We start from the raw sequence: 144,179 nt of genomic DNA, 5'->3' as shown, positions 1-144,179 counted from the left end.
TGTGCGCACTTATTCACCAAAAAACGAATTTGTGAATTTATTTTAAGTTGCAAAATGCAATTCTCATTGAATCATCAATTGTACACTGCTGTATAGGCCTAGCCTAATGCTAGACATAACAGCATAATGACGTCCCAGCAAAAAGAGCGTGACAGACACAAGGACGGGAGGATGGAGAAATCCGGCTACGTTAATACTGTATGTACTGGTATATATAAAACCAAAAACAATGCCACCCACACAAATCTACCTGGATGAGGCCTTCCCCATGAACAAAGGACCACCGTCAGAGCAAACAGCCAAGAGTAGAACCAAGAGGCGAGAGAGGTGAGGGGAAAGAGGAAAGTGTGAGGGGCAAGAAGAAGAGAGAAAATGCCGGTCCGAGTCTTCTTTTATTGATCGTCTCTTGACGTCATCTGTGCCTCTCTACCAATGCCTGCAGGCCACCTCTACATTGTCCAGCTCTCCACCAATCCACACGCAGGCCGCTCTCGTGATGCAGTCTTACTCGCCCTTCCCTCTACCAATCAGCGAGTTGTTTCTTACCCGGCCTTCCTGTTGGTCAACTCCCGCCCAATCACTGTCCTTCTGGGCGTGTCTTTGGCCTGCTCGACCTATGTGGTGATGTAGATGGTTGTGTCCCATCGGAAGTGCTCAGAACTGGCTTCCGGTTGGTTTTTATTGTTATTAGTGCAATTTAATGGGCACTTCCTGCGCTAGTGTCTATGGTGCGGTGCCAAAAGAGATAAAGGATAAATCACATAGGGAACGACGAACAGGGAATTACTTAACCTAATCCCTGAGCTAAATAACATGCCCCGCCCCCTCGTGATGGGACAAATATACAACTTCATCTGACATCCGGGCTAAACAGGGCCTCTACTTATTACATGGTGGTGGTTCTTCTTCTTCATGTCAGTCGGAGCATGCTACCCACACAAATCTACCTGGTCTAAAGTCATCTCTACCCCACCGACATAATAGTACTAATGGAATGTACCTTTTAAAACTGCTGAGACACCTTAGATATTTGCAGACTCTTAAAGACCTCTAAGACCCATAAGACCCCTGAAAAGCAAAAGACTCTCCAGACCCCTATGACTACTAGTACCCGACTGCAAAGCCGCAATGAGCCGGCGAAGCCAAAGCCTCTTGCCACTATTTTACCCATCACTATGGCATCAGTAGGTTCGGTAGTTGGTAGTAGGTAGGTGTAGTCGGTACCGTACCTACTTCAAAATGACACCATTTGCATTCTGGATGAGATTAAAATTTATAAAATTTCCTTCTTGATTAATTCAGTGAATTCCGTCTCAACTTCGGATATTTCCGGTCGTGAAAAACTATCCACTACGGCCGCGAGATTTCTAAAAAATAATTCTTCGTCAATTTTAGAATATTTGACGCCGTTTTCAGCCTCAAACGTGGTAATTTTGAAATATTTTTTCAAATACCCGAATCTCATTGGTTCCGGTGTTTGATGACGATTTTCGTTGAAGATAACCAGTGCCCGTGCGGGCCCAGGGAACGAGGTTGGTCTTGAAGTATTTTAATTACAAATTAGAGGTGCATAAGATTGAATCAAAAAAAGACGGGTGAAACAAACTCCTATTGAACTTTTTCGCAATTTTTTATGCATACTTCCGCATCCGCAAGATGGCGGCCTCCATAGAGCGATTTGGTGCGTCAAAGCTTCGAAATTCTCAAGGGATCCAGCAAAATCGGGATTTTCAACATAATAGGTACGCGTTCATTCACAACGCCGGCTATTAAAGACCATTTAAGAACCCTACAAAACCAAAGTACCCTAAGGCCCTTAAGATCCTTTAAGACTTTTAAGACCCTTTAAGACCTCCGAGACGCTTTAGAAGCCAAAAACCCGTTTGACCCTGAAGACCCTTCAGACCACTAGGAACCTCCAAGACCCATTAGACCACAGAGTCCCATGAAGACCACTAAGACCATTTCAGACCCTCAAGACCTCCAAAACCCCTAAGGTCCTCACGACCCCAAGATCCTTAAAACTCTAAGACCTTTTTACCTTTAAGACGCTCTTTACAATTTAGATACCTTTTGGATGCCTTCATTCTCTAGTTTTTTTTTTTTTTTTTTTGTTTTTTTGTTTGTATACTGAATCGAGGCTCGTGAAAGAGCTAACATTTATTTCACAAACAAATCAACCAGACAAACAAAATATACAAAAGAGGGAGCGGAAGCCAAGATGGGGAGAGAAGGGGAAGCACACAACCACAACATTTGAGAGCAGGGAGAAGTGTGGGAGGGAGAGGGCTTGGGGGCAGGAGGCGTGGGAAGGGGAGGGGGGTGGGGGGGGGGGGGAAGAGGTATAAAACACAAGGGGACCGAAATTAGCGGGGGTAGAAAAGATCAAGGTTTTGGATGGGGGAGGATAAGAGATGGTGGTGAACAGCTGTTTTAAAGACCTGGAGGGTGGAGTGGGATTGAAGAGAGTGAGGGAGTTTGTTCCAGAGGCGGGAGAAAAGAGGAATGAAGGAGTGAAGGTGAGCAGAAAGTCTTGATTTTGGCAGTTTAACCATAAGAGGGTTGCAGGCAGATCTTGTGCGACCTGTAGGAATATTTGGGGGACAGAGCCCAGAGAGGGCTGGGGGGGCAAGGCCAGAGAGGAGTCAGTAGAAGACGGAAAGACCACCAACCTGCCTGCGGTGAGTGAGTGAAAGGCCCTTGGAGTTAGCTTCATCGCGGGAGATTCCAATGATTCTGAACGCTTTGGTTTCAACAGCGTGAAGACGGGCTAGGTGAGGCAGGAGCACCAGAACAGAGGGGAGAGCAGTATTCCATAGAGCTGCGGATGAAAGCCTTGTATGTGGTGAGGAGCTCAGGTGTGTCAAGGAAGGACTTCACATGACAGAGGATGCCCAGTCGGCGACTGGCTTTGGAGGCCAGATTTGAAATGTGGTTTTCCCAGGAAAGATCATGGCAAATAGTGAGACCCAAAAGCTTGAGTGACAGAACTTCTTGGAGAGGATTATTCAGAAAGTGGATGGGAGGGTTTTCCAGTCGGTCTTTTCGGAGAGACATCGTAAGAGTGTGAGATTTATCAGGATTGAAAGACATGTTCCATTTGTTTGCCCAGTCTGTGATTTTGTCCAGGTCTGCAGAGAGTGAGGAGGCTGCAGTCTGCCGATCTGAGGGATGAGGAATGGAGCGACAGAGAGTAGAGTCGTCAGCAAAGAGATAGAGAGGATTTTCAAGAGAGTCAGAGAGATCATGGATGAAGACCAGGAAAAGCACAGGGCCCAGAACACTACCTTGGGGAACTCCAGCCTGAACAGGAAGAGGAGATGAGAGAAACCCATTCAGGGCCACACGTTGACTACGACCAGAGAGGAAGTCCGCCAGCCATGCGTGGAGATTTCCATGGATACCAAAGGAGGAGAGTTTGGTGAGCAGAGCAGGGTGCCAGACCGTATCGAAGGCACGTGAAATGTCAAGGGAGACAGCTCTAATTTCCTGTTTGGCGTTGAGGACCTCCATCCATTGTTGAGAAAGCAGAAGCAGCATGTCCAGAGTAGAGTGACCAGGTCTGAAACCAAATTGATGATCAGAGATCAAGCCATTGGAGAAGAGGAAAGATTTCATATCTGAAGCACTGATGGATTCCATGACTTTGCTGATAATTGGGAGAAGGCTGATTGGTCTGTAGTTGCTGGGATCTGTTTTTGCACCTTTTTTGTGCAAAGCGGTGATGTTGGCTGATTTCCAAGCAGATGGCAGATGACCTTGAGCAAAGGAGAGGGTGAAGAGAACAGAAAGAGGGAGTGAAAGAGCGGAAGAACATGATTTTAGGACCCGTGGGCTGATGCCGTCAGGACCAGTTGCAGAATCAGAGTCGAGGGTTGACAGAAACTTTTCCACCTTGTCAGGAGGAAAGGACACAGAGTCCAGGCCACACAAAAGCTCAAATACATAGTTTAGACCTTTTATGTCCTTCAGACCCAAATAACCTTCAGAGCTTTACACCTCTTAATTGCCTTTAGACCCTTTAGACCATCTATAATATTTTAAGCATGCACCACACACACACAGTTATAGCCTTCTTGCAAAACGTAGACTATACTTTTATTCAGCAAGTGATGCACAAACTTTATCCACCCAGAGGGTGGGTGCTCTGCTAGTATATAGATAGAATTGAATAGAAGGAAGAAGGCATAAACAACTCATTAAGTAAATAATAATGTTCTTATTGATCTTGGTGTAGCACCTGGAGGGTGTAGTCTGTATTCAGGTATGAAAGATACCTCTCTATGACGCTTGGACTCCAGAATGTCTTCTCATTCTTCCATTTTTTTGCAAAGCACTATTTAAAGTGTGTCGAACCCCCTAGCACATTCTCACCGAATGGATTTGCATTGAGTAGGATATATACTTATATATAGGTTGAAATGAGCAGCTCTGCGAGATCTATAGATTTCAAGTGTTTTTCATTTCCTCTCTAGATTTCAAGTGTCGCATTACGAAATCATTGTTTTAAAGTATTTTTTGGCTATATCTGAAAAGCTCAAATACATGGTGCTCCAAAAAGACATGGACAACTTTGGTTGTTATATATTCAGTTCCGCAATGGATACAACGATAGATAATCTTTGTCTTATATGATACAGAAACTGAAGGTTTTCTTTATTTTCAAATCTGGTGGTTTAAAGCAAAATAAACAGAAAGTATAGATAGACCATGTCCAAGTGTAGCAGACTTTGAACGAGTGTGTTAATCATTTCAACAAAGTCTCAGAAAATCAATCCCACACACATCCAGTAAACTGGGACTACCAACCACCACTGTACACAGGATTCTACATAAAAGACTGAGGCTTTTCGCCTATAAGGTGCAGATTCTGCAGGAACTCGAACCAAATGACGGACCCAAACGCAAAGCGTTTGCCTTGGAAATGCTCAGTCGCATAGATGTTGATGAAGATTACCTGGAAAAGGTCATGTTCACAGAAGAAGCTTGCTTTCATGTATCGGGGAAGGTCAACCGGCACAATGTGAGGATCTGGGGCTCTGAAAAATCCCATATGGTCATTGAACACATACATGATCGTCCAAAGGTCAATGTGTGGTGTGGCCTTCTCCATGGGTGCTTGGTGGGTCCGTTTTTCTCTGCAGAGGATACAGTGACCTCAACAATTTACATGAACATGTTGGAAGGATTCGCCTTCCCACAGATTGAAGACATGCAACCTGATATCATTTTTCAAAAGGATGCCCCTTGCATCGCGGATGCTCCCCCCTCATTGGGCCTTTGTCGTTCGTGCCATGCCATCCTGAATGAAAATTTTCCAGGTCGCTGGATTGGCTGAGATGGACCAACCGCCTGGCCCCCACGATCACCAGACATAGCCCCTCTTGATTTTTTTCTGTGGGGGCTTGTCAAAGATGTTATCTACAACACCAAGGTGGTAAACCTGCAAGATCTTCGTTGGCGGATCTCAGCTGCATGCGCACTGGTGGATGTAAATGCTGAGCCGAACATTTCAAGAACTCGTGTACCACCTTTATGTCCAGCGCATGACAAACGGAGCTGCACGTTGAAGTGTATTGATGGTGTGCATAAAACTTTGAGTTTCTGTATCATATAAACCAAAGGGTATCATTGTATAATTTGTGGTTCTAAATAAATTAACTACCAATGTTATCCGGGTCTTTTTGGAACACCCTGCATCTTTTTGAAATTTCGATTTCTAAGGGCTCACTTTAAGTAGTTAAACATTAGGTGAAAAACAGCGACTTCAGCAATTATATATATATATATTTTTTTTTTTATAAGTTGATCTAAAGGTATGACTGGATAGCTCGGAGGTTTATCCGGATTACATACTGTCGTGCGATTGCCCCTCAGTTAAGACCGGGGAATCGCGGATGGAATCGAGCTTAACGAGGCATTTCGATTTCAATGGCGGATCGATACACGAGCCGGGGGATTGGGGAAGGATGCCGCGCTTATCTGTCGGTCCGACGATGTCTTCGCCTGCAAATTAATAACTCAACCAAAAACGAAATTTAGAAGGTACAAAAGAACAAGGCCTTATTGCCACGGATGCCAATAACAAGAATGCGCCAGTAATTAAATATCCTAAATCGGGACTTCCCTACACCAGACCTCAACTCCACACAATGGGAGAATGAATAAAAATAAATCGTCGTGTTTGCGTTCGTGTTTGGGCATATCTGTCTGGATGTGGTCGTCAGGAATTGTCTGGGATGGTCAGCTCCAAACGCAGCCATCCGACCGCGCACAGGTTGGCGCGAACCACTCGGGCATTGGCGCGAACACCCCTCAATGCACGGTCCATCCCGCGCCACACAGCACAGCACGCAGGCACCAGGAGCACGAACAACAGGGGAGGATGATTGTCGGCACTGGTCTCTCCCCCAAAGTCCAAAGGCAAGAACAGGTCAGTAGGTGATAAATGTTGCTTCTGGGACACCTCCGTTTAACATGGGAAATCCCTATCTAATGTCATTTACCCCCCTGTTTTAAAAAAAATCATAAACACCTCTATTTCTCCCTCTATGAACCTATAATCCTTCTCGCCTTATGAACCTATAATCCTTCTCGCCTTATGAACCTATAATCCTTCTCACCTTATGAACCTATAATCCTTCTCGCCTTATGAACCTATGATTTTCTTCCTTTATGAACCTATAATCCTTCTAGCCTTATGAACCTATGATCATTCTCACTTCCATGTAAATTTTACCCTATTCCCCCCACTACCCCCTTAATGTAGTTCCTTAGACCACTCTGCTAATGAGCCTATAAATATATTATCTCTTTCTAACTTTTTTAAGAGTTCCATTCTCCTATAGAACTCATCCCCATCAAGTATATTTATAAAGTATACAGGTTCCTTAACCTTTTGTTGTGAAAGTATAAAGTGGTATGTTTCACGGAGGGTTCTTGTTTGACCTCCTCCTCTCCCACATACCATTTTAAAATTATAATATTTATTATCCGATTGATAACCATTAAAGTTCTCACTCCACTCTAATATATTTTTCTTCCCACCCTCCATTACCCCACTTAACAAATGAATACGTTTATCCGTCTTGAGAACCTTCTGACCAGTGATTCTCTCAACCTCTTGAATCTGATATTTTTCACATTCGTTATGTTTTCCATTTATATACCAAGGTTGATTACACCTCCACTCTTTAGTCTGGTTGATACTTGGTTCTATCATTTATATAATAGTAAAAAAGGTGGCGGTAGCCCGTTAAAATCCCTAACCCCCCTTTTTAACTTATCACTTATATATATATATATCTTATATACTTATATAACCATAAGGGAGACGATCAATTCCATTTTCTAAAATAAACCTCTTATCATCAAAAGCCCCCAATGCTTTCTTATGTGTGGGCGGGGTCTGTGTGGGTGTGGTCTGTGTGGGTGTGGTCTGTGTGGGTGTGGTCTGTGTGGGTGGGGTCTGTGTGGGTGGGGTTTGTGGGTGGGGTCTGTGTGGGTGTGGCTTATGATTTTTTTTTTTTTTTTTTTTTATTACTACTAATTAAATTAGCTAATCTGGGTGGATGAAAGTATGGATGGTTGTTGTTTAATGAATTATCAGTTTTGTTTTTTGTAATTCTTGTGAGTAAAATGAACCCAAGATTTCTTCCCAATTCATATCATATAATTTGTAAGTCCAAGGCATAGTATCCATTACATCAACGATTTTGAATAATTCATTAGTCCATCTCTTTGTATAACCTTTCTCAAAATGACTTTTCCATCTGTATATTCTTACAATATCACCAACTTTGAACTTGGGCTTTCTCAAATTAATCTCCTTTTCATATTCTAATTTTGTAAATGTTTCTGATGGTTTTGATTTTGTTGATGAATGAACTGTATTATTGTAATTATCTACAATATCCTGAATAAAATACACCCATTTTTGGGAACCGAGTTGTGTGAATTTTTTATATAATTTCTCTTTTAAAGTACGATTAAAACGCTCAATAACAACTGCTTTTCCTTCATTAAAGGTGCTGTATAATTTAATACCCTCCCCCTTAAGAAATTTCATAAATATTTTGTTATAGAACTCTGTTCCCTCATCGGTCCACAGTTTCTTTGGTTTTCTTTTACTTTTATTAAATATCTGTTGGAAGGCTAACTTCAGAGTATAACCTCTCTTGTTTTTCAAAGGAACAACCCAAGCAAATCTACTCCTCAAATCAATAACGGTTAAAGCATACTTGTATCCCTTATCATTTTTTAGTTCGATTAAATCAGCGGACCATATGTGGTCGGTGTATTTAGAATAAACTTTCCTTCTTTTAAACTTTGTGATTATAGGTTTATGTAATTCATCAGCCAAAAGCTCCTCAGTCTTGATGACATCATGAGAGCCTAATAGTTTTTTGAGGGTGAATAACCAAGGCCAAGTTTCAATTTAGCATTTATCAAATTTCTCACAATAAACCTATCAACTTTCTCTCTCAACGTTGGATTTTGTATCAAAGACAAATTATACAACATTTCTCTGTCGGCTTTATGTTTTTCAGTCAATGTAGTGGTTTTCCCATAAGCAATATCATGCTTCATACACACTTCATCAACCCTATTTGTAGGTTTAGACCAAGGTTTAGGATTGTCAGCCTCATCTAATCTTTTATCCAAGTTTGTTCCTGGGCCACAGAAAGAATACCCTGGAAGGTGTAATTCCCCTGGAATTCCAGTTGTTGTAAATTTGCTACCTGACAAAAACTTTTGTATGTCTCCTCCACTTTTAGGAGAGATGAATTGACACTTTTTAGAACCACACACTTGACATATTCCTTTTTGATAAACTCTATTATTTTTAGCTTTAACATAAGAGATATTTTTAGATTTAGTTTTCTTTTTACATTTGAGACAATAACTCATATTTATTTATGAGAAAAAGTTCTACATAGTGCCAAAACCTTTTTGGTTTTCAACATATACATTTCTATCTTGATTTTGAAAACATAAAGAATCCTTAGAAATGACTTCACTCTCTCCTCCATTTATTTACAAATAAAACTAACTAAAGTCAATAACACCAACATCATCAACTATATGTTGTATATCTGCGCTCTGAATTCATTATAGCAAATTTAAAAACCAATAAGTTCGGAAGAGTCATTAATTCTTTATTTTCCTCTTCAGTGCGTTGAGATTTATTTATTTGTCGTAATACCTTCAATCTTTCATTAATCTCAGGAATGGTCATATTTTTATATTTTTCCTCCCTCTCCTCCTCCTCCTTTTTCTCCCTTTCCTCCCTCTCCTCCTTCTCCTTTTTCTCCCTTTCATCCTTCTCCTCCTTCTCCTTTTCCTCCCTCTCCTCCTTCTCCCTTTCCCCCTTCTCCTCCTTCTCTCTTTCCTCCTTCTCTTCTTCAACTCCTTCCTCCTTCTCTTCTTCAACTCCTTCCTCATCCCTTGCTACCCTTGAGTTTGAACCCCAAAGAATATTATACATATACTCATCTGGATTTTGAGATATTCTTGTATCTATAATTATTTTTCTCATAATAGGATACCAATAAGATTTGTTGACGATTTCTAAAAGAGTTTTATATTTCATAACTTTGAGAAGTTCATTTTTATTTAATATTTTAAACAAGTCTCTATTTGTGGGTTTAACAATATCAGTATAAGGCCAGTTTTTAATGACAAAATTCCCATGTATATGCTCCAAATCATAAGGTATGTAATACCGAGCACCCTTTTCTTGTAGGTATCCTTGAATACAAAAATTATAATTCTCTTGTAGTCTTCTTCCTGCCATTTATGTATCAGAAATATATGTGAGATTAATATTATGACAGGTAATACCACCCCATCTTCCCACTACCAAATCGGTTTGTATTCCTCGGCTTTCTATCCTTATCTCATTACCTTCCTTCTTTGTCATGCGAACCATCGCTATACTATCATATATTTTTCTTTTCTTAAAATCACGTATTTGTTGTTTGCTAATTGTACTTCCACATAAATCCTTATCTTCACCAAGTGGATAATATTCTTCTTTACGAGACTGATTTAAATCATGTAGGTCTTCTATGTTTATTGAAAAAGACCAATTATACCCTAAATCAGGCATATCATACCCCCATTTATTAATTCGCATATTAACTAAATGTCCTTCTTTATAAAATTCAATTGTAAGCAGGTAGTTAAATTCAATGAGGAAAGGTGTATGGTCAGTATAACCAGGTGTTGTGGTTGTAAATTTTACTTGTTTAACAAAACGTGCTGTTTTCTTTAAAAATATATATTGTGATAAATCACTTAATCTAATTAAGTCATTCGCATCTGTAGGGTTTGGATAATTGATTAATTTATAAGTATTCTTCATATTAATATTTTTACTTACACTATATTTTTGTCGTTCAGCCTGTGCCTTTGTATAATAATTTGATAAATCAATATCCTGAGAGGATTTTCCAAAGATAGAACCATCTTTTCCAACATAAGTCATTTATATTAGATTAAAAATGATATCATAAAAATTTTCATTATTGTTGAGTTTAAATAATACATATAAACATAATTGACCACAACATTTAGAATTAATTTCTTGAACTTGAAATGTTTGATAAACACCATTCTGTAAGAATTGTATTACTTCAACAGGTGGTGGCATACCATAACTATCAAAATAATATTTATCCTGACTATTATGAATACAAACCCAATGAGAACCATTCTGTGTGTCTAAATTCATAATAATATTCTTTGTATTCTTATTTATATGTATTAATTCATCTCTCATACAAATAACCACATTATCAATTTTTAGTGTTTTACAATACTTAGCGAGTTCTATATTTGACGTTGTATTCTTTCCAAATTGTTTAAACCATTTATCCATTTATTTATGAGAAAGATACAATCCATTACCCCGTTTAGTTAGTTTAACACCCGCTTGAGCGATAGAGGAAAGCATATCTCCAACTAACAATCTAGCTTTATCAGGTAGACTTTCAAGTTTTTGAGCAAAATCTACAATTACACCACTTCCACTAATTTGTTTCTCCAACTCCTTGTTATGTCTTTCCAATTCTTTTTGAGCTTTTAGTTGTGCCTTCCTTTCGTTAGCAGTTTTTATCGCTGCTGAAATACCACCAGTCAATGCTCCCGCCGCACTTAAACCAGCAAATAAAGGAATTAGAAATGGGAGAAATCCTCCTCTTGACTCGTCTATTGAATATTTCTTTAACATAGGTTTTGTCATTTTAATTTTAAGTGATCCAACATCATTTAGTGTTTTCACCTGCTCTCTTGTGAGTAAAACATCAATTCTTACAGCTCCTTTTCTTTGAAATGTATTAACATTAATAATACAAGGCTTTTGATTTTGAATACAAGATGTTAATTTATCAAGATTGATTTGATTAACATATACCCCTACCATTTATTTATGAGAAAAAACCTATGTGATATTAATCATAACACCATTATCTGTATTAATCTGTAATTCTGTTTCCTCCAAAAGCAAACAATAAGCATCAACTTCTTCATTCTCTCCTCTTTCAATGTATAGAGAAGTATCCACTCTATTAGACTTTATAGTTTCCTTTTGAGAACTCAGGTCAATTGTGTAGATTGTATAAAGTTTTTGAAACGCAACCATATCCAAAATAGGTTCATTATTACCGTTGCTTTCACACACCTTTTGGTAAGACTTGTAGGCTTCCGCATAATCATTTTTTTCCCAATCAATTTCCAATCTATCTCGCGGATAAAATGTCCCATCAAGAGAAACCCGAAGTTGTTTCACCTTAGCATTATCACTCAGGGCATTATTCTTATTAGTACCGTCCTCTCCATCTGGTTTCTTAAAAATGAGCCATAGGTATCGTGGCTTTCCTTCAAGAACACCCAAATTCCAAGTGTAGGTAGTGTGTTCCAGTTTAACGTGTTGACATCTTCTTTTAAGGTATGATACATTTAGCGGTTTCTTTGAGTTAAGTCTTCTATTTAACATCTCTTCCGTTTTAAGATTAGGAGTATATTCACTAATATACCAACACAAATCATTAATAACAAATTTATTATTGTCGCCAAAAGCATTTTCAACCCCAAAAAGCAACCTATTTACATTATCATTCCTTTGTAGTTGAAATCTAATTTTAAGCCCATACAAAACTTTATCATAATCACAAAATCCAAATATACCTTTCAGAGGTACTGCTACCGTAAAACTATTCTCTGCTTTTGCGTCATCATTATACATTGACTTCCTTTGACTATAACCAGGGTCTGCGTTTGTTCCTGTTGACATATCAGGAATAAAACCTTCAACAGCTCCCTTACCCATTCTATCACTAAACGAATATAGTGTAAATTTCATCATTTCAGATGTAGCAGAGACATAATCAACCGCTTCAACCTCTTGTGTTCCAATATACAGGCGGACACTGTCAAACATTTTCCAGAAGAAATCATTTACGAGTGTAGCATTAGTATTATTCGCAGCCTTAGTGAATTTAAATTTACACAGCAAGAAACTATCAGCTATATTCAAGTAAGTTTGTTGATTATTTATTTCAAAACTTTTTGTTCCGTTTGAATTCCAGTCTGTTCCTGTTATAGCATTTACCTTAAAATAGTCTTCCTTTTTAGTGGAGTTTGAAATGATAATCGTATCATCCAAATCATAGATACTATCAATCGCTTCCATACTTGTATTTATATAGCATTAAAATTGTTGAAACCCTGACCCAAGTATTTTAATGATTTTTTGTCGTTCTTGTGAAGATAGTTGAGTTTTACCTTTTTTAATTTCTTTGATTGCTTGTAATTTATGAGACTCCTTTTGAGCATCTTTTATACTCTTTATAGCACCCGCAACTGAGCCCACGGCAGAAGCAGTTGAACCAATTAGGTCTTTATGTTTAAGGATGGTTGAACCAATACCCATTAGAGTATCAATTATCCCATCTCCTTTATTTCTAAATTGATGTCCCACACCCCGTTGTCTCTTTGGTTTATAGTATCCTCTCCCAAGAAACATACCTTCACCCTTATAGTATGGTGAAAGGAACATCCCATCCCCTGTAATTATTTTATATTTTCCCAACTCGTGTTTTCTCACAATAACCATTATTTATTTATTGAAAAACTTCACGTAGGTGAATTCTGATGGATATAATTTCATCATTAAAGGATATCATACGATTATCTTGGTCGGTTATCCTAAAATTTACTCTGTATATGGTTTTTCCTGACACAGGTAAATAGACAAGATTTTTTGGTTCCATATTAAATTTATAACCAATCGGGGTTGAGTATGCGCTGAATGAAAATATTGTATTTGTTCTTATTCCATCGTTATAAGCACCATCAATCAAATCACAATGAATTAATACTGAATTTATACCGGAGGATATTTGAATGACATTATCACTGTAAAACGTTCCGTTAGTTTCAACCTTTTTTGAAGAGAAACCCAATAGCTCTCTAAACGATTTTTCAATGGTGAAATCAACTTTATAATTATTTTTAAGTTTAATAGTTGATTTTGAAGTGTGTTTTTGAATATCTATTACAATATTTTTTGGTTCATCACCTTTTTCTTTCATAAGGCGAGAGACTTCTGAAGATATTTGAGAAATCTCGTAAGCACCGGGTGAAACGGTTATAGTTTTATATCCACTTCCTGGATTATAACTAAACTTGTTGTTTTTCTCTGTGATATTAAACAAGGTATTATAAGTCTCCATTGACAACAAAGAAGCCTCATATTCTTTTTTGGGGTCAAGTTGTAGTGGGTAAGGGAATGAAGCTGTGTAATCACTCGTTGTGAAATTAAAACTAAGAATTGTGCTTCTCATCTTATTTAATATCTAATAAAATATCTTTGTATTGACATTTATTAATTATTTTCATATTCATCAACTGATCTAAAATGGCGGATGCTTCATTAAAACAATTGTTGTTTCCAGCCTTCTTACTACCTAACAACAATAATAACCTATTAACTAATTGTGATGGGTCATTTGGAAGAAAACTAACACCCGAACCAAGCTTACTTAAAGCATCAATAATATGTTTCTCCTTCTCATTCTTCTTACTTTTACCAGCAACAGAAACTCCATAATCAAGTGTGTTTAGCAACTCAATATACTCTCTATCTTCCTCTCTTTCCATTTCAAGCGGTTCATCAAAATAAGGTGAATTAGAATGTCCATCTTTTGTTAGAAGAAACATTAATCTTGGGGTTAATTCAACATTTGGTTGGTCAGAACTTAAGAACACCAATTTATCATTAAATATCAATAACTTTTCTTTCACAAGATGGAACTGTGCTGGTTCTTCTGTTGGAATGAGACCTGCTCTGGTTTTTGAACCCTTCAAATATTCATTGTTTTGAAGAGCTTCTACAATATAATTGGAAAGTTTATTTACCTTCTCAAGATGCCGAAATAATCCTTCATCATCATATTCTAATTCTCCAAGTTCTTGCTCTGTCATTTGACTAAAATCTTTGAGCATTTGAAATTTTTTTGGAGTAAATTCTACCATGGGAACTGTAGGTGAAATCGTTTGTTGAGTTTTTAAAAGTGGTTTAAAAAATTTCTCTTGTTTTCTTTCAAAGGCTTCTTCACCAGTTAGTTTCTGTCTCCTTTTCTTCTTTATGTCTTCCTGTTGCTTTACAACTTTTGAAAGCAACTCTTGATGTTCTTTAAACTTTCTTACTCTTTCTTCGGTATTCATTTTCTGTATTTATTTATTGAAAAATATCATTTAGTATCTCATCTTGTTTCACAACAATATATTTATATTTTCCGATCGTGTGTTTCATATTATTTTCAAATTCCTTCTTACTACGTAATGTAGAACAATTATCTCTCCAAAAATTATTTGTATCTATTGAATTTAACTTAAATAAAATAAAAGTATTAGCATTGTTTCTTATTGAGCGCCGAGGGAGTTGAAAATATGACTGACTAAGATAAATACAATTACAAGAAGAATGTCTCCCTCTTGTATAGTAGCTATCCATTACTGTTTGGTTTCTCTCATTAACACAATCATCAAAGATAACGAGGTTCTTTTTTGATTTATCTAAATCTTGAGGTGAAGGTATATCATCCGTATTATCACTGAGAATACAAGTTATGGGTTTTAGTTTTGATTTTGATTTCTGTGTATCACAAAATAATTGTATTATATCATCAATATTATAATCATTTAGTTTGTTTTGAAGTTTAAATAAACCGATAATGTCTTCCTTTTTAAGACCCGCATTAAAACCCTGTGAGAGTAGTTGATACTCAGGTTGAAAACTTGACTTTGTAAAAATTATTAAATTATCATAATCTAAAAAATTAGGACTAAGGAGCATCTTTAAAAGTAAACAGGTTTTTCCACATCCGCTTGAACCGACTATTAGACATCTCAATGAATTTGGAAGATTTTTATGGTTATTAAATTTTATCTTATTTTCCCAAACAGGTAAAAAATCATTCATTTATATATTTGGAAAACAAGTCATCTAACTTTTTTTGAGTTTTTTGAGAAACTCTATATTTTATCCTGAGTTCAGGTTTAATTTCAAAATAATCCATTATTTTGTTTATATAGTATCTTGTATTAACATTTCCATTAAAATTATTTTGAATAATAAATATCATTAAACCCTTATACATTTCCTCAATACAAATAGTCTCTTCCCTTGTAAGAAATGGTGTATTATCCCCATAATACTTAACATTCATCTCTCTTATTAATCTTGTAAAGTAATTCATTTTTGGTTCTAATTTAAAAGAGTTATATATTTTTCTATATTTTTTATTATCATTAATTAGAAGATAATCACAGAAAATACATTGTTTATATGCTTCTGATTCTGTATTAAGCCCCACTCTACCACAAGCCGGACAATTCTCTAATTTATCATATGGAGAGTCTGGAAATTCTAAATATCCTTCAGAATTTATCATATTTATATAGTAAAATTATACTTAAAACAAAGTGCCTTTTTTAGAGGCTTTTTTAAAGATGAAACTGTGCTTAAAGTAAAACACCTTTGAGCTTTTCAACTCGTTTTATGTATATAACTTTACTTAAACTAAACGCAAATTTATTAGCTAATAAATACAATGTTTCAAAACACAAAAGACAAATTTCAATCAATCTCTACTTCGGTGGAAGATATAGAAAAATATGTCAAAGATGTTAAATTGAACAAAGATAAATATGGAAATTTTTGGATTAAACCCATAATGGAGAATAACATGTGTCCTTTTATTAAATTTACAGGACAAGCTATGTTAATTAATAACTCTATTAAAGTAAATTTGACAAAAGTTTCTCCACTACTACTAACAATTTACTCAAAGCTTGAAAAGATCATTGATAAAGAAGCTTTGAAAATGAATGATAAAACCATCAACGATTCTAGAGGAAACATTTGTATATTCTTTAATAGACCCAAAGATGTGGGTGAAATTAATAATATGAATATTAGTGGTGAACTATCATTCCGTACTCTGATTATTAGAGATTATTTGAAAATAACATTTAATGTAAAAAATATTGTGGTTATTAGTTCTAATGAAAGAAAATATATAGATATTGATGGAAGTTTAATGGTATGTAAATGAGTGATATTAACAGTCAATACTCTGAGAGTTATTATACTGAGAGTCTAGGATCTGAAGATAGTTATGATACTAATAGTTTGTGTTCAAATGATAGTTATGAGAGTAGCTTTATTGATGACTCAGATAGTGAAATTGAAATTGATGAACTAGAGTATCTAAACTTTCTGGCTAATACATAGACGCTTTACTTTAAGTAAAGTTACATACATAAAACGTGTTGAAAAGCTCAAAGGTGCTATTTTCTGGCTTTCTGGGCCCTGTGCTATTTCTGGTCTTTATCAATGACCTCTCCGACTCTCTGGAAAATCCTCTCTATCTCTTTGCTGATGACTCCACTATCTGCCGCTCCATTCCTCATCCCTCAGATCGGCAGTCTGCAGCCTCCTCACTCTCTGCAGACCTGGACAAAATCACAGACTGGTCAAACAAGTGGAACATGTCTTTCAATCCTGACAAATCTCACACTCTTACAATGTCTCTCCGAAAGGACCGACTGGACAACCCTCCCATCTACTTTCTCAACAATCCTCTCCAAGAAGTTCTGTCGCTCAAGCTTTTGGGTCTCACTATCTGCCATGATCTTTCTTGGGAAAACCACATTTCCAAGCTCGCCTCCAAAGCCAGTCGCCGACTGGACATCCTCCGTCGTGCGAAGTCCTTCCTTGGCACACCTGAGCTCCTCACCACATACAAGGCTTTCATCCGCAGCTCAATGGAATACTGTTCCCCCCTCTGGGCTGGTGCTCCTGCCTCACACCTTGCTCGGCTTCACGCTGTTGAGGCCAAAGCTTTCAGAATCATTGGAATCTCCTGCGATGTAGTCAACTCCGAGGGCCTTTCACTCACTCACCGCAGGCAGGTTGGTGGTCTTTCTGTCTTCTACCGACTCCTCTCTGGCCTTGCTCCCCCAGAGAGGAGTTGGTTTGTCTTTTTTGTGATTATTGTTAGCTCTTTCACGAGCCTCGATCTTGTATACAAAAAAAAAAAAAAAAAGAAAAAAAAAAAAAAGGTGTTTTACTTTAAGTAAAGTTATATACATAAAACGAGTTGAAAAGCTCAAAGGTGTTTTACTTTAAGTAAAGTTATATACATAAAACGAGTTGAAAAGCTCAAAGGTGTTTTACTTTAAGTAAAGTTATATACATAAAACGAGTTGAAAAGCTCAAAGGTGTTTTACTTTAAGTAAAGTTATATACATAAAACGAGTTGAAAAGCTCAAAGGTGTTTTACTTTAAGTAAAGTTATATACATAAAACGAGTTGAAAAGCTCAAAGGTGTTTTACTTTAAGTAAAGTTATATACATAAAACGAGTTGAAAAGCTCAAAGGTGTTTTACTTTAAGTAAAGTTATATACATAAAACGAGTTGAAAAGCTCAAAGGTATTTTACTTTAAGTAAAGTTATATACATAAAACGAGTTGAAAAACTCAAAGGTGTTTTACTTTAAGTAAAGTTATATACATAAAACGAGTTGAAAAGCTCAAAGGTGTTTACTTTAAGCACAGTTTCATCTTTTAAAAAGCCTCTAAAAAAGGCACTTTGTTTTAAGTATAATTTTACTATATAAATAAATATGATCAAAGCAACGTATTGCGATGTTTGTGAACAAGAATATAAACAATACAAAAGACACCTTAAAACTAACAAACACACATTTAATCTACTTCACCTACTATCTCCTATTCAGAAGGAAACAAAACACTGTTCTGCATGTAATAAAAATATCCTCAAGAAAGGCTTCGAAATACATCTTAAAACAATTCTACATTTATCAAATTTTATCACAACTAAAAACTCTGATGGCGCATTCAAAGAACATATTAAAATAAGAGTCTTTAACTTCAAACCTCCTGAACCAGAGTCTATAGTTGATGCTGTAGAAATAGTTAAACCTGTTGTTCAAACGTTGATTGAAAAAACACTAAAAGAAATGAAACCACTTAAATTTTATATGGGAGTAAAATTAGAAATGACAAAGGACGAAGGAGTTATAGATACACCATACATGAGAACTGAGCCACACTTTATATCTTCATATCAAGATTTTAAAACATCAGGAGTCTATGATGAACTTATTAAACAAGAGCAAGATGTGGATAATTCAATCGTAGGAAGTGGATTCAATATAGGAAAAATTATTTACATAGACATTCATATTCTTAAATCAGATCCTCTAAAAGCTTCTTCCTACATTGATTTACCCAGTGTTATCAAAAATAGAAAAGCAGTTATCAATATCAAAAATAAAGACAATAAATGTTTTCTCTGGTCTATTCTAGCACACTTACATCCTCCACATTTTCATGATGAAAGAGTATCTCATTATAAAAAATATGAGAATACATTAAATACGAAAGATCTAAAGTTTCCGATGGCTTTAAATGATATTCCTAAATTTGAAAAGATAAATAATTTATCAGTTAATGTTTATGGTCTAACAGAAACAAACAGCATTCAGGTTTTAAAGCTTTCTGACAATTGTAAACAAACTCATATTAATCTTCTATATTTTAATTCAGAGGAAAATTCACATTATACATACATTAAAGATATTGCTAAATTAATAAAACCACAAGTATGTAAAAGAACAAATAAAATATATATTTGTTTGCGTTGTCTTAACTTCTTCCATACACAAGAAAGATTAGATAAACATTCAAATTATTGTGGTGAACATAAATCAACGGTAATCAATATGCCTAAAGAAGGCTCAAATATCACATTCAAAGATGAAAAGAAAAAGATCAAACATCCATTTGTTATATATGCTGATTTTGAAAGTATTCTAGAAAAAATAGATACTGCTTCTCCAGATCCAAAAGATTCATACACAAATAAATATCAAAAACATACTCCTTGCGGTTTTTGTTATTATATCAAATCATCCGTTGGTGATAAATATAACAAGTTAGAGGAGTATAGAGGCTCAAATACCCCAGAGGAGTTTGTGAAACGACTAGAAAAAGACTGTGTTCGATTAACCAAGATAATGAGAGAAACTAATAAACCAATGTCCTTGACGAGTGAACAGAAAAGGGAATTTAGAAAAAACAATGTTTGTCATATTTGTGAGGAAAAAATTGGTGAAGGTCTAAAGGTTAGAGATCATTGTCATCTCACTGGTAAATATAGAGGTCCAGCTCATCAAAGTTGTAATATTAATTATCAACTCCCCTCTTTCATTCCTGTCTTTCTTCATAACAATGCTCATTATGATACGCATCTATTTATTAATGAACTTTCAAAGACATCTGGACACATTTCCGCAATTCCTAACACAGATCAGAAATACATTTCATTCACAAAAACAATTCACACATCTCCTATTACTCATATCAGATTTCTTGATACATTTAAATTCATGGCAAGTCCATTGGCTAACTTGGTTCAAAATCTAAAAGAGTTTCCATGTCTTTCAGAGTATTTTTCAGATAAAGATTTTCTAACACAAAAGGGAATTTACCCCTATGACTATATGGACTCATTTGAGAGATTCAATGAAACACAACTTCCTTTAAAAGAAAATTTCGATAACAAATTAAACAACAGTCATATATCTGATAAAGATTATGTACACGCACAAAATGTTTGGGAAAAATATAACATCAAGAATCTTGGTGAGTATCACGATTTGTATCTCAAAACTGATGTGCTTTTATTGGCCGATGTATTTGAAGCCTTTAGATCTGTTTGTCGCACTGGATATGGATTGGATCCTGCTCACTACTACACAGCACCTGGATTGGCTTGGAGCGCGATGTTGAAAATGACAAAACAAGATTTGGATTTGATAACCGATGTCGATATGCTTTTGATGATTGAAAAGGCAAAAAGAGGTGGAATTTCACAAGTATGCTCGAGCAGATACGCAAAAGCAAATAACAAATATCTTCCAAATTATGATTCAACGAAAGAGAGTTCTTACTTGATGTACTATGACGCAAACAACTTGTATGGCTGGGCAATGTCTCAAGCTCTTCCTTATGGGAAACTAAGATGGGTAAAGGAAAAAGACTACACAAAGGTTTTACAAGATGTATGTATCTCTACACAAAAACAATTGGATGATTCAAAGGTTGGTTATTATTTTGAGGTCGATTTAAAATATCCTGAAGAACTTCATATCAAACATAAAGATCTTCCATTTGCTTGTGAGAAAGAAAGTCCAAAGAAAGAATGGTTGAGTGATTATCAACGATCGTTTGATATAGGTGAATCAACAGAAAAATTACTTACTACATTATATAACAAGAAAAATTATGTACTACACCAAAGAAATTTGCGACAATATTTATCAAAAGGTCTAAGAGTAGAGAAGATCCACAGGGTTCTAAAGTTCAATCAAAGTCATTGGTTAAAGGGGTACATTGATTTTAATACACAAAGAAGAACAGAGTCAAAAACAGATTTTGAGAAAGACTTTTATAAATTGATGAATAATGCGGTCTTTGGTAAGACCATGGAGAATGTGAGGAAAAGACAAAATATCAAACTAGCAACATCTTGGGAACAAGCATCAAAATTAATTAATAGACCGAGTTTTACTAGAGCTGAGGTCTTTACTGAGAACTTTTGTGCGATCCATTTGGTTAAAGAGAGTATTGAAATGGACAAACCTATTTACATTGGAACATCAATTCTTGACTTGTCAAAGTCATTAATGTATGATTACTTTTATATTAATCTAAAATCAAAGTATAAGGATAATGTGTCATTGTTGTATATGGATACTGATAGTTTTATTTTGAAAATTAATACTGATGATGTTTATTCAGACATGAAAAAGGACATTAATATCTATGATACAAGTAATTACAGTCCAGAGAGTGAGTTGTTCTCTTCTAAAAATAAAAAGGTGATTGGAAAGTTCAAGGATGAATTGGGGGGAAATGTTATGAGTGAATTTGTGGGATTGAGGTCGAAGGCTTATGCTTATAAATACATTGTGAATAACGTTGAAAAGACTGATAAGAAGTTAAAAGGTGTAAAGAAAAATGTCATTAAAGAAACAATAAACTTTAAGGATTATTATAACTGTTTAACAACAAAGAAAGAAGAGTTTAGAAAGATTAATGGAATAAGAAGTTATAAACATCAATTATATTCAGAAGAGGTGAATAAGAAAGCATTGGGGGCTTTTGATGATAAGAGGTTTATTTTAGAAAATGGAATTGATAGTCTCCCTTATGGTTATATAAGTATATAAGTGATAAGATATATAAGTGATAAGATATAAGTGATAAGATATAAGTGATAAGATATAAGTGATAAGATATATGTGATAAGATATATAAGTGATAAGATATATATATAAGTGATAAGTTAAAAAGGGGGGTTAGGGATTTTAACGGGCTACCGCCACCTTTTTTACTATTATATAAATGATAGAACCAAGTATCAACCAGACTAAAGAGTGGAGGTGTAATCAACCTTGGTATATAAATGGAAAACATAACGAATGTGAAAAATATCAGATTCAAGAGGTTGAGAGAATCACTGGTCAGAAGGTTCTCAAGACGGATAAACGTATTCATTTGTTAAGTGGGGTAATGGAGGGTGGGAAGAAAAATATATTAGAGTGGAGTGAGAACTTTAATGGTTATCAATCGGATAATAAATATTATAATTTTAAAATGGTATGTGGGAGAGGAGGAGGTCAAACAAGAACCCTCCGTGAAACATACCACTTTATACTTTCACAACAAAAGGTTAAGGAACCTGTATACTTTATAAATATACTTGATGGGGATGAGTTCTATAGGAGAATGGAACTCTTAAAAAAATTAGAAAGAGATAATATATTTATAGGCTCATTAGCAGAGTGGTCTAAGGAACTACATTAAGGGGGTAGTGGGGGGAATAGGGTAAAATTTACATGGAAGTGAGAATGATCATAGGTTCATAAGGCTAGAAGGATTATAGGTTCATAAAGGAAGAAAATCATAGGTTCATAAGGCGAGAAGGATTATAGGTTCATAAGGTGAGAAGGATTATAGGTTCATAAGGCGAGAAGGATTATAGGTTCATAAGGCGAGAAGGATTATAGGTTCATAGAGGGAGAAATAGAGGTGTTTATGATTTTTTTTAAAACAGGGGGGTAAATGACATTAGATAGGGATTTCCCATGTTAAACGGAGGTGTCCCAGAAGCAACATTTATCACCTACTCAGGTCCAAGCACGAAGGGACAGTCCAGAGCAAGAGACAAACGGAAGAGAAAAGCGGAGGCGAAGACAGGCATAGGCGAAGAGAGAAAATGTCGGTCAGCAAGTCGTTTTACTGATTGTCTTCTGACGTCACTGGCGCTTCTCTTTCAATCAGCGCATCGCTTGTTGTGGCTCTTTCGTGCCTTCTGCACTGATTGGCCGTGGTGTCATCGGTCGGTGGCCAATCAGTGTGTCGCTCCTTCGCCTTCCTTACCCCCAATCACGGGGAAGCTTTCTGCCACTCCCATGACCAATCACACGTCCTTCCCTGCTCTGCCAATCGGTGGCCTGCTCTTTGCTTGCCCCTCCCCTGGCCCATCACGAGTTCTCCCTGGACGTGGCTCTCAGCCTGCCTGGTCAACGTTTGTCGCTATGCCAGCTGATGATGTGGCTGGCTGCGGCCCCATCGGCGGTGCTCCGATCTGGCTTCCTGCCTGTGGTTCTGTAAGTCTTATTGTGGGAGAGGGAAATTAATTACTCCCGCCAGGGAGTAATGCATTCGATCGTGTCCGTGTGTGTGTGTGTGTGTGTTCGTGTGTTTGTGAACAACATATCTGGAATAGTTCTGAATGGATTTAGATGAAAGTTGGTGGGATGATTGCCCTTGGGATAAGGAGGAATTGATTAGTTTTTGGTGTAGCTCAGGATATTATTCTGGATCCAGGAATTTTTTGAAGGATTGTTTACCATTGGAAGATGGGGCTCATTTTTTTTTAACATTATCTTCTATATATTCTATATTTAACATTGTGATATGAAAATAGTTTTCATATTTGTTGTAAATGTAGTTTAAACTTGCGGTTATGCTTTAGAGCGGTGTATTTTTTAGCAGCGTCGTCTTCAATGTTCATTTTTTTTTCTAATAAAAGCATATTCTGTCATTTTAAAACCACCAAAGTGTGTATTAGGTTTCCCCGTTTCATAAAATGTATCGTTTGATACGTATAATGCTCTGAAACTGTTTTTTTTTGTTTGTTTTTTTTACCTCAGAAGAGAAATCAACATTTACCTCAGCGAATGTCAATCGCGGTGTCAGTATTTGATGAACTTATAAAGACTTAGGTGAGTTATAAGTGTGACCAGCATGTGCACGGGATTCTTCCCAGAAGAATGAGTTGTCGCATTAGCTTGTACGACTTAAAATGAGCGAGTTTTGTTTTGACGTTTGGGCCAGTTGTATCCCTAAGGAGAACTGTGCCTGTGTCCTCGAAGGGGACGTTTACATGTTGTATCCCTAAGGAATGAAACGAACGTTTTCCTGGCTTACAATTTTATTTGAAGTCACACATGCCTCAAAATACACTCACTTATATGGAATTGATCGCTGAATCCGAAAATGTTCGTGAAATTGCCTTGGTTTTTTAGCCGCGTCGTAAGACGCTGGTCATAGAGTGCCCTCTGCTGTTGTTCTTGTTATTCTTCTTCTTCTTCTTGTTCTTGTTGTTCTTGCAGAGAAGACAAAACCTCAAAGCTCCACCCATTCTGGGAACCATAGCTCCACCCATTGTGGGAGAGGCTTCATGTAAACAAATATCCACCATTTTATTAACTCGCATAGTTTTGAGGCCTGTTTTGTAGGCCCGTGGTGTCTTCCTCTCTCACACAGTTTTCTTTCAAATCAAATTCGATATATCATTTCATTTTTCACAGTCGCTAACATAGTTTTAGACTCGGTTGAAAAAAAACGGGAAGAAAATCCGATGAAAGTTGCCCTTTATAGAACGAAATGAATTCTCAAAGGCCTGTAACTTCAAGTCCATTGAGATATATTTTTTTTAAATCGCGGCATGGTCAGTCATACACCGCCCGAAATAACAGACGGGAAAATGCCGAGATATATATATTTTGTTTAAATCGCGGCATGGTCAGTCATACACCGCCCGAAATAACAGACGGGAAAATGCAGAGATATATTAAAAATTCGTCCATTTGATGACAATCGTCACGATGAAATATTTAATTTATACGTCGTCACAATAATGTGGAGAGAGGAGCATAGCTTCGTTCACGTGTCGCCACACACTGGAAATTGCCGAGATTTTTTTTTTTAAATCGCGGTATATATATATATATATATATATATATCTGTGCAGTGTCTGTCTTGTGTTGTCTTGTCTTGTGTTGTCACTGAACTACTCCCTCAAACTTTTGTGAAATCGTACTATTCCAACTTGACCAACGGCGGGAGTATGCGCTCCACTGAGTGGCGTTCTAGTTAATGTGTGCAGCTAAGGACCTAGCTAAGTGTCTATAAGAGTGCGTTGCCATACGGGACAATGGATTGATCACCAAGTCTGACACACAGGGGAATTATCTTCGTCCCTATTCTACCTATCAGCGGATCATCCTCGTATGATCACAGGTACACACTTAATCCGACAAACCGGGCTAACAGAACTTATTACAGGTGAGGTTTGCTATCACGACAGACGAAGCATGATACCTATTCAGATCTACCTAAATCTATATATTCCTCTACGCTAAAATTCATAACAACACTTACATTTGATTTGGCCGGATTTGCTTCCCGGCTTAACCAGATTTGACTACTAATTGTCATCCTAGAACTTTACCAGCAGAGCTTTCAGTGATGGAATGTGCTTTCAGAGTGTGTCACGTCAGCTATCTTATCTACTACCACAATTATTTGGGGATGTTAAAACCCCAAGATGATTGTCAACAAGAATGAGCTATTGTGTGCCAGTACCCGAACCATTTTTCAAATTATTGCCTTGAATGCTGGTTACCTGGTGTTGGCTTAGCGGTTAGGGTGCCGGCTTGGGATACCTAGGATCCTGGGTTCGCAATCCCGGTCGATCGCTGAATTAACGCCCGGGGGGTTGACTCAGCCTGTCATCCTTCCGAGGTCAGCAAATTGAGTACCAGCTTGCTGGGATGAATGATCCCGGTGTGTACCCCGATTTAGAATAGGTACACCGTATCCCTGCGCATCGTAAGAGGCGACTAAGGGTTGGCGTCAGGAAGGGCATCGGGCCATAAAAACATTGCCTCAAACAGGGAACCATGATTGTCATGGGGCCCGCAAGGCTAACCTCCGCTCTAGCGGGGGAAAATGGCCTTAAAACGATCATTCATTCATTCATTCATTCATTCAATGCTACTGTGAAGGCAATGGCAAACCACATAGCACACCCCCTGGCATGAGACTGCTTCAGCAGGACCAAATGTCTTATCAGGAAGACCGTACTTCATAAAATATATGGATTTTCAAATACTACTGAAAATTTCCAAATTTCTCTTTCTGCACTTCTTCTCGAATAATGCACACAGGTTGTTCAAATTTATTTTAATCTCCATTCGAGTGAAAATGTGCCAAAGGTCCCCGATTATAGCATAAAGCAGTACAGCAATGTCTAATGATGCTTATCAGTCTTTGTGTAGAGCAATGGAGTCTCCGGATGACCAATTTATGGTTCTCGGGGTGAATGTGATATGAGCTTGACCATATTGCTTGCAATCATTCACACTCATTGCCAGTAATGTTTTAATTCCAGTGTTTCCTTACATTAGTTGCTATCTGCTTAAGTTGGTGCAGTGTCTGCATGCATAATAAGATACTGGCAGGGCCCAACAACCCATGAGCCTTCATTTTTTTTTTGTTACCATTGTGCTCTTCCACATGGAACTGTTCTAACATAAAATTGAACCCATCACAGACTCCCAAGCAATCTGTTCGATGTAGAGAAAGATGAATTCAGTGACTATGAAGGTAACATATTTTGGATCCCATAACATGACTATATATTGCATAACACCTCCTTTGTACATGCATGTTGTGTTTCTAAATTGAACTGAATGTGTTTCTCTCAACGGAATTCTTTAATCTCCTCTCCCTGTCAGCGCTGGAGTGCCCCAAGGCAGTTCTGGGCCCAGCCCAGTCCCGGCCCCGATCGTCATTAAATGATCTCTGACTCTCTGGAAAATCCCCTTTATCGATCTGCTGATGTCTCCACTCTCTACCATGACATCCCTCATCCTTCAGACAGGCAGACTGCAGCCTCTTCCCACTTCAGACCTTGACAAAATCACAAGCTGGTCAAACACTTGGAATATATCTTTCAATCCTGACCAATCTCACACTCTCACTATCTCTTTCCGAAAGGACCATCTGGCAAACCCTTCTATCTACTTTCTTAACAAGCCTCTTGAGGAAGTTAAGTCACTCAAACTCCTTCGTTCTCACTAACAGCCACAACCTTTCTTGGGCACACCACATTTCAAATTTGGCATCGAAAGGCAGTTGTCGACTCGGCATCCTCCGAGCTCCTGTTCTAGCTCTTCCACGAGCCTTGGCTCGGTATCCCAAAAAAACACGAAATTTAAACCCAGTGCCATTTTCTTTTTGGACACCAAAGAGAGGAATGTTGTGAAAAGACTTGTCAACATTTTGCTTCAGCGTCTTGGGTTTCTAGCTTGAGTTTTAGGCTTCTTTTTTTTTAAAATACAAGATCGAGGCTCATGTAAGAGCTAACATCATTCACAGAAAAACGGACACATAAAACATACAATAAAGGGAGCGGGAGACAAGATGGGGAGAGAGAGGGAAGCACACAAGTACAACATTTGAGAGCAGGGGCATCGGGAGATCTGTGGGAGGTAGAGGGCTTGGGGGGAGGAGGCATGGGAAGGTGGGGGAGGGGGGGGGGGAGGGGAGGGGAGGGACAACTCCCAGAATATAGGGTTCCAAGTCCATCGAGTCGGAGTTCTATAGCACTGTTCTGTATATTGTTACCTCCGCCACCAGAGGTGGACAGATATTATGTTTTCATCCCCGTCTGTCTGTAACCAGGATATCTTAGAACGTTGTGGACGTATTCGGACGAAATTCGGTGGAGAGGTTGGGTATGTGACACGGAAGAATTGATTCGAATTTGGTGAAGATCCAGATCCGGATCTGGATATGACAAAATTGTAATTTTTTTTAAAGTGATTCTTCACCATTGAGAATTCTTGTATTACGAGGAAGCTGTAAGTTAAAAAACGACGTACAGAACGATGCTTCAAAAGGTTGTGGACAGATTGTGGCAAAACAAGGTGGATGAGCTTGGTGGGTGACAAGAGCAAACCTGTTTGATTTCGGTTTAGGTCCGGATACAGATGTGGCCCATCAGTGGGATACAAAACGTAAACTGGATATCTCAAAATGGCGAAGGTATAAGCTGTCTACCGAGTGCTGTTCTAGTTTTCTTTCTATTTCTCGTCTGCTTTGTCTTTGTACATGAATCGCTTTTTAAAGGGTTTTAAACCATAGCTTTAGTAACGCTAATTCATTGCAATCGTTCAATAGCAGCATTTGCTGTCGGAAATAAATCTATTGATAAATGCTCGAGCTAATTGCGCACGAGCACATCAATTCTTTCCCAACAATCCCTTTTTGTGTCGGTATTCTCAACAATGTGAATTTTTCGTTAACTAACAATTATTGATCCGACATATATGTTATTGTTCTGTTTTCCATGGGTTTTACTCCGTATGCGACTTTCTCATTGCTCTTTCAGCAAACTCATCCAATGAAGCTTTCCGAAAAACTTTGCACCTCCATAACTCCAAAAATTGTGAAATGTGACTCATTGTAAAGAACTCCATATGGGGAATAGGTGTTGTTAACGATGACGTCATTGGTGCCGTAATTATGACGTCATAATTCAACAGGGACAATGCTTAGTCTGATCAGTTTGTAATGTATTGAGCGTGATCTACGCAACAATTATATTAGAGAATATAAATTTATGATGTCATCGCTTACATGGTCTGGCAGCCATATTGGATCAAAGAAAAAATAAACGTTCAAAAACAGAAGAGTTGGCTCGCACAAAGTTGACTGCGCAGGGTAAGTATTCTATGAATACCATCTAGTTACTCGTGTGGAGCTGTACATGCTCCTCCTTATGCTGATGACATGATTGTTTGTGTATCGTACCTACCCATTAACATTATGGTCACGTAATCAAACACTGGCTCAGCCAAAGAATGCTTTTGAACACATGTTCCTTTGTGTTTAGAATTCCCTTAATGCTGTTTCTTTTTGTTCGGTGCATAATGACCGTTTCGTTGAATGCATACCTGTTATTAGTAGCTGGGTTTTGTACCAGCATTGGCAATTCGCTTGAGCAAATAGAGATCATGTTTGTTGCTGCAATGCTTGTATATTTATCATGAGTGCCCTGTAATTTGAAGCAGTTCTGCCCTAGTCCTTTGGGAAATGTCTTCCACGATTATGTTGTGAAGTGTGGAGGTAACGAATATGTCTCGTGTTTATTAAGGTTGGGCTAAAAGCAAGATGTGTGTGAAGACATGATGATGGCCATTTTCTAGGAGGTTGATGTTACTTACACTTTACGAGTGCATGACCTGTCAGCTAGTAGCGTAATATGAGGTTTATCATGGAAAATAAATATTAACATAAAAAAGAAGAAAATAGATGTATTTATATATAATGTAATGGGATGTGGGTCACAGTTGAGGGAGAATAAAAAATGGGATGAACAGACAAGTAGGAATGGAGACGATAGACAAGATCGAATGTAGGAATGGGGTTATTACCGGTGGATGGAGGTTATGTTTTCACCTCGGTTTGTTTGCCTGTGAGCAGGATATCTCAAAAAGTTAAGGGCGAATTCGGACAAAACGAGGTGGGCAGATTGGGTGTGTAACAAGGATCAATTGATTCGATTTTGGTGAAGATCTGGATCCGGATCCAGCCTATCAATGGGATGCAAATGTAAACTCGTTAGCCAGGCGGAGGTATGCGCTGCGCTCTATGGAATGTGCCGCAGATATCTTGATGGCCAATAAACTGAACCTGCGAAGAAGCTGGACCTGCCAAGAAGCTGGACCTGCCAAGAAGCTGGACCTGCCAAGAAGCTGGACCTGCCAATAAACTGAACCTGCGAAGAAGCTGGACCTGCCAAGAAGCTGGACCTGCCAAAAAGCTGGACCTGCCAAGAAGCTGGACCTGCCAATAAGCTGGACCTGCCAAGAAGCTGGACCTGCCAATAAGCTGGACCTGCCAAGAAGCTGGACCTGCCAATAAGCTGGACCTGCCAAGAAGCTGGACCTGCCAATAAGCTGGACCTGCCAAGAAGCTGGACCTGCCAATAAGCTGGACCTGCCAAGAAGCTGGACCTGCCAATAAGCTGGACCTGCCAAGAAGCTGCACCTGCCAAGAAGCTGCACCTGCCAAGAATCTGGACCTGCCAATAAGCTGGACCTGCCAAGAAGCTGGACCTGCCAAGAAGCTGGACCTGCCAAGAATCTGGACCTGCCATGAAGCTGGACCTGCCAAGAAGCTGGACCTGCCAATAAGCTGGACCTGCCAATAAGCTGGACCTGCCATGAAGCTGGACCTGCCAAGAAGCTGGACCTGCCAATAAGCTGGACCTGCCAATAAGCTGGACCTGCCAAGAAGCTGGACCTGCCAAGAAGCTGCACTTGCCAAGAAGCTGGACCTGCCAAGAAGCTGGACCTGCCAATAGGCTGGACCTGCCAATAAGCTGGACCTGCCAATAAGCTGGACCTGCCAACAATCTGGACCTGCCAATAAGCTGGACCTGCCAAGAAGCTGCACCTGCCAAGAAACTGCACCTGCCAAGAATCTGGACCTGCCAAGAATCTGTACCTGCCAATAAGCTGGACCTGCCAAGAAGCTGGACCTGCCAAGAATCTGGACCTGCCAAGAAGCTGGACCTGCCAAGAAGCTGGATCTGCCAAGAAGCTGCACCTGCCAATAAACTGCACCTGCCAAGAAGCTGGACCTGCGAATAAGCTGGACCTGTCAAGATGCTGGACCTGTCAAGATGCTGGACCTGCCACGAAGCTGGACCTGCCAATAAGCTTGACCTGCCAAGAAGCTGGACCTGCCAAAAAGCTGGACCTGCCAAGATGATGGACCTGCCAATAAGCTGAACCTGCCAATAAGCTGAACCTGCCAAGAAGCTGGACCTGCCAAGAAGCTGGACCTGCCAAGAATCAGTACCTGCCAATAAACTGGACCTGCCAAGAAGCTGGACCTGCCAAGAAGCTCAACCTGCCAATAAGCTGAACCTGCCAAGAAGCTGGACCTGCCAAGAATCAGTACCTGCCAAGAAGCTGGACCTGCCAAGAAGCTGGACCTGCCAAGAAGCTGGACCTGCCAAGAAGCTGGACCTGCCAATAAGCTGGACCTGCCAATACGCTGAACCTGCCAAAAAGCTGTCAAGATATCTGGAGTGAAAAAGCAATACCTGTTCCTCATTCTTGTATTACACGACTATTCAATTGTGCCTATGTCCCAGGATTCCACTTTTCCAGGAGACGGTGAGGAGCAGGAGATCTGTATCCCATGGTCGAAAGCCATACACCAAGGTGCATGAGATCTACATGCTGGGAAGCATAGATACCTGGCTCAGCAAAGCGCTCTCAGATGATATTCACATTATTACTTTGAAGACTTATTTCAATGGAGTTTCAGCCAAAAATAGTTCATGATTGATGGTAAAACAAAGCAGTTTACGAAAAGGTACATTCGACGATGGTTGATTGCAGGAAAATGTAAGAGAATTTTTCAGGTGGTCCACCAAAAATACAGAGTTGATGTGGGACTCTTTTGATGCTTGATGGTCATGTTATAGATCCTTGTCCAAGTTGAGATTTTTTTTTTGACTTATTATTGGTACAAAGGTAATCGTACACAAGCTTCTGCAAAGCTAGTTTTCCATGAATGTGGAAATGTTATTGATGTGGACCAAGAATCAGCAATGTCCATCATGAGGGGCCTGGTCCAATATCATCGAGGGCATATTGATAGCCTATTGGGCTTCACAATATCTCTGCTGTTGCCTTTCTCGTGATTTGGATAATTTGCCTCAAACCCACCAAGTCTTAGCTTTTTCTTCTCCCTCACGTTTTTCTTCTCTCACGTCTGTAGAGTTACTTCTGAGGATACTTCATTGACAAGTACTAGTAAAGTACTTTAAATGGATGAGTTGCATGTGTGTGTGTGTGTGTGTGTGTGTGTGTGTGTGTGTGTGTGTGTGTGTGTGTGTGTGTGTGTGTGTGTGTGTGTGTGTGTGTGTGTGTGCGCGCGCGCGCATGTAAGGCATACTTTTTGTCTTTTTGTGTCTATCAATTACGAATATCTATTAATTAATTTTATGTACTATTGAAATGTACCTTTTAACTCCCTTCTATCTTTGAAGACCATTTAAGACCACTAAGATCCTTAAGTCCCCAAAGGCCCCTAAAGTCCCTGAGGACCCATGAGACCCCAAAGACTCAAAAGTCCCTGAGGACTCAAAAGACCCAAAATTCCCTGGGGACCCAAAAGACCCAAAAGTCCTCGAAGACCCAAAAGTCCTCGAGGACCCAAAAGTCCCCACCGACCCAAAAGTCCCCACCAACCCAAAAGTCCCTGACAACTCAAAAGATCCAGAGGACCCAAACGACTCAAAAGACTTAAAAGTCCATGTGTTTTATACTTCTCTCACCCCTCCCCTCCCTTTCCCACGCCTCCTCCCCCCAAGCCCCCTCTCCCTCCCACAGATCTCACTATGTCCCTGCTCTCAAATGTTGTGCCTGTGTGCTTCCCTCTCTCTCCCCATCTTGTCTACCTCTCCCCTTATTATATGTTTTATGTGTTCGTTTTTTTTTGTGTGTAAATAATGTTAGCTCTTTCACGAGCCTCGATCTTGTATACAAAAAAAAAGAAGTTCGAGAGCACCCAAAAGATTCCAAGGACCCAAAAGACCCTCACCCCCTGCTTAGTCGAGCAGGGAGGTATGCCACAGGGAGGTGAAGGCCAATGAAAATTTGGTCCAAAAGACCAACGGGCCTCCTAGTTATTTAAAAACAGAGTGCAGAGGGTTGCTAATTGTATGCCAGGCAGATATAAAGAAATCTCTGAAAAGTAATGTTGAGAGTCATAGTCTCCATTCCAAGTTATTTATGATCGGTAATACAGGAACAGTGGAGGCTAAAGAGATGGCTCCAATGGGTTTTATTACATTGTTGTATTGTTTTTTTTGTTGTTGTTTTGTAACCTGCATGTGCCCTTGTAGCTTTTGATACACCATGAAATAATTATTTTCGGACTTTAGGTTTCTCCCATTTATTGCCTCTCCACCTAAGGTGGGCGGAAGTTAAGTTTTCACCCATGTCTGTCCGTTTGTTTGTCTGTGAACAGGATATCTCGAAAAGTTGTGCATGGATTCGGACGAAATTTGGTGGAGAGGTTGCGTATGTGTCATGCACAGATTTATCCCATCTCGTCTTCAGTTGTCATACCCTTCCTCCCGTCCATGGTACACGGAATCTTGTGGTGAGGCTGTTGCCCAGAAACAACTTGCTTTCGTCTCCTGGAAAGCTAATCCAACGGAAGGAAATCTCATTTCCTTTCACAAAGCCCGAAACAAGTGTGTGTCCACCCTCAGGAGAGCCAGGAAACAATATCTCTCCGTTCTCAAGACCGAACTCTCTTATCTGTCTCCCTCTTCCAAATCCTGGTGGCGTCTGGTCAAATCTGTTTCTGGTGTTTGTTCCCCCTCCATCCCCTCCCTCACCTCAAACGGCTACACGGCTGACTCCGCCCGTGAAAAAGCTGAATGCCTCAACTCTGTGTTTGCCTCTAAATCTTGTGTCCCAAACCCATCCCTCTCTGTACCCACCGTACCCAGTCGTACCCAGCTGCTCCTGGACTCTGTGTCCTTTCCTCCTGACAAGGTGGAAAAGTTTCTGTCAACCCTCGACTCTGATTCTGCAACTGGACCTGACGGCATCAGCCCACGGGTCCTAAAATCCTGTTCTTCCGCTCTTTCACTCCCTCTATCTGTTCTCTTCACCCTCTCTTTTGCTCAAGGTCATCTGCCATCTGCTTGGAAATCAGCCAACATCACTGCTTTGCACAAAAAAAGGTGCAAAAACAGATCCCAGCAACTACAGACCAATCAGCCTTCTCCCAATTATCAGCAAAGTCATGGAATCCATCATTGCTTCAGATATGAAATCTTTCCTCTTCTCCAATGGCTTGATCTCTGATCATCAATTTGGTTTCAGACCTGGTCACTCTACTCTGGACATGCTGCTTCTGCTTTCTCAACAATGGATGGAGGTCCTCAATGCCAAACAGGAAATTAGAGCTGTCTCCCTTGACATATCACGTGCCTTTGATACGGTCTGGCACCCCGCTATGCTCACCAAACTCTCCTCCTTTGGTATACATGAAAATCTACACGCATGGCTGGCGGACTTCCTCTCTAGTCATAGTCAACGTGTGGCCCTGAATGGGTTTCTCTCATCTCCTTTTCCCGTTCAGGCTGGAGTTCCCCAAGGCAGTGTTCTGTGCCCTGTGCTTTTTCTGGTCTTCATCAATGATCTCTCTGACTCTCTTGAAAATCCTCTATATCTCTTTGCTGATGACTATACTCTCTGTCGCTCCATTCCTCATCCCTCAGATCGGCAGTCTGCAGCCTCCTCACTCTCTGCAGACCTGGACAAAATCACAGTCTGGGCAAACAAGTGGAACATGTCTTTCAATCCTGACAAATCTCACACTATTACGATGTCTTTCTGAAATGACCGACTGGACAACCCTCCCATCCACTTTCTGAATAATCCTCTCCAAGAAGTTCTGTCACTCAAGCTTTTGGGTCTCACTATCTGCCATGATCTTTCCTGGGAAAACCACATTTCAAATCTGGCCTCCAAAGCCAGTCGCCGACTGGGCATCCTCCATCGTGCGAAGTCCTTCCTTGGCACACCTGAGCTCCTCACCACATACAAGGCTTTCATCCGCAGCTGAATGGAATACTGCTCTCCCCTCTGGGCTGGTGCTCCTGCCTCACACCTAGCTCATCTTCACGCTGTTGAAACCAAAGCGTTCAGAATCATTGGAATCTCCCGTGATGAAGCTAACTCCAAGGGCCTTTCAGGCAGGTTGGTGGTCTTTCCGTCTTCTACCGACTCCTCTCTGGCCTTGGCCCCCCCCAGCTCTCTCTGGGCTCTGTCCCCCAAATATTCCTACAGGTCGCACAAGATCTGCCCACAACCCTCTTATGGTTAAACTGCCAAAATCAAGGCTCTCTGCTCACCTTCACTCCTTCATTCCTCTTTTCTCCCGCCTCTGGAACAAACTCCCTCACTCTCTTCAATCCCACTCCACCCTCCAGGTCTTTAAAACAGCTGTTCACCACCATCTCTTATCTTCCCCCATCCAAAACCTTGATCTTTTCTACCCCCACTAATTTCACCCCAAATCCACTTTTTTGAAATACCAACCTCTGTCCTGGAAGTCCTTGGTGTCCTTGTGTTTTATACTTCTCCCACCCCCCCCCCCCCATTCCCACGCCTACTCCCCCCAAGCCCTCTCCCTCCCACACATCTCCCTGCTCTCAAATGTTATGTTTGTGTGCTTCCCCTTCTCTCCCCATCTTGTTTTCCTCTCCCTCTTTTTATATATTTTGTTTGTCCGGTTGATTTGTTTGTGAAATAAATGTTAGCTCTTTCACGAGCCTCGATTCAGTATGCAAAAAAAAAAGAAGAAGGTGTCAAGGACTAAATGATTAGATGTTGGTGAATAGACCATGAGCCCAGAAGGTTTATTCAAGTGAAAAGCGCCGAAGCAACTGACCACGTGCGTTGAAAGGGTTCTACTCCCCCCCCCCCCCCCATCACAAAAATGCATTGCTGCCGGGTCAGGGCCGGTGCCTTCCCGCCCAAATCGCCCAAAATAGGGACGCCATTACCGAAAATCCTATTTTCATCAATATCTGGAAAACTATACATGGCAGTATCACAAATCTGGTGTCTACACCCATGTTTTCATGGTCAATCAGTATAAAAATGCATTTCTCCTTAGCCAGGGTTGTGTCTTTCCCGCTCAAAAGCACCCAAAGTGCCCAAAGTAAGGAAACCATTGCTGAAAATCCTATTTCCCTCAATATCTGGACAACTATACACGGGAGTATCACAAATCTGCTGTCTACACCCATGTTTTCATGGTCAATCAATACAAAAATGCATTTCTCCTTGGTCAAGCCCAAAAGCGCCCAAAGTAAGGATACCATTGTTTTAAAAAAATGGAAGAAGCCTCAATATGGGCAAATCCTTGGAAGAAAAACATTGTATGTTTCACATGGTGGTGTGTGCATGGCGATGAAGAATGACGGAGATGATCTTCTGCAAATAGAGGAACCGAATCACCTCCAATCTCGACATGAAGAGGCTGATACTCTCATTGCCTTTCATGCGAACAGCATTTCCACTGGTAACATTCTGGTGAGGTCCACCGATACGGACGTCTTCATCATTCTGCTTGGGCTCTCTGGAAGGTCGGAAGGGATCAGCATCATCATGGACTATGGATCTGGCAACAACCGAAGGTACATCGGTGTCTCTAAAGTAGCTGCCATTCTTGAGAAGAAACAGCCTGGTATAACTGAAGCAATCATCGGCCTTCATGCCCTGACTGGTTGTGATTTCACATCATGTTTCTTCAGAAAGGGCAAAGTTAAGCCCCTCCAGCGGATGGAATCAGATCCAGCTCATATGATGGCATTGCGATCTCTGACTTCTGAGGAAGTAGACATTCCAGGTGTTACCGCCTTTGTCTGCTCGCTGTATGGGTTCAAAACCTCTGACATTAATGAAGCCAGATACAAGGCATTCATGCGCATGAGTGGTGGTAATGAGAAGGAGCCCCTTGCCAGAATCAAGAAGATAAACTGTGCTTCTCTTCCCCCGTGCAGCAAGACACTTGGTAATCATATCAAAAGAGCCCGATATGTGGCAAGAATCTGGAAGAGGGCTGACCAGACTGATCCAACAGGTGGGGCAAGTCCCACAGACAATGGATGGAAGTTAACTCAAAACTGCTTTGAACCAGATTGGTACCCAGGAAGTGCAGTACCAGAATCCCTCACAGGCCTACCTACGGATGACGGCGACAGAGTTGGAGCAGCTTCCATAGATGAGGAGGAATCAGACGTCGATAGTACTTGGAGTGAGGACAGCAATACTAGTGATGAGAGTGACGGAGTAGACACGTAAAAATGCAGAGATGTCAGAACAACTAGTGCCATTGAACAGTATTATTTTCCTTCTGAAGGACAATGACTCTGCAAGTTGTGAGTTAAGGACACAAGTTGGATGGAAATACCATAATATACCATTGTTGAGGTAATGCATGGTGAACTAGATATTTTAAACACTGTAAATGTTGTCAATGTAATGACTGACCATGAAAACATGGGTGTAGACACATCATTTGTGACTTTAAACACTTTTCTTGCACAACGTTTCTAAAAATGTTTAAAACTTAAACACAAATGTCAAATTCATAAACACCGTCTGTTTAATAAACACAAGCCATCAACTTCCTAAACATGTTTAGCATAAATTTAAACTTGTTTAGAAACGTGGTGCAAGATAGTGTTTCGAAAAGTGTTTAAAGTCTAAACTGTTTTTGCATATGGGATTATCATGTATAGTTTTCCAGATAATTAGGAAAGTATGATCTTTTAACAATGGTATCCTTACTTTGGGCGCTTTTGGGCTTGACTAAGGAGAAATGCATTTTTGTAATGTTTGACCATGAAAACATGGGTGTAGACAGCAGATTTGTGATACTCCCATGTATAGTTGTCCAGATATTGAGGGAAATAGGATTTTCAGCAATGGTTTCCTTACTTTGGGCACTTTGGGTGCTTTTGGGTGGGAAAGACACAACCCTGGCTAAGGAGAAATGCATTTTTATAATGATGGACCATGAAAACATGGGTGTAGACACCAGATTTGTGATACTGCCATGTATAGTTTTCCAGATATTGATGAAAATAGGATTTTAGGTAATGGCGTCCCTATTTTGGGCGATTTGGGCGGGAAGGCACCGGCCCTGACCCGGCAGCAATGCATTTTTGTGATGGGGGGGTAGAACCCTTTCAACCCACGTGGTCAGTTGCTTCGGCGCTTTTCACTTGAATAAACCTTCTGGGCTCCTGGTCTAGAAGATCCGGCTCCGGATACTGGAATGGTTTAAGTTATTCTTTACCATTGTGATATAGGCCTGAAAACGATATATACTCAAAGGCAAAAGTTATTGTGACACACAAACAACAAACAGAATCAGTGTTAAACTTTTACTGCCGCGAATGAAATGTTATTACATGGAAAGACAAATGTTTCAAGGTATGGTAACGATCAACAGTCCATAAGAACAGTGCACCTGGCATATGCAAATGAGCCACAACACAAGAGGGGGTTCACAAGCAAGTTCACACAGTCAGTAGCGAGTGTGTCCACCTTGTGCATTGATGCAGGCCTGGCACCTTCGCCTCATTGAGGCCACTAAACGTCGATGAAAGTCCTTGGGAAGATCATTCCATATCCGAGGAAGGATTTGGTGGAGTTCCTGCAGCGTTTTTGGAGGATTCGGATGACGTCGTAAACGTCGCTCCATTTCATCCCAGACGTGTTCAATGGGTGACAAATCAGGGGATCTTGCAGGCCAGGGTAACACATTAACATTGTTCTGATTAAGATACTGCTGTACAACTCGAGCAATGTGTGGTCTGGCATTATCGTATTGAAACGTCACTCTAGGGCCGTTCTGTTGCAAAAACGGTAAAGCGGCCATTTGCAAAATCTCGTCTCGGTACCTCACAGCATTCAAGTTCCCCTCAATCACAATCATTGGCGTTCTTGCTGCAGCTGTTATCCCACCCCAGATCATAATGCCCCCACCTCCAAAATGATCCCCTTCCAGAACACATGGCCTGATGTAACGTTCACCTGTGCACCTGTAGACACGTGTCCTACCGTCAGCTCGGTGAAGCTGTGCCAAATGGTGTTTCTATGGATGTTGAATCGACGAGCAACATCACGCTGCGAGGTACCAGACTGAAGCATACCTATAGCTCTCCATCTGTCATTTTCCCCGAGGCGTGGTATGTCGAACTTGTTCCAGAACGATGAATAGAGGTGTTTTTCTGACTTCTGCACTTCTTAAGACTGCATTGAGTGGAAATGATAAGCGTCTGGTTGTCTGGCCTTTTAAAGTGAACATTGCTGGCCATTTTTCTCGAATATGTCATGCTTCTTGCAAATTTCGTGCAATTCGAACAACAACTGCTTGGTTGCGTTTCTTCGACCATTTTAACACACTCTTTCTCTGGTTCAAATCCAAAAATTCATTCACAAGATTACCAATGAAAAAATTCCATGTCACAATAACTTTTGCCTCTGAGTATATATATAGCATTAAAGCGCGGTGTTACGCGCGCTGCTTGTGAGCAAGGAGGAAGCGGACAACGCGGTAACCTGTAAGAGTCTTTATTCAAGAGCTCACTGTAACACTGAGCTGCTCAAGGCTGCACGCCCAGTGTATATCGTGAGGCCACGCCTCTCTCCCGGGTGTGGCCCACCCCCACTTGGTGTGCGGGGTGATGTCACCACGTCAGTGCTTTCGTGTCCGCCACACGCGCCCCCCCCCCCAGAATCCCCGCGCACCTGAAGGGTCAGTTTGCGGGGCAAACGGATGACCCGGCCGAAGCGCCCCCTGGCGACCGGCGGCGTCTGGGATGCAGGGATGCCATCTGGGATGCCTCCGGCTGCCCCTGGGATGGGTGCAGGACCGGGGGGCGGTGTGGCGGCGGGGCTGGTCGGTGCCGGGGGTCCGCCCGCAGGGGGGCGGCCCTGACGCGGGGTCAGGCCACTGGCGGTGGATGGTCCACGTCGAGGTGGGCCGGCTTGAGGCGGTCCACAGAAACGCGGTCAGGAGTACCGCCGATGCCCAGGGTGAAGTGCTTCACCCCGGTCTCCAGCACGCGGAAAGGCCCGTCGTACGGGGGCCGCAGTGGTGTCCGGTGGGCATCGTGGTGGACGAAGACGTACTCCGCCGTGCGAAGGTCCGGGGCGACGTGCGTCGGTGGGTGCCCGTGGCGTGCCGTTGGCACCGGGGCGAACCTCTGGGCGGTCTCCTGCAGAGCGGAGCGCTGCTGTGCCGCGGACCGTGTAGTCGGGGAGGAACTCGCCCGGCACCCGCAGCGGTTGCCCGAAGACCAACTCTGCCGCGGATGCACGCAGGTCCTCCTTGGGCACCGTCCGGAGGCCCAGCAGGACCCAGGGGAGCCTGTCGACCCAGCCGCCGTCGCGGAGGGTGGCCCGGAGCGCGGCCTTCAATGAGCGGTGAAATCGCTCACACAGGCCGTTAGCCTGGGGGTGGTAGGCCGTGGTTCGGTGCAGCCAGACCCCGAGCCCCTGCGCGACCGCCCCCCAGAGCTCCGAGGTGAACTGGGGGCCGCGGTCGGACGAGATGTCTGAGGGGGCGCCGAACCGGGCGACCCAGGTGGCGATGAAAGCCTGCGCGACGTCCGCCGCCGTCGTCGACGCCAAGGGCACGGCCTCCGGCCACCGGGTGGTGCGGTCCACCATGGTGAGGACGTGGGTGAAATGCCGCGAGGGGGGCAGAGGTCCCACCAGGTCCACGTGGACGTGGTCAAACCGGCGTTCCGGCACCGTAAACGGGGCCAACGGGGCCTGGGTGTGCCGGTGCACCTTGGCGCGCTGGCACACGAGGCACGTCCTGGCACAGCCGCGGACGGCCTTCCGGAGGCCATGCCAGACGAATTTGTCAGCGATCAACCTTTGGGAGGCCCTCGCGCCCGGGTGGGACAGGCCGTGGATGGCGTCAAACACCTGGCGCTGCCAGCCCGTGGGCACGATGGGGCGAGGCCGCCCGAGGAAGACGTCGCACAAGAGGGCCGCGCCCGTGCCGTCGAATGGCACCTCGGTGACGCGGAGGCCCGTGACGGCGGTCCGCAAGGCCTGGACGTCGGGCTCAGCGGCCTGGTCCGCTGCCATCCGGGCATAGTCGATGCCGAGGTGGACTGCGTGGGCGACGGCCCGGGAAAGGCAATCCGCCACCGGGTTGTCCTTCCCCGCGACGTGCCGGATGTCCGTCGTGTACTCGGACATGGCCGAGAGGTGATGCTGCTGCCGGGCCGACCACGGCTCGGTGACCTTGCCCATCGCGAAGATCAGCGGCTTGTGGTCGACGAAGGCCGTGAACGCACGGCCGTCGAGCAGATTGCGGAAGTGCCTGACCGCCAAGTGAAGCCCGAGCAACTCGCGGTCGAAGGTACTGTAACGGCGTTCGGGCGGGCGAAGCTGCCGGCTAAAGAACGCCAGCGGTTGCCAAGCTCCACGCACCCATTGCTCGTGCACCGCGCCCACCGCGTAGTCCGAGGCGTCGGTGGTGAGGGCGATCGGTGCATCGGGCGCCGGGTGCGCGAGCATGGTGGCGTTAGCCAAGGCGAGCTTCACGCCCGTGAACGCCGCGTCCATCTGCTCGGTCCAGGTAACGTCGCCTTTGCCCGGCTTACCTCGGAGAGCTTCGTGCAGGGGGCGCAGGAGCTGGGCGATACGGGGCAGGAACCGATGGTAAAAGTTCACCATGCCCAGGAACTCCTGCAGCCCCCTGATCGTGCGGGGGCGCGGAAACCCCTTCACCGCCTCCACCTTGGCCGACAGGGGGACGGCTCCGTGCCTGGTGACGCGGTGCCCCAGAAAATCGATTACGGCGACGCCGAACCGGCACTTTGCGGGGTTCACAATCAGGCCATGCTGGCCCAGGCGTTCGAAGGGCGTGCGGAGGTGGTGTAGGTGCTCTTTGCGGGACGCGCTGGCGATGAGGATATCGTCCAGGTAGACGTATACAAAATCCAAGTCGCACAGGACGCTGTCCATCAGCCGCTGGAACGCCTGAGCCGCATTCTTCAGACCGAAGGGCATCCGCAGGAATTCGAAGAGTCCAAACGGCGTGATGACCGCCGTCTTCGGGACGTCCTCCGGCCTGACGGGGACCTGATGGTAGCCGCATATGAGGTCCACCTTCGAGAAGAAGGACATGCCCGCCAAACGGGCGGAAAAGTCCTGAATGTGGGGGACGGGGTAGCGGTCGGGGGTGGTGGCGTCATTGAGACGGCGATAAGCCCCGCACGGTCGCCATCCCCCGCCGGGCTTCGGCACGATGTGCAGCGGCGACGCCAAAGCACTCTCGAGCGCCGAACGATGCCGAGTCGCTCCAGGGTAGCGAACGCCGCTTTTGCTACGGCCAGCTTCGTCGGCTCGAGGCGGCGTGCCCGGGCGTAGACCGGTGGCCCGATGGTGGGGATGTGATGGGCCACCCCATGCTTGACGGCCACCGCCGAGAAGGTGGGCCGCGTGAGGGCCGGGAAGCCGGCGAGGAGGCGGGTGAATTCGTCCGCTGCCGGAAGCGTACAGATCAACGTGGCCGGAACCGAACCGTTCGGCAAGCCGCTTGGCAAGCCGCTCGGTGAGCCGCTCGGTGAGCTGCTCGACGAGGTGGGCAGCGCACAAGCGAGCGAGCTGAACGTCTCGGCCTGGACAAGACGTCTGTGCTTTACGTCAACCAGGAGCCCATTGGCGCACAGGAAGTCCGCGCCAAGCAATGCCATGGGCACGTCGGCGGTGACAAATGACCATCGGAAAACCTGCCCTCCGAACTGCAGAGAGAGGCAGCGTTTTCCGTACGTACGGATGGGCGTCCCGTTCGCGGCAAGCAGCGCGGGGCCCCCACCCGCGGCGTGCCTGTCCGACGTACTGGCAGGAACGACACTCACCTGCGCTCCCGTGTCGCACAGGTAACGGCGCCCGGATAAGCTGTCCGTTATGAACAGCAGGCTGCTCAAACGGCCGGCCCGGGCGTTTCCCAACCTGTTGAAGGAGCATGGCGGATGACACTGTCGAGCCTCGTGGCCGAACTTGGCGTGGAACCAGCACCAGGTGGTGGAGCTGGAGGAGTGCGGCTGGTTCCGCCAGGCCGGTGGAGCCAGCGGTTTTCGCCGCGGCGGTGGGCGGGGCGTTGCGGCGGCCACGAGGTGTGTATCAGCATGCTGTGTATGCTGTGGAAGCTGATGCTGTGGATCAGCATCGGCCTCGGGATCCACGAGGTGGGCCGCACCGACTCTCGCCCGCGTGTCCGAAGCCGCGAAGTACCTGTCCGCCTCAGCGGCCAATGCTCGGGGTTCCGTTAGCACGGTCCCGGCCAACGCGAGGCGTACCTGTGCTGGAAGTTGGCAACGGAAAAGCACCCGGAATAGAGAACCAGGGGCTTCGTCGCCCAACAGTGACAGCATATGGTCCATTCGGACCGACGGGCGTGTGTCGCCGAGCTCGGGGAGATCCAGGAGGCGGTCGACCCATGCGTCCTCCGTGAGGCCGAACGTGGCTAGGAGCAGCCGCTTGAGTGCCTCGTACTTGTGGCCGTCCGGTGGGTGGCGAAGGACGGACACAACTCGATCGGCCGTGCCGGGCCCGAGGGAGGCGACGACGTGGGAGTAGCGCGTGTTGTCGCCGGTGAGGCGCCGAAGCTGAAACTGGGCTTCGGCTTGGACGAACCAAACTTCGACCTGGGCCTCCCAAAATTCGGGAAGTTTAACCGACATCGCGTTGTTGGCCATGGCAATGGCGTCGTGTTTGGAAGGATCGCTACGGCAGATCCAACATCGAGGGTCACCAGTAAAGCGCGGTGTTACGCGCGCTGCTTGTGAGCAAGGAGGAAGCGGACAACGCGGTAACTTGTAAGTGTCTTTATTCAAGAGCTCACTGTAACACTGAGCTGCTCAAGGCTGCGCGCCCAGTGTATATCGTGAGGCCACGCCTCTCTCCCGGGCGTGGCCCACCCCCACTTGGTGTGCGGGGTGATGTCACCACGTCAGTGCTTTCGTGTCCGCCACAGCATGATATTTCAAAAAGTTTTTGACGGATTTGGACGAAATTTGGTGGACGAGTCGGTTAGGTGACGAGAACAAGCCGATTAGATTTTAGTTCAGATCCGAATGCAGATCCGGTCTATCAGTGGCATACAAAACATAAACTGTTCAGTCTGGCGGAGGGATGCGCTCTACCGAATGCCATTGTACAGTAGTTACTCCCGCCAGGGAGTAATGCATTCGCTCGTGTCCGTGTGTGTGTATGTGTGTGTGTGTGTGTGTTCGTGTGTTTGTGTGTGTTCGTGTGTTTGTGAACAATATATCTGGAAAAGTTCTGAACGGATTTGGATGAAAGTTGGTGGGATGATTGCCCTTGGGATAACGAAGAATTCATTAGTTTTTGGTGAAGCTCAGGATATTATTCCGGATCCAGGAATTTTTTGAAGTATTTTTTACCATTGGAAGATAGGGCTCTTTTTTTTTTTAACATTATCTTCTATATATTCTATATTTAACATTGTGATATGAAAATAGTTTTCATATTTGTTGTAAATGTAGTTTAAACTCGTGGTTATGCGTTAGAGCGGTGTATTTTGTTAGCAGCGTCGTCTTCAAGGTTCTTTTTTTTTTCTTCTAATAAAGACATCTTCTGTCATTTTAAAACCACCAAAGTGTGTATTACGTTTCCCCGTTTCATAAAATGTATCCTTTGATACGTATAATGCTTTAAAACTGTTTTTTTTTTTTAACCTCAGAAGAGATATTGTGGCGGACACGAAAGCTCACTGGCGTGAGGGCATCATTCCACGCACCAAGTGGGCGGCGGCCACGCCCGAGGGGTAGGCGTGGCCGCGAGATATACACCGGGTGTGCAGCCCGGAGCGCGCCAGTGCTACAGTTGAGCTCGTTTAATAAAGACTCTTAAACTCACCGCGTTGTCCGCTTCCTTCTTGTTGTACAAGCAAGCGCGCATAGCACCGCGCTTCATTGGTGACTCTGACGTTCTGGTCAGCCGTCGCTGACCACCCGAATACGCCATCGCAATGGCAAACAACGCGGTCCAAATGAAACTCCCCGAGTTCTGGGAGACGCAAGCCGAAGTCTGGTTCCTGCAGGCAGAAGCCCAGTTCCGACTTTGAGGCATCACGGTGGACGAGACCATGTACTGCCACGTGGTCGCTTCCCTCGGGCCCGGCACGGCCGCCCGCGTCCTGTCGGTCCTGAGGAACCCACCGGCCGACGGCAGGTACGAGGCGATCAAGCGTCTCCTCCTCGCCACGTTCGGCCTCACGGTGGACGCACGGGCTGACCGCCTCCTGGACCTCCCCGAGCTCGGTGACACGCGACCGTCGGTCCGCATGGACCATATGCTGTCATTGATGGGCGACAAAACCCCGAAAGCTCTTTTCCGGGCGTTATTTCGACGCCAGCTGCCGGCACGAGTCCGCCTCGCGTTGGCCGGTTCTGTGACGACGGAACCCCGAGCGCTCGCTGCCGAGGCCGACAGGTTCTTCAAGGCTTTGGACGCGCAGGCGAGTTTTGGCGCGGCCGCCGCACATCCCGAGGCTGACCCTGATATGGATGCACCACACCTCGGGCATCCCGAGGCTGACGCACGCCGCGTGGCCGCCGCCACGCCACGCCCACCACCACCGCGAAAACCGCGGCCTCCGCCTTCGCCGCAAACCTGGTGCCATTTCCACGCCATGTTTGGCCACAAGGCGAGGACTTGTTGCCCGCCGTGCTCCTTCGGCAAGTCGGGAAACTACAAAGCCGGCGCTCGTTAGCGGCCCTGAGCGTCGGCCATTCCTGCAGCCTTCTTTTTATAACGGACACCTTGTCCGGGCGCCGTTTCCCATGCGATACGGGGGCACAGGTGAGCGTTATCCCTGCCTCTATGTCCGACAAGCACACTGCGGGCCGGGGCCCCGCGTTGCTTGCCGCGAACGGAACACCCATATGCACATTCGGGAAGCACTGCCTCTCCCTGCGGTTCGGAAGGCAACGCTTCGAGTGGACGTTCGTAACCGCTCGTGTCCCCATGGCACTACTCGGTGCGGACTTCCTCTGTGCACACGGGTTGTTGGTGGATGTAAAGAACAGACGTCTCGTCCAGGCTGAAACGTTCAGCTCGCTTGCTTGCGCGCTGAGTAGCTCGTCGAGCGGCTCGTTGAGCGGCTCACTGAGCGGCTCACCGAGCGGCTCGCCAAGCGGCTTGCTGAGCGGTTCGGTCCCGGCGAGGTTAGTTTGTACGCTTCCGGCAGCAGACGACTTCACCCGCCTCCTCGCCAGCTTCCCGGCCCTTACGCGGCCCACCTTCTCGGCAGGGGCCGTCAAGCACGGGGTGGAACACCACATCCCCACCGCCAGGCCACCGGTCTATGCCCGGGCACGCTGCCTCAAGCCGACGAAGCTCGCGGTAGCTAAAGCGGAGTTCGCTACGCTGGAGCGGCTCGGCATCGTGCGGCGCTCCGAGAGTGCTTGGGCGTCGCCACTCCACATCATGCCCAAGCCCGGCGGGGGATGGCGACCGTGCGGGGACTACCGGCGCCTCAACGACGCCATCACCCCCGACCGCTACCGGTCCCCCACATCCAGGACTTCTCCGCCCGGTTGGCGGGCATGTCCTTCTTTTTGAAGGTGGACCTCATACGCGGCTACCATCAGGTCCCCGTCAGGCCGGAGGACATCCCGAAGACGGCGGTCATCACGCCGTTCAGACTGTTCGAATTTCTTCGGATGCCCTTCGGTTTGAAGAATGCGGCTCAGGCGTTCCAGCGACTCATGGACAGCGTCTTGCGCGACTTGGATTTTGTGTCCGTACACCTGGATGACATCCTCGTCGCCAGCGCATCCCGCGAAGAGCACCTTCACCATCTCCGCACGCTCTTCGAACGTCTGGGCCAGCAAGGCCTCATCGTGAACCCCGCCAAGTGCCGGTTCGGCGTCGCCGACATCGATTTTTTGGGGCACCACGTCACCAGGCACGGGGCCGTCCCCCTACCGGCCAAGGTGGAGGCGGTGAAGGGGTTTCCGCGCCCCCGCACAATCAAGGGGCTCCAGGAGTTCCTCGGCATGGTAAACTTTTACCATCGGTTCCTGCCCCGCATCGCCCAGCTCCTGCGCCCCTTGCACGAGGCCCTCCGAGGGAAGCCGGGCAAAGGTGACGTTACCTGGACCGAGCAGATGGACGCGGCATTCGCAGGCGCAAAGCTCGCCTTGGCTAACGCCACCATGCTCGCGCACCCGGTGCCCGATGCACCGATCGCCCTCACCACCGACGCCTCGGACTACGAGGTGGGCGCGGTGCACGAGCAATGGGTGCGTGGTGCTTGGCAACCGCTGGCGTTCTTCAGCCGGCAGCTTCGCCCGCCCGAACGCCGCTATTGCACCTTCGACCGCAAGTTGCTCGGGCTTCACCTGGCGGTCAGGCACTTCCGCCATCTGCTCGAGGTCCATGCGTTCACGGCCTTCGTCGACCACAAGCCACTGGTCTTCGCGATGGGCAAGGTCGCCGAGCCGTGGTCGGCCCGGCAGCAGCGTCACCTCTTGGCCATGTCCGAGTACACGACGGACATCCGGCACATTGCGGGGAAGGACAACCCGGTGGCGGATTGCCTTTCCCGGGCCGTCGCCCATGCAGTCCACCTTGGCATCGACTATGCCCGGATGGCGGCGGACCAGGCCGCCGACCCCGGCGTCCAGGCCTTGCGGACCGCCGTCACGGGTCTCCGCGTCACTGAGGTGCCGTTCGACGGCGCGGCCTTCTTGTGCGACGTCTCCCTCGGGCGGCCTCGCCCCATCGTGCCCGCGGGCTGGCAGCGCCAGGCTGGACCAGGACGTGCCTCGTGTGCCTGTGCGCGAAGGTGCACCGGCACACCCAGACCCCATTGGCCCCGTTCACGGTGCCAGAACGAAGGTTCGACCACGTACACGTGGACCTGGTGGGACCTCTGCCCCCCTCGCGGGGTTTCACCCATGTCCTGACAATGGTGGACCGCACCACCCGGTGGCCAGAGGCCGTGCCTTTGGCGGCGACGACGGCGGCGGACATCGCACAGGCGTTCATCGCCACCTGGGTCGCCCGGTTCGGCGCCCCCTCGGACATATCGTCCGACCGCGGCCCCCAGTTCACCTCGGAGCTCTGGGGGGTGGTCGCGCGGGGGCTCGGGGTCCAGCTTCACCGAACCATGGCCTACCACCCCCAGGCCAATGGCCTGTGCGAGCGGTTCCACCGCTCATTGAAGGCCGCGCTCCGGGCCACCCTCCGCGACGGCGGCTGGGTCGACAGGCTCCCCCGGGTCCTGCTGGGCCTCCGGACGGAGCCCAAGGACGACCTGCGCACATCCGCGGCGGAGTTGGTCTTCGGACAACCGCTGCGGGTGCCGGGCGAGTTCCTCCCAGACCCCACGGCACCATGGTCCACGGCGCAGGAGCGCTCCGCGCTGCAGGAGACAGCCCGGAGGTTCGCCCCGGTGCCGACGGCGCACCACGGGCACCCGCCTACGCACGTCGCCCCGGAGCTTCGCACTGCGGAGTACGTCTTCGTCCGGCACGACGCCCACCGGACACCACTGCGGCCCCCGTACGACGGGCCTTTCCGCGTGCTGGAGACCGGGGTGAAACACTTCACCTTGGACATCGGCGGTACTCCCGACCGCGTCTCGGTGGATCGCCTCAAACCTGCCCACCTCGACGTGGACCACCCACCGCCGGTGGCTCGGCCCCCGCGTCGGGGCCGCCCCCCTGCGGGCGGACCCCCGGCACCGCCCAGGCCCGCCGGCATGCCGCCCCCCGGTCCTGCACCCATCCCGGGTGCAGCCGGAGGCATCCCAGCTGGCATCCCTGCACCCCGGACACCGCCGGTCACCAGAGGGCGCTTCGGCCGGGTCATCCGTTTGCCCCGCAAACTGGCGTTCCAGGTGCGCGGGAATTTTGGGGGGGTGCGTGTGGCAGACACGAAAGCTCACTGGCGTGAGGGCATCATTCCACGCACCAAGTGGGCGGCGGCCACGCCCGAGGGGTAGGCGTGGCCGCGGGATATACACCGGGCACGCAGCCCGGAGCGCGCCAGTGCTACAGTTGAGCTCGTTTAATAAAGACTCTTAAACTCATCACGTTGTCCGCTTCCTTCTTGTTGTACAAGCAAGCGCGCGTAGCACCGCGCTTCAATAGCAACATTTACCTCAGTGAATGTCAATGGCGGTGTCAGTATTTGATGAACTTGTAAAGACTTAGGTGACTTATAAGTGTGACAGGAATGTGCACGGGATTCTTCCCAGAAGAATGAGTGGTCGCATTAGCTTGTGCGACTTAAAATAAGCGAGTTTTGTTTTGGCGTTTGGGCCAGTTTTACATGTTGTATCCCTAAGGAATGAAACGAACGTTTTTCCAGGCTTACAATTTTATTTGAAGTCACACATGCGTCAAAATACACTCACTTATATAGAATTGAACGCTGAATCCGAAAATGTAAGTAAAATTGCCTTGTTTTTTAAAAAACATTATCTTCTATATATTCTAAATATATATCTGTGCAGTGTCTGTCTTGTCTTGTCTTGTGTTGTCACTGAACTCCTCCCTCAAACTTTTGTGAAATCGTACTATTCAAACTTGACCCACGACGGGAGTTTGCGCTCTACTGAGTGGCGTTCTAATGTAGAATGTTTTCCTTGTCACAATATTAATGCAAGAAATGGTTGGAGAGACTAAAGATAATACTGCATCACACAATATAAGTTACGATATGGTAATGTTAGGATTTCAACCTTTAACTATCCTCAAATCTTGTTTGACAGCATCATTAGCTCTTCTTTTAACAAGAGGATATATAGGAAATATTGATGTGGTTAGAAAATTGCTCATTGTCATTTTATTCTTCCACTTGAGAGAAAATCAAATTACAAGAGTTCCTAGCTTGTGGCAGAGTAACATTACCTGTTGTAAGTAAAAGGTGGATTGTATAGATCCTTTTAAAGTATCGTCTTTGAGGCATCAAATGCGTCGATGTGCAAAGTTTCTGGAACCCCGGGACAGCTTATATCGCCCAGTGTTAATCAAAAGCTGCATAAATGGCATTAAAATGTACCTCGTGATCACTGGGTCTGTATAATTGGGCTCTGCATTGCCAAAGTTAGGCCCTATCGGTCTAAGCAGGTTTGCCAAATTTGGCCATGGTCTTTAATCCAGCTCGGTCTCAGCGGGAAGTGGTAATCTCTCCTTTCAGCGACACAGTGAAGCTCCGCAACAGGCCAAGAGAGAGAGAGAGAGAGAGAGAGGCGTGCAGGAAAATGCAGCCTTGTGCTTTAGGCATCTTGGCTTGTTAGTCCTCACACTGGGGTCATAAACACAGCAGGGGAGCAGGGGAGCCTCGTGGCCAGATAGGCCTCGTGGGTAGGAAAGATTCCTTTCAGGTCCACCTACTTTACTTTATTTCCTTCTTTTTCATGCCTCGCCTTTTTGCTTCAGCAACAGACGGCCGCGATGGATTATCACATATTTTGCATGCTTTGCCTCCAGTTCATTTGTTTTGAGCAGGCCTGCTGGTGATAAACGGGTCTGCTCGCAGCTTGCTAAGCACTCTTTTGTCTCTTTTGAGAAGGAGAGTGTTTTTTATATCCGCAAAGCACGGCACATTGGCAATATGGCATCCAATGGAAACGTTGTCCAGCTGGAAGGAAATAAATATTCAAACTCTAATCTGCTGAAATCCACAACACAGTCTTTGTGTATGTTTGCCTGAACCTCTCGTGTTCTTTACTTTGTACGTTTATTACCATATAGTAATCAATGGTGAGGATTACTTGTTGTGTGGAAGGAAAATGCAATTAGCTAGGTGGTGGATTGGGAGGGACAGGGAGGTTGTTGGGGTTGGAAGCAGTGAAACCAAAGTGGCTGAGACATTCATATGCATGAGAGGACCCATCAGCAGATAAATGGATCTAATTAGCTTTTTCATCCCACCTCACACTGTCTCAATAGTATCCCAAAGACAATGGATCAGGTATTTTATCGCAGCTGCTGCCTAAGTCTTTATCTTTGAGCTTAAACGAGTTGGCTAGTGTTTGTCGATGTAATCCTCCTGGAATGTTGCTAACTTCATTCTAAGTACCGACACTTATTTGTCCTGTTAGTCATCTTGGTAGTTGTAAAATTTGCAGATGTAAATTATGTATCCTCACATGTTGGTGATGCAATACAATATATTCGATTCAGTCTTAATGTTCTTTCCAGTTTTTAGGCCCTCAACCCACCAACCCCTCATACCATCCATTGTCGATCCATGATTGTTTCGATTTTGAATGAACCATCCATTGTCGATCCATGATTGTGTCTATTTTGAATGAACCATCCATTGTCGATCCATGATTGTTTCTATTTTGAATGAACCATCCATTGTCGATCCATGATTGTGTCTATTTTGAATGAACCATCCATTGTCGATCTATGATTGTTTCTATTTTGAATGAACCATCCATTGTCGATCTATGATTGTTTCTATTTTGAATGAACAATCCATTGTCGATCTACGATTGTTTCTATTTTGAATGAACCATCCACTGTCGGTCCATGATTGTTTCTATTTTGAATGAACCATCCATTGTCGATCCATGATTGTTTCTATTTTGAATGAACCATCCATTGTCGATCCATGATTGTTTCTATTTTGAATGAACCATCCATTGTCGATCCATGATTGTTTCTATTTTGAATGAACCATCCATTGTCGATCCATGATTGTTTCTATTTTGAATGAACCATCCATTGTCGATCTATGATTGTTTCTATTTTGAATGAACCATCCATTGTCGATCCATGATTGTTTCTATTTTGAATGAACCATCCATTGTCGATCCATGATTGTTTCTATTTTGAATGAACCATCCATTGTCGATCTATGATTGTTTCTATTTTGAATGAACCATCCATTGTCGATCCATGATTGTTTCTATTTTGAATGAACCATCCATTGTCGATCCATGATTGTTTCTATTTTGAATGAACCATCCATTGTCGATCTATGATTGTTTCTATTTTGAATGAACCATCCATTGTCGATCCATGATTGTGTCTATTTTGAATGAACCATCCATTGTCGATCCATGATTGTTTCTATTTTGAATGAACCATCCATTGTCGATCCATGATTGTTTCTATTTTGAATGAACCATCCATTGTCGATCCATGATTGTTTCTATTTTGAATGAACCATCCATTGTCGATCCATGATTGTTTCTATTTTGAATGAACCATCCATTGTCGATCCATGATTGTTTCTATTTTGAATGAACCATCCATTGTCGATCCATGATTGTTTCTATTTTGAATGAACCATCCATTGTCGATCCATGATTGTTTCTATTTTGAATGAACCATCCATTGCCGATCCATGGTTGTTTCTATTTTGAATGAACCATCCATTGTCGAGCCATGATTGTTTCCATTTTTAATGAACCATCCATTGTCGATCCATGATTGTTTCTATTTTGAATGAACCATCCATTGTCGATCCATGATTGTTTCTATTTTGAATGAACCATCCATTGTCGATCCATGATTGTTTCTATTTTGAATGAACCATCCATTGTCGATCCATGATTGTTTCTATTTTTAATGAACCATCCATTGTCGATCCATGATTGTTTCTATTTTTAATGAACCATCCATTGTCGATCCATGATTGTTTCTATTTTGAATGAACCATCCATTGTCGATCCATGATTGTTTCTATTTTGAATGAACCATCCATTGTCGATCTATGATTGTTTCTATTTTGAATGAACCATCCATTGTCGATCTATGATTGTTTCTATTTTGAATGAACCATCCATTGTCGATCCATGATTGTTTCTATTTTGAATGAACCATCCATTGTCGATCCATGATTGTTTCTATTTTGAATGAACCATCTATTGTCGATCTATGATTGTTTCTATTTTGAATGAACCATCCATTGTCGATCTATGATTGTTTCTATTTTGAATGAACCATCCATTGTCGATCCATGATTGTTTCTATTTTGAATGAACCATCCATTGTCGATCCATGATTGTTTCTATTTTGAATGAACCATCCATTGTCGATCCATGATTGTGTCTATTTTGAATGAACCATCCATTGTCGATCCATGATTGTTTCTATTTTGAATGAACCATCCATTGTCGATCCATGATTGTTTCTATTTTGAATGAACCATCTATTGTCGATCTATGATTGTTTCTATTTTGAATGAACCATCCATTGTCGATCCATGATTGTTTCTATTTTGAATGAACCATCCATTGTCGATCCATGATTGTTTCTATTTTGAATGAACCATCCATTGTCGATCCATGATTGTTTCTATTTTGAATGAACCATCCATTGTCGATCTATGATTGTTTCTATTTTGAATGAACCATCCATTGTCGATCCATGATTGTGTCTATTTTGAATGAACCATCCATTGTCGATCCATGATTGTTTCTATTTTGAATGAACCATCCATTGTTGATCCATGATTGTTTCTATTTTGAATGAACCATCCATTGTCGATCCATGATTGTTTCTATTTTGAATGAACCATCCATTGTCGATCCATGATTGTTTCTATTTTGAATGAACCATCCATTGTCGATCCATGATTGTTTCTATTTTGAATGAACCATCCATTGTCGATCCATGATTGTTTCTATTTTGAATGAACCATCCATTGTCGATCCATGATTGTTTCTATTTTGAATGAACCATCCATTGCCGATCCATGATTGTTTCTATTTTGAATGAACCATCCATTGTCGAGCCATGATTGTTTCCATTTTTAATGAACCATCCATTGTCGATCCATGATTGTTTCTATTTTGAATGAACCATCCATTGTCGATCCATGATTGTTTCTATTTTGAATGAACCATCCATTGTCGATCCATGATTGTTTCTATTTTGAATGAACCATCCATTGTCGATCCATGATTGTTTCTATTTTTAATGAACCATCCATTGTCGATCCATGATTGTTTCTATTTTTAATGAACCATCCATTGTCGATCCATGATTGTTTCTATTTTGAATGAACCATCCATTGTCGATCCATGATTGTTTCTATTTTGAATGAACCATCCATTGTCGATCTATGATTGTTTCTATTTTGAATGAACCATCCATTGTCGATCTATGATTGTTTCTATTTTGAATGAACCATCCATTGTCGATCCATGATTGTTTCTATTTTGAATGAACCATCCATTGTCGATCCATGATTGTTTCTATTTTGAATGAACCATCTATTGTCGATCTATGACTGTTTCTATTTTGAATGAACCATCCATTGTCGATCTATGATTGTTTCTATTTTGAATGAACCATCCATTGTCGATCCATGATTGTTTCTATTTTGAATGAACCATCCATTGTCGATCCATGATTGTTTCTATTTAGAATGAACCATCCATTGTCGATCCATGATTGTGTCTATTTTGAATGAACCATCCATTGTCGATCCATGATTGTTTCTATTTTGAATGAACCATCCATTGTCGATCCATGATTGTTTCTATTTTGAATGAACCATCTATTGTCGATCTATGATTGTTTCTATTTTGAATGAACCATCCATTGTCGATCCATGATTGTTTCTATTTTGAATGAACCATCCATTGTCGATCCATGATTGTGTCTATTTTGAATGAACCATCCATTGTCGATCCATGATTGTTTCTATTTTGAATGAACCATCCATTGTCGATCTATGATTGTTTCTATTTTGAATGAACCATCCATTGTCGATCCATGATTGTTTCTATTTTGAATGAACCATCCATTGTCGATCCATGATTGTGTCTATTTTGAATGAACCATCCATTGTCGATCCATGATTGTGTCTATTTTGAATGAACCATCCATTGTCGATCCATGATTGTTTCTATTTTGAATGAACCATCCATTGTCGATCCATGATTGTTTCTATTTTGAATGAACCATCCATTGTCGATCTATGATTGTTTCTATTTTGAATGAACCATCCATTGTCGATCCATGATTGTTTCTATTTTGAATGAAATTTCCAATTTGTCCTGTAATTGTTTTTCTGTCTGTTTTCCGTATTTCCCTGGTATTTTGCTCATGTATGTAAAAAATATATCATTAACCCTGATACTCTGACAAGGTCCGTCTGCCCAACTGACCAACCGACTATCTGTCCATGTACTTTTGGGTACGCGATATTTCAAAAACAGTTGAACATTTCGCTTTCATATTGCAGATATCTATCCATTCACCATGACATTGTCTCAACCTGACGAGATCACAGCTGTGATTGGCTGAATTATGTTGCCATGGCAACCATCTCGGTAGCTTGGCTTGCGTACGTGATATTTTTTTTTAACGTTCAATATTTAGCTTTATTATTGCACAGATCTATTCCTCATACCATCCAAAAGGTGGCAGGCCTAGAGTACCAGCTCCTTGGTCGTGTTGTCCTGCTTATTTGTGTGTTAATTGTCACAGCCTCTTTCCTTCCTGTTTTTCTCTGTTGGTACATTGACCTCATTCTCTGTCCCATTACTCTTCCATGACTGACCTCGATAGACACAAAATATAGAAATTCATGCAAGAGATACATGTTGATGCAAAGTTGTTGTTAATTGCGATGGGGTAGCTCGCTTGTTTCGATCTGTCGGATTGTGGTTTGATTCTAAATAAATTCAGCGAGGTAGGGGGAATAAGAAGGGGGCGTCTGAAAGGTTAAGCCATTCCTTGTAGGAAGGCAAGGCTAAACTACTCGCACTGGGTAGGTACCAAACCCATAAACGCAGAGCTGATTGCATGGTTCAGATAGCTTATTGGATTATGCTGCATGGAATAGGAAGATGATCGGACACACATACATAGTCTCACAGTGCTTCATCTGATTAAAATTAGATCCTTCTATTGCTGGATAGTATGGAATTAGAGGTCAAAAGTAAAATTCTGGAAAATCCTTTATCTCTTTGCTGATGACTTCACTCTCTGCCGGACATCCTTCTGGCAGACAGACAGCAGCCTCTTCCCTGTCCTCAGTACGTTGACAAAATCACAATCTTGTCAAAAACTTGGAATATGTCTTTCAATCCTGAGAAATCTCACATTCTCACTTTTTCTCTGAATGGACTGTACGGCAAAATCGTCCCATCTACTTTCTGAACAACCCTCTCGAAGAGATTCAGTCACTCAAACTCTTGGGTCTCACTCTCAGCCATGATCTCTCTTGGGCAAGCCACCTTTCAAATTTGGCCTCCAAAGCCAGACACAGACTGGGCATCCTCCGTCATGCAAAGTCCTTCCTTGGCACACCTGAGATCCGATCCACCTCTACAAAGCTTTCATCCACAGCTTGATGGTGTACGGACTGCTCTCCCATCTAGGCTGGCTCCCCTGCCTTACATCTTGCTCAGCTTGACACCATGGAAACCAAGGCCTTTAACATCATTGGAACCTCTTGCGATGAAGCTGAGTCTGTTCAGTGGTCTCTGTCTTCTTCTGCCTCATTTCTGGTCTTGCACCCTCTGCCGTCTTCGTGCTGTGTCCTCCCAAGCAATACTTTTTTTTGTATACAGGATCGAGACTCATGTAAGAGCTAACATTAATCACAAAAAAACAAACGGACATATAAAACATATAATAAAGAGAGCGGGAGACAAGATGGGGAGAGAGGGAAGCACACAAGTAAAACATTTGAGAGCAGGGATATCGGGAGATCTGTGGGAGGGAGAGGGCTTGGGGGAAGGAGGCATGGGAAAGGAGGTGGGTGAGGGTGGGAGAGGTATAAAACAGATGGACACTGCTAGGACTTCCAGGAAAGAAGTCGGAATTTCAAAAAAGTGGCTCTGGGGTGAATTAACGGTGGTAGAAAAGATCAAGGTTTTGGATGGGGGGAGATAAGAGATGGTTGTGAACAGCTGTTTCAAAGACCTGGAGGGAGTAGTGGGATTGAAGAAAGTGAGGGAGTTTGTTCCAGATGTGGGGAAAAAGAGGAATGAAAGAGTGAAGGAGAGCAGAGAGTCGTGATTTTGGCAGTTTAACCATAAGAGGGTTGCTGGTAGAACTTGTGTGACCTGAAGGAATATTTGGGGGACATACCAGAGAGAGCTTGGGGAGCAAGGCCGGAGAGGAGTCGGTAGAAGACAGAAAGACCACCAACCTGCCTGCGGTGAGCGAGTCAAAGGCCCTCAGAATCAGCTTCATCGCGGGAGATTCCAATGATTCTGAAAGCTTTGGTTTCAACAGCGTGAAGCCTAGATAGGTGTGAGGCAGGAGCACCAGCCCAGAGGGGAGAGCAGCACTCCATCAAGCTGCGAATGAAAGCCTTGTATGTGGTGAGGAGCTCAGGTGTGCAAAAGGAAGGACTTTGCACGACGGAGGATGCCCAGTCGGCGACTGGTTTTGGCGGCCAGTTTGGAAATGTGGTTTTCCCAGGAACGATCATGGCAGATAGTCAGACCCAAAAGCTTGAGTGACACAACTTCTTAGAGAGGATTGTTGCGAAAGTTGGTTGGAGGGTTGTCCAGTCGGTCTTTTCGGAGAGACAGTACGAGTGTGAGATTTGTCAGGATTGAAAGACATGTTCCACTTGTTTGACCAGTCTGTGATTTTGTCAAGGTCTGCAGAGAGTGAGGAGGCTGCGGACTGCCGATCTGAGGGATGAGGTATGGAACGGCAGAGAGTGGAGTCATCAGCAAAGAGATAGAGAGGATTTTCCAGAGAGTCGGGGAGATCATTGATGAAGACTAGAAAAAGCACAGGGCCCAGAACACTGCCTTGGGGAACTCCAGCCTGAACAGGAAGGGGAGATGAGAGAGATCCATTCAGGGCCACATGTTGGCTGCGACCAGAGAGGAATTCCGCAAGCCATGCATGGAGATTTTCCATGGATACCATAGGAGGAGAGTTTGGTGAGCAGAGCGGGGTGCCAGACCGTATCGAAGGCATGTGATATGTCAAGGGAGACAGCTCGGATTTCCTGTTTGGCATTGAGGACCTCTATCCATTGTTGAGACAGCAGAAGCAGCATGTGTAGAGTAGAGTGACCTGGTCTGAAACCAAATTGATGATCAGAGATCAAGGTACTGGAGAATAGGAAGGATTTTATATCCGAAGCAATGACGGATTCCATGACTTTACTGACATTTGGGAGAAGGCCAATTGGTCTGTTGTTGCAAGGATCTGTTTTTGCACCATTTTTGTGTAAAGCGGTGATGTTGGCTGATTTCCAAGCTGATGGCAGATGACCTTGAGCAAAAGAGAGGGTGAAGAGAAGAGAGAGAGGGTGTGAAAGAGCAGAATAGCAGGATTTTAAGACCCGTGGGCTGATGCCGTCTGGTCCAGTTGCAGAATCAGAGTCGGGGATTGACAGAAACTTCTCCACCTTGTCAGGAGAGAAGGACACAGAGGGCAGGAGCAGCTGGGTACGACTGGGTACGGTGTTTACAGAGGGAGACGAGTTTGGGACACAATATTTTGAGGCACTGAGTTGAGGCATTCAGCTTTTTCATGTGCGGAGTCAGCTGTGTAGCCGTTTGAGGTAAGGGAAGGGATGGAGGGGGAACAAACAGCAGAAACAGATTTGACCAGATGCCACCAGGATTTGGAAGAGGGAGACAGCTTTCAGAGTAGAGCGATATTGTTTCCTACCTCTCCTGAGGGTAGACACACACTTGTCCGGGCTTTGTGAAAGGAAATGAGATTGCCTTCCATTGGATTTGCCTTCCAGGAGGCGAAGGCAAGTTGTTTCAAGGCAACTGCCTCACCGCAAGATTCTGTGTACCATGGATGGGAGGAAGGGTATGACAACTGAAGACGAGATGGGATAAATCTGTGCATGAGAGAGAGTAATTTACTTTGGAAGAATTCCCAGGATGAGTTGATGTCAGAGGCAGTCGAGATGGGAGACCAGTCCAGATGATTGATGGCTGCTTGGAGACCATGCCAGTCAGCCTGAGTGAAATGCCAGACTCGTCGACGCTGAGGAGGCTCTCTGAGAATGGCCAGAGGGATGTCCACTTTAACAAGCATATGGTCAGATGAGCCGATTGGAGCAGAAGAGCAGCAAATATTTGTAGGGAAGTTTGTCATAACCAAGTCTCGAAGAGAAGATTCTCCTTTGACTGAGATCCGGGTCGGGAAATCGTCAGATTGTGTCACTGTGTCAGTCCGAGTTCATCACAGAAGTCCTTTGCTGAGGTGCCATTGCTGGTGTGAGAGGTACCCACAGTTGAGAGAGTTGGGATTGACAGTCCCAACAGTTGACAGTTGACAGCTGAAATCACCACATACGAGGATGAGAGAGTTGGGATTAGTAGATAGAAGTTGGTCTATGTTATCAGACAGCGAGATGTAGCTGGAGTCATCACTGTTTGGTGGACGGTACAACACACATATGAACAAAACGTGGGAGCGAAGGGGAAGCCATAGCCAGAGGTACTCCTGGGGGGTGAGGTGGAGAGAGGGCAGTGCAGGGAGAGTTAGGAAGAGAGTTTTTTTATAAAGATAGCAACCCCACCTCCAGGACGAGGCTAAGGTCTATCATACCGGACGGAGGAGGGAGTAACCAAGGAGAGATATTAAGGAATCAGAGACATCTTGAAGGAGGAAAGTTTCTGTTAAGCAGATTAAGTATGGTTTGTCAGAAGCAACCTGTATGAAGAGGTCAATCAGGTTTGAGCGAAGGCCCCGGATGTCTGAGGTCCATACCGTTAAAGAGGAGGAAGGGTGAGCATCAGATACAGTACAGGGGAGGTGAGGGGTAGGATCAGATGAGGAAGAGGAGGAGAAGGTAGAGAGAGCTTTTGATAGTGTGTCGGAGATTTCAGAAGAGCGAGGTACAAGGGAAGGATGAGGAGGACAAAAGTTTTGATGGTGATTGGATGAGGCACAGTGAGATGTTGTTTGAGGGGGGGGGGGGGGCAGAGCAAGGAAGAATGTTGGAGGAGATGGAGGTAAGAGATGGAAGGGAGAGGAATTGGGGAGGACGCTTTTAGGAGGCGGGGTGAGAGGGGAGAATTGGAGAAAAAATGAGGGTGGGGAGATTTGAAGGGGAGGGGGTAGGGGGAGTTTTGAAGGGGAGGGGTGTGGGGGGAGTTTGGGAGGGAAGGATGAGGGGGTAGATTTGAAGTGGAAGGGTTCGGGGGGAGTTCAGGAGGAGAGGGATGAGGGGGGAGTTTAGGAGGGGAAGGGAGAGTTTAGGAGGGGAAGGGGGGAGTTTAGGAGGGGAGGGGTGAGGGGGGAGTTTTGGAGGGGAGGGGCAAGGGGGTAGATTTGAAAGGGCTGGGTGAGGGGGAAGTTTAGGAGTGGAGGGGTGAGTTTGGATTTTAGAAAGTGTTGGACGATTCATGGAAAACAAACATTTATTTCAAAATGAGTTTCTTCTGATTTTCGAGTCAGAGATCCATTTGAAAACGTTGGAGGAGGTGTGGAATATAGGTGAGTTTCGGGAATGTTGAAAGAAAGAACTGTAGGAAATTGAATTTTTATTTGAAAGGAAGAGATTTGGTGAGCAAATCGAAGACAACCTTTCAAAGAAGAATAAGAAAAGTGTGTTATAATATACAACACAATACAACACTTCAGGGGAAAGTTTAAACATTTTAAAACTAAACTGTGAAAACTATCTGGGGAAAATTCAACTACTTGCAGTTTAACATAACATAATAAAGTATTGAATCATGTTCATCATTTTTTTCATCATTCATTTGTTCATCATCAAATGAATGAAATTCATCAAAAAATCAAATTGTTCATCATCAAATGTTCATTCAAATGTTCATTTGTTCTTTGTTCATTGTTCATTCATTTGTTCATCACCAAATGCTCATTTGTGTTTATTTTGTTCAAAATGATGATTTGTTCATCATCATTTGTTCATCATTCCACACTTCCAATTTTGTATCCAACGTATTGAATCGTGTTTAACATAATAAAGTATTGAATCTTGAATCTTGAAAATTCCCTAAATGAGGGCATGAAAGATTCCTAAGGGGGATTAAGGAATCCAGAACAGGCTCAGAAACAGGAACAGAAGAATATGAGATTGACAGCCAGGAAAGCAGAGAACGAAGGAGCAGGGAAGCTGAATACGCAAATGTTTTAGTACGGGAGAAGAGGCCTAATTTTTAAATTATTTGTTAAGATATTTATTTGAAGGTTAGGTGAAAGTGGATCGGAGGAAGAAGGAGAAAGTTGAAGGAGTATGGTGAAAACTAGAATTGGAAAGGTGTCGGCTGGAGAGGATTGAGTTTTGAAGGAAGGAGAGAAAAATAAAACGGGTGGGGCAAACACGTGGTCGAAGAACGAATGAACACAGGGAGAGAAGGAAATTATATATATATATATATATATATAGATATATATATTTTTTTTTTTTTTTGGGGGGGGGGGGGGGGGAATTAAGACTTTAAACAAAGGGTAAGATGATCGGGGAAAGTATGGGTTGAAAAGAACGACAAAGAAAAAAGCAATACAGTGAGAGAACGAAAGTAAATGGACAACAAACAACCGCCGAGAGGAGACAGGAAAGCCAAGAGGGACCAGGCCTGGATTGTTACCTGCATCCCTTGTTTGTCCTTCTCCGTTAACTTGCTCCATCTGCTCTGCTGTTGGCAGTCCCCTTTCTCCTGCTGTTTCGTTTGCTATGTTGTGTGCTGATCTGTTCTGTGTCCCAGCTTTTCTATGAACCAAAACCCTGCTTGAGAGTTGGTGATTTGAAAAGGCCAATGCAAGTAATAATAAATGTCACATTTCTGTGAAACATTCTACATTCCAACACGTTTGGAAGAATTATTCTCCCAACAGAGTGAACCTTCTATCTAAGTCTGATAAAATAACGAATGATCATACAGCAGACTTCATACAGCACCATGCACATCACTCAAAGGCGAGAAAGCTGATAGTTCTTGAAATACACCATAAATAACCATTATTTTACTGGATCCCTTCTTCTTCTTCTTCTTCTTCTTTCGCATGCAGGGCAAGGCTGTGGGATAGCATCATTGCCTGAGGGTGCAGCAAGGTGAAGGCAGGAATTTGGAATTTGGCCATGGTGGCGGAGCCTACTCTTTGCGGAGGACACCGTGGTATCTTTAAAGTGTCAACATGATGGGATGCCCGTTTAACATCCATCAGAGGGATGGCACACGCACTGATGATCCGCCCTGCCTGTGAAACACAAGGATACTGGTTTATAGCTTGGCCGACATTCAAACCCAGGCTAGACCGCTTTGAAGTGAGTGTGCGAACTTCTAGGCCTGCCAGTCCACTGGATCCCTAAAATGCACAAGAATCATTGTATGTTGAGGTTCATCATTGCAGGTAGAGAAGACAGTTTAAACCATTGTAAGGCGGTATTACAGGGGCAATGAAACTCATTTACAAATGATAACGAAACTGTGATAAAAAGATAGGTTTAATAACCCTGCGCTCGCAAAGTGAAATTCAGGGTTAGGCATTCGGGTGCGTGTGTGTGGCGTACTTGCGTACGTACGTGTGGCGTGCATGCCTGCACCTTTAAAAGTCATTTTCTCGGCAACCGTTGGTCCGATTGACACAAAATTTACCATAGGAGCGCCTCCGCCTGTCTAATTTTTTTATTCATAATAATGACATCATAGGTCACGTGATATGGGCGCCATTTTGGAAAAAACGTGCACCTCTATATCTCTGAAACTGCTCCATGGAAAAATTGAAACATGGCTCATTGTCAAGAACTCCTCGGGGAATAAGATATGTTAATGATGATGTCATCGGTGCCTTCATGATGACATCATAATTTGACAAGTATAACGCTTCATCTGATGAGTATAAAAAAAATTCCCTACAACTGTTGGTCTAATGTACACGAAATGTTCACCATAGGAGCGCCTCCTCCTGTATAATATTTTAATGATAATTATGACGTCATAGGTCACGTGGTACAGGCGCCATCTTGGAAAAAATGAAAAACGTTGCTCCTCTATATCTCCGAAACCACTCCATGGAAAAAGTTGAAATATGGCTCATTGTAAAGAACTCCGCATGGTGAATAGGTGGTGTTAACGATGACATCATTGCTGCCTTAACTATGACGTCATAATTCGACAGGGACAACATTTAGCCTGATCAGTTTGAAATTTATTTAGCGTGATCTATGAAACAATTATATTACAGAATATAAATTTATGATGTCATCGTTCACACGATCTGACAGCCATATTGGATCAAAGAAAAAAAACCCTTCAAAAACAGAAGAGTTGGCTCGCACCAAGTATTCTATTAACACCATCTAGTTTTTTATGATTTTAAAAATGTCTAGATCATTGATAACTCCAAACCTATCATTAATATCATGTACAACATTATCTATCAATTTATGATTTTCCACCTTGTATATGAACGTTCCATATGACAAACTCGTGACTGCATTCGACAAAGTGATAGATAAAGCATTAGTGTACATTGCAGTCTGTCAAAAAAGAGCACACTTGTCTGTAAAGGAAAGTCAATTTTCATGTAGTTTTTCAAAACATAAATTTGGGTAAAGTATTAGCTAGATTTCTCATGATCAATGACTAATTTACATTTGACAATATAATTCTCCAGCAGATAGTGGGGATACGCATGCATCTGAATCTGGCCACTTTCTTTGGAAATTGGTTTCTGCACATACATGCGTCTGATTCGGTGCAGAACATGAGCAGGAACAAACAAATAACTGAAAGAATGTGCAGAAACATCTTTAGATCCATTGATGATATACTGGCAATTAATGATTGATTTATATTTGATCAGTTTCATGATGACATGTATCTATGTATGAGCTGGGATTTGAAGAGGAAAACCAAACTCGCACTTCAATTTCTTTTTTTTACAATTAAAAGTTAGTATCAGTAATTCATTTCACAACAATTTTTTGGATAAACGAGATTCTTTTCCATATTCCATATTGCAGGAATGCCTTTCTTGGATGGCGTTCTTCAAAAAACAGTTCTTCTCTAGTATAGTTGCAGGTGAAGCTAAAGAGTTCATAGAACACCTTACCCCCACAGTCTTGAGAAAAAGGGGCATTGCCGAGGTCTGCGCGCAGCAAATTTGATTGGATATTGTCTCTATATGCAGGTTTCAGAAGGTGTAACGGAGTCATCCCAGGGCTCGATGTATCCACCCCCATTTTGGCAAGGGTCACGATTCCAGGACAAAGGTTGTGTTGGTGTGTGTGTGTGTGTGTGTGTCTGTTCGCATACTCATGCGTGCGAGTATTTTTGTGATGGGAAGGCAAAAGGGTTTTCTCCTGAATTTTTTCACCCACAAACACGTGATTTGTTTCACTGTCATCAGGACACTCACACCGAGGAATATTGCATGACATTGGCTGGAAATTACACAGACAATGTTGGAACATCTGTGCAAGTTTCTGCATGTCAAGAGGAACATCTTGGTGACTTTCCCTTGTATATAATATACACATTCAAATGCTTAGACAAACTACACATGCTCAGATTGTCCATATGTGTTGGCATAATGGTTAAGAGCGGGAGCTCTGTCTTACAAGTCGATGGTCCAAACCCCGGCCAAGTGAAACTGTTGAATGAGCTGTTTCTTTGCTTGACACTCCGCATTTTAAAAGAATAAAACTCAGACAAATAAACATAGGTTGGCAACCACTGTGAAGGTTTGATGGACCTACTGGCCTCCGCCTGTATTTTTTTTGTCTCCAAAGTCGAGGATGATGCAAGAGCTAGAACATGGAATCAGGACATAACAGAATAAAAGGAACAATAGAGAGGGGGGAAACACACCAACAGCAGGATTGAAGGACAAGATAGGGGGAGACTGACAAATAAGGGATGTGGCGAAGAATGAAGGGTAGGGGAGGATGGACAGGATGGACAAGGTGGAGACAGAAGCAAATACTCAGGATGGAAAAAGTAGAAATTTAGAAAGACGTGTGCTTAGGGAGGGTTGACGAGGGTAGAAAAGATCATGGTTTTGATTGGGGGGTGATCTGAGATGGTGGTGAACAGCTTTCTTGAAGACCTGTTGGGAAGGGTGAGATTGAAGAGAACGTGGAAGTTGGTTCCACAGGTAGGAAAAAGAGCAACGAATGAGTGGAAGTGAGCAGCGATTCTGAATTTTGGGTGTTTCACGAGAAGCATGTTTCTGGTGGACCACGTGTGCCTGTAGAAACCTGGAAGGGGGTTGGGGGGGGCAGAAGGGTGCAAGACCAGATAGGAGTTGAATGTCCTTGTAAGGTAACTAGTACTTCACAAGGAGTTGTGGTGATGTTTTAAGGGAAAGAGATAGGTAAAGCAACCGCAAGGCAGGCTAACTCAATAAGGAAGCGAATCATTACAATTCCATCAAAACTCTTTGAGAATATTCATGGCAAACACATGCCCAGTACGAATTTCAGGCTTAAAGAAAGTTTCGTCCAGATATACTCGCCTTTATTGCATCAACGCCAATCGCTCCAATGCAAAGAAAGCAAATCAAGGAAACATGATTTGTAGGACTCGCCGCTAATAATCCAATTTGAATGGAAAAAGATGTTGCGGGTCCTGCGTCCCGCTGGGCATTTGGATTTTTTTTCTTCCTCTGGCTGTTTGGTCAGAAACTCCGAGCAGCTGGCTCCAATATGCCACAATGCCGAGTGCTGTTTCCTCTAATAAAAACTTGTCTTTGGCATTTAACAGTGTTAAAAACCTGTTTATACACAAATTACAGGGAATAAAAGAAAACAATTGCAGTGAGCACCAGTCTGGCTTTCCTCGGCATTGCGATAAAACTTATGTTAGTTGCTCGAGTTTAGAGGCTTGCTGGAGACATTTGTTGTGAGTATGTTTGATGAAAGTGCTGCTGGAGTGGATAAAGACTTGTGTTGTCTTTACTGATGTGTACCCGATTCCCATGACTGCTCGGCAGCCGTTTCAAAACCCCGAGATGGAGTGGCAAGCTGTCCAGGATCATGGTTCTTTGCTGCCGAAACGTTCATGACCTGTCATGAATGCCTTGATACTCTATGAAGGGGTGGCTGTGGGCTCACCCATCACCATGTTTGGAAAAGTGCCTGTGAGTCAAGCTTGGCAAAGGAGCTGAACCTTAATATTCTGAATAATAGTCATACCTTGGGTGCAAAATGTATGCTAATGGCTCATTCTTTTCTTCACTAAAGCTTATATGGAGTAGCCTGTACATATAACCTATAAAAGGCAGTGACATTAAACGCCATGGCTGTATTTTCCCTGATTTATGCAAGGATGTTGGAAGACATCGAACATGCAAATTTACCCTGGTGTTACATCGTAAGAGGCAAGCATCCAAATTGGAATATGGAGCAGGCTGTTTCTTTTTTACTTTCCCTCATACTTTGTGTACTTGACAACGCAGCACCTATTTCAAGAGATAGCAGGTTGAAAAGCAATTGCAAGCTACAGTAGTTATTATAATAATGAATTTGGTTGATAGTTTGAACAACACAGTTCACTTAAGTTTTGTACTGATAGGAAAACCGACTAAGATGATATTGAAGATATTTGCACATTCCCATGACGTGTAGAGCTTTACATTAAACGGATCTCAATATATACATTATATACGTATACATATATATATAGATATTAGTATCTGTAATTTTGTTCTCCAACCTAATGAGCAAACGTCATGACGTCATCGCCACGTATGTCCGCATTGCCTGCCAAGCTCCGGAGGGGTCATCCAGCAGTGCGTCATTATGGATGTTAAATTCAGATACTGTCACACGTGTATGCAAAACTCGCAGTTACCGACGTAGTTTCGCCCTTGTTGGGGCTTCATCAGGGCAACGCAGTGAGCCTTCCATACACTTGTGACTCTGAAAACCTTTCGGTTATATAAATCAGTCATTATGCGACTTCATACCATCAGTGGGGAACCGCCAGTAAGGTGTCCCATACAGCTACTGCTGCACCTTACTGGGAGCGATAAGCACCACCTGCCACACGGTAACATTCTGCTTTTGGAACTAGAGCTTTCACTAAAGAAAACCCTTGTTATAGCAGGACAAATTGAATCGGCTATGGCAGAAGCTAAAACATTCACACATGGTACTTCACCGGTTGTTCAGGCTGTACACACAATACCAGCACATCCCAGAGGGAAGCAACACAGATGCGATGCCAAAACCAGCAGCACTTCAAAATCACAATCTTCATAAGCTCAACAGGGACACCAAGGCAGAAAATGCTGTAGTTGCACACCTGCAATGCACTTACCCAATTATCACAAATGCCCTGAAAAGGATGTAAACTGCATGAAATGCAGCAAAACTGGATATTTTGCGAGAGGAGGTCACAGGAAAGAGCCCAAATGCCAAGTGCATGAACTTACTAAACTTGATGTGACTATTTACAGCATAGACCGGCACACCTCTGGACAAACCAGAGGGAACCTGTTTTGTCGTGTTCTTCTTTGTATACCTGTGGGACAGGCATGCCCAACTAAACTCCTGATAGACATGGGTTCAGTCTTTTCAATACTCCGAGAGGTTACTTACCTGGAATATTTCAAGAGTACGCCACTTACAGAACCCAGATTACGTTTGGTGACTTACTTGCAAAAGCCAATCCCTGTGCTTGACTGACTTCATGTATAAATGGCATGCAGCCCTTCTTCTGTCCCTTCTGACTTCTTCATTGTGCTTTCTGGAACTCCTATACTTGACATGGACATCGTATCTGCTTTCAAATTGGATATTGTCAACATGTGTTCCAAAAAAAAAAAAAAAAAAAAATGTATGTTGCTCTGGCAGCTAGAACTGATGACAGATGACAGCTAGAACTGATGACATAATGTATCCAGTGCCAAGTATTGAATTGGAAAATATGACGGAAAAGGCAGAGGCATCATTGAAAAAGTTGAACTCTTTTGAATGTGTTTTGCTTTTCGTAATGCAGAAGAAAACAGAAGGGGTAAGAATGTGTGTGGATCTGAATGAGCCCAGTAAATGGTTTATAATATTGTTACAGATCTCTCCGTCGGCCTTTTTCCCCTTAAGAAGGGGGGATCAATCCCCTTGTCCGCGACTGACCGACGTGAGTCCTGGGGGTCCCAACGCTCCTCCCGGTCGGGAGCAGCCAGGGTATTTGGTCTACAAAAAGTCCCAAGGACCTGAGTGCCACTCCTGACCGCGAGCAGGGGAGGGACTCCCGCTCGAACCCCTGTTTTAGATGTTATAATTGCCGAGCGGTGTTAGCAACACGACGTTCGAGCCATTACCAAAGACTAAACCCGATCCTGAAACGTTGGCCAAAATCGCGCCACAGGTATTCAATGAGGGAAAAGACAAGGACGAAACGGATGTGAAGAAGAAGAAGAAGGCAAAAGTAGGAAGAACAAATATGATTTATTACTACTATTTACAAGTCAAAAGAAACCAAGGAGGAGGAAGGATAATAAAATAAAGACAGAAAGGATGGAAGGACCAGAAGGACACAGAGCAATTTCTAGCTTACACTAAACAGTCTACTTATATCCAGGACAAGACACACAAAACAAACTCACGTACACAAAAGGATGGAATGGCAGGAATCGTTTGGAGGGATGAGCAGGTGGAATCACAGGGCACAGCGAGCAGGTCCACTCCAGGCGGGAAGCGAGGAGCCGGCAGCTCCCAGTATTTGGCTGTACACCGCACACCGACAGGTTGGTTCACAGCAGCGCGTCAGGGCTCCGTGTGGTAGGGACTCGGTGGAAGCAGCGTTTTCGGTCGCACCTCACCATGGAACGCTTGGTTCGTGCTCTTTCACGCTTCTCCTTGGTCCACGCATCTGACGCATCTCTCGCATCTCTTTTGGGGGCGTCGCGGGACGGGTTATATAGGCCACACCCTCGAACCTTCGCGAACCTCCCTGATCGTTCTCTCTCCGCCCTCTCAAGCCAAACCCTTTCGTGCTTGATTGGTCAGCAAGGGCTGGCTCACTCCTCCTTCCGATGACGAGGGCGGAGACACGCCTTTCTTCTCCGAACCGACCGCGTGCTCAATGGAGGCAAATGCAGTTGGTAAATGCAGTTGGCAATTGCTGACAAATGGGGAATTGAAAGGGAATCTAGCTTATTTGAATTTGATGCAATGCAGTGTCAATTAATGGAAGACAGAGCCTTAAACTAATACACACAATAAGGAGATAACTATTTAGAAGGATATATGATTTGCTACGTGCATGTATATGGATTAACTAGGAGGACGACTTTTGACCTTTACACTACGGAGGGTGATATTTACAACACGATTCATGACACTTACAACAATAAAAAAAACCACAGAATTCTCAAATCCGCAACAATATTATAGCCACCCACTCTTATAACACTATTATAACATCCACCCACTCCAACACATTGAAGAGTCTTTTCAGAACTCCATGGAGCGACATTGTTCTCTAATCTTTATCTTCAGGGTGCATATCCTCAAGTGCTCTTGCTTGAGGAAAGCAGAGACCTTACGGCTTTCATCGCACATCTGCTATTGCTGTGTGCCCTATGGTCTTGCCCCTGCTTCCAGTGCATTGTAGTGAATGTTGCCACATATTTTACCTGGACAGGAGGGCATCCAGTGTTACCTAGACATCATTGTCTACTTTTAGTTTCTTAACGAGCTGGTTTGCGTCGTATTGATCAAGCGGGTGTAAAACTGAATGATGTAAAATACTATTTCAGGAAGACTGAACCTTCTTTTCTGGGTTATGTGATTTGAGAAAATGGCCTAATGCGAAACTCAGACCATATGGTGGAAGTAACACAAACACCACCTTCAAAAGATGCCTCAGCCTTGCGGTATTTTCTTGGCCTGACATCCTGGTGCACTATATCTATTCCCAATTATGCTGCAGTTGTGGAGCCTCTCTGTGCCTTACTGCACTAAAACTAAATCACGAGGACTCTACATAGAAAACAGCAGCATGAACGTTCATATAATTTGAATGTAAGTACTCTACAGTAGAAAAGGAAGCACTTGCCTGTGTATGGGCAACTGAAAAATGGCGTACTTACCACTGGGGTCAGAAATTTACTCTGCACAGATAACAGTCCACTGAGCACACCACAGTCATCAAAAGGTCTTAGTCGAGCTGGAATGAGAATTGCACGTTGGTCGACACACTTACTGTCATTCAACTTTGAAATGTTACACAAACCTGGCCATGAAAACAAACATGAATGCAGACTGTTTATCTTGCTTACCGCTTCCCGTGACAAAGACCTACCATGAGTGTGATGTGGAAATGGTAGCACTAGTGTCTGGTGACTTCTCTGCTGTGCCTGTGGACCAATTCAAAGATGTTTATAATGCATGTTCTGTTCTACAGAATGTGCTAAAATACATCTCAAGAGGAGGGCCTCACAATGCAAAGCACATTGACGCAAAGGTTTTTTTCGCTTTCCCTTTTTTTTCTTTCGCAAAGGTTTTCGGTTTGTTTTTGTTTTCCCGCTCAAGCTTTTGGGTCTCACTATCTGCCATGATCTTTCTTGGGAAAACCACATTTCCAAGCTGGCCTCCAACGCCAGTCGCCGACTGGGCATCCTCCATCGTGCGAAGTCCTTCCTTGGCACACCTGAGCTCCTCACCACATACAAGGCTTTCATCCGCAGCTCAATGGAATACTGTTCCCCCCTCTGGGCCGGTGCTCCTGCCTCACACCTAGCTCGGCTTCACGCTGTTGAAACCAAAGCTTTCAGAATCATTGGAATTTCCTGCGATGAAGCTAACTCCGAGGGCATTTCACTCGCTCACCGCAGGCAGGTTGGTGGTCTTTCTGTCTTCTACCGACTCCTCTCCGGCCTTGCTCCCCCAGCTCTCTGTGCTCTGTCCCCCAAATATTCCTACAGGTCGCACAAGATCTGCCAGCAACCCTCTTATGGTTAAACTGCCAAAATCAAGGCTCTCTGTTCACCTTCACTCTTTCATTCCCCTTTTCTCCCGCCTCTGGAACAAACTCCCCCACTCCCTTCAATCTCACTCCTCCCTCCAGGTCTTTAAAACAGCTGTTCACCACCATCTCTTATCTTCCACCATCCAAACCTTGATCTTTTCTACCCCCGCTAATTCACCCCAGATTCACTTTTTTGAAATTCCAACTTCTTTCCTGGAAGTCCTTGCGGTGTCCATACTTTTTATGCCTCTCCCACCTCCCCCCAAGCCCTCTCCCTCCCACAGTTCTCTCGATGTCCCTGCTCTCAAATGTTGTGTTTGTGTCCTTCCCCCGCTCTCCCCATCTTGTCTACTGCTCCCCTTATTTTGTGTTTTATGTGTGTTACGTGCTCCTCCCCAAACCCCGGTCACGGTGTACCTCCGATCCCCAAGAGGAGTCACGGCAGAAAGATGTGTTATTCTGTATGTCAAAGATCAATGGTGAAACCACTCCAATTGTTACCAACAAACAAGTGTTGTATTAAGATCACACAAGAATAACAGTACAACAACAATAGTAATCAATTGTACAACCAATATATATTTCCTATGATGGTACCATCAGGTTCGTACAATATAACTCACTGTGCTCCAAGTGAGCGAAAAGAAGAACAATTCCCCAATGTCTCTTTCCCAGTTTCAAGCCAAAGTTGATTCCGGCTTCAAGCCAAAGTCGATCCACTCCAGTGATCGTCTGTACGATGTCGTATCGAGACCAGAATCCTGTTGGTTTGGCAGTTACACTGCCAAAGATGGGCGAAGGTGTCCTCAAGAAGCGACGGGGAAATCACACCTTCAGGTATGGACGTTTGACGGCTCTCAATCGGCGAACCGCAGATTTCCCACTCAAAAGCCACGTTACACACACACACACCAAATTAACATCTGGCTGTGGTGAGAATGGTTGAAGCGAAGTGAAAAACCTTGAGCGATGCGCAAAGCGCGTGAGTCAAAATGGCCGATGGCCCGTTCTCGAGGCGTAACGGCATTACGATGATTCTCCTCAGAATCAACCGCAAAACCTGACATGCAGGTTGATCTGTCACAGCGATAACAACTCTGTCGCAGGAATCCCTTTCCTGGGAAACCCAAAGTTCACTCGTGACTCTCGTTCACCAACGTTCGCTCCAGACCTCGAAGCAGCTAGGCTTCTTGTCCGACTCACTCGCTCCGCCTTCTCTTCTTCCCCTTTCCCCTTCCTCTTCGTCGTCGTCCGGTTCCGGTTTCATTTAAAACATTAACTTTTTTACGTTTTGAAAATAGTAATCTATTTTTCCCTTAAACGACAACAATAATAGTACATGGAATCAAAAATGTTTACAGTGGATGAAAACCACAATGGAAGTGACGAATCCGTAACATGTGTCGGTTTGACTTTTTGTGTGATCAATGTTAGCTCTTTCACGAGCCTCGATCTCGTATACAAAAAAAAAAAAAAATGTTCTTCCCTATTTTCCCTTTTGAATGGACTAGCTATACATGATTCAGACTTTCCATAGTTATTGGGATTCACCGTGTGGTCGTCCCGATAGAACTTCAACCCAAGTTCATCCAACTTGTGCATGATACTCACCAAGGAATTGTGAAAATGAAAGAAAGGATCAGAGCCCTTACTTGTGGCCAAGGCTGGATTATCAAGTATCATTTACCATTCAATTGTGCATTACTTGGAAAATGCGTGATACAACAGCTGTCACCTGGGCGCCGCCATTGCAACGACTTCCTCTCCCTAATGCTGCATGGGAAAAACTTGTTATATATATAGTGGGACTGCTTCATAAAGCCCCAATGGACTGTCGCTATGCCATTACCTTAATTGACTACTTCGGCAGATGGCCAGATGTAGCCCTTACTTCCCAAGTGACCTCTGTTACAGTTATTATTCTCCTGACTACAGTGTTCAGCCATGAGAGGAACCCTCAAGAACTTCTCTCTGACAATGGCTCTCAGATTGTTTCATCTGAGTTTAAACATTCCTGAAAGAAAGAAACATCAAGCACTGCCATAGTTCTATTTATTACCCACAAGACAATGGGAGATAGAACGCTTTAACAGAATGAACAAACACTGTTTACGTACAGGGAACCTCAAAGGGAAGCCCTGGGAATCTTTTGTGACTGACTTCTTTCAGTTTTTTCAACAACTCAGAAGACTCCAAGTGAGCTTTTTATGCTCAGCAGGAGTCTTCATTATGTTTGCTTTCAATGACAGGTTTATTGCATGCAAAACTAAGATTTTTCAACTATATTGGTCGGTTGCGTTTGTGGTTCTGTCTGTTTGTTACTTGGCAAAAAAAAATTTTTTTTTTGCAAGTATGTTGATCACTCTGGTTTGTGTGTTTGTGTGTGTGTGTGTTTGTTTGTCTGTCCGCTCACTTATACTTGCCTACAGGTCACAATTTTAAACCGATCTTCACGAAACTTTACCCAATGGCAGAGTTCGTGGTCCGACAAAATGCTATTTCGTTTTGGGGTCAAAAGGTCAAAAGGTCAACATAGGCCAAAGGTCAACCACTTTTTCACATTTCTAAAATCCTCAATTTTCATCCGATTGACTTGAACTTTGAATAGGATATACATATCGGCAAATTGAATTCAACCACCAACTATTTTTGAGATCAGCATAGGTCAAAAGGTCAACATAGGCCAAAGGTCAACCACCTTTTTCAAATTTCTAAAATCCTCAATTTTCATCCGATTGACTTGAACTTTGAATAGGATATAAATATCGGCAAACTGAATTCAACGACCAACTATTTTTGAGATAGGCTTGGGCCAAAAGGTCAACGTAGGCCAAAGGTCAACCACGTTTTTCAAATTTCTAAAATCGTCAATTTTCATCCGATTCACTTGAAATTTGAATGGGATTTAAATATCAGCAAACTGAAATCAACCACCAAATATTTTTGATGTCAACATAGGTCAAATTTCTAAAATCCTCAATTTTCATCGAATTGACTTGAAAATTGAACATCATTTGCACATTGAGTCACCGGAAATGTGAAATAAATGTTAGCTCTTTCACGAGCCTCGATTCAGTATACAAAAAAAAAAAAAAAAAACTAAATAGGGAAACAAACTATTTTTGAGGTCAAAAGGTCAAAGGTCAACTCAAGGTCAACCTTCCAAAATTATCATTTTTCATCTGAAAAATCGTCACTTTTCTTCCTGTTGACCCGAGCTTTGATCAAGATTGTCAATTTTAATCTTGATGAAATGGACAATTTGCTGTATCAATGGAATTTTTTTTTCTTGGGGGTGGGGGGCGGATTTTGCAAGTATCGTGCTCCACATGACGTCTTCTTGTTATCATGTTGTTGTTTTTTCATTACTAGTTGTGGTTAAGCTTTTAAACTAATTTATTATCTTCATGAAAATGGGATATGTGTTTTTTTTTAGATAGAAAGATAAACGGTGCTGTTCAAGTACCTGAATGCAAATTAATTAATAGAAATCAGTGGTGAGAGAAGAAATGGAATTATGTAAGAAGTGGAGGGGATTCATGATTCTAGAAGAAGCTTTGAAATGAAAGGCCTGCCGTCGCATGTTCATTTGCTTGTTCCCCCAGCAGATAACAATATCACAGTGAGCACTTGAGGACCAAGCCACAAATGATATAACAGGGAGCACCGCTAGTGTTTATTATCCCCAACCCCACACCCAACGCCCACACCCCAAATGCAAACCACAAACCCACACGTCAAATCCACAACCATAATACACACCCCTAATCACTTTTATTTTCTTCTTTTTCCAGTCTTGTAGGTGATAAATAACATCAACCCACGTCACTCTTAATACACAGCATTTTCTTCCATTTCAGGAAATGATAAATCACGTCAAGCCAAATTGCTGACCCTTGACAAAATGAGGCAGATCCTGAAAACATAACACTCCCCAAGAAACAAAATCAAAGCTACAAACCAACTAACAGTACCAATTTTTCAATACAGCCGCGGGTTAATAAATTAGTCAAAATCGGATATCGATAAACTATAGATACCAAAACAAAGAAACCTCTCACTATCCACAAAATGTTCTACAAATTTCACAAATGTAACTACTGAGATGAGAAGGAAGTGGTGGCCTGATGGAGCTCAACCAAGTAGACCAGGAGCCCAGAAGGTGTATTCAAGTGAAAAGCGCTGAAGCAACTGACCACGTGGGTTGAAAGGGTTCTCCCCCCACATCACAAAAATGCATTGCTGCCGGGTCAGGGCCGGTGCCTTCCCGCCCAAATCGCCCAAAATAGGGACGCCATTACCGAAAATCCTATTTTCTTCAATATCTGGAAAACTATACATGGCAGTATCACAAATCTGGTGTCTACACCCATGTTTTCATGGTCAATTATTACATTGCCTACAATTGCAGTGCTTTAAAAATGACTAAATTCACCATGTATTATCTAAACAATGGTGTATTATATTGTACCGTACATGGTGTTATGTAACATGTCTTGATTTTATTGCAAAATTTGCTATACTAGTTGCACCAATGTTTTTGATTTCCTTAAACCCCAAGGAACACAGCTGGGTTGGTGTCATTTTTTTTCTATTAGTCCAATGGTGGCCATTTTGAATTTCACAATGTCCGCCATTTTTACATAAAAATAACTATATCTCAGATTCTAGTACAGCATCTAGTACAGTTATTTTGGTGCCAATGGGTAGGTTTATGGGATCAAATAATTCAAATTTACCATTATTTCCAATGTTGCTGAGTATCCATCTGCCAAAATTCAATATGGTGGCCAAAATGACTTCCAAAATGGACGCCACAGCAGAAAAATAAATTCTGCCAGCTTAATGACTGTGGGAAAAAAACGTGACCATGATCACGGAAGATGGTGATAATACGAAATTATTAAATTAAATTGGACACATCTGGGTATCCGTAGTAAAAAAAAAAAAACTTTAGAGGGCAGCACAGTGACTACAGGCTTTGTTTACTACAACCATCAGCTCATCTAATTGGGTGGAAGTTCTGCATGCCATTGTTTGTATCAAAAGGTGACTAGTGTCATTGAACAGTACTATTTCCTTCTGAAGGACGATGACTGCAAGTTGTGAGTTAAGGACACAAGTTGGATGGAAATACCATAATACACCATTGTTGAGGTAATGCATGGTGAACTAGATATTTTAAACACTGTAAATGTTGTCAATGTAATGACTGACCATGAAAACATGGGTGTAGACACGTCATTTGTGACTTTAAACACTTTTCTTGCACAACGTTTCTAAAAATGTTCAAAACCTAAACACAAATGTCAAATTCATAAACACCGTCTGTTTAATAAACACAAGCCATCAACTTCCTAAACATGTTTAGCATAAATTTAAACTTGTTTAGAAACGTGGTGCAAGATAGTGTTTAGAAAAGTGTTTAAAGTCTAAACACTGTTTTTGCATATGGGATTATCATGTATAGTTTTCCAGATAATTAGGAAAGTATGATCTTTTAACAATGGTATCCTTACTTTGGGCGCTTTTGGGCTTGACCAAGGAGAAATGCATTTTTGTAATGTTTGACCATGAAACATGGGTGTAGACAGCAGATTTGTGATACTCCCATGTATAGTTTTCCAGATATTGATGAAAATGGGATTTTCGGTAATGGCGTCCCTATTTTGGGCGATTTGGGCGGGAAGGCACCGGCCCTGACCCGGCAGCAATGCATTTTTGTGATGTGGGAGTAGAACCCTTTCAACCCACGTGGTGAGTTGCTTCGGCGCTTTTCACTTGAATAAACTTTCTGGGCTCCTCGTCTAAAGTGTGCAGAATGACAACTGTAGGTTTGGCCTTGTGTGTGAAGAGTTCAACAGACCACTGAATCCAATTTGTACACAAACTCAAAGACACCAAGGCAGAAAATGTATTTGTAACTCATTTTCTGCAAAATATCCAAGAACAAGTGGGAAAAGACGATTCTACACATGAAATGGAAACAGCAGTGAACACAGCCCCAATGATTGCAAAGTAGACAAAGGAGAAATATCAACAAATATACCCTGACAATTGAGAGAACGACAGAAGAGCAAAAAAAAAAAAAAAAAGAGCTGGACAGATTGGGAATAGACAAAACTAGGTTCATTGGAGTGGCTAAGGACACTATATATCAGATAAGATCAGCTTATCACCTTCCATCATAAAAAAATACTCATGTCAGAACAGGTGTACACACAAAGGCACAACAATTGTTTGCAAAGTAATCCACTGACACATCTGCAAAAAATTTATTACCCTGGTCTCTGAAAAATCATGGAGGCATAAACCAAGAGCAATCATTGAAAATGAGGAAATCGTGCTCACCCTACGACCTGACTATCAAATCAGGCATGAACTTAGAAAACAAAGCATTGTGACCAGACATAATACTCGGATACAAACAAGTAAACGAAAAAACATGTTTTAGGGCTACACACTTTTATTTAAAAAAAAGTTTTAAACCTATTTTTTTTTCTTTGTTAAATTAAATTTGAATAGATGAAAATGTACCTGAAAAGAGGAACGTGGGCCAAATTTCAGCCTCTAGGACATATGGAACCTAGAAAACGAACGGCTCAAAAATTTGAAACGGGACAAACAAACAAAGTACAGATGAAGTTAAATAAAAGTGTGTAAAAAAGAAAAGTGAGTTAAGTCTATTTAAAAAAGTATTAGCCGAAACCCGTGGAACATCCACGGAAGGGAGGATGTGGTGTATGGATAGAGTGTACCATTATGGATGGCATAGGGGATTTGCTTGTCCGAGTAAGAGTTAGGAAGAAAGATGAGAATGAAGAGTGCGTGTATGAACAACGATCGCCGACACCGGCACAAATGCATGCTCTGGATTGTCCACTCAGTGGACGGCTTGCTTTCGCCTTCGCCTGTCCAATCAGCGGACGGCTTGCTTCACCTTCGCCCAGCAGACGCCAATACGATGGCGTCGTAAGATGGCGTTGTATCGGCAGTTAATCGGATGCTTTTGGGCCCCAATGTCGGCTAATTCAGATTTTTCGAGTATGGCTGTATGTGATAAACAAAGAGCGCGGTTCGTAGATCGTAAATCCATTAGTGCCGTGGGCATCGGGTCACTGGGTGCGGCGTAAAAGGGATAACAAAGTCGAGTCCTTACGCTATTATTATATAGATTTATTTTAAAGGAGTATTATTTCCTCTGCCACCAAGGGTGGACGGAATTGATGTTTACACTCCTGTCTGTCTGTCCGTTTGTGAACAGGATATTTCAAAAGTTGTGAATGGATTTGGATCAAAAATTGGTGGAGAGGTTGGGTGTGGGACAAGAACGAAATTATTAGATTTTGGTGAAGATCCCGATCCGGAAACTAGAATTATTTTATGTGATTCTTCACCATTGAGAGATAGGCCAAAAAGGATATATCGCATGATATCTCAAAACGTTATGTATGGATTCGGATGAAACTTGGTGGACAGGTTGGTTAGGTGACAAGAACAAGCAGATTCCATTTTGTTTTCAGGTCTGAATCCAGATCCGGCCTATCAGTGGAATACAAAACGTAAACTGTCCAGCCTGGCGGAGGTTTGCGCACTAACAAGTGCCGTTCTAGTTTCATTCTGTAATATATAAATAAATTCTAAACATCTTATTTATTTAACAGTGTAATCAAAATGTCACATCTATATACACTCCTACATCAGCACTATTTTCAAGATGCACCAGGAACTTTGAAGACTTTATGCTCAATTTTCATCTCACGTACTACATACTGGGAAAAGCAGAAAAAACGTTTTATATTATATACGTATTCGTTGGCAGTTGTTTTGCTTATTTGTTCGTGACATATTTTGTTGCCCTATTGTACTCTGAGATATTTTTATGATACTTCGTTTTCGAGCTCCTGTATTGGTGTCGATTCGATAATCATGTTGTCCGTTTTTGTTGGTTTACCTGCTATGAATGTGCACTTGGCACACTTTATCGAGGCCAAATTCCATTTGAATGTCCTCTGGGTTTTACTAGTTTTAGTTGTTCTGCCAATTCTTTGTCATTTGGTGTGAAGAGCTTCAAATCATCCATGTACAGTCGATGGATGTCACCTTTCCTGTTCCGTTGGACGTTCTGGCCCAGTGGGTTGGGGTGTATGTGTTTATTTGAACAGGTGCTTTGGCCTTCAGGCCGAAGTGCATGTGTATATGAGTTTGATAAGCTTTGTTGGACTGCGCACTTTATCCCGAAGGCCGAAATATACATCCTTCCCTTTGAGGTAATAATAATAATTAGTAAAGGTTTATTTTTAACAACTTCCATGGTGGCCAAATGCCGAATTAAGGTAAACTTTACAAACATTAATTTTACAAATAAAACATAGAAATACAAGAGCAAAATTGCAAGAAGAGAGCAACAATAGCATATTAAAACAAGGTAAAGAGATAAGTTGCACCTTTATTCAAACAGATACATGAAATCAGAGTTCAAAATTTAACAGTCACTCGGGTCCCTTCATTATGTGGATAAGATATGACATTTGGCTGTTCTTGAAGCTCGTCGTTTTATATCTTAATTCATTTAATTGTTTTGAGTTCCGTAATTGGTAGCCACTATGGGATCTGTCTGTGGGTAGCAAATGGTGAAGCTTGGAATTTGGCAGCAGTCCTACAAAAGCATGGCAGAGTTATTCACGTCTGCTCTTTAGTGACTCCAGACAATTATCGCATAAGGCATCCAAGTAATTATGATAGTAATGTTTTATTTCTTTTACTTTTTAAGAAAAAGGTGGACTCATAAGTCCCAACTGATAAAGTTATTGGAATAACCATGCATTAATAATATATATATATAATAACCACATTTAGAGGCCATTTTTCCCCGCAAAGCGGGGGTTGGCCTTTTTCGGGGACCGTGGTTGTTGTTGTTTTTTTTTGGTCCCCTTTTTGAAGCAATGTTTTACGGCCGGATGCCCTTCCTGACGCCAACCCTTTTTGTCGCCTTTTACGTACAAGCAGGGAATTACCAGTGAACTGGTACTCAATTAGCCGACCTCGGAAGGATGAACCAGGCTGAGTCAACCCCCCTGGCGTTAATTCAGCGATCGACCGGGATTCGAACCCAGGATCCTAGGAATCCTAAGCCGGCACCCTAGCCGCTAGCCCAACACCATGGAATAACCATGCATTCTGGCAGAAAATTGAAATGGAAGGCCTGCAGTCACATGTTCATTTCCTTGTTTCCCAGCGGACACCAATATCACAGTGGGCAAGCTCTCCATATATGGTAGGATGTATGTGTTTGCACGACTATGTGCTTTGGCCTTCAGTCCGAAGTGCATGTGTAAATTGGTTTCACAAGCTCTGTTGGAATGTCTACTATGGCCTTATGGCTGAAATGCATGGTCTTAGCTATGTCACTTTCACATCGGAGACAGGTCGGTGGTCTCTGTCTTCTACCACCTCCTTTCTTGTCTGGCACCCTCTGCCCTTTCCATGCTCTATCCCCTCCTCCCACCCCCAGCTTTCTGCAAGGCACACGTTGTCTGCCAGTAACCCCCTTCTGGTAAAACTCCTAAATTCCAGACTCACTGCACACCTCCACTCATTTGTTCCTCTCTTTTTTCACGCCTGTGGAACGGACTTCCTCATTTTCTTCAATCTCAGTCTTCCCTACAGGTCTTCAAGACAGCTGCTCACCACCATCTCAGGTCAACCTCCATCCATAACCATGACATTTACTACTACCATTAACCCTGCTCAAGCTCACCTTTTTCCAGATTTCCAGTTTTTCCTTCCATTTATCTGATTGAGAGTTTGTGGCTGTATCCATTATGTTAGCCACCTTTGTTCTCCCTTTGCATTTTGTCCCTCATTCTATTTTGTCACTCATTGAAGTCTCCTTCTCTTTTGTCCCTCGACCCTGCTGTTTGTGTGTTGGGCTAGATGTATGTGTTTTTGTATGACCACGAGCTTTGGCCTTCCGGCAAAGAGCACACACTGTATTAAGTTGACAAGCATTTATTTGCATGTGTATTATTTTAACAAACTCTGTTTCACCTGTGTTCTTTTACCTTCGTGCCAAAGTACATATACTTCCTTACCTTTGTGATGAATGTTTTTTAAAACCTTTTGAACAAAAAACGACTCATCTCAACAGAGGTCAGTGGTCGGCCATGGAGGAAGGCCAACATATTTTCACAACCTGGCAAACCAACACTGAGTTGATTCTGGCTGATTTAGGCAGGAATGTGTACTTCATTGAGGGTGAGAGCAGCAACTCACCTGGTCTTTTGTGAAAGATACCATCAGACCTTTGACATCCATCAACTGTTAGCAGCAGATGGGATACCCAGCTAAACATCCACCTGAGAGATGGAGTACTTTGTAAAGCAATGAAATCTGACAGTTTACCGCTATGTCGGGAATCTAACCCAGACAAGAAACTCAAAGGTAAGTGTGCTATCTCTCCACCATATATGCCAGGCACAGATCTACTGTTGTTGCTTTTGGGGGTGCTTTGTCTTCATTCGTAATCAGATATGTGAAATAGAGATGGAGGAAGTTTCGTTTTGATGGCGTAGGGCAAAGGCAAAGCCATCTAGAACAGTGTTTGTCTGTCTGTATGTACGTATGTCCCTCACAAACGTACATCAATCAGAGCTGAGGATCTGGTTACATGACAGGGGTTATGTGATGTCATTACAGCGGTAGGATGGCTGACTTCACACACCGCCATTTTGATTTATATGCCGTTCAGGCCGAACATATGGTCGAACCTGTCATATATCACAGTTGCCAAGCTCTACCTTGACGTTTTTCATTCAGTGTGATACACAAACAAACCCATTGTTAGAATGACCATCAAATATCGAAAGCATCGGCGTTACGTCTCTTCCAACAATACGGTACGTATAGGCCTTCGGCTCCATGCCTGCATGCCTCAACTTTAGGCCACTTCGGACAAATTAGCCCAGGTTTCTTAATACAGTAGTATCGTATCGTAATAATAAAAATAGCATTAATAATAATAATATAGTAAATACAATCATGACACTACAATCCCTTTGTCGTGACTGCAAAGTTACTGTAGTGAAGTGGTGTATGGTTCATGGATGACTCAAGGAGAAGCGGTGTACTAATTATTCCAGGAGTAAGGAATTAGCCTCAGTTTATTTAATACAGTAACATCGTCTTCGTAATAATCATATTATTAATAATAATAATAATAATAATAATAATATAGTAAATACAATCATAACACTACAATCCCTTTTTTGTGACTGCAAAGTTACTGTATTGAAGCGGTGTATGGTTCATGGATGACTCAAGGAGAAGCGGTGTACTAATTATTGCAGGAGTAAGGAATTAGCCTCAGTTCATTTCATACAGTAACATCGTCTTCGTAATAATCATATTAATAATAATAATAATAATAATATAGTAAATACAATCATAACACTACAATCCCTTTGTTGTGACTGCAAATTTACTGTATTGAAGCGGTGTATGGTTCATGGATGACTCGATGAGAAGCGGCGTACTAATTATTGCGGGAGTATGGAATTAGCCTCGGTTTATTTAATACAGTAACATCGTCTTTGTAATAATCATATTAATAATAATAATACAGTAAATACAATCATAACACTACAACCCCTTTGTCGTGACTGCAAAGTTCCTGTATTGAAGCGGTGTATGGTTCATGGATGACTCGATGAGAAGCGGTGTACTAATTATTGCGGGAGTATGGAATTAGCCTCGGTTTATTTAATACAGTAACATCGTCTTTGTAATAATCATATTAATAATAATAATATAGTAAATGTAGTGAAATCGTATTCGTACTGAACCCGGGGTGATGCTCGCTGATCGTTGACACCGCTAGGGGCGTGACTATAAGACCCGCTGCTGCGGACGGTGCTCCGAGACTTCTCCTGTGACACGTTACATCTGGTAGACTCGCTAACGGTACGCCAGCATAGAATATCCAGCTTGCTTGCATTGAATGTTATGAATGGTCCCATGTGATGTCACATCGTATACTTATTGTATTTCCTGCATTACAGGATGATGTTATGATCTAAATGGAATTAAACCACCCGTTGGACTAAAGTTGTGTGGACCTGATTGGTTTTCCACAACACTTAATTCCATTTATATCTACCGACATGGCTGGCAACAAGACGCTGGCGGTTGCCGTATTCTGCGCCGACCCGCAAGCCCCGGATGGTGGCTTGCAACTGAAGCACTGGCTCAGAACATTGGAGAATCATTTCGATGAGCCTGAGACCGCGCCGACGGCTGCCGCGAAGCTAGCAACACTTCATTCAAAAATCGACTACCGGGTGTACAATTCCATCGCTCAATGCGCGACGTATGACCTCTCGATCGCGGAGCTCAAACGGCTGTACATGAAGGAAAAAAGCCCGGTGTATGCACGATATTTGCTGCAAACGCGACGTCAGCAACCCAACGAGGCGATGGACCACTACGCCCAGGAGCTCCGGCAGCTCTTGCTGGACAGCACCAGGGAGCCAGGACTCCCGCGCAGGCTCAGGATGATCTTCTTTTAGATGCCTTCATTGCAGGGGTCTCCTCCCAGGAACTAAGGCTCAAGCTCTTAGAGAAGACCGACCTGACCTTCGCTACGGCACTCGAGCAAGGGAAAGTATACACCGAAGCGCGGATGCAATCGAACACCTATGATCGCACGCGCCTCTTGGCGGGCACTACACTACACGCCCGGCCGGAGAGTGCTACCGCCGAGGACGCGGACCTGCTCGTGGAACTCCGGGATGCTCCGGAGGATGACCCAGTCCTGACGGCTGCCGTTACGACCAGACCCAAGGCCTTACGCGGGGCCGCATGCTTTTTCTGTGGGGGGCCACGCCATGCCCGGCCCGTGTGTCCGGCACGAGACGCTATATGCCATTTGTGCTCGCAAAAAGGACATTACGCAAAAGTGTGCAGGAAAACGGCACGCGGCTCGCGGCTCATTGAATCGCGCGGTCGCGGGCGCGCGGGCGCGGCGACCTTGAATGGGCTCATTGCGGAGCCTGCGAGCGGAGCCCGAAACCCGGCGCCTTACCCGACTTCGAAGGGGAGGGCCCCTCTCTGCGGGCCCCTGGGCGCTCAGACGTCCTTGGAGGGCGTCACCGGACAGCCACCACAGTCTCATCCTCAATCGGGCACGAAGTACGTGTCCTTGACCAAACTCCGGGCCACGCAAGGGGCTTTGAAGCCTCGCCAAGCCCCAGCGGAACGTTCTCCTCGTGTCGTCCACGAGCTAACGGTGGCCCTCACCCCGGAAAAGGCGATTTCGAATACTACGGAGGCCTTTTTCTGCCAAAAGTGTCAAAAGGCGATTTCGAATACTACGGAGGCCTTTTTCTGCCAAAAGTGTCAAAAGGCGATTTCAAATACTACGGAGGCCTTTTCCCGTCAGAATTATCAGATTTTGAATCGCGAAACACCGGAATGCTTGGGAAAGCCCTCTGATGGCGTTAATGGATTCCCCATGGTCAACGCAGACTCCGGCCACGACCGCAAAACTGCTGCTGGCATAGGATCCACCCGCGAGGCTTGTCCGACCCATTCGGGGTGGCTCAGTCCCACTCCCAGCAGCCTCGTCTGGCCAGGCTCAAGCCCTTATTCCCCTCATGGTCGAAGGCCATTGTGTTCGGGCCTTGGTGGATACAGGGTCTACGGATAGTTTTATCGACCAGCGACTTGTGCTCAGGCATGGATGGCGGATCTGGAGGTCTACGAGACGGATCTTCATGGCTTCCTAGGGGCTTCGACTCAGCACGAAGGGGGAATGCCGATTGAAACTCGTGCTAAAGGGACGGGTTTTCCCTGATGTACACCTTATGGTTTTACCTGCATTATGTGCTGATATTCTGTTAGGACACGATTTTCTTAAGCTGCATGGACGTCTGGTAATGGAGTTTGGTGGGCCTGACACGCTTGTTGTGGGGGCGGACGACGCGCTTGCGGTGTGCGCCCTAGCGCAAATGGACGTCCAGCCGCTTTGGCTGTTCCCCAATCTAACCTCCGACTGCACCCCTGTCGCGGTGAAATCACGGCGCTACTCTCGCGCAGACATGCAATTCATTGCGGACGAAACGGCTCAGCTCTTGAAAGACGGCATCATAGAACCTAGTAGGTCGCCGTGGCGCGCCCAGGACCTGGTGGTGCGCGGCGAGGCCCATCGCAGACGCATGGTAATCGACTATTCCCAAACGATTAACCGCTTTACACAGCTGGATGCCTACCCCCTTCCGGGGATGGACGCGCTGGTGCAACAGGTGTCCCAGTATTCGGTCTATAGCACTCTCGATCTCCGTAGTGCGTACCACCAGATCCCTATCTCTAGGGCGGATCGTATCTATACCGCATTTGAGTCGGGGCAGCGGTTGTACCAATTTACGCGATTGCCTTTTGGGGTAACGAACGGGGTCACTTGTTTCCAGAGGGCCATGGATGACCTCATTGCGCGGGAGCACTTAACCGATGTTTTCGTCTACCTCGATAATCTTACGGTTTGTGGATATGACCAAGGGCACCATGATGCTAATCTGAAGCGCTTCCTTGAGGTCGCGCAGAGGTATCACTTAACTATGAACGAGGATAAGTGCAAATACTCCCTACGCACGATAGATCTTCTGGGGTACACCGTGACCCATGGCTCTGTCGCTCAGAATAAGGAGCGTCTGCGACCTTTGCTCGACATGGCCCCTCCCTGTGATCGGGCGTCCCTGAAGCGCTGTCCTTGGGCTGTTCGCCCATTACTCCAAATGGGTGCAAAGTTTCTCCGCGAAACTTCGCCCCCTCGTGGCCTGCGACACCTTCCCACTGAGTCCGGCCGCATTGGCGGCCTTTGATGGCCTTAAGGCCGACATCGCCCGAGCCGCCGTGGCGACAATCGACGAGAGCGGCTCTTTCGTCCTCGAAAGTGATGCCTCGGATCAGGCCATCGCGGCGACCCTCTCCCAAGGGGGGCGTCCCGTGGCTTTCTTTTCACGGACTCTTACCACCGCTGAGCGGAGACACTCGTCCGTTGAAAAGGAAGCGTATGCGATCGTCGAGTCTATTCGGCGATGGCGCCCGTACTTACTCGGGCGGAGCTTCCAAATCATCACGGACCAGCAAAGCGTTGCGTTCATGTACGACACCTTACACGCCCAGCGCATTAAGAATGAGAAAATCACTCGCTGGCGTATCGAACTCGCCGACTTCTGTTACACCATCAAATATCGCCCGGGGAAGGATAACCGGGCCGCCGATGCCTTATCACGACCGGCTACATGCGCGGGTATCACCTCTTTGGAGGGCCTACGGGTGCTGCATGCCACCGCGGGCCATCCCGGCGTAACGCGTTTTGCTCATTTTGTGCGGTGTGGCAATCTCCCATACTCGATTGACGATATCCGCCGTATCTGTCGCGACTGTGCTATCTGCGCGGAAATCAAACCGCGTTTCTATAACCCTCCCATGGGGACTCTGGTTAAGGCTACGCGACCGTGGGAACGCTTGGCGATGGATTTCAAGGGCCCATTGCCGGTGTCGAGCGGCTCTCGCTATCTGCTCACTATCGTCGATGAGTACTCGCGATTCCCCTTTGCTTATACGTGCGCGGACATGACTGCTGCTACGGTGATGCGATGCTTACAGAACTTGTTCTCAATGTTCGGTTACCCGGCCTATGTCCATACCGACCGGGGTGCGGTCTTCTTGTCTCAGGAGGTGCGCGGCTATCTGCTCCAAAATAACATTGCTTCTAGTTACACCACGCCGTACAGACCCCAGGCTAATGGGCAGATCGAACGCTTCAACGGGATTACCTGGAGGGCCGTCATGCTCAACCTCCGGACCCTCGGCCGGGGCCTCGATAAATGGGCTTGGTCGCTACCTGCGGCGTTGAACTCGATCAGGGCTCTCCTGAGTACGGCAACCAACCAAACTCCCCACGAGCGACTTTTCCACCACCCCAGGAGCTCGGGGTGTATACGGTCTTTGCCCAGTTGGCTCGCTGGGCCCGGGCCGGCCTACCTTAAACGGGCGGTTCGCGCGAGCAAGTACGACCCCTTAGTGGACAAAGTGCAGATTCTCCAGGCTAATCCTGAGCATGCTCGTGTGATGACGACTGATGGCCGTGAGACTACTGTCTCCGTCCGTCACCTTGCCCCTTGCGGGGTCGCCGACCTGAGTAGGGAATCGGACGAACCGATCGAACCCATCTATGAGACTATGGCCTCTCCCGACGCTCCCATCGCCGAAAGTCTACCGACCCTCCCCTCGCCGAGTCTACCTGGGCCCGACGACTTGGAGTTACCCCCTTCGTCACCCGACCCTGATGGCGCCTCTGACGCCAGGGACACAGGGATACGTGATGCCGTACCCGGGGAATTTCGGACACGTGCTGGCAGAGAAATTCGCCGCCTGGCCCGATACGGTTGGGTCGACTGATGTTCCGCACCCTGTTCGTGCTGACGCTCACTCGCTTCTCGCCGCACTGCCGTATATTTCTGACGGGGGGGAGAATGTAGTGAAATCGTATTCGTACTGAACCCGGGGTGATGCTCGCTGCTCGTTGACACCGCTAGGGGCGTGACTATAAGACCCGCTGCTGCGGACGGTGCTCCGAGACTTCTCCTGTGACACGTTACATCTGGTAGACTCGCTAACGGTACGCCAGCATAGAATATCCAGCTTGCTTGCATTGAATGTTATGAATGGTCCCATGTGATGTCACATCATATACTTATTGTATTTCCTGCATTACAGGATGATGTTATGATCTAAATGGAATTAAACCACCCGTTGGACTAAAGTTGTGTGGACCTGATTGGTTTTCCACAACAGTAAATACAATCATAACACTACAATCCCTTTGTCGTGACTGCAAAGTTACTGTATTGAAGCAGTGTATGGTTCATGGATTACTCAAGGAGAAGCGGTTTACTAATTATTGCAGGAGTATGGAATTAGCCTCGGTTTATTTAATACAGTAACATCGTCTTTGTAATAATCATATTAATAATAATAATATAGTAAATACAATCATAATGTTGGAACCCATCTGTGGATCGGTCCCATCGGCCGATGGGTCTGACCCGTTTGCGGATCCGCAGATGGGCGACCCATCTGTGGATGCATGAGAAATGACAATGCAGACCCATCGGCCGATGGGTCTGCGCCATCTGCGGATGTGTTGTTCACCTTGAAGGAATGTGTATGCATCAATGGTGGATGAGTATGTTTATTTGAACCTAAAAATAAGCAATTGATGTCATAAATGTTTATAAAGCAGTCCGTGACATGTGGTTTGTCGATAACCGTTTGTCGATAAGATAAAAATAAGATAATGTCGCTCCATTTAAAAACGCTGGTCTACTTCGCTGGTGGCACTGGCAGACTCAGCTCTCCATTGTTTATATAGCAATTCCTGGCATGCCTTAATCACCCCAAAGCTAAAGATGAAGGTGTGGCTTCGTAATCGGGGCATTGTCAATTATATAAACACAATAACGCATTATGTGATTCTATGAGGCCCTCAGTGTGATTCTATGAGGCCCTATGTGATTCTATGAGGCCCTCAGCGATGGGTCTGACCCGTTTGCGGATCCACAGAGGGGTCGCCCATCTGCGGATCCGCAAACGGGTCAGACCCATCGGCCGATGGGACCGATCCACAGATGGGTTCCAACAATAACACTACAATCCCTTTGTCGTGACGGCAAAGTTACTGTATTGAAGCGGTGTATGGTTCATGGGTGACTCAAGGAGAAGTGGTGCACTAATTATTGCAGGAGTAAGGAATTAGCCTCAGTTTATTTAATCCAGTAACATCGTCTTCGTAATAATCATATTAATAATAATAATAATAATATAGTAAATACAATCATAACACTACAATCCCTTTGTTGTAACTGCAAAATTACTGGATTGGAGTGGTGTATGGTTGGTTCTTTGTTGACTTGAAACATATTGAATAAACCAGTGTCTCAATGCAATCTCTTCACTTCCGTGGTGACAAATGGCTTAGAGACTTGGAGTACTTAAAAATAATTTAATACTTACATTATTTACTAACTGGTATGTCCACCCAGGTCATACTATCCTCTTCAACTGAAGTATCAGACAAGCCCGGCTGCGCCACTGTTAAACTTTCGGTCTTGTTGAAATTATGAATATCAAAATCAATCTAGTAATAGGTATTTTACAAAGACAAGGTAAAGTTACTTCAATATTATGCAAGGTATTCAGTTTTTGTGGTAGGTTACATCCTATCACGTTTTTACTGGTGTGGTGAGCTGTTTTGTCTCCTGGGATATCTTCCGGCCATCTTCAGTAGTGCTTCAGGACAGATCAAACACATCAAAGCAATCTTCTCAATGACAAGAAAAAGTCTCAAGTTTATCTGTTGTTCATCAAGCATAACTTCAATGCAATATATTTAACCATGAAGAGCTGACAGCACATAATGCTAACAAGATATATTGTTCTCTGTGTCCAAACTACTGCCTGCTCACACATAAAGGACTTCCGCAAAAAGTAACTGTCAGAGTGAAATGATAGGAAATGTATCCACCCTTAAACTCCATCTGCAATGTGATATGGGGTTGGAGAAAGTTTTGTGGACTTCATCATGATCAACGTCTTCAGTTTAGAGTTGTTTTAGGCCATTATTGCAGGCAAATTTTCCAGTCCTAGTCCCAAGATGATTCTCCAACTCACAGGTTATTTTACGCGTTAAAACTTGATGTCGATGAAGAAGTGGAAAGAATCGAGAGGGTGGGATGGAGGGGGTGGGAGGGTGGGAGCGATGGGTGGGGAAATGCACTGAAGGTGAAAAGAGATTGTGATAGGGAGATATAATCCATGAGCAGGTCTAGCCTGCAGGGCTACACTTCCTACATGCAATTTGTCAACAGCTCCGCATGCACCTTAATTTTCTTGTCACTCTGAAGTGGAATAGCATCACAGAATGTGACAGAAAGGCATGTAATTCCTGTGGGGCTTGGGTGCTGTGTGATTGAGATAATCTCTTTGTCTCCGTGGTGTGACCTTTACCTCATGGTCATTTCTCTTTATCTCTGTTCTTCTTTGTTCTGGTCCGGCCCTTTTGTGCCTCCCTTCACAATGCACCGGCCACCAGCTAATGGAATAGTCTTTTCCAGGCCATATGTTGTTTCCTCGATTCTCGCTGAGATTTTCTTGTTTGGTGAGATATACGGGTATTAAAAAAAACATTTTAAAATGCAAAAGGATGTAGGGATGGTATGCCAAAATGTATGTAAACAAGGTAAGGATGGTCACAATAATTATCGCATGAAATAATGGTTGTTCCCTGTCCATCCCTTCATCCATTTGCAATAATAGTACATGTTGATTGTTTCAATGTATGAATTTGACCGGTGAAATATAAAACAGTTAACACACACACACACACACACACACACACACACACACACACATGTATGCACACTTACATACACACATGTACACCGACACACACACATACACACACACACACACACACACACACACGTAGGTGGATACTTTGGAGGTGGTGGCTACTTTGAGACCTGGTAGACCTCCATTCCATCTCGTGAAACCCATCCATGTGTGGAGATAGCAGCCAACAACAGCAACTTGCATGCACACACATATATGTACACACGTACATACCCCCACACACACACATATTTATATATGTATATACAGTCACGTGAAAAAGTAAGTACGCCCCATGTAAAGTTTTGACTTTTTCAACATATTTCAACATACAGCTATTTGATCTTCATTTCAACAATATTGATAGATAAAAGTGATATAATATAACAAATATCATGAAACATTTACATTTTGTAGTCCATTGTATAATTTAAATAAACATAAATGCAAATTTCGCATGTGGAAAAAGTAAGTACACCCCTACATTTATCACTACTTCAAATACCTAAAATTAGAATCAGGTGCACCAGCTCAGGTGCAAATGATTAAAACATCGTTAGAGAGGATCTTGGAGGAACCTTTCTTATTTAAACCTCAGACATTTAGTTTGGTTTGCTCTTTGTTGTTGAAGTGTGCGGCGTCACCATGCCGAGATCAAAAGAGCTCTCTGAGGCCTTCAGGAAGAAGGTTATAGATGCCTACGAGTCTGGGAAGGGATTTAAAAAGATCTCCAAACAATTTGAAATAAATCATTTGACTGTCCGGAAGATCATCTACAAGTGGAGAAGATTCCAAACAACTGCCAACTTGTTCAGGCCAGGCCGCCCCAGCAAGTTCAGCCCGAGAGCAGACCGCAAGATGCTGAAAGAAGTCTCTAAGAACCCCAGAATGTCATCACGGGACCTACAGGTAGCTCTTGCCACTGTTGATCTCAAAGTGCACGAGTCTACCATTAGAAAGAGGCTGCACAAATTTGATCCACATGGGAGGTGTGCCAGGAGGAAACCTTTGCTGTCCAGAAAGACCATCAGGGCAAGACTAAAGTTTGCCAATGAACACCTAGGCAAAGACCAGCACTTCTGGAACAATGTGCTCTGGACAGATGAGTCAAAGGTAGAGCTATTTGACCACAGTACCAGAAGACATGTTTCGTGAAAATCAAAGACAGCATTTGACCACAAGAACCTGATACCAACTGTAAAGCATGGTGGTGGAAATATTATGGTTTGGGGCAGCTTTGCTGCATCAGGGCCTGGGCAGCTCACCATCATGGAATCCACGATGAATTCTTCATTGTACCAGAGGGTGCTTGAGGATAACGTGAGGCCATCTGTCAGAAGTTGAAGCTCAATCGAAGGTGGACCTTGCAACATGACAATGACCCTAAACATACCAGTAAATCCACCAAGGAATGGCTGAAAAGAAAGAAATGGAGGGTTCTGGAATGGCCAAGTCAAAGCCCAGATCTAAATCCCATCGAGATGTTGTGGGGGGATTTGAAACGAGCTGTGCATGTAAGAAACCCCTCAAACATCGCACAGCTGAAAGAATTCCGCATGGAGGAGTGGGCAAAAATTTCTCCCAGTCGATGTCAGAGACTGGTAGACAGTTATAAGAAACGCCTACTTGAGGTTGTTTCTGCCAAAGGGGGCAATACCACCTATTAGAGCCAAGGGTGTACTTACTTTTTCCACATGCAAAATTTGCATTTATGTTTATTTAAATTGTACAATGGACTACAAAATGTAAATGTTTCATGATATTTGTTATATTATATTACCTTTATCTCCCAATATTGTTGAAATGAAGATCAAATCGCTGTATGTTGAAATATGTTGAAAAAGTCAAAACTTTACATGGGGTGCACTTACTTTTTCACGTGACTGTACATATACACATATACACACAAGCATACACTAAGGTGGATACTTTGAGGGTGGGCTCGGTTCCACCTTCTGAAACCCACATATGGGGATAACAACCAATGACACACACACATATACACATGATGATGGCGAAGAAGGTGGTTGTTTTAGGGTGTTGTGGGGGGGCGACATGCTTTGCTACCTCCCTCTCACCTGGACAGAAAGGACTGAAGGCTGCGTCAAATACAACAGTTTTGAAGGCAGTGGAGACCAAGCTGAAAATGGTAACTTCGATGGGAGCGAGGACCATACACAAGGTGCTCGGTATCACACTGTTTGATATGCGTTTGTGACATGGCCTGGCCCTGCAGCTTGGCATATGTTGACTCCATGCTGCTGGGAGAAAAGGCCTGAACTTTGGCGACCACCCTCTTGCAAAGTTCCGCCAGTTCAGGACGGGAGAGACTGAGGTTTGTGGGATCGAGCACCTCGTTGAATACAACAACTTCAATGGGAGTGGGAACCAAGCAGAGCACGGCAGCTTTTGTGAGGCCGAGGGCCGCACATGTGGTGTCCGGAGTCATGCTGATCGACATGCATTTGGGATGCGGCCTGGCCTTGTGGCTTGTTGGGTTTTGCCGACCCCATCATGCTGAGAACGAATGCCCAAGCTTTGGCGACTCCTTTTTTGCCGAGTTCCACCCGCATGGGACCAAGTTCTGTGGGATTCCGAACCATGACGAATACGACGACTTCGACGGGAGCGAGATCCAGGCCAAAGACGGTAGCTTTGGTGAGGCCGAGGCCGCACAAAACGTTGCCCGTAGTTGTGCCGTTTGGGACGCGGCCTGGTGCCCTGGCCTTGCCTTGCAGCTTCTTGGGTTTTATTCCGTCAAGAAAGGATGAGACCAGTTTGCTCAAGAGAGATCATGGCTGAGAGCGAGATCTAGGAGTTTGATTGACTAAACCTCTTTGAGAGGGTTGTTGAGAAAGTGGATGTGAGGGTTTGTGGGTATGGTCCTTTCGGAAAGAGAGAGTGGGTGTGTGGATTTCTCAGGATTGAAAGACATATTCCAAGTGTTTGTCTAGTTTGTGTTTTTGTCAAGTTCTGAAGTGAGGGAAGAGGCTGCTGCATGTCTGTGTCGTCATCAGCAAAGAGATGAAGGGGATGTTCCAGAGAGTCATAGAGATCATTTATGAAGATTATACGATGGGACCTAGAACACTGCCTTGGTGCACTCCGGCCTTGACAGTGAGAGGAGAAGAAAGGATTCCGTTGAGGGCTACATTTTGGCTTTGAGAGTGGTTGAAGTTAGTAACCCTGGAGTGCAGTTGGCCTTGGATGCCATAGGCAGAGAGTTTAGAGAGCAAGACTCTATAGGGTGTCGGACTATTGAAACCTCAATTATATGACTACAGAGACAGCCCTGATTTCATACATTGCTCTTCAGCTAAGAAAATTTAGTACACGCTTGTTCATCCATGAAGCTGTTGGAGAAAACCTTTGTGTATCACCAGGCAAAATTAATATTAGATGCTGTGTCCTTATATGGCAGTCCACCCCTTTTCGAAGAAGACAGATTGCAGTCAGAGGAGGAAAGAGGCGCAGAAGAGGAACAGGAGATGTTGGATAGCAAGGTAGTCATAAACATGTTTGGGATTCAGGATGTACTTGGTGCAGAAATCCGGATTGGAAGATTTGCAGATTTGATGGGTCACATAAAGCCTTTGCTGCTGTACCATCGCTGGTTGTTGTAGAGCTAACACCCTGCCAGCTGAAGACCTTGTGTGCCACAGGCAAGCGTGCTTCAATCAAATGGCCCAAAGAGTCACCCGTGTACATAACCATGGTGAGTGTTTGCTGGCCAATGCAGATTTTGTATCACAGCTGAAGTGCATCTGTGGAAATACAGTAATGCCACTCGTTTAATTCATTCATAGGCCTCTGGGCAGGCCACACAGATTGAAGATCATGCTTGTGGTGGAGATATGCACTTTCTTCATGAATAACAATGGGCCAGGGGTTCCCCAACATGATTCACCACAACTCAAACAGTGTCAAATGCCTTGTAAGTCACAGACATTTTTTCCCTTTATGCCATTTGCATTTTTTAAAATCTCTGCCAGTGGGTTAATAGTTTGGGGGTTCAGATATTTGTAGGAGCCAGTGCACTTTCTTACTATTCAGAGCTGGAATTCCATATATATATATATATATATATATATATACATATGACGAGCCATTCTCTAGAGTTCATCTGGCAAACCAGATCTTTATGGTATGATGTGCAAAGTCATTGACATCACCTGGGTCAGGAGAGCTGGTGTCTGGACATGAATTGTCGAGGATAATAGCCCACCAAAGTGGTGTCTGGTGGGAAAGCATTAGAATAGCTTCTTTTAAAATTAAATAGTTTCGTTACCACCTGGTTCTTCTCAACAGCAATCTTCCATGGGCTAAGACCAGCTGTGGCATCAATTTGCTGGAAAAACAATCTGACAATGTCATTGACAAAGGAACGACAAAGAGATTTGGACAACTATATATTTCTTCATTAAAAACCTTATTTTCCTTCTGTAATACATCATATATCATACTTTCCATCCAGGATTGTCCTACACTGGGGTTTATGTTCTGTCTTTTTCAAATGTCTCATGTAAGGCACTAGTGACCTTCGGAACATGTCCCCCTTTGCCTTTGTAAATTATATGTCAAAGGTGTGGCATTTGGAGAGGAAAGAAAATTTGTCACCTTTCTGCATATGCATCATTTTCATAACCACAGGTAAATAGAATAATCCAATTTAATGGTCTTTTATTGGAGCCTGGTGTTGGCTTAGCGGTTAGGGTGCCGGCTTGGGATCCTCGGATCCTGTGTTCAAATCCCGGTCGATCGCTGAATTAACGCCAGGTGGGTTGACTCAGCCTGTCATCCCTCCGAGGTCGGCAAATTGAGTACCAGTTCACTGGTAGTTCCCTGTGTGTCACAAGAGGTGGCCAATAGGGTTGGCGGCAGGAAGGGCATCCGGCCATAAAACATTGCTTCAAAAAGGGGACCACGGTGCCTGAAAAAGGACCAACCCCTGCTCTGCAGTGAAAAATGGCCTCTAAAGGTGGTTCAATGGTCTTTTATTGCAAGTGAAAGACAATACCGAATAAACATGTTGCTTAACCCGTCCACAAGTTTTTGAAATATTGAGCTATATATCATCTTTCACCTGATCACTTAATTATGAAGTCACTTCAAAAAATTCAATAGTTTTGTATCCGGATCTTTACCAAAATCGAATCGATTCGTCCTTGTTACACACCCAACCTGTCCACCAAGTTTCATCCAAATCTGTCCACAACTTCTTGAGACATTGTGCTATATTTCGTTTTTGGCCCCATCTCTCAATGGTGAAGAATCCAAAAAAAATCTTCACCAAAACAAACAGATCTTCATCAAAGCCTAATCAATTCGACCCCTCTATTAAATTTCGTCCACAACTTTTTGAGATACCCTGCTCACAGACAGACAAACAGACAGGTGTGTAAACATAACCTCTGTCCACCTTCGATGGTGTAGATAATAAGTAAATTTTGATAAACGACGCATCATGATTCTTCCTAGGGGATTCAAAATGATGCCTTTAGGACTTAGAAGAAGCAGAGACAACCCCATTCCCATCTCTTTATAATCTGCTGTTGTGTGTTCATAAGGATGTATGTACTCTTCCCAGTTAAGAAAAATCTTGATGTAAATCTCACAGCAGGGACTTGTCAAGATGCTAATCTGCAGACTCTTGTGTCTGTGCTTCTTGCTGACAGTAACAGCGATCAGACTCATTGCTATAACTCTCGTGGAACACTGCCAGATATCTTTCGCTGCATACATCCTCCGAACAGAAGACTCATTGCTTTTTCTCTTTCTCTCTACTGTCCGTGGGGACCTGGATTGTTTTTATTGTAATCGGTTACTGAATAGAACATTATTTAGATGTCTGCTCACTAGCTCGTCTGTGAATGGTTCTCCTTTGAAAGCATTCAGCAAAGGTTCTCCCGAGAGAGCATGTTGGAATAAATGCAATTTGGACATAAATGCATAAAGTCATTTCCTATCATGAAAGTTGAGACATCCGAAAGGTCAAATACACAGCTTTTACCTCCATGTTGCCCTCAATTTGCGAGCATATCAATTCGTATTCCTAAGTTGAAATGCTAAAGTAACTTAAAGAAGTTTATAAAGGAAAGATGTTTCGAATTTGACATCCAAAACTATTTGATGTTTTTCAACAATCTGTGCACCTGGTGTTGATCTCTCATTCATGGAATCTTGGGAAATCAGAGCAGTGTACATTGCAATAAATTGGAAGAATTTTTTCCCCTTTCTTCTCAATGGGAATAACTCATAACAAATTTTGAATACATCGAGCTTCAAGAAAGCACAAATACATTTGGACAAAGTGACCACATGTGGACAATGGGCATGAGACGGCATAAATACAATCAGAATAGGCCAAAACCCTTCATACAATTGCAGATTGTATGGTTTTTCATGATGCAAATTTACTTTGTGGTTACTTTCTTCTTCATGCGGTTGCATTTAAGAGTTACCACTTCGAGAGAAAAAAATCTTGGAAAATAAATAAATTAATATTGGGGGCTAAAACCGACTCTTTTTCATAATCAAACTGCCACTTCATGCTGTCACAATTCTCCAGGTTGTTAGAATAAATGGGAGGAGGGTTTATATTTTGTTGAGGAAGCAAGAAAGGAAAGAAGGAATGATTTGTTGAAAAATAATTAGTCTTTCAGTTGAGTCCAACCAAAACATCTTCGTAGGTGGAACACAATAAATGAAAGTCGGTTCGGTATGGTGGAAAGGTTTGAGTGATTCCCCTCTTCTTTATGTTTGTGGATTATTTTCTCTTCCATTTCAGGATTGTCGCAACATATGTAATGTTTTTATTTCAAAACTGCAGGTTTTTTCTCCTTTTTTTTTACAGTCATTTAAGGCTAACAGGGAAAAGACAGTAGATAGCAGTGTACCTTCACATTCATTTCAAGGACATTAGTAGAGCATGGACACAAAGGTGGTATTTTGGGATTTGAACTTGGGTTACCGACTTCATAATGAGACAACCTGCATCAGATTGGAACACTCTCAAGAACACCCAAACAATGAACACAAAGTTTAAAACACCTTTAAAAAGTTTAATTGAACAACTTCAATGTTTTTTTACTTTTATGTTAGGCCAATTTTTTTGTTGTTGTTTACAAGATCGAGGCTCGTGTAAGAGCAAACACTGATCACAAAAAGACAAACTGACACATAAAACATATGATAAAGGGAGCGGGAGACAAGATTGAGAGCAGGGACATCGGGAGATCTGTGGGAGGTCTGTGCGAGTAATTAACTTACTGATTAACCCTCATATATATATATATATATATTGTTGCGGATATGAGGACTGTATTTTTTTTATTGTGTGTTTTATTATTATTATTATTGGTTATTCTGCGCCTCCTGCCTCCGGAGCTGTGTAAAGGTCAAAGGGCGTCCCATAATTAGTCCATAAAGCATCCACCCCACAGCTAATCATAGAATACCCCTGTTCGATAGCTTATATCTTATTATGTGTTTTAGGGTAAGGCTGTGTCTCCCATTAATTGAAATACTCCATTGCACCAGTGAAAGAGATAGATTCCCTTCATTCCCACTCCCAAAACTTCCATTCCCCCTTTTCGTCAATTGCCATTCGCTTTGCCAACTGCATTTTGGGCGGTTTTCTCTTCATCCGCCATTGACCACGAGGCAGGGTTGGGGAAGAAAGGCGGGTCCCCACCTCGTCATAGAGGGGAGGAGTGAGTCAGCCCCACTCAACCAACCACGAACAAGGGGTTGGACTTGGAGAGGGTGTGGAGAGAAACATCGAGGAGGTTCGCGAAGGTTGAGGGGTGGGGCCTATATAACCTGCAGGCAGGGCGTTTCCAAAGAGAGATGAGCCTTTACAGAGAGACGAGAGGGAGTCCAAGGAGTTGAGTCCAACCAAGAAGTCCAGAGTTGAACTGCAGCTCGAGCCACCGCAACTGCATTTGCTGCAGCTGGAGCCACCGAAACTGCAGCCACAGCAGCGTGAGGCCTGGACGGCAGTTTGGAGCAGGGCCGCGAAGGAGCGGCGGCTGCCCAAGAGTCGATCGGCTGCAGGACCAGTTGGACTTCCCTATCCCGCCAGCCATCCATCTCCCGCCAGTCCTATCATCATTTCCCGCGTGAGTCTGTCCTTGTTTGTTCTGTCCCTGGGTTAATTAAGACTGTAGGTAAGCTAGCGTTGCACTGTGTATCTAATATCTTCTGTAAATAAACGTGACTGCTTTCTTCCTGCTTATATGTGTAAATAATAAATCCAATTACTCTTCTGTACGTCTTCTTCCTCTTTGTATTCGGTCGCTTTAGAGTTTTCCCGATTGAATAGCGGTGGCGCGATCCGGCCAAAGTTTGGGGCAAATCGGGTATTAGTCGGGGAATAACTGTTCGGTCGCGGTAATACCACCGCTCGATCAAAATAACATCTTTAACCGCGTCCGTAACAATATATATATCCTATATCTTTTTGTTTGTTTTGGGGGTTTTGGGGGGTTTTTTTTTTTGGACATGGCAGGATATTATTAAATAGTTATTGTACTTCAACATTTAAACAAAAACTGTCAGGGAAATTACCAATAGCTAAGATAATCTATTTAGGGTTAGGGGGTGAGGAAGGGCTTTTAAAGGAGTTCCACATAGGAATGGAGAGTGTGAACATCGAGCAAAGCTAAAACAAGATAACGCTCCAAAGCCAGATAATGTATTACCATTACAAAGCGGTTTATTAAGATCTCAGTCGGTTCTGTTTACCTAGTCATAGCAAAGATGTGCCAGCATGAACCCTTACTCATTCATAACGCTTATTAATAAATTACCTCTCTACTTCGTTGCTTCTTAGCAGATGATCATCACATTTTATGAATGTTTTTCATTAAAATGTACCAATCACTATATGTATTGTGACACTTGGCAAGATTCCAAGCCAAGCCTTCCAAAAAGATTGCTCTAATTGTGGCTTTCGAAGCAGCAGAATCCAACAGGATGCTCCATTAACTGATTACGCCCAGTGAGTTGGAGGGTTCAGCAGAAAGCAACCAGCTTTCCAAGATTTTCTGCATTTTTTGTTGCATATTTAAACTGTCGATGTTGGAAGAAAAAAAAACGTTAAGTCTGAACCTTCTTGTTGTGATAAAATAGAAGCCGTTGTTCGAATAAATTATGAAGTCGTTTTTTCATTGCCAAGTCGTGACGGGATTAGAGGCACAGTTTAGTGACAAATACAGGAGGGAAAGAAAAATGATAAACCAGATATTGCAGACCCTCACCAGGACTTTTGTGTGGTGTTCTTTGTGGTGTTTGTGTGCTGGTGTATTACGTAATTGATAAATAGATGGAATTAGTACATTCCAATACATACCAAGAAAGTACTCGAAGATGCAATGCCAGTCCACGTCCACTTTGCACTCAAACAAAACTTTATGAAAACAACAACTGAATAAGATTTTGCACTGCAGAAACCAAAGCTTTCAGAATCATTGGAATCTCCCGCGATGAAGCTGATTCTGAGGGTCTTTCACTCACCCACCGCAGGCAGGTTGGTGGTCTTTCTGTCTTCTACCGACTCCTCTCCGGCGTAGCTCCCGCTGCTCTGTCTGTGCTCTGTCCCCCAAATATTCCTACAGGTCGCTCAAGATCTGCCAGCAACCCTCTTATGGTTAAACTGCCAAAACCAAGACTCTGCTCACCTTCACTCTTTCATTTCTCTATTTTCTCGCCTCTGAAATAAACTCCCACAGTCTCTTAAATCCAACTTTTCCCTCCAGGTCTTTAAAACAGATGTTCACCACCATCTCCTATCTTCCCCCATCCAAAACCATTATATTTTCTACCCCTGTTAATCCACCCCAAACCCACCTCCTTTACATTCCCTGTTTTCTTTCCTGAAAGTCCCGGTTGTGTCCTTCTTGTTTATCCAGTGTACACCACTCCAACCCTCTCTCTTCCACAGATCTCCTGATGTCCCTGTATCCTCCTGTTGTTGTGTTTCCCTCTCGCTCCCTCTCTTGTCTCCCGCTCCTGTTATTATATGTTCTATATGTTAGCTCTAATACGAGCCTCGACTTGGTGTATGTATATATATATATATATATATATATATATATATATATATATATATATATATATATATATATATAAAATATTCTCCATATTCTCATAATAAAGGTTTGTTCAAAATTTGATGACAAAAGCTCCAATGGTAAAAAGGGTTTGGCCTGGACACACACACACACACACACACACACACACACACACACACACACACACACACACACACACACACACACACACGATCATAATTCCCAAGATGAGGAACTTCTCCCAATGAACCGAGGGAGGGTGGGGGAAAGGCAGTGGAAGGGCAAAAGTCTTCACCAAATCCGGGTGGGTGAGAAAGGGGGTGGGGAAGAGCCGGGGAAGAGAAAAGTCTTTGACAAACAAAACGTGTTTGTGTTTTTGGGGGTTTTTTGTATACAAGATCGAGGCTCGTGTAAGAGCTAACATTAATCACAAAAAAACAAACGGACACATAAAAAAACATAATAAAGGTTGCGGGAGACAAGATGGAGAGAGAGAGAGGGAAGAGTGTCATTCGCTACTAGACAGGAAAAACACGTCTCTCACTACCTTCCATTTCTCACTAAGGATTAGAGAGGGAATTTTTTCCAACCAATGACATCAGTCACGTTAGGTGTGAATTAGAGAGATGATTCGTGTGCATGGTTATAAAACACTTTTCATCACGTGTTTTAACCCCAATTTAACAGCTTTTTGCAGAAAAATAATTATTCAGTGCGATTTTATCGATATATTGGCTTTCAAAATGTGTTGTATACTTGGTCCTTGCTAGCTGAACTTTAACACTTCGAGAAATGCTATTTTGGTATCTCGAAGTGCATTCAACCTAAAATCAGTTCGGGCAGATCCACAAAACTGTCTTGTTTATTGGAGATCATCTACATATTAAATACAGCACACAAAATAGAGGAGTTTTTGTTATCACCCTCCACATCATCCATTTACAATGAAACCATTTCCAAAAATTCCATCTCAGTCCTTGCTCTCACTTTCTTTCTCGTCCACAAAATACGTTGACTTGTCCCACCCAGATCTTCCAATTCAATGATCTCCAAAGTTCAAAGCCCTCCCCATCTTTCTTTCCTCCAGCACACCATTCTTAGTTCATGTATTAGTCAGGTTCACTATGTCAATAAATTATATTTCGTTCAAAATCATGGTAGATTAGCAAACCTATACATTTTTGGAAAGGTTATAGCATAAGGAAACTAAAAATCAATGTTTACATTTGGAGAGATACCTGTATGGCGGCCATTTTGGATTTTCAAAATGGCCACTGTAAAATACATATTTTGTTCTATTTCTGCCTCTAATTACCCTAAAAACTTTTTAAAATATACTAAACCTATATTTTCAGGGACAAGGAATCCAATGAAAGTATCAAATTAGTGCTATGGGGAATGGTAAGACACGAATCAAAGGTTTTGAATTGCAAAATACTGTCTTTATATTCGCGATAAGTTGCATAATCAAATACATGTTATCATTTTGTACAGGCAGTTAATAACATCAAAATGTGTCACAATAATTCATATCACAAAACATACACAGGCAGTCAGCAAAATCATATATACACATGCAGTCAGTATAACTTCACATCTACACAGGCAGTCAATGACAAAATATACACAGGCAGTCAATGGCATCAAACATACACGATTACAGAATATGCCATTTAGAGTTCGTCATCACTGTCCTGTGTGTCGTATCCGACAATATAGTCCGCATCGTTTTCACAGTCCGTTCCACACAAGCAAAGGTCGGTCAAATTGATTGGCAGATCGAATTGGTCGAATGGTCGATCGAATCGAATTCGATGAATCGAATCGATCGAATTGGTCGAATGGTCGAATGGTCGATCGAAACGATTGGTCAAATGGTCGAATTGGTCGAATGGAATTGGTCGATTGGTCGAATTGGTCGAAACGAATTGGTCGGAATTGGGAAATGCAAACATTGATTTTCTGATTTTCCATGTAATAACGTTTCCAAAAATGTATAGGTTTGCTAATCTACCATGATTTTGAACGAAAAAATAGTGAACCTAACTCTGGTTCAGATAAAAAATATCCAATGTCCATACTCTTTCCAGAGCATCAGAGCTACCAAAGCATGTTCAAGGCAGATAATACACTGGCCTGTGGTCATCAGGGCAGGAATTTTGAACGTAGCCAGGATTCCAGCACACAATTCAGCACACAACACTACTTTTCCAGCACACAACAACACTACTTTTGTTGTGAAAGACAGTGGGATCATTAACACACACCAGGAAATTGTTACAGACAGGACACCAAGCTTAACATCCTTCCAAAGGACGGTGCGCACATTGATTGATACTGATTGATTTTTTTTTCACATTTTATTTAATTTAATTTTCATTTAATTAATTTTTAAAATTTGATTGACATTGATTGATATGGTGCCCTGTTTGTGAAGCACTAGGTTGACATGTATTAATTGGTTTGAGAATCAAACCCGCACTACACTATCAAGAGTTATCCTATCAGACTTGTAAAATATTGTTACGACCGCGGATTAGATGTTATTTTGGCCGAGCGGTGGTGTAACCGCGGCCGAACAGTTATTCCCCGACTAAAACCCGATTCACCCCAAACTTTGGCCGTATCGCGCCGCAGCTGCTCAATCTGGAAAACTCTAAAGCGACCGAATGCAAAGAGGAAGAAGACGTACAGAAGAGTAACTGGGTGTATTATTATTTACACACATAAGCAAAAAGAAAGCAGTCACGTTTATTTACAGGGACATGAGACGCAGGTGACACAGTGAAATCTTTAGCTTATCTAACAGGCTTACTTACTACCCCGGACAGAACAAACCAAGACACTGACTCACGCGGGGAATTGCAGAGTGGATTGCTGGAAGAAGGTGTGTGGCTGGAGGGGGGAGGACGGCACGGAGCTGGCTGGAGCTTGATCCCGCACGGGACGTCGGGCTGGACCTCGACGGCCGCTGATGCCACCGAGCCTGTCGTGTGCGCGGAGTCACGGGTCGGAGCTGCTTGTCTCAGTAAAAGCGCATCTGCTCTGGCGACCCAGCTGTTTCTTTGGACTCAGTAAAAGCGCAACTCTCTGACGACCCAGCTCGTTCTTTGGACTCAGTAAAAGCACAACTCTCTGACGACCCAGCTCTTGTCTCCTCCCTCCTTGTATCAACTGCTTGGGGAATGCCCCGCCGGTGGGTTATATAGGCCCCGCCCCTCAACCTTTGCGAACCTCCCCCAAACGCTCTTCCTCCGCCCTCTCAAACCAAACCCCTCGTGCTCAGTTGGTTGTTCGGGGCTGGCTCACTCCTCCCCTCTATGACGAGGTGGAGACACGCCTTTCTTCCCCAACCCTGCCTCGTGGTCAATGGTGGTTGAAGAAAACCACCCAAAATGCAGTTGGCCATTTAAATGAACTGAAAGGGGACCTATTCTTATTTCACTCGGTGCAATGGAGTATTTCAATTAATGGGAGACACAGCCTTACTCTAAAACACATAATAAGATATAAGCTACTGAACAAGGGTTTTATCGGGTCCTGCAATGTGGTGTTTATGGAATTAACTACCGAGACGCCCTTTTTATCTTTACACAACTCCGGAGGCAGGAGGGGCCATATCCAAACAATGTTCATCACCATTTCCAATACAATACAATTTAAAAAATGCCATCCTCATATCCGCAACACTGCACCCTCCTCCTCTTAGGCACCTTCCCGGGCCTACCACTTTTATTTAGTGTGACACGTAGGTGTAGTTCCCTCTACTTTTAACCTGACCCTGAGTGCGACAGTTTTAAAACATAAATAAATGTGTCCCGCTGCTCCATTGCACCCTGCCTAACAGACTTACGCCCACAGCTAACCGGATTGCGGAATGGTCTTCAAACTACACACTGACGGTGGGGAGCATTATTTACAATGACTCTGCTTTTATTTACAAAACTAACCCAGGACCTGTAATTGTTCTTTCTGGGGGGGGGGGGGGGGGGGGAGACATTCTGCTCTGCATCGACGCACCATGAAAGCACCTATAACGCACCAACACACCCTCAAGCACCAATCGGTGCAGTCACCACAGTTCAACAATGTTCAATAAAAATAACATCAACAACCCCTAACCCTGCAGGTGATCTCTTGCTCTTCGGCTCCCTCTGCTGGCTATTATTATTTCTTCCAGTTGTTGTCTTTTCCTTCATTTTCTTACTGGCGGCCTATTTGCAATAAAGCTTGCCCAAACGTGTCCATTTTATTTATCTTTATTTATGGCCCACAGGGCCGACTACGTGTGGTTCACCTGTGGGGCCTCGCTGCCCTGTGGCCAAGGTCCGCCAGCAAGATTTCGGGCCCTCATGGCCGGTTCCAGCAGAGGGGCCATGCCCCAACCCATGGGGTCCACCAGTGGTGCTCGGCCACAGACATGTGGTCCATAATGTGGTGCATCGATGCAGACAGCTGGTTCTGGGAATTTCGGGCGCACAATGGCCGACTCACGCACGCTCCCCTCGGCGCCCAATGGCGCACAGGTCATGTGGGAGACAAAAGGGGGAAGACAAATGAGCGAGGGGTGAGGTCACAAGGGTACACATCAATAAGGTAATGCAAGGCGAAATGCGTACGGAGGGCGAAGTGAGAAAGCTCGTCCCTACCGTACGTCACCCCCCTGTCACCTACACTACCCTTGCCCTTACCCCATATGTACAAAATCTACACATTACCAATCCGTCGCTACCGTCACGTCTTCCCCATATTCCCCTCATACCAAATTCGTCTTCACAATCCCTCTACTTCAAAATTTACCATCACCCAATTCATCATCAATCCTCATAAGGAGGAAGAGATGGAACATCAAGCACAATGTCACACCCACGTCATGATGCGTCTCACAATCCAAAACATTTGCATCATAAAAATAATAAAAACAACCTGGCATGGTGTGGAGTACCTGTCACCTCAGGTGAGTAGGTGCAGATGGTGCGAGGAGATCCTTCATCCTAACTACTTTCTAAATGACATTAACACACGTTACACTACCCGGGGTCTTTCCCTGCCAATCCATTGGCCAACTTACACTATGGGTTCTAAAAACCAATTCCCATTGACCAAACTGTGGTGCTTCTCAATTTGGGGTCTCACTCCCCCGATTCATCTCCCGGTGCCCTTGCACAATTTCTGGGCTGTGACGTGTAGCTCTCGCAGCAGGTCTACCCACCTGCACACCTCCACCACTGTAGTTGCCACCCGAGCTTACCTAGCTCCTCACCCTAACCTAACTAACTGGGGAAGGCCCCTCCTGGCTCTGTCACCCCTTGGTGCCCTCTGGCACTGGGCTACCCGGGTCCGTCCTCCGGATCCTCGGGCCCCATCCACAACAACACTACCGGCTCCCAGAGCCCACCTGCGGCCTCACCTGGCCGACATCCTCACAGTGGTGGAGTGCCCAAACCAACTACACACACTAACAGGCTACACGCCCAGCCATTTCCACAACACTAATGCACCCATCCAAACATCATTCTTCCACCCGCACCACAGATGCCAATATCCAACCACAATTTACCTATACCCTCTACCTAACACTTACACTACCCGCCCCGGGTATTCGTGATGGGGGTCCACTCTTCCCCCATTCACACCTCCGCACCATCCACTCCACTCCACAGTTTCCACCATACTCACTCCACGACCATCCATTCCAATACTCCATATACTCCACACTCCATGTATTTCACACAACCATTCTCCATACCTGTTGTTGCACACCTGTGCACTCACACCTGGTTCCACCTGCACCCTCCTCCTCTTCCTGGACCAGTTGGTCAACACAACACACATCACTATCACCATCACTCAAACACTGCTCCATACACCTGTTCAGTTGCACACCTGTGCAATCACACCTGGTCACCATACTTGTTCCTCACACACTGCTCAATACACTTGAATACACCTCCAACACTCACACGGCATCATCTCAACTACCTGTTGCCCTGCTAACTTAGTGCTCCCCGTCTTCCCTTTAAACTAAGCACATACCACGTCATTATCATCCACTCTAAACTACCTGCGTCCCCACTACAGGTGTCATTGTCACTTACTAACCTTAACGTTACCTAATGTCATCTTCGCTAGATCCCTACACACAATATCCTAACCCACCCGGGCTAGTTTTCACTGCCATACACCCCATAATCTAGTGCTCCTTTGCCCCCCTCTGTGAGGGATGACAGAGTTGCCATCCCACCACATCGGGGACGTTCCACTACCAATTTTGCTCACCAAATTTCAGCCAATCACAAATTTGCCAATCATCTGCCAATCACTGTACCATTACCAATCATCACTCTGCCAATCCTTTGCCAATCATCAAATTTTGTTTTTCTAATTTCGGGGCCAAAACACTATCCTCGTCATCACAGTCTACTATATCCTAGCCTCGGTGCGTCATGACATCATTAAACTCGGCTTCGTAAAGCCGAGCAATGAATTCGGGTGGTTTGGTCACCTGCAGGTTGAATCCGTCCAGCTTTCGGTTCAAGGGAGGTGGTTTGGTTGGGCCGAGATTCCACGCACCATCTCGGCGCGGCACCTTGCGGTCCCGGGCCCGATGGCTCAATCTCCCCCGGTCGGAACCCCGTCCCCACGAGGGGGCACCGTTCCGCTTCCTCCCACTCGCCCTTGAACCGGACCGGTCGCCTGGCCCGACAAGGCCCGGACTCGACCGTGCGGGGCGGGGCCAAGCCCGAATCGGGAACGACGCTTCGAAGAGAAACGACGCAGCTTCGATCCGCGCCGGGCCTCGCATCCAACAAAGGGCTCCTCGCACCGAGTGCTCGCATCGGCTATCCGTCGCTCTAACCGCTAACCCGGTTACCGTCGATGCTTCACCGGCATGCTCACACGCATACGCTACCCCTTTCACCCTCACAAAACCCGGCGATCCAACGCCGTCCGTACATTCCACCAACGCTCTCCCTGTTACATACCACACCTCTCGCGCACACTCTTGCGCACACCTCGGTCCACACCTCTCCTCCGTTACACTCACCATGGGTGTGCACTCTGGCATCCACCCACTAACGCGCTCACATGGGCTCTCCCACACTCGCGCTACCACCAACTCAGGTGTGCTTCCTCGCACACGTTCCACCACCACCTTAGTCCTTACTCTCCGTGTCACACTCCGTACACTCCGACGTGCATTCTCGCTCGCACTCGGTTTCACACTCGCGCTCCGATGTGCCCTCTCGCACCTGCGCCATCACCAACTCACTCTCCGTGTCACACTCCGTACACCCCGACGTGCATTCTCGCTCGCACTCGGTTTCACACTCGCGCTCCGATGTGCCCTCTCGCACCTGCGCCATCACCAACTCACTCTCCGTGTCACTCTCCGTACACCCCGACGTGCATTCTCGCTCGCACTCGGTTTCACACTCGCACTTTATAACACACCCACTCGCCGACGCACACTTTTTTTTCACACGCGACCCTTCACCAACGCCCGGGTGCTTGCTTGATCCCAATCGCGCGACAATTCTCTTGTCGTTAAACATCCTCCTGCAAAATCTCCCCGCACAATACACAGCACGTCTCACCTTCGGGGTTCTTCTTCCTCCCTGCACCAAAACCTGCAAACTCTTTATTTGATTAGTGAGCACATCATTATGAGTTGAGCACCGACCTTGTACATATTCCATCACCTCCTCCTGCTGCGAGTGGTTTTCTAAGTCCCCGGTCTCTTCAATTTCAATGCCCACTTCCGCTTTTTCTTTACTCACCTCGACGACCGTTGGCTTTAATAAAATTCCCTCTACCTCATCGGTCGCCGGCTTTTGCAAACCCCGTGTCGCGATTTCTACCCCCGTCATTGTACCCGCGCTTTCCTCCGCTTCGCTCAACCAGCGCTTCTCGACCCGCGTTACCTCCTCGTGCACCCCTGGGACCCTTTCGCCCACCATGCGATCCATGGTCTCCCCACATTTTTGCATGCGGTCACCCATTCTGTTGGTTGTTGCTTCAATTTGGTTTCTCAATCGCTCACTGTTAGCCCTCCTTTCGTCCCTCATTGCATCCATTTTTGCCATCAATTGTAGGAAAAAAAGGTTCGAATCCACCAGCGGCGCTGCTACGGTCGCGGGCGCCGTGGCCATGTTCGAGGCACCATTTTTCACGCCCGTAACCTCGTGCGCGAGAGCGCCATTTTGTGCGTCTGAAACCTCCGCAACCACATTGCCATTTTTCTCCTCCTCCCTTTCCTCCACATACATTTCCCCGAGGTCCTGGGTCGATTCCACCCCGTCTATTTCTCCCACCGGCATCCCGTCGCCTTGACCAGCCATGGCGCGATTTCACAATTCGGGTTTTGTAAAACAAAAGCAATTTCGGTACTTTGTAATTTTGAGCGCGTTAAACGCTTCAGGTCCGAATCCGACACTCTTGACACCAATTTGTTACTGTAATAATACAATTGGTGTCCAAAATTTGGGCTAAATAAATTTAGTCCCAGGTTCGAATCCCAACACCTCGACACCAATTTGTTGCGGACCGCGGATCAGATGTTATTTTGACCGAGCGGTGGTGTAACCGCGGCCGAACAGTTATTCCCCGACTAAAACCCGATTCACCCTAAACTTTGGCCGTATCGCGCCGCAGCTGCTCAATCTGGAAAACTCTAAAGCGACCGAATGCAAAGAGGAAGAAGACGTACAGAAGAGTAACTGGGTTTATTATTATTTACACACATAAGCAAAAAGAAAGCAGTCACGTTTATTTACAGGGACATGAGACGCAGGTGACACAGTGAAATCTTTAGCTTATCTAACAGGCTTACTTACTACCCCGGACAGAACAAACCAAGACACTGACTCACGCGGGGACTTGCAGAGTGGATTGCTGGAAGGAGGTATGTGGCTGGAGGGGGGAGGACGGCACGGAGCTGGCTGGAGCTTGATCCCGCACGGGACGTCGGGCTGGACCTCGACGGCCGCTGATGCCACCGAGCCTGTCGTGTGCGCGGAGTCACGGGTCGGAGCTGCTTGTCTCAGTAAAAGCGCATCTGCTCTGGCGACCCAGCTCTTTCTTTGGACTCAGTAAAAGCGCAACTCTCTGACGACCCAGCTCTTTCTTTGGACTCAGTAAAAGCGCAACTCTCTGACGACCCAGCTCTTCTCTCCTCCCTCCTTGTCTCAACTGCTTGGGGAACGCCCCGCCGGCGGGTTATATAGGCCCCGCCCCTCAACCTTTGCGAACCTCCCCCAAACGCTCTTCCTCCGCCCTCTCAAACCAAACCCCTCGTGCTCAGTTGGTTGTTCGGTGCTGGCTCACTCCTCCCCTCTATGACGAGGTGGAGACACGCCTTTCTTCCCCAACCCTGCTTCGTGGTCAATGGTGGTTGAAGAAAACCGCCCAAAATGCAGTTGGCCATTTAAATGAACTGAAAGGGGACCTATTCTTATTTCACTCGGTGCAATGGAGTATTTCAATTAATGGGAGACACAGCCTTACTCTAAAACACATAATAAGATATAAGCTACTGAACAAGGGTTTTATCGGGTCCTGCAATGTGGTGTTTATGGAATAACTACCGAGACGCCCTTTTTATCTTTACACAACTCCGGAGGCAGGAGGGGCCATATCCAAACAATGTTCATCACCATTTCCAATACAATACAATAAAAAAAATGCCATCCTCATATCCACAACAATATATTTATTCCAAAATAACACAACATAAATTTAAGAACGCTAATAGTGAAGAAGATGAGTCAAGGCAGAAAGATTGAATAGCTGAGCATGTCTTAACATTTATATTTCCAGTTTTTTTTTATCTCACTATTTAACACGAAAGTTGAAATTCGAGATTCAAATCCAAGTCGAATAATTTACAAGTGACTCTTTAATTGTCCTGTGCATTTCACTCGCTTGAGAATAAGTGAAAAGTTTGGAATTTTTTTTATTTTTTTTTGCTTGAAACGGTTTTCCATTCATTCCCTTTGCCTGAGCCACCCAAAAATGTTTGAGGTGGCTTTTGTATCCCGTACATGTTCCGCGTGAACAATAAAACCACATGGGTCCTGTATTGTGCGGCGCTCGGAATATTGCACACGGCTGTACCTTACCTCGCTGAATGCGTGCTTTTTATCCTTATGTAGTGTGGCCTTTCTCTTGTGTGTATGAAGGTCTCACCAGGCGAGCGGTGAGTTCTCAGGCAGGTGCCAATTTTTTTTTCTTAATCCTTTGCTTGATGCCCACACGTTCTGATGACAGCACTTCCCCCACTGGTGTCCTTGGCTTGCATTAGGATTGAAGTAAAAATTCCAGAGATTCACGCCTGCTGGGCCCACCTGAGTTCAGAGCTTTGTTGGCTGATTGCCTAGAACTGGATGGGTGGAGGGGCTTTGCCTGCCTGCGGAGCTGCTTGTTGATTTTAAATGCAATTTACTGTGCATTTTGCTGCCAAATTCTCCTTTTTGAGGCCCTTTTCCTTCTATACCAACCATTTGTGTTGGCATCATTATCGTTGCGTTCTTCCAAATGAAATCCGACATACGTCTTTTCGGCTTAAGATCATATCGATGACTTAATTATAAAGTTTATAATTTGCAATCTCTGCTTATTCCAGAAGTCAGGTGGCTTTGAGTTTGTTTAATTTATAATAATGAGAGATTCAATTGATATTATATCATCAAATTTCTCCTGAGATTTTTAGTTCTCCTCAAATTGATTTTCAATTTTTTTTTAAACATTCATCAAAAAGGCCAAACAAGTATTTCAAGAACACTTGAGTGGACTGATGGAATAGCTCAGAAGTAGAGTACAAGTACTTACTTTTGATCTTCAGGGTTAAGGCTCAAGTCATATCCTGCTGCAGAAAACCCACAATATGGATGCCGTAGAATTATCAGATCAAGTCTTCCATCGACCTTTGACAGAAGGGACCTTTAATATGATGCAAGTTTTCCTGGAAGAGTAATACAAATGCCTCTATCAGATATTTTATTGTATCCGACATTGCATAGTAAACGATATTCTATTGTATCCGACATTGCATAGTAAACGATATTCTATTGTATCCGACATTGCATAGTATACGATATTCTATTGTATCCGACATTGCATAGTAAACGATATTCTATTGTATCCGACATTGCATAGTAAACGATATTCTATTGTATCCGACATTGCATAGTAAACGATATTTTATTGTATCCGACATTGCATAGTAAACGATATTTTATTGTATCCGACATTGCATAGTAAACGATATTCTATTGTATCCGACATTGCATAGTAAACGATATTCTATTGTATCCGACATTGCATAGTAAACGATATTCTATTGTATCCGACATTGCATAGTAAACGATATTTTATTGTATCCGACATTGCATAGTAAACGATATTCTATTGTATCCGACATTGCATAGTAAACGATCTTTTATTGTATTCGACATTGCATAGTAAACGATATTCTATTGTATCTGACATTGCATAGTAAACGATATTCTATTGTATCCGACATTGCATAGTAAACGATATTTTATTGTATCCGACATTGCATAGTAAACGCAAGGTTTATACTATTAGAACAACATGGAGATCTCTTTTCTTTGGTAGGTTTGTCAGTACATATATCATGTAAATATATTACATTAAGTATCTAGCGATGTGTCTCACAAACAATTATGAGGGTAAAAACACGACAATTACCACATGAGTTCATTCCGTTAATGATGTTCACTTGAGATGTACAACAGCACCTTTAGCAACTAAAATGTTTAACTGAAAACTTCACCAACAGCTAAGATTTCGTATCGGATCTTCTTTTGGATACATAGTCGTAGAAGAGCTAGAACATAGAACGGATCAGGACATCGCAGAACAAAAGGAACAGGGGAAAGAGAGTGGGAGAGGGAGACACACGTTGGGTTGAGGGACAACATAGATTGAGACTTGCAGAAACGTGGAATGTGGGGAAGAATGAGGGGTAATGGAGGATGCATGGGGTGGACAAGATGGAGACAGAAGAAAAGTCTAAGGAAGCAAATTGGATCCGTTTTCGTAGCTTGTTACCTCCGTCACAGAAGGTGGGCAGAGGTTATGTTTTCACCCCTGTCTATCTGTTTCTTTGTGAACAGGATATCTCAAAAGGTTGTGGATCGATTCAATTGAAATTTAGTTGACAGGTTGGGTGTGTGATAAGGATTAATTGATTCGATTTTGGTGAACATCTGGATCCGGGAAATTTTTAAGTGATTCTTCCCTATTGAATGGTAGGGCTTAAACCGATATATAACATGCTATCTCAAAACGTTGTGCGCGAGTTATGACAAAACTTGGTGGACAGGTTATGTATGTGACAAGAACAAGCCAATTCGATTTTCGTTCACGTCCGGATCCCATCAGTGGCATACGAAACGTAAACTGTTCAGCCTGGTGGTGGAGGTATGCGCTCTACCAAGTGCTGTTCTAGTTACCCCGTGCTCGCGAAGCGAAAATCAGGGTTAAGCATTCAGTTATGCTCGTGTGCCGTACGTGTGCCGTACGTGTCTGCATTTAAAAAATTCATTTTCTCAGCAACCGTTGGTTCGATTGACACGAAATTTTACCATAGAAGCGCCTGCGCCTGTACAATCGTTTTATTCATAATTATGACGTCATATGTCACGTGGTACGGTCGCCATTTTGGAAAAACGTTACAGCTCTATATCTCTAAAACCACTCAATGGAAAAAATTGAAACATGGCTCATTGTAAAGAACTCTCCACGGGGAATAACATATGTTAATGATGATGTCATAGGTTCCTCCAATATTATGTCATAATTCGACAAGTACAAAACTTCATCCGATCACGATGAAATTTATTGAGCGTCATCGAGGGATAAATTGGTGGAGACAAAAAAAATAATGTTGACGTACGTCATCGGTAATGTGGTTCGGCCGCCATATTTGTTTCAGCACAAAAGCCTTAAAAAACACTAAAAGCACGTCCTGGCGAGGGTCTGCAATCTCTGATTGCTCTTTCTTGTTTTCAAGATGATATGGTGGACATAAAGTGTGAGCTATGTCATTCAACTTCAAAAACATTTTAAATTAAGCTGCAATAAACTGTGGGTGATTGTCAGAAGCGATCTGCTGCAGCAACCCATTCCTTCCAAACAGAGATTGCAGCACCTTGATTTTAGCACCTGCTGAGGTCCTACCCATAGGTAAAATGAAATACTTCCATCCATTTTGAACAACTGCCAACAACTAAAAACAATAATTTGATCGATGATTTTGGCAAAAGCCATTTGAACTCTTTGCCTTACAGGTACAAATGGAATTGAGGTATGCCATTCACAATTGCTAACTCTTCTTTCTATATCTGCACATGATTCTTTTCTACAAAACCAAGAGTTCTAGTTGCATACATAGGCTAATGGTTTTTCCACAAGACCTCCAAGTTTGTGACTCAAAACAGCATCAAGTCCCTGTGCACTTACATCATCACCGAGCACTAATAGCTTCTTAGGATTATAGTGCATGAGCACCTTATCCCCGGTAAGAACATTCTTTACATACTGAAATGCAGTTCCACATTTGTGATCCCAAACCTACTTTTGCTGAATGGTTCAAAAGTGCATACATAGAGTGTCAGTTTGATGATAAGTTTGGTGCAAATTTTCCATGTAGAAATTGAACATTCCTTTAAAGCATTTAACTCTGGCACATTGGGAAGCTTGGGAACATTCTGAATAGTTTCCAATTTGCTTTCCGATGGCCGTATAACTTCAGCATGCCGAATGTGACCGAAGTGCTGGAGTTTAGCATTTTAAAAAACTCTACGTTTTACTTTATTAAGACACACGGTATGTTTCATTAGTCTCTGAAACACTTTATCCAACACAGACATCTTCTCCAGTCTCAGTAGTAACATTATCATTCATGTAACTTAACACATGATCTGCACCTGTCAAAACTTCTGTGGATTGGAACAAGGAAGGTGCTATGTTTTTACACCGAAGCATAGATATTTATTTAGTCGCTAACAATCCTGTTTGGGTATTGCTTTGCTGTGGCTAACCATACCTTCCAAAACAGAGATCAACGCACACATATGTTGGTGTTCAGGCACCTCGCATGAATATGGCCTCTCTGCACCCATCACACGTGACATCCTTGAGATGGCATCAGAGATCAAAGAACCTTGATTGTAGCAACTACATTTTTTATAGCACCAAGATTTTTGGTTGACGCTTCATCTCGAAGCGACTGATTGAAGGCACTTGTCAGATGCAATTTGTTAAAGTAAAACGCCTCCAAACCCTTGATCTTTTCTACCCCTCTTAATACACCCCAAATCCAACTCTTTCAATCTCAAACTTCTTTCCTGAAATTCCTGGTAGTGTTTATTTGCTTTATACCGTGACCCCCCCCCCCCCAGACCTCCCCCAGATCTACCGACATCCCTGTTCTCTACTGTTGTTGTGCTTGTGTGCTTCCTTCTCTCTCTCCCCCTCTTGTCTCCCGCTCCCTTTAATGGATGTTTTATGTGTTCGTGCATGTTTTCGTGTTTGATGTGTTAGCTCTAACACGAGCCTTGACTTTGTATACAAAAAAAAGGCCTTGGGTTGAATATCGTTTTAAATGATTTTTAGAAACAGATCTTCGCTCATGGGTAACTTATACCCATCGTCCACAATTGGTTCGTTAACAGTTTTGTAATCTCCACAAACCCTCAGTGACTCATTAGATTTGGGTTCATATACATAGTACAGCAGAAGATTACCCACTCGCTACTGTCTATTAGGGTACCATATGGATAGATACCTTAACCAATCTAATGTACTTTCCCAACCTTTGGAACAAGTGAAAACTGTACAGGCCAAGCCTTTTGAAGCACTGGCCTAGCATCAGGCTTAAGTTTCAGTGATGCAGTGAAACCCATAATCCCAGTACGCTCATTAGAAAACAGGGTGCTATTTTGCTTTCGTAACTCAGAATTCTCGTGGGTACTCACTTGATTGAGGAACAGATACCTTGGTCTTCGAAAATTCTGTTACTGAGAATGTGTTTTCCCAGTCTAGCCTCATGTTAAATACAGCCAATCCCGACCAAGAAAAGATGGGCGATTCCCTTTTACAACAATCGGTGCACTCAAGGTTGTTACCATTACCGACAGACATTGGTACTACCCAATATGGAAACCTGCTCACCAACGAAGCTATGCAGTGTGACATGAATATCATTAAATGGGTACTTAAACAGTGATGGTCTATACAGTTTGAGAAACTCGAGAGAATGACGTTCCTTTATATAACTCCATATCAATAACCTTAATTGGCGTTGTTTAGTTATCATTACCCTGCGCTCGCGAAGCGAAAGGCAGGGTCAAGCATTCGCGTACGTACGCACGTACGTACGTGCGTGTCTGCATTTCAGTCATGTAAAGTGTGTGCCGAGTCAGCATTTCAAAAATTAATTTTCTCGGCAACCGTTGGTTCAATTGTTGATTCAATTGGTTCAATTGACATGAAATTTTCATCATAGGTGCATCTCCTCCTGTAGAATGTTTTAGTGAATATTATGACGTCACAGGCAGGTCACGTGGTGCGGGCGCCATCTTGGAAAAACCCCAAAAAATTGCACCTCTATATCTCAAAAACCGCTGCACAGAAATAATTGAGACAGGTCTCATTGCAAAGAACACTCCATGCGGAATAACATATGTGGATGATGACGTCATAGGTGCCGCCGTTATGACGTCATAATTAGACAAGTACAAAACTTTATCTGATCAGAATGAAGTTTCTTGAACATCTTCTCGGTATAAAATGATTCAGAAATAAAATTATAATGACGTCGTAGGTCACGTGGTTCGGCCGCCATATTGTTTTGAGTGAGAAGCCTGAAAAACCACTTAAATCCAATTTTCTCGAAAAAGACTGAAGAGATCGAGGCCAAACTTTGCAGGCAGAATTGCATACCCTTGACGAACAAAAAAGTCAGCGAGCGTAACGTCATGCGTCCCACATGGTTTCGGAGTTATGACGTTTTTAAGCATAAATTTTTAAAACCTAGCTCCTCCCTCATTTTTTATCATATCGAGGGGAAACTTCACAGATGTGTCAGCATATCAGTCTACTAAAATTACCTTTTGGAATTTGCGATGGGGACATGGTTTGGCAGATATAAATAATTCAATGAAAATATTTTTTTTAATGTATATCTCTTGAACAGCTTCATTGATCGATATGAAACTTTATATTATAGTAGAGGTAATGAAGTGTAACAAGTGTGGAAAATTTCAAGATGATTGGATGTACGATCTGGAAGCTAGAAGTTGTTATTGCATGAAGAAGAAGAGTCCTCTAGAGTCGGCATGGAATTAATATTATCACACTGCACATGACGAGCAGGCAAAGTACGGAGCGACCTCACGGGGTCATTTTGACCTCAAATAAAATTCCGATTTCAGATTTGTCAATCGCTGAGGTATATTAACACACAACCAAAACAGATTTGGCAAAATCCGACGATTTTTGATGAAAATATAACATTTGTGTCTGCATTTCAGTAAAGTAAAGTGTGTGCAGTGTCAGCATTTAAAAAATTGAAACATGGGTCATTGTAAATTAAACTCCAGATGGGGAATAGGTGTTGTTAACGATGACGTCATTGGTGCCATAATTATGACGTCATAATTCAACAGGGACAACGCTTAGTCTGCTCAGTTTGAAATTTATTGAGCATGATCTATGCAACAATTATTTAGAGAATATACATTTATGATCTCATCGCTCACGTGGTCTGGCAGCCATATTGGATCCAAAAAAAAAGAAACGTTCAAAAATAGAAGTGTTGGCTCACACCAAGTTGACTGTGCAGGGTAAGTATTCTGTGAATACTATCTAGTATTCTCCTGTGTCTGTGTTATACGTCTGGTGTGGGAGTGCTCCATTTAGGATATTTAGTAACCGGCGCGTTTCCTTGTTATCGGGTTCCGTAAATAAATCCTTTTATTCTTTTTCCCTGTACATTTTAAACTCAGGTTTTCGTGTGAGTTATTTTTGCAGGGTGAAGACTGCTCGGCGGATCGCTCGGGTAAAAGCTTCTTCTTCTTCTCTTGCTGCCCCCATGCATATATCTAGTAAAGTCCGCTGTTTGAATTGAACGCCTCCATTAATGCTCGCTTTGGCTATTCCTTATTTGCCGGTCTTCACCGAGGGGAATCACAGGACAATATAATGAGACTGTATATGTATCCATATATATATATATATATATATATATATCACCCATTTGATTGTGTTGATGCCACAGATTGTTAAAGTAGTTTGTTTACAGCCAGGAGTGTTAATTTTATTGTGGTAGAGCACTGTGTTGAACCATCATGCCTATATTATCCATATTGAAAAGACAAAAAATAGCATTTGTTTAAGTTTTGTTAATGGTCATTAATACAAAAAAACTAGATAGTATTCGTAGAATACTTTCCCCACATAGTCAACTTGGTGCCAGACAACTGTTCTGTTTTTAAGGGATTTTCATTCAATATGGCTGCCAGACCACGTGACTGATTACATCATAAATTTTATTCTCCAATAGAATTTTTGCGTAGATCATGCTCAATAAATTTCAAACTGATCGAACTAAGTGTTGTACTTGTCTGATTATGACATCATAATGAAGGCACCAATGACATCATCATTAACAACACTTATTCCTCATCTGCAGTTCTTTGCAATGAGCCATATTTCAATTTTTCCATGGAGCGGTTTCAGAGATATAGAGGTCCAAAGTTTTTCGGTTTTTCCAAGATGGCGCTCGTCCCATGTGACCTATGACGTCATAATTATCACTAAAATTTTTACATGAGTAGACACATACTATGGTGAAAATTTCGTCTCAATTGGACCAACGGTTGCTGAGAAAATGAAGTTATAAAATCCAGACACACACGTATGACATGCGTATGTACTGTATGTACGTACGTATATAACCAATTGCTTAACCTCATATTTTGCTTCGAGAGCGCAGAGGAAGAAAGGAAATAATCATTCAAAACTATCAGTTTCCAATGATTTTACTTTTGGAGAAAAGGAAGATCAGTTAACACGCTGAGCCCGTTGAGACTTTTTCCCCAAGCTGATGCTGAGCAGCCTATGGTATGGTGAATTTTTTTTAACCATAACAGTCAAAATAACAGGATTTCAATTCATTTAACCCTCCTCGAACCCCCAATGAATCTGATTGTTGGCGTGACAAAATGGTGGCAATACGAGACAAGTCGATGCTTAAAATATAAATATGGTAAACCTGTGCAAGATATGGTAAACATGAATACCGAACACAAAAATACAAGACAACCGCCTTATTTTACCCTTCGGCTTCAAACACACACACACACACACACACACACACACACACACACACACACACACACACACACACACACACACACACACACACACACAAGACAACCGCCTTATTTTCCCCTTCGGCTCCACACACATAACACACACACATACACACACATACACACACACACACACACAAACACACACACACATACACACAACACACACACACACACACACACACACACACACACACATACACACACACACACACACACACACACACACACACACAAGACAACCGCCTTATTTTCCCCTTCGGCTCCACACACATAACACACTCACATACACACATACACACACACACATACACATACACACACAAACACACACACACACACACACACACACAATTCATATATCCCTGCAGATCGCACAAGATCTGCCACCAACCCTCTTCTGGTGAAATTGCCAAAATCAAGACTCTCTGCTCACCTTCACGCTTTAATTCCTCTTTACTCCCGCGTCTGGAACAAACTCCCTCACTCTCTTCAATCCCACGCCTTCCTCCAGGTCTTTAAAACAGCTCTTCACCACCATCTCTTATCTTCCCCCATCCAAAACCTTGATTTATAACTCCCCCCCCCTACCCCTTCCCATGCTTCCTCCCCCCAAGCCCTCTCCCTCCCACAGATCTCCCGATGTCCCTGCTCTCAAATGTTGTACTTGTGTGCTTCCCTCTCTTTCCCCATCTTGTCTACCGCTCCCTTTATTGTATGTTTTGTGTGTCCGTGTTTTTTTGTTTTTTTTGTGATTGATGTTAGCTCTTACGTGAGCCTCGACCTTGTATACAAAAAAAAACAAAAAAAAAACACACACACACACACAAACACACACACATACACACACACTCACTCACACACACACACACACATACACACACATACAACACACACACATATATACACACACACATATATACACACACACACACAAACACACAAACACAAGACAACCGCCTTATTTTCCCCTTCGGCTCCACACACAACACACACAACACATACACATACACACACACACACACACACACACACACACACACACACACACAAGAACTAGGCAAGATAGAGGGAAAGGCACAAACTGAAGAGCATGAAGCTGACAAGCTCCATCTTTGTGCTCTTCAGAACATGCACAATGCTGCGTCATCACCAAGGGAAGCGTGAGAGTTAGAGTGTGGGCCAGAGTCAGAGTGTGGGAAGAGTGTGGGCCAGAGTCAGAGTGAGCCAGTGGCTAGAAGTGGAGTGGTGGTCAGGGCGCTAGTGGATCCAAGCTTGAGATTGTGAGCTGGTCCAAGAGAGCATCAGACTCAATAAGACAGAGGACTAATTGAGATAGAGACTCAGCATGTTTAGTGTTGGGGTCAGGGTTTTACACCCAACCCCATTGTGTCACAAGTCTCAGCCTTCTGAAGCTCACCAATCACAGAGCACAATGGTCTCTGCCGCCAGGAGTTGCACCAATGAGACCCCAGTGATTCCACTAACCACAGTCCGGGGCCCTCTGGAATCCCCACCCTGAGGGTCCCCACAAGTTTCCGCCCCGAGTGGATCTAGCAATCAGGCCTTAGGAATTCCTGCCCTGAGGGTCCATGAGTGTTTCAGTTGTGGACAGCAGAGGAGGAGTTTACCTCCTTCTGTAGGTGTGAGAGGGTGTGTTTCGTGTCACCTTATACTGCACGATTCAGCAGTGTGGTTCCACAGAGGGGAAAAATAGACAGGATGCGTTTACCTATAGCTCTCTCTAAATCAGACAAACCCCACTCCCTCTTCAAAGCCTGGCTTGCTGCAGTGCTAAAGTGCGCTTTCCCTCAACACACCTTAAAACAGGTAAGAATTCCCCACCGACACGAACATACATGGCGTATTAGGCCTTAATCGAAGTATTACCATTTTCCACCAAATGTATAAATGTAATAGTTTTCTCTACAGATATAAACTGCAAAAAAGATTAATGCTTTCAGTCATGTCCGAGTGTCCTTTTGCTCACGACATTAACCTCAATAAAAAGATGGGATATTAATAGGGGAGGGAGGAGGTGCCATGCAGCAGGTAATTCCACGCATTCATGTTTTTTAGCCGCGTCGCAGACGCTGCTAATAGAGTGCCCTCTGCTGTTGTTGTTGTTCTTCTTGTTCTTCTTCTTGTTCTTCTTGTTCTTGCAGAGAAGACAAAACCTCAAAGCTCCACCCATTCTGGGAACCATAGCTCCACCCATTTTGGGAGAGGCTTCATATAAACAAATATCCACCATTTTATTAACTCACATAGCTTTGAGGCCTGTTTTGTAGGCCCGTGGTGTCTTCCTCTCTCACACAGTTTTATTTCAAATCAAATTCGATATATCATTTCATTTTTCACAGTCGCTAACATAGTTTTAGACTCGGTTGAAAAAAAACGGGAAGAAAATCCGATGAAAGTTGCCCTTTATAGAACGAAATGAATTCTCAAAGGCCTGTAACTTCAAGTCCATTGAGATTTTTTTTTTTTTAAATCGCGGCATGCTCAGTCATACACCGCCTGAAATAACAGACGGGAAAATGCCGAGATATATATATATTTTGTTTAAATCGCGGCATGGTCAGTCATACACCGCCCGAAATAACAGACGGGAAAATGCCGAGATATATTAAAAATTCGTCCATTTGATGACAATCGTCACGATGAAATATTTAATTTATACGTCGTCACAATAATGTGGAGAGAGGAGCATAGCTTCGTTCACGTGTCGCCACACACGGGAAATTGCCGAGATATATTTTTTTTAAATCGCGGCATGGTCAGTCATACACCGCCTGAAATAACAGACGGGAAAATGCCGAGATATATTAAAAATTCGTCCATTTGATGACAATCGTCACGATGAAATATTTAATTTATACGTCGTCACAATAATGTGGAGAGAGGAGCATAGCTTCGTTCACGTGTCGCCACATACGGGAAATTGCCGAGATATATATATTTTTTAATCGCGGCATGGTCAGTCATACACCGCCTGAAATAACAGACGGGAAAATGCCGATATATAATAAAAATTCGTCCATTTGATGACAATCGTCACGATGAAATATTTAATTTATACGTCGTCACAATAATGTGGAGAGAGGAGCATAGCTTCGTTCACGTGTCGCCACATACGGGAAATTGCCGAGATATATTTTTTTTTAATCACGGCATGGGTAGTCATACACCGCCTGAAATAACAGACGGGAAAATGCCGAGATATATTAAAAATTCGTCGCCACACACGGGAAATTGCCGAGATATATTTTCACTTTGCACAAAAATAACATCAAGTAATCGAATCAATAGGAATGTCCTGTGCCTATAACATCGACGTTATAGGCACAGCTGCATCTAGGCATTGTGTAACATCGACGCGGCTTTTGTTTTAATTAAAACTTTTTGTACTTGTTTGAAACTGGAGAGCACAACTGTGGCCATGATAGGTGCCACCACCTACCCTCGTAAATGGCAGTTTACAGATGTGAATCCTGCTATTTCCTTTCAATGTGCATTCGTTTGAGAGATGAGAACATTTTTACCTGCGCCACCAAAGGTGGATGGAGGTTATGCTTTCACCCCTATCTGTTTCACCCCGATCTGTTCTGTGAACAAAATATCTCCAAAAAAAGTTATGGACGGATTCGGACGAAATTTGGCAGAGATGTAGCGTATGTGACAAGGACGAAATGATTAGATTTTGGTGAAGATCCGGATTCGGATCCGGATACTAGAATTTTAAAGTGATTCTTCACCATTGGGAGATATGGCCAAAAACTATACATAGCAGGATATCTCAAAAGGTTGTGGACGGATTTGGTCGAAACTTTGTGGAGAGGTTGTGTGTGTGACGAGGAAGAATCGATTCGATTTTGGTGAAGATCTGGATATGGATTCGGATCCGGCTACTAGAATTTTAAAGTGATTCTTCACCATTGGGAGACAGGGCCAAAAACTATACATAGCAGGATATCTCAAAACGTTGTGGACGGATTTGGTCGAAACTTTGTGGAGAGGTTGTGTGTGTGACGAGGAAGATTCGATTCGATTTTGGTGAAGATCTGGATATGGATTCGGATCCGGCTACTAGAATTTTAAAGTGATTCTTCACCATTGGGAGACAGGGCCAAAAACTATACATAGCAGGATATCTCAAAACGTTGTGGACGGATTTGGTCGAAACTTTGTGGAGAGGTTGTGTGTGTGACGAGGAAGATTCGATTCGATTTTGGTGAAGATCTGGATATGGATTCGGATCCGGCTACTATAATTTTAAAATGATTCTTCACCATTGGGAGATAGGGCCAAAACGATAGACAGGTTATCTCAAAAAGTTGTGGATGGATTTGGACGAGGTTTGGCAGAGATGAAGCGTATGTGACGAGGACGAAAGGAATAGATTTTGGTGAAGATCCGGATCCGGCTACTAGAATGTTTTAAGTGATTCTTCACCATTGGGAAGCGTTCAGAATCATTGGAATCTCCCGCAATGCAGAGAAAATCATATTTATTCTGTGCGAAAAAACAGACAAATAAACGAACTCAAATGCAATACCCTCTCCTCCGGCGAGGGAAACTAGAACACCACTCAGTATAGAGCACACCTCCACCTGGTTGGCCCTATAACTCAATCGTGAAGAATCACTTAGAAAATTAAACTAGACGGATCTTCACCAAAATTGAATCGATTCTCCTTGTTACACACACATCTTGTCAAACAAGTTTCGTCCAAATCCATCCACAACTTTTTGAGATATTCTGCTATCTCAAGGGGATTCTGCTCTTGTCATATTGCTATTCTGCTATTGTCATAAAACTACTTTGTCATAAAACTACTCTGTGGTAAAAACAACCACTGCATCTTAAAAGAACTATACTCTGTCGTAAAACTACTTTGTCATAAAACTACTCTGTGGTAAAAACAACCACTGCATCTTAAAACAACTATACTCTGTGGTAAAACTACTTTGTCATAAAACTACTCTGTGGTAAAAACAACGACTCCATCTTAAAACAACTATACTCTGTGGTAAAACTACTTTGTCATAAAACTACTCTGTGGTAAAAACAACCACTGCATCTTAAAACAACTATACTCTGTGGTAAAACTACTTTGTCATAAAACTACTCTGTGGTAAAAACAACCACTGCATCTTAAAACAACTCTACTCTGTCGTAAAACTACTTTGTCATAAAACTACTCTGTGGTAAAAACAACCACTGCATCTTAAAACAACTATACTCTGTCATAAAACTACTTTGTCATAAAACTACTCTGTGGTAAAAACAACCACTGCATCTTAAAACAACTATACTCTGTCGTAAAACTACTTTGTCATAAAACTACTCTGTGGTAAAAACAACCACTGCATCTTAAAACAACTATACTCTGTGGTAAAACTACTTTGTCATAAAACTACTCTGCGGTAACAACCACTGCATCTTAAAACAACTATACTCTGTGGTAAAACTACTTTGTCATAAAACTACTCTGCGATAACAACCACTGCATCTTAAAACAACTATACTCTGTGGTAAAACTACTTTGTCATAAAACTACTCTGCGATAACAACCACTGCATCTTAAAACAACTATACTCTGTGGTAAAACTACTTTGTCATAAAACTACTCTGCGGTAAAAACAACGACTCCATCTTAAAACAACTATACTCTGTCATAAAACTACTTTGTCATAAAACTACTCTGTGGTAAAAACAACCACTGCATCTTAAAACAACTATACTCTGTGGTAAAACTACTTTGTCATAAAACTACTCTGCGGTAACAACCACTGCATCTTAAAACAACTATACTCTGTGGTAAAACTACTTTGTCATAAAACTACTCTGCGGTAAAAACAACCACTGCATCTTAAAAGAACTATACTCTGTCGTAAAACTACTTTATCATAAAACTACTCTGTGGTAAAAACAACCACTGCATCTTAAAACAACTATACTCTGTGGTAAAACTACTTTGTCATAAAACTACTCTGTGGTAAAAACAACCACTGCATCTTAAAACAACACTACTCTGTCATAAAACTACTTTGTCATAAAACTACTCTGTGGTAAAAACAACGACTCCATCTTAAAACAACTATACTCTGTGGTAAAACTACGTTGTCATAAAACTACTCTGTGGTAAAAACAACCACTGCATCTTAAAAGAACTATACTCTGTCGTAAAACTACTTTGTCATAAAACTACTCTGTGGTAAAAACAACCACTGCATCTTAAAACAACTATACTCTGTGGTAAAACTACTTTGTCATAAAACTACTCTGTGGTAAAAACAACGACTCCATCTTAAAACAACTATACTCTGTGGTAAAACTACTTTGTCATAAAACTACTCTGTGGTAAAAACAACCACTGCATCTTAAAACAACTATACTCTGTGGTAAAACTACTTTGTCATAAAACTACTCTGTGGTAAAAACAACCACTGCATCTTAAAACAACTCTACTCTGTCATAAAACTACTTTGTCATAAAACGACTCTGTGGTAAAAACAACGACTCCATCTTAAAACAACTATACTCTGTGGTAAAACTACTTTGTCATAAAACTACTCTGTGGTAAAAACAACCACTGCATCTTAAAAGAACTATACTCTGTCGTAAAACTACTTTGTCATAAAACTACTCTGTGGTAAAAACAACCACTGCATCTTAAAACAACTATACTCTGTGGTAAAACTACTTTGTCATAAAACTACTCTGTGGTAAAAACAACGACTCCATCTTAAAACAACTATACTCTGTCATAAAACTACTTTGTCATAAAACTACTCTGTGGTAAAAACAACGACATTCGCGTGTGTGTGGGGGTGGGTGTGTGTGGGGGTGGGGTGTGTGTGTGGTTGAACCGTCAGCCAGTGGGTGAACGAGCACGTCCGTCAGCCAGTGGGTGAACGAGCATGTCTGTCGGCCAGAACAACAACTATGAGGAGGGTTGGAGAGGAGCGATGGGTTGGAGAGGAGTGAGGGTTTGGAGAGGAGTTAGGGGTTGGAGAGTGAGGAGCTAAGGGTTGGAGAGTGAGGAGCTAGGGGTTGGAGAGTGAGGAGCTAAGGGTTGTAGAGTGAGCTTGGGGTTGGAGGGTGAGGAACTAGGGGTTGGACATAGCTAGGGGAGAACAAGGACATAATTGGTTCACTTGGTCTGTCTGTTTTACAGACGTCGGTCTATGATCAAGGAGCTACTTACTTTCAAATGAATGCTACATTTTGAACACTGTAGAACACTAATCGGAACACGACCCTGCAGTTTCGCAGTACTTTGGCTGTGAATTTGGCAAATTGTATGAAATCTCGTCCTGAGTGCACATGCTGTGAGAAACAACCTTGTTCTCACCAAATTAGTGCCCCGCCCACCACGTCACGTGACCTCCTTTCAGCCTCACGCGATTGGGTGGCTATTCGGCACGCGATTGGTGGAGGGTGAGAGAGCCGGCCGCCATCTTGTGCGACGGACGTGGCTCGAAGGCGTCGAGTGGAAAATAGAAAAAACGGGGAATTTTTAAGCCTCACGACAGCCGAGTTGTGCTGATCGTTTATAGTTCTGTATTTTAAGAGTGAGTAACTCCGGAAGAGAACGAGTGATTCCCGGATATCGGAGATTGGAACTGTGAGTCATATTGCCTGTGTCGTGTTTGGAGCTTCGGGTGCCGACAGTTCCTGCAGGCTTTGTGCTGTGTATTCCACTCTGTTACCATCCATTGTTTTTGAGATCGAGCCAATAAATCATCGTGCCTACCCCTAGAGGCCGGTTAAAACACAGTTGTGTTTATTGAGTTCTCTTTGTCCACCCCGTGGACTACTTGAAGCCCGGACATTAACGTCAGTATTCCGGGCTAGAAGCATTTAACAGCCGGAGTCGCGACAATGCACAGAGAGGAGTGAGGTACATTATTTCGTTTGAGACAAGGAATTAAGTGAAGTAAGAAAACTTACTGTTTTTTAGTGATGTCATAAAGGACACAAACACCAGGCAGGAACAACTAATATAACGTATTAAATAAGGTGGTGTAAAAGACGGTGGATCAACGGTGATAAAAAAACAACCTACTTTGTGGGCCAGTCGCACAACTGAGGTGTGACCGGGGAACAAATTTCGTCGGAGCCCAAGGAGAGCTAAACAAACAAGCATTCTGAGTATTGCGCTGCAATACATGTCCCCTACCAAAGTTCAAAGTGCCATAACTTTGTCAAAAATGATCGAATATGCAAATTTATGCACGGTTGATGCTTGTTTTCAAACTTGATCTGAGGTATGCTGAGACACGTGTGTCACGCCTCGCCTCGTTGATAAGCCCGCAAGGTCGCTCCGTGGAGTGGCCTGCATGTATTGCACTGTATGAATTATATAATTACCAACTCACGGTCTGAGGTACTAGCGATTCAAGAGATATCCATTTTTAAAAAATATTTTCGTTTAATTAACGATATCTGCCAAACCACGTGACCTATCGCAAATTCCAAAAGGGCATTTTAATAGACTGACATGCTGAACAGACCGATGAAGTTTCCCCTCGATTGGATCAAAAATGAGGGAGGGGCTCGGTTTTAAAGGTTCATGCTTAAAAACGTCATAACTCTGAAACCATGTGACGCAGACGTCATGCTCGCTGACTTTTTTGTTCGTCATGGGTATGCGATTCTGCCTGCAAAGTTTGGCCTCGATCTGTTCGCGTCCGTCTGTCTGTCTGTCAGTCCGCGTGACGGAATGACAGACAGACAGACAGACGGACAGACTGACAGATGGAGGGACGGCGTGCAAACCTATAGTACCCTCCGGTGTACACCGGTAGGGGACTAATAACATATAGCAAGATACCTGCTAATAACATATAGCAAGTTGTGAATGGTCTTGCGTGAACCTCGGTTGTTTGTTATTCGATAAAGATTTACTGCGTCAATTTTTAGAAAACAAGGTGGTGCGGCGCGAGGTACGCAGAAGAGCGAGCAGAGCAGGCTCGTCCCGAGCCGTCCGTACCCCCCACGGTTGGCTACACTACCCTAGCCCCCCTTGTATTTGCAATCCGTCACTACGTCTTGTCTCCCATATCCCCCTCTAATTCCAAATTCATCTCCCAATCCCTCCTAAGAAGGAAGGGATGGAACAAACACAATGTCACATTACGTCCTGATGCGTCTCACTACTCAAACAGTTCACAGAGCCTTACGGCGTGGAGCTCGTCATCCTCGGTGACTGGCTGTGGATGGTACGAAGAGATTTCTCTCATCCTAACTACACTACTGACATTTACTCATTTAAACTACCCGGGGTCGTACCCTGCCAATTGGCCTCTTTGAACTATGTGGTTCTAAGAACCCGAATTCCCATTGCCCACACACACACACACACACACACACACACACACACACACACACACACACACACACACACACACACACACACACACACACACACACACCTACCAACCCTACCGATTCGCACGGTAGCCTACCGATTTTCTGTAGCTCCCAACGCATACCGATTTTATTAGTCAGACATACCGCATTTGGAAATTGTTATTGGAAAAAAATTAATAGTTGTGTTTTTTCAGTTTTGCGGTCGTTTCTCACTGCCAAGATCGTATTACACGTGGCTGCTTCTACATTCTACAAAACTCGTGCCTGACCTTGATTTCTTATCTCGTCAGCGATTGGTTATTGCTTCCAAACTAAGCATGACCAATGGGACGACAGGAAACAGCGGGCATTCATTTCAAGACAACGCGCCATTTTCCATTCATGATCAAAGACTGCAGTTAACAGAGAGTACTCATGGCTTCAGTGCACGACAACAATGCAAACACCAGAAAAGAAAAAACCACCCCCACGCTGGGTCAACAAGTTTAAGCCAAGTTGGACAACAGAGTTCAAGTGTATCAAGGCTTCGCGTAAGGGAGACGGACGTGCCTTCTGTGATGTGTCGATCTGACTTCTCCATCAGTCATGGGGGATACAACGACTTGAGTCGCCACATCAGCACGGGGAAACACATGAGCAACTCCCGCGCGGTGGCAACCACATCAAAAATAGCCTTCCAGCCAGTGCGACAGATGCCGACGTCAATCAACGCCGAGGTTTTATTTCAAGGACTGTTGATGGAGCACAATTTGCCTCTGGCCCGAAATTACCATTTCTCCAAGCTGGTCCCGCGGATGTTCCCCGACAGCGAGATCGCGCATCAATACGCATGTGGTCGTACCAAGGCGACTCATATTACGTGCACCATCGCGGGTCAGTCAGTTGATCGCATCAAGCAAAATGTCGGCCAGAACGATCTGATGTTTACCCTAGCAACAGATGGAAGCAGTGATGATGAGGACAAGTTTTTCCCAGTCTTGATCACCCATGAAGATCAGATAACGGGCCTATTCACAACATCATTTCTCGACATGCCAGTAGTCAATTCCGCGACTGGTGAGAATATTGCCACGGCATTAAAGGACTCTCTACGAAAGTGTGACTTAAGCCTGAAACAATGCATTGCTTTCTCGTTGGACAATGCCTCAGTAATGACTGGTCGACATCGTGGCGTCATGGGGTACCTCCAAAAAGACACAAACACAGACATCTACCTGATGGGCTGTCCGTGTCACTTAAGCGCTCATCTCTGCGCTCTGCACAGCGCAGAGATGCGCTGTGCAGAGAGTTCTGCACATATCAGTCAGATGTCACCCTGCCAGCATGACCCAGATGAGAGGGTGGATGTGTTTTGGGCAGCCATGGAGAAGATGACGGACCCTGCCACCAGCCAGCCCATTTACCCATCGCTCTGTAGACTGGCCAAACACGTCCTGCTGATCCCTCACAGTAACGCCTACTGTGAGTCCCTTTTCAGCATGGTCAAGAAAATGACAACTGATCAGAGGAGCACGTTGGGACGCGGCAAGGAAGGTCACGCCAAGTCAAGCGTGTACGAGGACAGCCATGGCGTCAGAAACACTCTGTGTGGTTTGCTGGCAGGGAAGATTAACATCTTCAAGCCGGGTGGAGTCAGCTGCTTCTCGTGGAAGCCAGATGCCGACCTTCTTAAGAAGGCCAAATCTGCCACCTACCAGGCTCTGAATAGCTAAATGTGCATCTTAACTGTTCAAACCTGAAAACTGTAAATATGTGTGAAACTGTAAATATGTTATGAAATCAGAGTGGCCAGTCATTACATTCATAAAGATGTATCAGTGAGTTTATGTAAACTCTTGTGTACATGTATGGGCACATACATGTAGAACTTGGACAGTGAGTAATTTATGGAAACGTGATTGATGATCATGATGTCTTAGAAAAATAAAGATTGGTGAGTAGATCAACCATGTTAAGTTTTCTCTTTTTCACTCTAAAAATATGTTGATATATTTCAGCAAACTGTGGTCTCAAAATGCAGGAGATTGCACCATTTTGCTTCATTTTTTTTGAAAATTTTCCGGGGGGGCATGCCACCGGACCCCACTAGGGACGTCGCACGCCAGCCTACCGCTTTTCTTTCAAAAAAGGTTGGCAGGTATGCACACACACACACACACACACACACACACACACACACACACACACACCTCGCTTCCTTCTTCTTTCAATTTGTTTATTCCAGTTTTTCCAAACACGATGGAATAATATTTACCGATATGAACAGTGATGTGGCTTTTGTTGAAATTCTACAAATACTGTTTATTCTACATACCAGGAGAGAGTAGATCGACTCCTGACGAACTCTTTCGATATAAACGGCTCTGAAGTAACATGGCAGCGTGTGCAAAGTGCCCGAGAAACAGGTGTAGCGGCCGCTTCCGTGTTACAGATTCGGCGCGCACTCTTCACACATAAAAGTGCGACTGAGAAAGACATTTAGCGGCCGCTTCTGTTTTGCAGAATTCAATGTTTTTTCAAAATGGGCGCCATGTACTGTTTAGATTTTGATGATTTGCGTGTGATATGATTCAACAGATGTTTATATGAATCGTTTAAAATAAAAAAGCCTTCAATTTCTGATATTTTGCCTTTTCATTTGGGCTTCCCCATTGAAGCCCCACCCATAGGGCGTGTACCGTTGCTCGTCTTACGATAATTCACCAAATGTCCGTCTGTCCGTCTGTTCGAAGGTATCGCAAAAACGGCTGAACCGATCACAGCGATATTTTGGGTGGGTAATCCTGGCACCCCCTTGAGTAAAATAGGCTGTATTGTTTTCCCAATTTTCCAGTTTTCCCAAACACGATGGAATAATATTTACCGATATGAACAGTGATGTGGCTTTTATTGAAATTCTACAAATACTGTTTAGATTTTGATGAGAATTATGAACCTGCCACGAATGCAGAAGTGGACAGATGACGGCAATGCACGGGTTTGATAATAACCCAATACAACCGTCATTCAATCGTAATGTTAAATCGTTAAACGTTAATCGTGTTAATCGTTTTGTTAAAGTATCAATTGATGATTGGAATTGAGTGAATACAATTACGATTTTGAATTCGTAATTGTGTTCACCCAACCGTACAGAACTTCACATCAGGATTTAAATATTTGTTTATGTCATGAATGTTGTTAAAAGATTATTTTTTATATTAATGCTAATTAATTTGTGATTGGAGTTATGCTGTTTGGAATGAAAAAAGAGATGTCGAGTTCAAGTGAATGACGAAATGCCGTGATGGTTTCTACTTTCTAAACGTGAAATTCGCGGATCGCCATGTGCAGATTCGCCATTGACTGGGTATGGAACAAACGTACCCGTTTGTTTGCGAACGGATACGTTTTTCATTGAAGTCCTTCACGAACTTGCTGTCCATGTCTGACGGGCGACTGAAGGTGTTACAGGAATGTGGAATTTATTGGTTTCATGCTTTAGCATTCGCCGTATCTGCATTGTCTGTTTGCTTCTGGCCTCCCACCCGTGCGTATCACGGGTACCTCACTAGTTCTATGAATACCATCTAGTTATTTCTGTATAACCCAAAACTGTCAGTTTCATTTTCATTAGGATCATGAGTATCTATGTCCTTTGCAATCATAGAATCACATATTTTTTAGGAACTCGCAGTTTTTGCTTTATACTTGCTCGATGAGTGTTCAAAACCGGATTTTTCTTTCTGCCAGTTCTGGGATTCACTAGGACACGTGTTGGTGGTCGGCCAACTCGCATGAATATGGCCTCTCTGCTTACACCCATCGCACGTGACATCCTTGAGACTGCAATCATCAGTGTGATGATTTTCACCACGACAATGCTTGCACCTGCCAGAGAGCGAATGGCAATGGCTTGCAGTAACCTCCCTGTTTCCACCTCGTTGCTGCTGATCTATCTTCCCTGCTGAAGTTGGTTTGGGTCTGTGTTGCTGCTTGGTCACCCATGTACTCCTTTTCCACTAGTTTATCAGACAGACATTTCGTTTTGGTCTCTTCGGGTGTCAAATTCTTTTTTGCCAACAAATGTGTCTGTGTTCTCACCATCCTTGAATGCAGGCCCCACACCAGACCGTCTCTAAGGGCTTCATTCAGGAAACCACGAACCAACATCTTGAACCTAGCTTCTTCAAATGCACGATTAAATCTTCCAGTCTCCTGTTCCCCTTGGCTGGCGGTCCAAAATTTAAAGCGTTTGCGATGGCTTTGGAGTGTAATACTACTGCAGTATGGTCTTCATCTCAGCATAAGACTTTGTGCTCGGAACCTCCGGACTGCATAAATGTTTCAACATTTTGAAAGCATCCGCCCCAATAATGGCCAGGAACAAATTTGTTTTGTTGTCGTTGTTTATTCCATTGGCCGCCATGAAAGCATTGCAACCATCTGCGCAGTCTTCAAAGAATCCCCATTTCTCTTGGAAAATGTCCATTTCCAAATACAGTCATTGTCCTGCGGGTTCGTGGACAATAAACGATCTTCATCGCCAATTGTTGTGTCCCAGACAGCCGATATCACGCCTGAATATTTCAGTACATAAGAAATGCACGTGGATAAATGGAGAAGGCGCCAATGCACGACTGCTTTATTCGTGCATGCGCATTCCACATATCCGTTAGCCAATGTCACCAGCTTGCATCACAGGATTGGACACTCACCCCAAGCAGGACTGAGCAATTGAGAAGTGCTGAAACAGCTGGAACGTGGAAATACAACATCATGGTGTGCAGGACACATGCTGGCATAAGATTATAACATCGTCAGTAACATAATGTGCACCTTTACAGACCGTCTCATCAAAGGTTTGTGTCAATTAGGAAAAGGTTTTTTTTCTTTCTTCTTTACAAGATCGAGGCTCGTGAAAGAGCTAACATTAATCACAAAAAGAAACAAACTGACACATAAAACATACGATAAAGGGAGCGGGAGACAAGATGGGGAGAGATAGGGAAGCACACAAGTACAACAGTAGAGAACAAGGACATCGGGAGATCTGTGGGAGGAAGAGGGCTTGGGGAGGGCAAGGCATGGGAAGGGGGAGGAGGGGAGGTGGGAGAAGTATAAAACACATTGACATTGCTAGAACTTCCAGGAAAGAGGTCGGTATTTCAAAAAAGTGGATCTGGGGTGAATTAACGGGGGGTAGAAAAGATCAAGGTTTTGGATGGGAGATGATAAGAGATGGTAGCGAACAGCATTACAAGTATATTGTTAGCTTAATCAGCCACATGTATAACAAACAACTATCTTGTTGTGAATTACGTGCAATAAAATATCTTGCCCTTCACTCCGAATTTTTGTTTAATATGCGTAACCACCCCCAATTATTTGTTCCCACAGGCATATCATGATATATCGTTATGTTTTTGCTAACCTCTGGAGACCAACTTATGTTAACCTATACACAGACTCTATATGCAGACCGAAGAACAGAAGATAGATTGTGATTGGTTGAGAAAAGGGTGTACAAGCCAAGAGGGCTGGTGTTGGGCTAGCGGTTAGGGTGCCAGCTTAGGATCCAAGGATCCTGGGTTCGAATCCCGGTCGATCACTGTATTAACGACCAGGGGGGTTGACTCAGCCTGTCATCCCTCCGAGGTCGGCTAATTGAGTACCAGTTCACTGGTAATTCCCTGTGTGTCGTAAAAAGGTGACAAACAGGGTTGGCGGCAGGAAGGGCATCCGGCCGTAAAACATTGCTCCAAAAAGAGGACCAAAAAAACAACAACAACCACGGTCCCCGAAAAAGGCCAACCCCCGCTTTGCGGGGAAAAATGGCCTCTAAATGGTGGTTTTTTATGCGTAACCACCCCCAATTATTTGTTCCCACAGGCATATCATGATATATCGTTATATTTTTGCTAACCTCTGGAGACTAACTTATGTTAACCTATACACAGACTCTATATGCAGACCGAAGAACAGAAGATAGATTGTGATTGGTTGAGAAAAGGGTGTACGAGCCAAGAGGGCAGCAATCTTTTTCATAGGTTGCATTTAATGCCCATCCTTAGTTTCCCTGAGGGCATTAAGAGTCATCTATTCCATTGTCGTCAACCACCCCATTGCCACCCACCACCTCTTTGAAAATGATATTAACATTCGACATCCATGGTCTGTATAGTCCATGTTGAAGGTTTTTCTTTCATGGCTGAAACAATAGACTGAGCATTTGTCTTTTTGAAAGTTTGTTGTTGATGCCTTTTAGCATTTTGTCATTTGCATTCGTTGCATTTCCACTATTTTGTTTGTTGTCACAATGTCTGATATAGCGACAGTTATTAAAGTGCCAAAGATTCATAATATAGATAAAGTTAATAACAAATTCCTATTATTTTGACGTGCAGTTTGTGCTTGGAAGTAAGGAAAGCAATTTTATTTTCGCATGATAAATACAATAAACTGTGACGTAGAGACATAAAGAACTGAACAGTTTACGTTTTGTATCCTACTGATAGGCCGGATCTGGATCCGGACCTGAACCAACATCTAATCGGCTTGCTCTTGTCACCCAACCAACCTGTCCACAAAGTTTGGTCAGAACTCCTCCACAACCTTTTGGAGACATCATGTTATATATCGGTTTTAGCCCTGTTATTATTATCACTCAATGGTGAAGAATCACTTTTAAAAATTCTCGAATCCAGATCCGGATTCGGATATTCACCAAAATCGAATCAATTCGTCCTTGTCACACACCCAACCTTTCCACCAAGTTTCGTCCGTATCCGTCCATAACTTTTTCAGATATCCTGTTCACAGACAGTAGTGAAAACATAACCTCCTCCCACCTTTGTTGGCAGAGGTAATAATATATTATTGCATATTATTACAAAGTGCTCCCTCATTGTATATTCTTGTTGGATATTCTGAAGACGAGGACAAGAGCCATCTTGGATCTGAAGTCTCTGCCTTCACAATGCCTAGCTCGTGGAACCTATTTCAGAATTGTTACAAAACCACGATTGCTGCTTCAATTCCATTCGTTTTCACCATGCACTTGTATTGACGCTCAACATTCGATCACCTTTTTTTCTTGATCATTCTAATTGCCATAATTATAACCGCGTTCACATCGATTTCCTTCAGCCTCCGGATCCATTTCATTTAACTCTGAATTTCCTGCTATTTTGCTTTTTCCCCTGTTTCTTTAACTTGAAATCGGTCAATATCATAAATATTTTGTCTCTTTGTGATTGCAACATCTGCTTCAATAACAGCCCTTCTCTGTGTAAGGAAATGTACAATGCTATCTAATATATATATATTTTTTTTTTATTTATTTTTTTTTTAAATAAAAAACAGGAATTAAATTCCTGCGTGGGGCTAGTGTGGAAAATTCTGACTCAACTCGGGACTCGAACCAGGGACCTCCATCACTTGTGTGTGTATGTATGTATGTATGTATGTATGTATGTATGTATGTATGTATGTATATATATATATATTGTTATGAATTTTGGGGTCGAGTGATATATAGGTTGGGAGTTTCGTACTTTTACAGTGTTAGTTAAAGAATCAGTATTAGTCTTTGCTAATGAATGTGTGGAGGTGGTTAAAAACCTTGAGAAAAGGAACGAAAGAGGCGACTCAGTGATGATATGTGAGTAAGGGAAAGAGTTAAAAATGAGATAAAATGAGTTTGAAGGAGCAAGTAGAGAAAGGTGGAAGCGGGATAAAAGAGAATATGTGAAATGTGTACTTGGTGATTGGATCAAAAATTATATTGTTTTTAGCTCACCCGGAACGAAGTTCCTCATGGGATCAACTCCCCATGAGAAAATACGATGGTGCGTCGTCCGTCCGTCAGTCCGTCTTGAAAACACTTGAAACCTCTTCTCCGAAACTGCTGATGGGATTGTGACCAAATTTGGCACAAATGATATTTGTTATGTTGTGACAAAAGTTTGTTCATGGCATTAAAAAAAGTCGGGGTCTAAGGGGGTTTACCGGGGGTCAAAGTGGATCCAGGTTTGACCCCCAAAATAATCATGGCATTAAAAAAAGTCGGGGTCTAAGGGGGTTTACCGGGGGTCAAAGTGGATCCAGGTTTGACCCCCGAAATAGGAATTTGCTTCTTCCTCTGAAACTACACACACTATTTCACTGAAACTTCACCACAACCTTCATCACCCGTGATGCGCCAACGATTGTTCATGGTATTTAAAAAATTTGCGCCTTTGAGGGCTTATGGGGGGGTTGTCCCCCAAAATAGGTATTTGCTTTCTTCTCAGAAACTACACATGCAATTCGAATGAAATTTGACCACAACCATAATCACTCGTATTGTACCAAAGTTTGTTCCTAGCATTGAAAAAATCGGGGTCTAAGGTGGTCTATCAGGGGGCTTGCCCTTCAAAATAGGTATTTGCTTTTTTCTCAGAACCTACACACACAATTTTGATGAAACTTCACCATAACCTTCATCATCCGTGATGTACCAATGTTTGTTCAAGGCATTGTAGAAATTGGGGTCTGAGGAGGTACACGGGGTGGGACGGAGAGGGGGGGGGGGGTTGTCTTTGCCCCCCAAAATTTTGGTTGCCCCCCAAAATAGGTATTTTTAGTATGATGTTAGTATGATTCTAATATACTGCCCTGTCTTCTAGCAACCATTCAAATTGGTTTAAAATACCTCTAGTCAGTGCATTATACTGTTTATTCTACCAGGTGAGCGCCAGGGGTATTGCCCCAATGTTTTAATGTTTATTGTGTCGCTAACCCCCGATGTTATCTGTCAACGAAATTTACTCAACATCTCAATTATTCTACCTTTGTCTTTAAAATAACTTATTTTTGCAGTTGGGTTCTGGTTGTTTGGGGATTTAAAAAATGCATTTTAATCCTAAATCTTGTTTTTTCCCCATAGTGTTGGGGTGAGTGTTGCATGTTAAACTTATTCCCACTGGAAGCCTATTGTTCCTGTAAGAATTATTATTCTCACACATTTTGTGGAGACTATTCTGAGAAAACCGTTATTAGTGATGCTTTACAAAACTTTAACTCATTTTAGATACCAATGGAACTTAGCGCATCATGAATTTTGTTTTTGCAATTTTGCCTTGTATTGGCTGCCATTGCCTATGATGTCATAAACTTTAAACATCTTCTTCTCCAGAACCACTGAACAGATCAACGTGACATTTTACAAATATGATCGCCTAGCCACGGGGATAAAAGTTTGCGAAAGAATACGTCATTGGTTACGTGATTTGGCAGCCATATTGGATTTAAAAATAAAACTTTTTAAAATCACTTCTCTAAAACCGCTTATCCGATTGATACGAAACTTGAAACATGTTTACATTCCAATGGAGGAAAATATTTGCAAACTATGACATTATCAGTCATGTGGTCTAGCCGCCATCTTGAATATTAGCAAAAAATTAAATAATCTTTTCCAGAGTACCACTTAATGGATCAATGCAACATGTCACATATATGATCAACTGCTGATGTGGGGAAAATATTTGTAAACTATGACGTCATCAGTCACGTGATATGGCAGCCATCTTGGATTTAAGGAAAACATTTAAACATCTTTTTCTCCAGAACTGCTGAACGGATAAATCCAAAATTTCACATGTATGATCAACTACCCATGAGGAAAAATGTTCCTGGAATATGACATCATCAGCCACATGGTATGGCAGCCATCTTGGTTTAAGGAAAGAAATTGAAAATCTATACATCTCCAGAACCGCTTAACCGAACCAAACCAAAATTTACAGATATGATCAACTACCCATGAGGAAAATTTATTGAAATGATGACATCATCAGTCATGTGGCATGGCAGCTATTTTGGCTGGAAGCCTATCATCATTGCTCACAGTTCTAGTTTTTACTTTTTTTTTTGGACCTTAATTCGTTGTTGGAAATGATAAACACATTGGAAAAATTATCATGCTTTGTACCATTTTCTTCATATCCAGGAGGCAGTCAAAATGTTAACTTGGCTGATTCAGTCATTCAAATTCAAATCGGACTTCATTCCTTCAGCCAACATCACTGTTTACTTAGATATATTTGCAGCAATCAGCTCATATTGTCCCAATTTATATGCAAATTAACATTCCACTAAAGTGTCTGTAAAAGTAATCGTTTGATTGGTGAGACAAGATTGAGACATCTTCTGCTTGCTAATGATTCATTTTTGCAACCAGTCTTATTGAAGTCACTTTATATTTCTATTTTGGGACTTTCAAAAAGCAAAAAGCATGACATTGGCAATAAACATTCTTTGTTTGGTTCTGGGGGGTTTTGGTCAGAAGATAATTTTTTTAATGAAATTCCATGTCGGGCATTCAAATAATTCTCGTAACGAGATACAATAGTCCAAGAAATGTCAACTTTTGATTTTCAATATACTTCAGAGATATGAACAATTAATAGTAGTCCAAGGATAAAAGTCCTCTGAGGCAACCTATGAGATCTTTGAACTGCAATTACAGACTGCCAAAACTCATACCGTGCAGCAATTCATGCTCTTTGAGCAAAAGTTAATTTCTCTGCCATAATTAATGAATCAAACTGAAAGCAAAAAAATAATAATGGCAATGAACAAGCTTTCAAACAAAAACATTAATAGACTGAGAGCGGCCAGAGTGTAATCATAAACTCTCACCCCACATGTTTGATGCTCTTAATCATGTTGCCTTAGCTTGAAATCCAACAAAACCCATTTCTTGAGTTGGGCATTTCTGGCGTTTGGAAGTGGCAGACCCTTAAAAAGACCCTGAAAACCCTTTTTTGGCAATATTTGCGCCCGAGGCTGATTATTATTTTGACATCTACATTGGATACTGAATACAAATGTGTAAGAAATGAAAATCACCGGCATTTGCATGTTAGAAGGACCCTTATTAGGGTCCATGAAGGGTTTTAATCAGAAATTTGCGCTCGAGGAAAATTATTTGTTGCAAACTGCTCTATTCTAATGGTATGACACAAAAATACAGTGTAAGAAAATGTATAAAACCCGCGTGGTGTATAAAGCAACAGAGCGCTGCTTCAAACGCTCCCGAATTATTTTTTTTTTTCAAATAAATATTTGCGGTTATGAAATATGATGATTTTGCAATTTCACAATATTCTATGCACTGTATTTAAAAGTCTGTCTGTCTGTTCCCCCTTGAAACACGGAAATTATCCTCGGAGACAATAGATTATATAAAAGTTGCATCAAATGAATCCACATTTACGGGAGTTTTTCAATTATTAAATAAAAGTTACCTCAAAGTAATCCACATGAACAGGAAATTTATAATACTGCCACAATTTGGTGAATGGTAAAGAGGAAGTAACACCATGCGTTGGGTGGCGGAATGGCGGTTGGACCATGTGACTCAACATTATGCTGTATTCAAAATCGTCAGTTTAACACCTGTGTGAAGCTTTGTAACGATCATGTCATGGGCCTATGTAAGGTATGTGCCTCAGATGTATTATATAATTACAAGCAGTGAACATTTTTTTGCTCCAAACGCTATGCAGGCTACGAGTACCGACTGCAAAGCCGCAATGAGCCGGCGAAGCCAAAGCCTCTTGCCACTATTTTACCCATCACAATGGCATCAGTAGGTTAGGTATCTGGTAGTAGGTAGGTGTAGTAGGTACCGTACTGAGTTCAAAATGACACCATTTGCATTCTGGATGAGATTAAAATTTATAAAATTTACTTCTTCATTAATTCGGTGAATTCCGTCTCAACTTCGGATATTTCCGGCCGCGAGATTTCTAAAAAACAATTCTTCGTCAATTTTAGAATATTTGACGCCGTTTTCAGCCTCCGAAACGCGGTCATAGCTTTTTTGAAATATTTTTTCAAATGCTCGAATCTCATTGGTTCCGGTGTTTGTTGAAGATTTTCGTTGAAGATAACCAGGGCCCGTGCGGGCCCGGGGAACAAGGTTGGTCTTAAAGTATTTTAATTACAAATTAGAGGTGCATAAGATTATGAATCAAACAAAGACGGGTGAAACAAACTCCTATTGAACTTTTTCGCAATTTTTTATTCATACTTCCGCATCCGCAAGATGGCGGCCTCCATGGAGAAATTTGGTGCGTCAAAGCTTCGAAATTCTCAAAGGATCCAGAAAAATCTGGCTTTTTAACATCCTAGTACCCAACTGCAAAGCTGCAATGAGCCGGCGAAGCCAAAGCCTCTTGCCACTATTTTACCCGTCACAATGGCATCAGTAGGTTGGGTAGGTGGTTGTAGGTAGGTGTAGTAGGTACCGTACCTAGTTCAAAATGACACCATTTGCATTCTGGATGAGATTAAAATTTATAAAATTTCCTTCTTGATTAATTCGGGGAATTCCGTCTCAACTTCGGATATTTCCGGCCGTGAAAAACTATTCCCTACGGCCGCGAGATTTCTAAAAAACAATTCTTCGTCAATTTTAGAATATTTGACGCCGTTTTCAGCCTCCGAAACGCGGTAATAAGCTTTTTTGAAATATTTTTTCAAATGCTCGAATCTCATTGGTTCCGGTGTTTGGTGACGATTTTCGTTGAAAATAACCAGGGCCTGTGCGGGCCCGTGGAACGAGGTTGGTCTTAAAGTATTTTAATTACAAATTAGAGGTGCATAAGATTGTGAATCAAAAAAAGACGGGTGAAACAAACTCCTATTGAACGTTTTCTCAAATTTTTATGCATACTTCTGCATCCGCAAGATGGTGGCCTCCATTGAGTGATTTGGTGCATCAAAACTTGGAATTCTCAAAGGATCCAGCATAATCTGGTTTTTCAACATAATACGTATGCGTTCATTCACAACACTGGCTTTGCCGGATAAAAGTATTTTAATTACAAATTAGAGGTGCATAAGATTGTGAATCAAAAAAAGACGGGTGAAACAAACTCCTATTGAACTTTTTCGCAATTTTTTATTTATACTTCCGCATCCGCAAGATGGTGGCCTCCATGGAGCGATTTGGTGCGTCAAAGCTTCGAAATTCTCAAAGGATCCAGCAAAATCTAGTTTTTTAGCCGCGTCGCAAGACGCTGGTCATAGAGTGCCCTCTGCTGTTGTTCTTGTTCTTGTTCTTCTTCGTCTTCTTGTTCTTCTTGTTGTTCTTGCAGAGAAGACAAAACCTCAAAGCTCCACCCATTCTGGGAACCATAGCTCCACCCATTGTGGGAGAGGCTTCATATAAACAAATATCCACCATTTTATTAACTCGCATAGCTTTGAGGCCTGTTTTGTAGGCCCGTGGTGTCTTCCTCTCTCACACAGTTTTATTTCAAATCAAATTCGATATATCATTTCATTTTTCACAGTCGCTAACATAGTTTTAGACTCGGTTGAAAAAAAACGGGAATAAAATCCGATGAAAGTTGCCCTTTATAGAACGAAATGAATTCTCAAAGGCCTGTAACTTCAAGTCCATTGAGATATATATTTTTTAAATCGCAGCATGGTCAGTCATACACCGCCCGAAATAACAGACGGGAAAATGCCGAGATATATATATTTTGTTTAAATCGCGGCATGGTCAGTCATACACCGCCCGAAATAACAGACGGGAAAATGCCGAGATATATTAAAAATTCGTCCATTTGATGACAATCGTCACGATGAAATATTTAATTTATACGTCGTCACATTAATGTGGAGAGAGGAGCATAGCTTCGTTCACGTGTCGCCACATACGGGAAATTGCCGAGATATATATTTTTTAAATCGCGGCATGGTCAGTCATACACCGCCTGAAATAACAGACGGGAAAATGCCGAGATATATTAAAAATTCGTCCATTTGATGACAATCGTCACGATGAAATATTTAATTTATACGTCGTCACAATAATGTGGAGAGAGGAGCATAGCTTCGTTCACGTGTCGCCACACACTGGAAATTGCCGAGATATATATTTTTTAAATCGCGGCATGGTCAGTCATACACCGCCTGAAATAACAGACGGGAAAATGCCGAGATATATTAAAAATTCGTCGCCACACACGGGAAATTGCCGAGATATATTTTCACTTTGCACAAAAATAACATCAAGTAATCGAATCAATAGGAATGTCCTGTGCCTATAACATCGACGTTATAGGCACAGCTGCATCTAGGCATTGTGTAACATCGACGCGGCTTTTGTTTTAATTAAAACTTTTTGTACTTGTTAACATAATACGTACGCGTTCATTCACAACACCGGCTTCCCCGGCTAATATTTTGGAGTAATAGAGGGAGCCGACTGTTTCCAACTATTTTCTCATTTAAAAACTCTACAGGGACCACAACAGAAAATTCGTCATTCATGATTATAAGGTCTTTGTCCGAGTAATTCAGGGAATCTCGTGAATGCACTGTGAAAAAAAAACTCTTATAATTTATTTTTAACAATGTGTATAAAGAAAGTTGCCGAGATAAGCACCACCAGGCAAAGGGGATCTTCTGAGCTGGTTATGTGATGTCCTGGAACTCACTCACACCCAACACCCAAATGATGGTACGAGCTTGAGCAATCACCACACCGGATGTGTCCATTTGCCAATTGCTATCCAATTAATACATTTGCCTATTGGTCAACATTGAAAAAAAATGTGGGTGAATTGAAGGGCAGGGAAAGATGGTGGTATGGGGAGACATAATTATCTCCCCCTGTCCCTCCTCCCTCCTTTCTGCCCTCTCCCCTCCCTGGATCGCTCCTCTTTTCCACTTCTCTCTCTTGCCCTTTCACTTTCCCCATTTCCCACCCCTCTCTCTTCCTCTTCTTTCCTACCCCCTGTCATGTATGCAGTGCAAATGTTCACCGTTGTATCCCTACACCGGGACCGGGTTGTATCCCTACGCCAGAGCTCGGATGGCGCTGCTGTGAATCGGGCCTTGATCGGCAGAGTGAATAAACGCGTACGACAATTGATCGCAGTTTGTCGAGATACTTTACATGGGACCAAACAGACTGATCAGCGGCTTGTGATCAGTGCGAATCGTGAAATGATGTCCAAGAAGGTACTGGCGAAATTTGCCGACGCCGAAAACGATTCCCAATCCTTCCTTGTCAAGTTGGGAATAGTTTTTCTCTGCCGGGGACAACGTTCTGGATGCAAATGCAACCGGTCTTTCCGTACCATCAGGCATCACGTGCGATAATACACTCCCCACTCCATACTCCCCACTCCGATTCACAGCAGCGCCATCCGAGCTCTGGCGTAGGGATACAACCCGGTCCCGGTGTAGGGATACAACGGTGAACATTTGCACTGCATACATGACACCCCCATCCCCTTCCCTCTCTCCATGCCACTTTCTCAACCCCATTCTTTCTCCACCCCAATGTTTCTTCTCTCTCTCTCTCTCCTCCCACTTTGCACAGCTGCCGCTCGCTTAGCACGCACGTGCGAGCGCCAGGTCTGTTGCTCAGTCACTGGCGGTACGTGCTGTGTCTCGTGTTGCTTTTTCCTTTCTTCCTACCTTTTGGTCCTTTCTGCTGTCCGACTCCGAGTGTCGGTGTCCCTTTCTATCGTCTTGTCTACTGAGCGAGAGAGGGAGAGACAGCGCGGTTAAAGTTATCCGCTTTAGGTGGTTAACGGGATTTATTTATTTATTTCCCAGTTATTGTTGTTGTTGTTTTTCATTTATTTCGGCTTTATAAACCTTAGTACCATTTATTGGTTATTTTTTTTCGTTTAGTTACTTCAAATGGCTAGCAAGAATAGTCGAAGTAATGCCGGTCGTGACGCCGATGAGGTGTTAACAGATGAACACGGCATGTGTTTTGTCCCACCGGAAGATGTCTCGCTGGAGGAGACGCTCCTCGCAATCGGAGAATTGATCGGTTGTGAGAACATCCGGGCAGCGTCCCGAATGCACCACAAGGTGGTTGTTTTCGTCTCACGTGTCCGTTTCGCGCGCATCGTCGTGCAGAACGGACTCACCTTGGGTAATGACCAGTTTGTCCCGGTTTCGCCATGGAACACTCCGGCCTCGAAGGTAATATTATCAAACGTTCTACCGACGCTGTCTAATGAGGAAATTCTTCAGAAGCTCGGTCAGTACGGTACTGTGGTGTTCAGAATTATCAAAGCCTCCATTCGCACCACAGACGGGAAGCTTAAGCATATCGAAACGTTTAGACGGTTTTGTTATGTTGTTTTGAAGGATGGTTTGACGCAATTGAATGTCTCTCTCGTTTTTAAGTCGTCAAAACGTGAGCACAGGATTTTTGCGGCAACGGAGAGGTAGATTTGTTACGGGTGTGGTGTACATGGACACACTCGGCAGTATTGTCCTGATGGGGAGAAAACGTATGCCACAGCAGCCGGACCAGCTCCCCCCGTGACCATCCTTTGTTTTCACTGACGTCACAGTTACCCATCTCGCATTGCGCGGCGGCCATTTTGATACCCAAGCTAATCTGTCCGTGTGCGCTGATAT

At 43.4% G+C, this 144,179-nt stretch overlaps 1 protein-coding gene and 1 long non-coding RNA gene across 2 annotated transcripts in view; both read left to right on the top strand.

The window, feature by feature from the left end:
• Nucleotides 1-44,479, top strand: part of CDK14 (cyclin dependent kinase 14) — a 298,871-nt gene extending 254,392 nt beyond the window's left edge. Inside the window, exon 14 of the mRNA XM_078785339.1 lies at nt 44,306-44,479. The gene's annotated coding sequence lies outside the window, so the exon portion shown is untranslated. The remainder of the gene's footprint in view (nt 1-44,305) is intronic.
• Nucleotides 44,480-80,685: 36,206 nt separating this feature from the next.
• On the top strand, nt 80,686-132,274 carry LOC144893986 (uncharacterized). Its single transcript, XR_013624664.1, has 2 exons — nt 80,686-80,878; nt 131,478-132,274. It is a non-coding gene; the product is annotated as an uncharacterized LOC144893986 (long non-coding RNA).
• The last annotated feature ends 11,905 nt before the right edge of the window (nt 132,275-144,179 follow it).

The sequence above is a fragment of the Myxine glutinosa genome, chromosome 10 (assembly GCF_964187855.1).
Source record: "Myxine glutinosa chromosome 10, kmMyxGlut1.1, whole genome shotgun sequence".
Classification (NCBI taxonomy): domain Eukaryota; kingdom Metazoa; phylum Chordata; class Myxini; order Myxiniformes; family Myxinidae; genus Myxine; species Myxine glutinosa.
Note: the sequence above shows the minus strand (reverse complement) of the source record. Positions and strands in the feature narration are given on the sequence as shown.